Here is a 144,179-nt window from a genome sequence, read left to right on the forward strand (position 1 = left end):
TCAACAACGCAATTGTCGTTCACCAGAAATGAGGGAGAGTTGATGTCCGACATTCGATGTTCTGCCACCTGTTACCCAAGTTGCACGTTCATATGGAGAAAGTCCGATATCCTTGTCAACCACAACAGTGTTCTGTCACTAGGCTCTCTCTTGAAGGGCGAAGACAGACGTTACGCATGCACTGCATCAAATCCGGAGTTAAATGTCCCCACTGAAAGTCCGATTGTCGTCATTGAGATTAGAAGTATGTGATTTGAAATTATTTACTTTTCATCGTATACAATATAATACGCATTCATAAATAAGTCTATACGTTGACAAATGTGCTAAATGTACCAAAAAACATTCGCTCCACAAGTTGTCCAGTCTCCAAACAAGGTAATCAGAAATGTACATTCGACGATAAATGTTTACTTACATTTAAGGTGGTCCCGAATCCGTTTCTCTGTCACCAACAACTCTCAACTACACACTGACAGAGGGTCAAGTTATTGATAACATCACGTGTTCAGCTCGATGTTCACCAGACGCCTGTTCATACACGTGGTCGAAGTCAGGCACCGCTTTCGTGAATAGTTTTGTGCTATCGCTTGGTTCATTCGAAATTGGGGAGGCGGGCAGCTATAGTTGCACTGCTAAAAACCTCGGGTCTGGGGTTACAGTTAGCAGTCATATTGTCCTTATTGAAATTAAAGGTACTTATTTTATTGGCGTCAGTTAATATATGTGTGTAACTTTCACAAAGAAATTATTTATACAAGCATCAACAATCATCAAGCAAAAATGCAGAAGTTATGCCTATATGGATTAATGTACATCATGACGTGTTTGAGATTGTCGACATGTTTCAGCTTTCAACATTCATCATGTGTCGAGCTAATTTAACGTTTCTTCCATATTAACATGTATCTAGAGAATATATTGATATGACTTTGACGTATTGTCTGGATGTACTTTATGATAGTTAAATATCAATTACAGCAAGTGTTTTAATGTTAAATTCAATTGATCAACTATAATCGTTAATCCCCGAAAATGTTAAGAAAACTATTTAGTCAGAAATTGTTGTAATTTGAACATGCTATCATCTAGTCAATCGATAATTAAAATGGTGTTAAGAACGATAAGCATAATTTTATTTGTGCCTCGAGGGGCGGCAATATTTATATATTTAAGACTGGTCCAGTGATATAAAAAGTAAATAGCGTTTATGAAACACTCAAAACATGTCAATGAACTCAATTCAAGCATATTGATAATTTATTGAAACTAAAACCGCCTATAATTCTTATAAAACCAGGCGACATAACTATTTTTAATGAGTTCGTTTTCAGAGCCAGCCACAAGACAGCAGACTGCTGCCATAATTGGCGGGACGATGGGCGGATGCGTTTTAATTATAATAATAGTTGGATTTCTAGTGATAAGAAGACGATACAAATTGATTTGTAAATGTGTAAAGATAGGTGGGTTCACATTGTTTTATAAACCTTTCTACTAAAGTATTAAGATGTACATGCAGACCCCTCGCAATACCAATGTCAATACACTTATCAAAGTATGCCGATATACTGTAAATCTTCTTTAATGCAATTTTAAATTAGTTTAAGTAAAGCAAGTAATTTACATTCTATTCGGATGGTTTGAATGGCTTCTCAGACTGTGATAGTTGATTAAAACAGTCAGCCTGTAAACAGGGACAGCATTTTATCAAAAGACAATGGCTAGTACACATTTTTTAAAGCATCTGTACTCAATTCCTAAATTTCAAAAAAAAAAATCAAAACTATACAGAAAATAATAGACATATAATTAATACTTAAAACAAAAATCATAAACCCCTCATCTCATAAAATTACTTTGTTTAAATAGAAAGTATTTTCAGGGTTTTTTATTCGTGTAATTCGGTGTGTATCGACTCATATCTAATCATTAAACGTTAACTGTTTCAGCGTCTCCATCTGATGACATGGACATGCATTACACTGCATACACTACGAAAAAGACAGATAAATCTGAACAGCGTGAGTTCCTCTTCTTTCATCCTTCGCACATACGAGCTCAAGTACACGACTTAACACGCTCATACTGTTATTATATGTTGCTATTGAACTGTTTATTGTGTGCATGTTTTGATTATATGATTACTCACAATTTATTTATTTTTCAGATGCATACGCTAATCAGGCATACAGGTATGTTCCCGAGTCTCTATTGAGTCAAGTTATTGGTGCAAAACACAATTACCACATTTCTGAATAAGCTCAAATGGATTGGATCGTTTCGTCTGTTTGTCATATTTTTTCCGATTATAATAAGGAATTTTCAAAACAATTTTGTTCGCACCCCACTTTCGTGTTTGGTCATTCTGTTACTTTGTTTAACAAGCATGTGCTCGTGTATTGCAGTATTTTATTTTTGCAAACTATCATAATTGTCAATAAGTGTTCAACTAACCAGGCCAAGTGAATAAGTGTTAACAAGTGGGTCGAAACAAAACACCTGAATTATGATGTACTTCAGTGCCACTATTAAAGCACATTTTCTACTCGAAATTTACATATTTTGTAGTAAAATGATAAAAAAGATTTAATATCAAATATCAGAAATGTTAAGGCCTGAACAACACAATCCTACATTGGTTCTTCAATACTTGTTATGTTATTTATCTTTCAGGAATCTTCTCAATTTTTCAGATGATGTTTTTATAAGCATTGAATCTCTTATAATATTAGTAACAAATATATTTGTCGGAATTATTTATAGTACGATTTTCGTTACATGTATCTTTTAGCAGAACGACTGGCTTTGAAAATGACCAGCAGTTGGGAATTGAAAATAGTCAGCCCATTTATGAACGAATAGGTAAAAATTTAGACATGAAATCCTGATAAATTTTGGTTATTGTGCTAATAGCCAACGGTTTGGAGTGTCGATGCGTCTGATTAACATATAAACTGCCTGCATCATAGTTCAACTATTGTTATCTATTCTTCGCCAATTTCCCGCTTAAAAAATATTTATTTACTTGCGTTTCCTTGACTTCAACACACCAAATCAGCTTAAATCATAAACATTAAAATAATGTGACAACATATGTATAGTTAAACACAGTGACACAATTGTGTTACTAAGTAAATTAAATTCAAACTAAGTTAAGGTAAACACGCTTGTGATCTTTTAAGCAAGCGGTGTACTACTAATTGGTTTTACTGAACTGTATACAGAAGGAAAAAATGTATCAATCGTATGCTCGCTTGCGTGTTAAAGCACTTACATTTTAATGAACAATGTTATGGTATTTCCAAAACTGTTTTCACAACATTCGGCTCCGCTCAAAAATTGTTGCGTATAAACACGCATCTTATTTCGTTTTGCCTCGGGTTTTGTTAGTCTAATAGTTACATTTTAATAATATTGTACCAAAACAAAGTCATACTTGCAATATTATATTTTAGTGTGTTTTATTCATTGACTATTAGGAATTTAAGATAAATGTGCCATAAATTATTATCATACTTTACAAAACCTGCAATAATTTATAATTAAGTATTTTGGCATGAAAAATACAACACATCAAGAAAACGTCTACAACCTAACTGCCTTTTATTGTTTCACAAAATAAAGTTATATACATGTTCAATGTATAAAATATCGGCTCGCTTTATAACAGATACGTATATGTCGCTTTATTGACGATTAATAGCAAGCTTTCCTGTTACGTGTAAGTAACTAACAATAAACAAATTAAATTAACAGCTCGATTTACAAACCGAAACACTTGTTGAGTCACCTTGTAAAAGTATTTGAACAATGTCATTCATTTTAATTTAACAGTGGAGTAAACAAGCTTTCACGCGTATTTCCAATACAATTATGTTGTTTTGTATTGTGAGAATAACTGTTTACTTTGCCTAGCGCTTATATATATATATATATATATATATATATATATATATATATATATATATATATATATATATATATATATATATAACTTCATTTTAGGTAAAGGCATCTAAAGTCAACAATGGCTGTCATGAATTTGGAATAGGACGTATCCATGAATGCTCCGAGGACACGTCAAATGATGTTGTACGGTTGAAACGAAAAACATAGACATATCTTTATTTATACATATCAACTAACTTACTCGTTTTATTTTATATGTTTATAAAGATTGAATGGCACTGCTGTGTGTAATGAACATGTGATTTAAACTACCATCTTGAAATGTCAATGAACATTTATTCAGATTACGTCGGGTTCATTAGAATGATACTCGTGATTGCAATTAACGCTTAATGTGATTTTAAGTGTAAGTGATTTGAACGCTTTTCGTGATTGCAATGAACGCTTGCCGTGATTGAGTGTCAGTTATTTGAACGCTAACCTTGATCATAATGAAAATAAATTGTTATTTAGTTTGAGATATTTCAACACTTAACCTTTATGTAATTAACACCATTTGTGAGTGTGTGTGTGTGTGTGTGATTAAAGTCCTAACCGGTGGTGCTATACACTCTTATTGTGGTTTGGTGTGAATTATAATTGTGATTTTGTGTAAGAGAATAGATCGCAAACTCTAATTGCAATGACCGCTTTTTATGATTCAATGTGAGTAATATTTGAACACTAACACTTATTGTATCGAACGCTTATCGATTTAGTGTGAGTGAATGATGTTTATTTTCGTTGGTAAAACAACACAAACACGGTTGTTTTAACAGCACACGCACGGTTGCTTTCTTCAAGATTTACGTTTAATTGCGCTCTCTGTATTTATCATCGAAACGCATTATAAAAGGGACATAACCCGAATTTGTGTTAAAAGTACGCATTTAATTTTCATAATTTAATATACTTATACTCTGGCTAAATCAAACAACACCAAGGCAACATTGATTGTTTATACAGAAGCAAACCCGTTGATAATCCGTATATCCTCTTGAACATTTATCATAATATAACAATTTGTTTGGTATCTGTTTACACCAATATCTTTAGCTAAGGCGTTAAGTATGGTATACACAGAGCAATATGCCATTATCTTCGTAGTCATTGCATTATCTGTTGATTTATATCTGAATACTACATGCATTATTGCACATGTCTATTATCTGAATTTCTGATGTATCAAAACCTGAAATATATGCAGTATATATTAAAATGGGCTTAAGCATGGATTTAAAAAAATACAATATTGTAACTGAAATTTCCAAAAATAATACTATCAAAATTTAATTACATAAATTGATTGTTAATGTGAGTGTTAGTTTAACCATAGGGTTTGTCAAGAAATAATTGAGATGTGTATAACGACCCCGTAGAGACAAAAATATGTTTATATGTGATTAAATGTTATATTTAACAAGAGATTGCCAAGCAATATGGTCCCCTACCGGTGAAACTCCACCATGGTCAGATTTTTTTTTCATGCCATAACAACCAGAATTCTTGACGTAGGAACAAAATGAAATGACGTGCATAATCCCCATATTGCCATCTATCCATGTTTCAAGTTTCATGAAAAAATATGAAGAACTTTTAAAGTGATCGCAGGATCCAGAAAAGTGTGACGGACTGACGGACAGAGCGCAAACCATAAGTCCTCTCCGGTTTCACCGGTAGAGGAAAATTATACTTGCTAAATTCTGAGATAATGTTGATTTGGTTTTATAATTTAATCGCTGTTTCTGCGCATTTCGCAATATCGTACGCGAAACAAATACCCCGATCATAAACAACATTATTACACAAAAATTGTGTTGTAATATTTTTCATATTTATTACATTTGGATTAAAAGATAAAGAATATATAGAGAATAACAGGTTACTGTCCAATCGTCCCATTAATAAATTTAGTGATTAAATTTAGTTCATGCATGATCCGTTGTCAAACGAAAGTTCGGTTGATATTCAAATGCATTATTTTTATCTTTCCGGGATATTGTTTTAGTACTGTTGATGCTGCATTAACAAATATAAGTGTATATGAAGTGAAAACACCAAAAAATAAACAACGGTTGCGAAAGACACCTATAAACTGTTAGTTGCCCATAATATTCCTTTAATTGGTGACGTACTATTTGTATATTGTAAGTTCTAAAAAAACATAAACACAGCGTTTTGGAAAAATACAAAAGTCCTTAACATGAATATTTTACATTCGATGGTGTGTTAATATCCGCAAAAAAGTTATGATTATTTCTTGAATGAATTGTACATTCAAGCACATGTGTTTACCACTGAGCAAATGCAGGTTGTTGTGAACATTTGTTTCATTTAGTATTCTTCACGACAGTTTTTCTCCAATTTGAAGTAACTGATTAAAATATGTTGGTGCAGAAAATAGCTTAAATGAACCGATACATTGTCATATAAAGTGTCAATAATATGTTTTCAATCCATGAAATATTTAAACAAATTTACTGGTGCAGGCTGTATTGGACGTAAAAATAATATATCGAGAAACAAAACCATCCAGGATATTTATAAGGTGTCTCTAAAACATAAAAATTAGGAACTGTGCCAATAAATATGACCATCGACTTTGAAAGTAATGCTGATGTCATAGTTATCCAATATATATAACTTAAGAAACAAAGATTAGTGGTTACACATATTCGCGGATCTCGCTACATAACTTATTAACGACTATTCTCAAAAACAAAAACAAGATTGTTCAGAAAGCTTGATTAATAGTTTATTTGCGATTAGCTCGAACATTACAGTAGACCACCACACTTACATCTCCATCAGTGGCAGACCGATTTATTACTAGTGAGCGACTGATGGCATGGACCTCATGTGTGGCACCGGAAGTGAACTAAAAGACCTCATCAGCAGACTCTGAAAATGTAGGAGTATACGTATTAGGTGTCAGCATGGAGAAGTCAAAGACCATGGTAAATAGTACGAACAAAACAAGTGCATAAATCTGCATGAAGGTGTACAATCTGGAATTTGCCCAGCTAAAAGTACTTTGGCGCAACTCTGTCAAAGGATAACAGCAGTACAATTGAGGTCCGAATATGATCTTTATTGGCGACTGAAGCGGTGGCAAGATTAAGCATGGTTGTGGATAAGCTTTCCTGACAATTACATTGCAAGTGTGTCATAGTCTTTCTCTTATTGTTTGGCTGTGAGATCTAGTCGATTCAAGATAGCGCAGAACGCGGGATCCAGGCCTTTGAATTAAGTGTTTCAGACAACTTCTCCGCAACTCCTAGCTAAAGCACAAGAAAAATGAGTTTGCCCATAACATGAAAGCAGCACTCGTTGGCCAACGAGAACACCTTATGGCGATCATCAAAGGGCGAAAGCTGGCTCGATTTGGACACGTCACCAATGCACGACTGACTGTTCAAAACTGTGCTCTTAGGCACACTAGAGAAAGGTCGCCGTCAAGACCGTCATATCCCTTTGTATAAGCTACTCATAGCAGCCCACAAAATACCGGGCTCGCAGAGAATCATCATAACCCTCATAACCATTCATCGTCCATTAAAACCGATCATTATTTATATATGAATCGTAAATGAATACTATACCGCCACAATACGACAACACGATGTCGATAACGAGGGTTTACGATTGTAAAATCGTGTCTCCGTCGACGTTCTGTCCGCGGTATCGTCATCGTGTTGTCGCTGTTTCTCGATTTTTGTCATCGTAATTTCGATTTACTTTAAAACTCAATCCATCCAAAGACGGCCCTACAATATCGCGTACGCTTGAAGGCATTGGTATCATGTATCTTAATATTTGTGTTATGAGAATGCACTTATAAAGCATATTTTTTATGCTCAAATGTGAAGATGTTAGTTTTGTGGCTTTGCATTTAATCCTTTTTATTTCGAGATTAACGTTTAATGTGTAGATGATTTGGTTTGATATGTCCATATAATTGCAGGGAATGAAGACCCGACAGGTCGTCTCTTTGGTCTACAGTTTTCTTAGCATCACTTTGTTCTCTTAAGGATACAGGTTAGAAATGGCTTTTTATAATGAATGATAAAATAGCAGGAAAGTCATTTTACTACAGTGTTGTATTAAATAAGTAAATATTTTGATGTCCACATATGTTTGATGCATTAAAATAACATTAAAAATGAGCGCAAAAACAAATATAATGTCCGAAAGTTAAGTCACAAAAACATTTTTTTTTTGTCTTTGTATTACTTATTTCGGCCTCGCTTTGGGAACACAGGGTTATGCATATGCGTAAAGAGTCGTTCCAGATTAGCCTATGCAGTCCGCTTTTATGGAAAAATACAGTATATGGTGTGGTATAAAGTAGTCTCTACTTAACGAAAATCTAGTTTAGGCGGAAAGTGTCGTCCCTGATAATCCTCTGTGGACTTAACATGCCAGGCTATGTCGAAACGGTGCGCACGTGCATTAAAACTGGTACTCCCAGAGATAGGCCCATATGCATGTTTCGTTTTAACTTGTATAGTAATGTAGAGACTGAATTGAGAGTATTCAGCAATGCAATTTTAGAAGACACTCTTAGTCTGAACTGGATTTATGACGCTTATATTTTTTCCTATATGTAACTTAAACCGACTAGGATTCTCATGATCAAAGGCAGTCTTCTCACCGGCGTTGAATATGCTATTACAGACACGCAAGTCAGGGTCAGGGTCGTGCGCTATCAATTATCTTAAAAGTTGAAGTAACATTGTAAGTGTTAGTTTAGAATAATTAAAAATTAACACATGCCAAAACGAGAAATACTGCAAGTCAACTTTCGGCGGTAATATTTTCTTTAACAAGACAGGTGTCATAGAAGATATTGTATTAAACATAAATTGGTGTTTAATACAATACATTCAACCTACATAAGCCGAGTAAACGAAAGAAAGCTTTGGAATTTATTGGCGCTTCACTAATATAAAAAATAACAAAGTACACTTTACATTTTCCATACATTATGCCCGTCATGAATATTAAACACTAATTTAAAAATAAATATAAAGAAACAACATAAGAATACAACAAATATCAACAACCGGATCAATCTCATGCACGACGGTTACATTACATGCATCTATTGCTCGACGGTTACGTTACATTCATTTATGTGAGATCAAGGAACGACAACTATGCATGGTGATTGCAACCGGATGTGATTATTAACATGGCGCGGACGATCATTTCAAGCATTTTATCTTCAGGCGTAGGCTCAAGTATGGTTTTCTTTAAATTAGAATTAACGACTTAAAATTCAATGATAGTTATTGAGACGAACGAAAGAGGAATCAGTTCGACTGATTTTTGTCTCATGCTTTATACTTGTTTAAATCTGTCATGACGAAATACAATGTTCGCGTTTTCAATAACTCAAACGGGGATATATGACCAGCAATATACCGCTTTTATGTAATCTAAACAGTTAACACAGAATACTTGACAGAAACAGTCGTTCAACTAAGCGGCGTTTCTTAGGCATTGCCCTACACACTCTGTGTTTAAGGGTTGAAGTAATAACAAACACATGTTAACGAGAGAATTCAACATTTGAATAAATGTCAATCTTATGCACAACTGGACGGTGAAATCACTTAGCGCAAAGGCTGACATCACTTTCAAAGTCCATTGCGGTCGCCTTCCCTGTGGTCTAACGGTTATCACAATCGTAGTGCATCGCCTAACTCCGGAAACGATAGGCAATACTCGTAATTTAACGCTTTATAAATGTTTTGAGCTCAACAGTAAAGGGAAACAACTTTCTAATTAAAATAATGAACAATAAAATTAGCATGTAAATCGACCATCGTCTCTCTTGTATCTCACTTGGATTTGACTGGCCGGAATCAGTAATTTTCCTACTCGGAAATTGTGCCTGGCTACGCAATGAAAGAAATTTAAGCAGACGACATTTACCGTCTGTGTAAGCGATATGCAAAAATTGCACAAGTATTTGTAAACAGCGTGCGGTGATGGCAAATACAGTCAGAAATCCGGTTAGTGTGAAGTTTCTTTCATTATCTAGCTTTACTGTGCATGAACATATAAAATATTGAGCAGAAAGTGTTCTGAATTCATATTATGTTGTTATAAGTATCGGTTTTTGCGAACATTCAAGCGTTAATGTTACAGTTCGTAAATAACGATGATCTGTGCATACTGTTTTCTACTTTATTCAGTATTGGTTATATATGCGTGTCTTGTTATCATTTGCCATGGAGATTCTACTGCTGTTATATCAAATGAAATGTGCTGCGTCATGCAAAATTGAATGTTATGCCATATGCGCCCAGACTAGTGCCAGACATATGCGCCCAGACTAGTTCCAGACAATGGTCTGGTCAGGCGAAGTATAACTTATGAAAACCAACGCTAATTTTAATTGTTAGGGCGATTATTGTGTGCAGCATTTTCTGAAAATGAATGAGTCATAATATAGTGCTTAAGTAACAAGAATAACAAACTCAATTATAACAAAGTGTAAAAACATCGTGCAACAAAAATTGCATCATAACATAATTGCACTAATAACAACACCGTGTAAAAATAACACGAAACAATAATGAACTCGTGTATTTCTTAGAGCATGGCGTCAATGACTTTTAACGACGCTTGTTAAATGCTCTTACTTTTCAATAAGTACATAGCATACATAAACAGTATAGTCGTGCCGTGTCGTAAAAAAACGTTTGGAAAGACAAATGTTACGTTTAAATCCGAAAACCCTCCTCTAATAATATTTTAAAGTGCGCTTATTGCGTGCTGCATTTTCTGAAAATGAGCCATTCACTCTAAACTATATTTATATCCTACATCCTGTAAAACGTGTTGTTATGTAATCGAGCACGCATGGTTAAGCGAGCAAAATGCAGATATGAGTTAAATCTAAAAATATAATATGTAGGATAGGCAAAACGTTTGAACATTTTATTATGTTTATCTTCCAAAATAGACATGCACTGAACATTCATCAGTTCAAACTTTTGAGCCTCTCTCTGGGAAAACGGGGCTTAAGGCATTTGTGTAGAGTGTCGTCCCAGATAAGCATGTGCAGTCCACACAGGCTTATCATTGACGACACTTTCCGCTTTCGTCGATGCTTTGCCGGTGCGGACTGTACGGGCTAATCTGGACGACATTTACGAACATGCCTCAAAACCCGTTTTTACAGAGCGAAGTTCATTTATTTAATTTGTCAAGCTATACATCTCACTTCTGTCGGGGTCGGCCTAATGCTATGGTTACGGTTTAAGTTCGTCATGTCCATGTCACTGTTTGTGTCACTTTGTTTGTTCACTGACCAAAACTTAGCACTCTTACATTTTTGTTAGGCATAAGTGTTAGTTTGTTTTGTTTTGATATACTGTATACATGTTTTGTTTTAATTAATGACTTCTTTATTATGTGCTATTGTTTGTTGTTTTTTGTTGTGCTCGGGTTCTGGACTTTTTCTGTGTTGTGAATAAGAAAATTACAGCGGTCGTTTTGTTCATCGTCTACAGGGAGGCCATGGCTGAGTATCATGGTTAAATTGAATACATGTTTGATAAATATTGGTATATGTTTGCACTTTATCGTTTATACAATTAATTTAAAAACAATAATCAATAATTTATTTTCAATTTTGTGTTGCTTATCGGGCAATAAACAACGATTATAGTTATATGCGTAGGAAGAAGACCACGAGTCAAATAACCACGCATCTAACAACAACGAGTTTTATCCTACTTTTACACCGAAATCGGTTGATTAAAGCCCCGTTGATTAAATTTCATCTATAATCAACGGCAAGGCTATAATCAATGGCACGAAATGACGTCATCAACTGCCGAACCGGGACTACTTTTTCCCACGCACCTCGTCGCCTGTATTTGCCAAGTGCATCAATAATAAAAACAATCTCAAATGTTTGTCAATCTTAATGACCTTAAAACAAATAAAAGTAGCAAAAAACCGTGTTTTTTGTCATTTATTTTTATTAAAACCTCTAGTATTATGTAAATTTAACACTATGTTTCAAAAAGGTTCTGTTGTTGTTGCTCCCCTTTGAAGAAGTCAGTTCGAGTTGCTCCCCTTTGACTATAGAACACAATCGTCTGCGAAATCGTAAACCCCTCAAAATGTCTGACGAATTTGACAAAGTCAATTTCTCATTAACTTGGGATGAATTAAATACTGAACATGAGCAACAAGCAACTGAAGTGGAATTAACACTAAGCCAGTTCCAGGAACAATATGGGTTTGATCCATCTATTTTTTTCACAAATGAAATTGAATTGACCATTGAGAATGAAACCAGCCCCAGTAGTAACGCACCATCCAGTAGCAATGTCTTCCCCCCAACTTTAGATCTGCATGAGAATAAAGAGTTCTTAGATGTTAACCTCACTGATGTTGGTGATTTCATTGTCCAAAATGAAAATAAAAAGACTGTATCGAAGACCTTGTCTGACATAAACAAATTTAAAAGGTTTCTTATGTCAAAAGCTGAATCAAAAGAAATCCACCACATAGAACCAACTCTTCTTGATGAGTATTTGGCCACTTTCCTGTTGTCCCTTAAAAAGTCAAATGGCACAGATTTTGAACCAAGCTCCCTCCGTGGCATCATTGCTAGTGTTGACAGGTACCTGAAACGACATCGCTATGGATGTTCAGTCATGACAGGGACTGGAGCCCAATTTGCACTCACAAGGGACACCTACAATGCAAAGAAAAAAAGTCTTAAGAAACAGGTAAAATTTAGATGAACGGTTATAACTAAAAGAAATTTGGCAAAAATAACATATTCAACAGAAAACGTATCATTTATGACAAAATTGGGAAAAAATCCCAAGTGTAGTCTGTACAAAACTAATACCCTGTCGACATAAAGTTGCAGTTAATAAATAAAAGTCTAAAAGTCACATTAAAAGTAATACTGTAAGCCTACGAAAGATAGAATACTCAAAAAATAAATTTAAATTAAAAAATATAGTCGAAACGTTATATGAAACAGTATAATAAATATAAATCACCAATTTAGGGTATGGGAAACCGTCCTAGGGAGGCCCATCCGCTGAGTGATACCGACATCGATCTGCTCTGGGAGAAGGGGATCCTTGGCACGGAGTCTCCGAAAGCCTTGTTAAATACAGTCTGGTTGAACAACTGCCTTCATTTTGGCTTGCGAGGTACAACGGAGCAATACAATTTGCGGTAAGAAACATTTTTACACACAAACACACAAAATGTGTATCAATTTTTCTCATTATTTTTTCACCCCATTCACTAAGTACATCCGCTTCAACTTAAATGCTGTATTTCATTATTGTTCATATCTGACATTAAATTAAGATTCTTGTATTTTGTTAGGTGGGGAGACGTCCGCCTCCGTGTAGACTCGAATGGTGTCGAGTATCTCGAGTTAAACGAGCGGCAAACGAAAACGCGCACAGGAGAGAACATCGCTGACATAAGAAAAGTGTCTCCCAAGATGTTCGGCACTTCTGGACCAAGAAATCCCGTGTTAATTTACAAGCTGTACTCGAATATGCGTCCATCTGATTTTTCTTCAGATCAGCACCCTTTATACCTGGCAACACGTACAATTGACACTGCATCCCAGTGGTTCTTGCGTCAACAATTGGGTGTCAACAAGCTGGGTCAGATGCTGAAGGCCATGGCAAAAGACGCCGGCTTTCCCGAGCACAAGAGAATAACCAACCACTCATTTCGCAAATTCCTGGTCCAAAAACTTCGAAATGCAAACATTCCACCCACTGAAATCATGGCCATAACAGGGCACAAAAATGTCCAGTCCATAACCAATTATTCCACCATATCTGTTGAACAGCAGCAAAAGTGTTCCAACATTCTTGCTCAGTCCAGTAAATGTAACAAACAAACAGCTTCCTCTTGTTCACCTTCATGCACTGAAACTATGGTCGAAATGCAGCCTACACAACCACTGTCTACCGTTGAACAAGTTGATCTTGATTTTCGTCCCACCCAGTCACTTCACCAGCAAATGTCTTTCTCTCGTTCGAACAACTTTGCCTCACAATTCTTTGGTGCCACTTTCCACATTCAAAATTTTAATGTGAATAATTAGATTAAATCCAAGTTGTTATTGTTATTTCGTCACGAAATAACCACATATTACAACAAAGAAGCAAATGTTTTGCACCTCGTGTTCTAGTTGATAGTTTGAACATCGAAAGTGAATTGTGTGTGGTGTTAGGCTACGTTGTATACAAATGTAGTTCCTTGTATATAACAACTAAATGTTATATTAATGTTATAAAACTTTTAGATTTGCAATTCAATATCAATAAAATTGTTATTAGTAACGCACGATTCTTTGTCACAGATCGATATTCTGATTTTTTTAAATGACAATTTGATCAGCGGTTATTTTTGGAACGCGGAGTAATACACTGATCTTGGTTACACTACAGTCATTATCAAAGTACGACAAACACTCATGAAAACTAATTTTGTTAAAATAAAAAGGTTTACTGAATAAAAAAGTGGGATAAATAGAATAATAGGTTAGTGTTGATTATAGATCAGGTTTATCATGCTCGGCACGAAAACGAAAAAGCACTCGCCAAGGCTCGTGCTTTTTGTTTTCTAAGCCTCGCATGATAAACCTGATCTATAATCAACACTAACCTATTATTCTCTATATATATTTATTGATAATCAACGATTACGCGAAACAAAATTATATAATAATTTTTTTTAATAAATAGTTTTGCAATTAAAATTGCGAACTATCTTTCACTACGCTATGATCAGTTGAAGTACTTCATTTTACGTTGATTTTACATAAGTAAGTGTGTGTTTCGTTAGTGAAAGCTCCAAGTATGATGTTAAAATTAAACTGTAAATAGCTTCACCATATCGATATCACGATATCGTTTTTCAAATTTGTTTCATCAACGTTCATGTTACATTTATTTTGTATTTTACATTGTGTAACGTATATTCGAGCAATATGGCAGGAAGATTTAGTTTTATATTACTGAACAGTCCTATGTCTTCCGAATAAGTAAAACATTGTTTTCTTCCCGTTTAGAACGAAAGTAATATTTTGCCTCTTAGTTAGTGTAACAATATGATCGTGTGATGGGGTTATTATGGAAGAATGCGTCAAGTAAACTTGGAAGAAAACAAAAGATTAACTGGAAGAAACTAAGGAATGGTAACTTAAGAAATACATGTTGTTATGAAACGGCAGTGGAACCCCCTTCAAGCAAGTTTGACTTGAGTAACCTTACATAGGTATTCTTGCTCGAGATAACGGCGTAATGCATATAACATGATAGGTAAAAGATAAATGACTTGTTGTAAATATGTATACGCGTTTATTCCAGCCAGCGTGATTTGTTGCATTTAACTTAAGATATCCGAAGAAAATTATACAGTTGTTTACTTTTTTCATTTTAATACTTTGAATGGAAATAAGCATCTTAATGAAAACGTGTCGTATAATAAATCCCACACACAATTCCTTCCAATGTACATTTGGGTCACCATCAAAGGGCCGACAGTTCGCAAATACAACTTTTGTTTTCTTCAAGTGCCCTTACTTGATGATAATAATATTTATTGTAGTTATTTGCAGTCTACCCTGTACGTGGGCCCCATTGCCATGGGAATGACAGATGGCGCCACTATGGGGTACCACGGAGAAGCAACATGCGGGGTAAACACACCGTTCAATCGACTAACGCAACGTCTGTGGTTCATTCATCGGCTGAGCTAGTAGCTACATGTCGTTTAAAAGCGGAGTGTAAGTATTTCCCTGTTCTTCATATTTTACGTTTTAAATTGAGCAGGTTTGAGTGTGTAATTTAAGAGCCTTAGTAAGAAGGACTTTGTGAACGTTATCCCAACATTCATAGCTACTATCTTTTAACGAAATCCGTTAGAATTTGGTCACAAATCAAACAAAATGCACCACTCTCTCAGTCAAACTATAATTACACAGGATTTATGACCAAAGATAAATATGAACAACATTTTATGGGAATCTTTAATCATTTGTCTTCGGTTTTTCTAATACACCATCCCACATGAACACACAACATTTGTATCAACGTTTAAATTCGAACGGGGTTCGAAAACGGCTCAAGTCAACGGCCGTGGCTACTTATTAGATGGTCATGCCAACAGCTACGGAAATAAAATGTTGCTCATGTCATCTGCGGCAATGGAAAATGGCATGATGAGATGCGGACGTTACTCCTTGACCATATTCGATAAAACTATCTGATATTTTGATCACAAAAACAGTTTTTAGATTTGTCGAGCAACATATCGTGTGTCGCATTGAGTATCGCGCAAAATATCGTGTGTCGCTTCGTGTGTCGCGAAACATACCGTGTGTCGCCTTTTGAACTCGAGAAACTATATTTTGCTCGATATTCAAAGCTACACGCGATATTTGCGCCATACACGAAGCGACACACAATATTTTGCGCGATACTCAAAGCGACACGCAATATTAACCGCGATATGTCGCCTTTTGGGCTACCTACACAAGGGCGATATTTCGTGGTACATTCTCGCGCGTCCCTTCGTGTATCGGGCAAAATATATTGTGTCGCTATGAGTATCGCGCAAAATAGCGTGTGTCGCTTCGTGTGTCGCGCAAAATATCGTGTATCGCTACGTGTGTCGCCCTTGATGAAAGACGGGCAAGATTATAGATGGCACTATCCGGATTCCGTATCTGCGTGTTCATAAAACGTTCAACTTGTTAATTTATTTGAATGTGTGAGTTCTATACAGTTTCAACTATTTTCCGTCGTACCACGACAAATCACATATGAATTATCCATGTTCCTTAAATTCCAAATAGTATAATCCTGAACAAAAGCCGCGACCGATATAGATCAAAAGTTAGCTCGTAATAAGAGTGTTGCCATAATTATCGCTATTTTAACAAATGGATAGAAGGAAATCATATAGTAAACCGCATGCCAAACACATTTGACAATCTCCTTCGAAGTACAGCGGAATCACGAAATGTCGAAGTTCATAAACGGTTAACCATACTGATTATTTCGAGATAAAAGATATTCGAGTAACCCGATTTATAAGATGTAAACTAGTGTCTAGTTTTAACTAGATACAGGTGAAAAACGATGCTGAAAGCTCTCCAGTAGGAGATTCCAACATTACTTTCAACCTTCGTGTAGCTGTCTTTAAGTTTGTAAATGCATTCATGCGTTTCAATTAGAAAAAAAATTGTATCTCAAATTTGAGAAGGGAATGAGCTTTTATGTTCGAAGTTTCCATTATTTCGATATATCGGACTTCAGCATAGCGAGAGTCACGTGTACTCTACATGATGTGGAGAAATATTGCGTGTAAATGACTTGTTTCAATAATGTCAAAGTATGAAGTATTTAAAAAGAAATCCAGTCACCCATCCCATTGTACTTCAAAATACGAATGAAAATCTTAAAACTGTTTTGTGATCAAAATATCTGATAGTTTTATCGAATATGGTCAAGGAGTAATGTCCACATGTGATCATGCCATTTTCAATTGCCTTAGCCGATGGCATGAGCATAATTTTATTTTCGTAGCCGTTGGCATGACCGTCTAATTGGTAGCTACGGCCGTTGTCTTGAGCCGTTTTTCGAAACTCACTCGAATGTAAACGTTGATTCAAATGTTGTGTGTTCATGTAGGATGCTGTTATTTGGAATAACCGAAGACAAATGATTAAAGATTTCAATAAAATGTTGTTCATATGTATCGTTGGGCTGAATACTGTGTAATTAGAATTTGACTGAGAGTGGTATATTTTGTTCGATTTTTGACCAAATTCTAACGGATTTCTTTCAAATAAGTAAGTAGCTATGAAGGTACGGATTACGTTCACAAAGTCATTCTTACTTAGGCTCTCAAAGAACACACTCAAACCTGCTCAATTTAATACGTAAAATATAAAGAATAGGGAAATACTTACACTCCGCATTTAACCGACATGTATCTACTAGCTCAGCCGATGGATGAACCACAGACGTTGCGTTAGTCGATTGAACGGTGTGGTAAATGTGGATCAAAAATCAATATTAACAGCATCTCACAGTTTAAGCTGTGTAAAACAAAGCTTATTTCAACTTCGTACACAAATGCTTCTTTGTTTAACGATTCAGTTGTAAATGGATTCAATCATAAATTCATTCTTTTAAAACCGATTTTCGTCCGTAATATTCATGAAAACAACTCGCAGAGTCCATTTACTATTGTTTACCAGTGTTAAATCAATATTAAAAAATAGAGGACATGTGTTGAAGTCAGTGTAAAATTATAGAAAATATATTTTTCGAGTGGCGCAGCCACGAGTGAAAATTTTATTATTTTCTATGATGACGACTGAAATAACAAACTATCTTACACTGACATGAACAAAGTTTCGATTTCTTTTATGCCCCTTTTCAAGAAAATAAATAACAGCTGTTTCCCTTTCGATGAAAAGTTACCCTTTCTCCCGTGGCGTGTCTCAATGCATCACAAAATGACGTCATAAATACAGCGAAATTATCCAGTTTAAACTCTTTTACAATGTAAATAAATGGTGAAAAAAAAGCATAACACACAAGAAAATTTGTTGGATTCGATGGAATATCGATTTAATAATTCACTCGTGATCATACAAATACATAGTAAATCTTAATATGATAATCTAAAAATAGAAAAAGTAGTTCCGAAAATCTGTTATGTTCTCCGGTGAAAATAACAATTTGTGTATTTTCACTGCTGTTATCTCACTGCAGAAAACCGGCGCCACCCAATAAAAACGGGTCAATCAGTGCCATTGTATCTATTCTTGACGGATACAGGTCTCATCTGCCATGTTTCCAATCAGCCCGTATTCTAGCTGCATACTGTTTTTCTATTCACTGTTCCTGATCAGACTGTATTTTAGCTGCATTCGTGTGATTTCTTGTTTCTAAAACTGACCCCAGATGTTTTCTCGATTCCGCAGGTTCCTGATCAGCCTTCAGTGTTGCGGCAGTACGGACCCCAGGAGCGACTGTGCATTAGCCTTCAACCCGCGCTTCAACGAAAATCAGGTTAGGGGTTTGCATGTATGCTTTATATTTGTGAAATGCAGTTCAACTTTGCTGATGTTTCCGTCTTTATATCAAAGAAAATATGGAAAATTGTCTCATGATTTAAACCTTACTTCAGATTAATTGACAGTTATGGTCCACAATAAGCAAATATTGTAATTATCAATTATTTACATACCAGTAATGACCCTGGCATACTCGCCATTTTGTCACCTCCATAGCGTTTCTTTGTGCTATTAAAGGTAGTAAATATTGCTATTTTTATTTGTACCTTATCACGCAATAATCAATTTTATAACGAGATTTGTGTCATATTAACTAATGGAGATAACAAGGCAAAGGGGCTCTCTTTCAGGGGGTCCGAAACAGTATCCAAGGCGGCTCTTGGGGACCGGAAGAGCGTCACGGAGGTTTGCCCTTCCGGCACGGCGCTTCTGTCGATGTTTCCATTGTGATACAAGCAGGGCACTACACGGTAAGTGATGGATGGTGAGGATGGTCGTCTTTTATTGCTGTTGAGTAAGTATAGTGTCTGTTTTAAAGTTTAATAAATTAAATTGAATTTTCAATGAACTTATGGAAGTAACCGTTGCAAGAAGTTAAGTGAAATTAGATATGACTTCAAGGTTCAAAGTTTAGGGAAGTATCTGTAACAGTTGCAAGCAGTTCACCGATAAGGGAACACACTGTTGCAAGGAATTAACCGATGATGGAAGTAACTATTGTAAAGAGACTATCGATTAAGGGAGTAAAATTTGTTAAGGGTTCATCGATAAGATACTTAAAGCTTGTTAATCCATTTTCCATCCGCAGGTGAAAGTGGATGGTGGCCTCTTCTGCGACTACAATCACCGCATCCCGCTACACCGGGTGAGCCACATCTCCGTTGAACAGGGGATCCGTATCCGGGAGATCGTTTTCGAGGCGCCCATGGGATATCAACATCCGGTAAGATATTTTGTTACTTAGAACACAGAAGTTATTGTTTGATGTTAAAGATATCGCAATAAACCTCGTGAACGACATGGGGCTTGTTCTGCATAGTCGTAAAAGAACATCGAAGACGTTTGTTTCTGCAACAAATTAGAGTTGAATGGTCTATTGCCGCGATATTAAATGCTAAGTCCCTATTTGTTCTAAAAAATAACGTTGTTAGAAAAACTTGTGAGAATATGGGTAAACTATTTAAAAACAGTGTATTTACACAAAAACATGCGGAAAACATGTAGCTGGGCCTGACGTATATAATCGGCCCGTTGCCGATTAAGCGGCTAGAGCGGATTATACACTTCCGACTTAGGTCTGTCGTATCGTATCGTTTATAATACATAGCATCTCAGTTTTTCTTTCAATAAAACGTATCCCAATACCAACTTTCTTAACTTTAATTTTAGGTCAACTGATTGCGCAATTTATGAAGTGTCTCGTGTGGCGTAGTTTTTGTGACGAAATACACAAGTTTAAGTTAGACTATATTGATTTTCGGGCAGTTGACATGATTGACGCTGTAAGACTCTTGTTGGTGACTGAATATCCCGGCGTGGGAGCTGTTGGACCGATCCTTAATCCGGTAAGTCTAACCGGAATTCAACCTCCGCGAAATAATATTGCTGTTTCAGACCATATCTCTATCATTTCTCTGCCGCCATTATTCATGGGACACATTTGATGATAAGCGCTAACTTCCCCCAACGCGTTGTCCGGCAAGCGCAATGGTGGTTACACGCCCTCCGCACCTCAGAAACCCGGGTTCAATGCCCATTGTCAGAAGCAAGCGATTTTGATTGGCAGTCACCATACTGGACACGTTTCCTCCGGGTTCTCAGCGCCCCCCCCCCCTATCATACCCACCAGGCAACAACGAAACAGCTTGCTGCCATGAATTTAATTTCGTTTTTCAATTCAAGTAAGCAGGAGCGCTGGAGCATGCCTAGAGTCTAAACAATAAAAACGAACCTCATTAACTTCGAAATACACACACTCTTCGAAGTAGTTACCGTCACTGGCAAGTTTACGGTATAGAATGCAATATAAAGAAAATCGGTAAAGATATGGAAGGAGCTTCTATTGTATTTGGTTTCTATATAATGCAAATCCGTGTGTTGTTTTTATAAATAATTGATGGAAGGGTTTATTTGTGCTTTAGTCACAATGTAAAATAAGATAATACCAAGACTTTAAATCATATCAAGTTAGCCTAACAAAAGATAATTGAATAAACCTTCATCATTTAAAAACATGATGAAGTTTTAAGCGTAATTAGTGGCGCGCACAATTGCCAAGTCCCTACTCGATGGTTAAGTAGACAATTAAATGTCGAAGGTACAATATGAGAAATAAGATGAATAAAGATAAAACATGTTCAAGCGTAGGTGGAAGAAACGTAGACGTGCATATCTTTCCACGTTTTTTCCAAACAAGTTTATTAACATTTTTTATATAATAATTATATATCTTCCAAAAGCAAATGTATTACTTTAACTGTGTATTTATGATTACATTTTGATTGAATAGCCGTACTGAAAACAAGTTTTTTTGCAAGAAACACAGATACCAAGCAATAATTCCAACACCAGCTAGCAGCAAGTTCTTTTTTCCGTATTTTGATAAGATTCGGCAAGCATGTAAGTTAATTTATCAATTTTAACCTGATATTTTTGTACAGTAGAATTTGCAATAACTAAGTTTAACTTCGAGTTCAGTTTAGAGTGAGTTATTTAGGTCATAATATACTAAATAGTTTCCCTATATAAAAAGTCGATGTAAAAGTGACAACTTTGAGTGAAAAAAATGCAACATTTTGCACAAAGAGACTCCATAACCATACCATTTCTTAAAGGCAATTTTAAGCGGAATCGATTTATGCACAAAAAGAATAATAATGTTATGTTCAAACCAAGAAAGAAATTGACACAAAATGATCAAAATCGACTGTTATTGCAGCTTTTTCCGGCCGTTTTCTAGTGGAATGTAACAATTATATGTGCAATGTTTATTAAACTCTCTCTGTTTATCATATTTAAGGGATTTAGTAGAGAACACCTATTCATGTCCTACCACTATCTCCAAAAGATAAAACCAGAACAATAGTTTAAAGTGTTTAACATGCTTTTGAGTCAACTATGATATTTTTTAGAGAGTATAGCCCTACCTGACACGATTATTTATTATACTGTAACCTATAAGAGGGTCGGTACAAGTTGCAGCACAGAAAAAACATAAATAAATGAATATATATTCAAAAAGGTAAATAAATAAGTAAGCAAATACAGATAGAAACAATTCATAGATAAGACCATATACAAAATATACATATTTAAAGATTCTTAATGTATGAAAAAACAGATAACATGTAGTGCGTGTGAAGAGGTTTACCTATCATTCTCTGGAGGAAATGAAGAAGCGGTTACTGTCCGCTCTAACCTTATTTGTATTTCGCCTGAAACTGTAAAAATTCCCGCCATCAATGAACCATTGAACGGCAAGTGATACAATCTACTCTCCGTCTAATCGATGGCCGCCTAACACATGTGACGATGGAAGCTAATTGACATACTGCAAAATTCTTAAAACTCGTGCGACACTAATTTTCGTGGGAGGTTAGTGAGAAGACCGATTAACGAATTAAAGATCCCGACCAATAATTATTCAAACAAGTGTTTTGCTTTATTTATATAGACCGAATAAATGTTGGTACGAAAGATAGAGAATACTATGTTTAAGTAAGTGTGATTGTTTACGACTTGAATTTATCCGACGAGTAGAAGACAGGTTTACATGGCGACGCTCCGAGCCGTGTAAGCCTTTCTGAGACGAGTCGGATAAATTCAAGTTCACAATAGCACTAACATAGTATTCTATTTATCCTATAATATTTTTTTTTCCCGATGCAATAAAAAGTATTTAATTGCTAAAAGCAATAACAAACACTGATGAAATTAACTGAATCTAACCTTGCATAGTAATATTAAAATTGTGTGTGATCGTTCCCGTTTACGCCACTCGAAATTGTCCCAAAACTTCCTCGCAAAATCAGAGTAACAAGACAAAATATCGCTCGGTTCAAATTTAAGCAGCATTCCAAATGTAACACACTCAAGTAGAAAACAGACGATTTTGTTCAAACTAAAATTCTAGTTTTACCACTGTAAAAAAGCTGACATTTTGTATAAACACGTCAAGCGTGATTCATCATTTATCCCCGCCAATATTGTTAATTTTAGTATACACAAAAACTCTTCTTTTACACACTTTTATTAACTGGCATAAATATGTCAAATATGGTTCTTGTTTTACTTACCGAAATTGTGTAAGTTTGTTTTCTTCAAGTTTTGTTTTCTTCCGTGAAAAGAAAATCCCATGACAACTCTGCTCACACTAACCTATTCAAATGTACAATTCTTCAACTCCATCGATCTTTTTCCATTTTAAGCAGGTAATTCTTTGTGGACAGATATTCTTTGATCGACTTACAAAAGAACGACTTATTCTTCAAAGAAATTACCCTTTTAAGTCAATATCTTAACTTTTCCTTCGAAACGTGAAAGACCAATTCACTGACACTTCTTGATCCGTCAATTGTACAACAAAACATCGCGTTATTCAAGTACATTTGACATTTAAAGAAATCGAAACATCAGTCTTACCGGTTTCATTTGAGTAGTATATTCATACACGTTTATTCACATTGTTTATAATAATCCATCGTAAACACACGTAATCGTACCAAATGCAGACATTAGCGTCCATGACTTGAATGACGAAATCGATTTCGTCAGCTGTGTAGGGGAATACAGTCTAGCTGTGTATTAAAATAAGCACTTGTCTAACATATGAGGAATTGTGTAAGATTCTAAAAGTAGTTGTAAGAGTGTCTAGTTCATTTCTCCGTTAGTTGCAGGATTTTTTTCTTTTTAGCTTAACGAATTAAAAAGAAACGCTGCATTTGAATTGATAAATTACGCTATTATATCCCACTTTTACAGCGAATTTGGTTGATTAAAGACCCGTTAATTAAATTTCTGCTATATACCACGGCACGTGCCGAATTGGGACTACTTTTTTAAAACGCTGCTTGTCACCTGTATTTTTCCGTAAAGTCTAGAAACCACTTTCCACGCTCAAAATTTTAATGTTGATAATTAGCTTAAATCCAAGTTTTCATTGTTATTTCGTCACGAAATGACCGCATATTATCAAAAAGAAGCAAATATTTTGCAAATATTTTGCACCTCGTAATCGTGATGATACTTTGATATCGAAAGTGAATTATAAGTGGTGTTAGGCTACGTTGTAAACAAATGTAGTTCCTTGTATATTACAACTTAATGCTATATTGATGTTATACAACTTTTAGATTTGCAATTCAATATGAATTAAATTGTAATATATCATGTAGGACTCTTTGTCACAGAACGATATTCTGATTTAAAAAATGGGATAAATCAAATTATACATTAGTGTTGATTATATATATGGTTTATCATGCTCGGCACGAAAACGAAGAAGCACTCGCCAAGGCTCGAGATTTTTGTTTTCTAAGCCTCGCATGAGGAACCTGATCTATAAACAACACTAACCTATTATTCTCTATATTTATATACAGTAAATTGATTTGAAAATTAAACAATCAATTGTATTTTTTTTAATTTATTTTATTGTTATGATTATTGTTCTTGATAACTATTTAATGAAATAACAAGAAAATATACATTTTCCTTGTTTTATTTTGTCAATAAAATGCTCATTAAATATCTTGATACATTTTAACTACTTAAATCGTCTACAAATCTTCACTGCGTTTAACGTTTAACCAGAGTTCAAAGGCAAACAAGGTAGCCCAAATGTACATGTCCTAGACATTGGATACGACAAGGTATGAGATAAATCTTATCTTTATCCAATGGGTCGTATTGTGTTATATAAAATCATTTAGCTGAAGGATAAAAATGAATATCCTAGTATGTAATACACACTCGCATCGTATCGTAAAGACACATGTTACAAACACATTCCGGTATGACTAGTTAAAAAAGGATCAATTGTTCGGTATAACACACACGTGTGTTCGACATTACAATCAAATGTCAACATATACCAAAATACGCCAGTATTGCCCTCAAACATCATTAAAAAGTCGATTTCTTCAGCATAACATTAAAAGTCGAGAGATAAGTTCGCAGGCGAATAGTCAAAACATTTGCCAAAGTTGTCGTTAATACCCGCACCCTATAGATGAATATGTCAATATCAGCTATTTATATATTTGCCTTCGGTAGTGTTTTCAAACTTTTAGATCATCATCTTACCATTAAAACAAATGCAGCATATATATTAACATTTACCCAATGATTTTCTTTTCAGCAGACTCCGTTTGTTTACAACATGGGGTCGATCTACCCGGGCAAAATGATCTTCATCAATGGTATCCCCAATGCCAAACCCAGCAGATAAGTTAGAAGTGCCCATTGCACTCAGCATAACAAGGTCAGATATTTAAATTGAATAAATTTCTAAATATGGTGTTGTTTTACAATCATCACAACACTAACAAATTGTTTGTGTATTTAGGTATGTCATCACCGTGTTGTTGTTTTTTTTTCCGGAACAATCGTCCAATAATGTGGAGTTTTTCGTTCCTCTGCTTCCAATTTGCATGTAAGATAAACTACTCTTATTCTCGACCATCGATCAATAAAATCGGTTTTAAGTTACAGTTTGCTGTTTGACGGTCAAGGCCTTAAGTAAAATGTTCGTTTTGATACGTGGTAAATTTGAGTTTTAAAAGAATAGTTTACACAACTACGACTATTTAAACAGCAGACGTTTCTACTAATGTAAATTATATTGCAATTGATCTGCAATACTTTATAACTCTTCGACTTGAAAATGACGTTCATCGGTTTTCTATGTGCTGAAAAGCACGTACATGAACTGGGTCAGATTTTTTTCCCCAAATAATGGCGTTCCAGTTAACAACTAGTATGTTACATGTCTAATTAACACGTAACGAAACGCAGATTTGTTGTAATCCTTAGATTCAACATTAACATCGAAATAAAGTACCAATACTGCAATATGTTTACCGCCTTTGGGCAATTTCTCGTACGATCAATGTAATCTAATAACAGTGTTCCTGCAATCTGAACTCAATCTTAATGCTATATTTCATGAAATCTTAGTTTTACTTGAATACAATGAGATTTCTACTTTGAAGCTTTCTTATTTCTACCTTAATGCATTCGGATTTCTACGTTAATGCAAACTAATCGTTAGAGAGTATTCATGTTTCAGTATCGTACACAAATAAAACAAACGGTTTGAGGACAGGGATATAAGTGCATGGTCAGATTATAGTTTTTGTAGAAATAACAGGAAATGATTGGCATTCTATATGTATAAAAAAACTATTTTTTCAAGATAAATGAATTTCTTCTGGTGGCGTAGCTAGGACACTTAAAAGAATTCCAGTGCTTTGAAAGATTGGTTAACGATTAGGAAAATACGTCATATTGAGTGTACGCTGAGTTTTAAGCGCACTCGTTTTGTCGTTGAAGGTCGCCGTGAACAACAACCATCTTTTGGAATACAACCACAGACTGCACCCACTGTGAAACTTCACGTTTCTGAGAATAGACGGCGACGTGAGAATCACGCAAGTGCGCTTCCAGTAGGGTCACGGACATCATAACGTTTCACAATAAATATATATTAAAGCAAGCATAACGTGTATAAAACAAATCCCCGGGCATAAACATGTGATTTCTTTTGTTGATGGCAATCATGTAAATTGTAATCATGTAATCTGAGTAATAAATAGTAATCAATAGTTATACGTCATTAGAATGAAATAAAAAGAGTAGACGTCACATCCCATGCATTTTTGTTTGCCACCGAATTGTTTTGAACTATGATGCATTTATAGTAATCGTTTATCGAATGTAATTATTTCCATTAATTGTAAAATTTCTATATTTCTAGACCTTTAAACGGATTATATACTATGTGTTTTTACTAAGTATAATATGACAGGTGTACAATAAAATAGATCTATAGATCTGATTTCTTGATCTGTTTGCATTGGTTTAATAATGTATCTAATCTAACGTAATTGATACATTTTTATTTTAAATCGATTTTATAAAACAAGTCGCCTTCGAGTGTGTTTCCTGGGAAAAAATATGCAATACTTGATGTCTTTAAATCTTTAGAATGAATACTAATAATTCTGAATCGAGAGAAGTAAAGAACGGCTGACAACCAAACTAATACACACATATCATAAAAATCCTAAAATATGTAAATCATGGACATTGCTGTCATGGCTTTGAAAGTTTACGTTAACAGAATAAGATGGTGTGTTATTACTGATATGAAAAGATCTACCATGTTATCACAATGTAGGGCAAATAAGTCGTTAATATGCACCATGGTATCCCAAAAGCTCCACATAATTGCTGGGCGAGCTAAACAATTCAAATTAAATCTATATATCAACATCCAGTTGTTATTTTCATAACTCGAAAAAGTATTTTATGTATTGAATTAAGACTTAGAATATGCATGGATTTGTGAGTGTGTTTTTTTATTATTATTGCTAATATAGATAAACATCAGATTAATATTGAGGTTTATAAACGAGCAACCAGTAAGACTGTTTAGACGACAATTAATAATTGTCTTCATTCAAATTCAGTGCGGACACGACCTTTTAAAATATTCGTCTTTAGAAGTTCTAAAGTCAGAAACTGTGATATTCCACCGCTCATATGTTGATTTTCAAGAAAAAAAATCTAACCGACGTGTCGATGTACCTATGTAGTAGACATTATTTTGAGTACATCAGGTATGTCTTCTATTGAGTATATGCATATATATCTTTTTAAGGAGCCATTGCTTCATTTTGCACAGAAGAAATTATTTAAATGTGTTTAGGACATGAGCTATGATGAAATTCTCTGATAAGACATGACATTTGTTTGACTTCACATGACTACATTTTCTAGCTTCACATGCCTTAATTTTCTGATTACGTTTTCGTTTTTCGTCTTCATTTTGGACGAGACATGGCTTCATTTTTGACGACACATGGTTTCTTTATCTGATGATACAAGGCTAATTTTTGACGAGGCATGTCTTCATTTTTTTTATGTGACATGGCTTTATTTTATTTCTGTCTGCAAAGTACTTTGGGTTGTTATGACCTTTACAGTTTTGATAGTGTAAACCATTTCATCATGGTATACCCCAACCATGTAGAGTTAGCGTAGAACATGTGCTTGAATTGGTACTAAAGTACAACATAATTTAGGTTATTTGTTTTGACCCATATGCATACACTTGCCCTGGTTATATACAAACCAATTGGTAATTATGACAGTTTGTAAAAATGTAATACCATATTACACGAGTACATGCTTGTAAAGCAAAGTAACAGAATGACAATACAACGGAAGTTGGGGGTGAAAATATGTTTTGACAATTCGCTCTTATAATCGAAAAAATTCGAGCTAACGAACGAAGCGATCCGATCAATCTGAGAACTTAAACTTAATCACAAATGTGGTAGTAGAATTTTGCACCAATAACTTCTGTAGACGGAACTCAATAGAATCTCGGGTACATACCTGTATGCCTGATTAGCGTATGTATCGGAAAAATAAATAAACTGTGAGTTAACGTATAATCAAAACATGCAAACAATAAACAGTTTAATAACAATATATAATAAAAGTATGAGCTCGCTTAGCCATGTACTCGAGCTCGTCTGTGTGAAGGATAAAAGAAGAGGAACTCACGCTGTTCAGATTTATCCGTCTGTTTTGTATGCAGTGTAATGCAAGTCCATGTCATCAAATGGAGACGCTGAAACAAAGTTTAATATTTAGATGTAGCCAAAACACACCAGGATACACGAATAAAAAACCCTAAGAATACACTCCATTTAAACACATTACTTTTTTATGAGAAGAGGGGTTTTTGCTTTTGTTTGAAGTATTTATTAGATATCTTTCATTTTCTCTACAGTTTTGAGTTTTTGTTTTTTAATTTGGTGGGTACATATGCATTTTGTGTGAATAATTTGTATCTCTGTTGATAAAATACTTTCCCAGTTTACAAACTGTTTTTATCACCAATCACTGTCTGAGAAGCCATTCAAACCATCCGAATGTAGGTTACTTGCTTTACGTAAAATGATTTAAAATTGAATGTTCTTAGATTTACAGTACATCGGCATACCTTGATAAGTGTATTGATATTGGCATTGTGCGGGTCTGCATGTACATTCTTACGTAGAAAGGTTTATAAAACAATGTAAACCCACTTGTCTTCACACATTTACAAATCAATCTATATCGTCTTCTGATCACTAGAAATCCAACTTTTATTATAATTATTACGCATCCGCCCATCGTCCCGCCAATTATGCCAGCAGTCTGCTGTCTTGTGGCTGGCTCTGAAAACGAAAGCGCACTCATTAGATCATTATTCTGTATAAGAATTATAGTCGGTTTTAGTTTCAATAAATTATTAATATACGAGTGAGTTCGTTGACGTGTTTAAGATTGTTTCACAAAAGCTATTTACTTCATTCAACACTGGCCCAGTCTTAACCAGATAAATATTTCCGCCCCTCAAGGCACGAACAATTTTATGGATATTGTTTTGATCCAATTTGAAATATCGCTTGACCATATGCTAGAATGTTCAAATACTAGTAACAATTGCTGACGAGATGGTTATCTGAAATTTTCCGGTGATTAACGAGGATAATCTTTTAATTGAATTGAATATAAACGCAATTATTTTGATTGAAAGTTATCTATCAAAACATAACATTAAGACAAGATGCCAAAATCATTTCAATATATTCTCCAGATAATATGGTAAAACATTAACAAAGATTTAGTCATGATGAATCTTGAAAGTTGAAACATTTCGACACTTTCAAACACGTCATGATGCGTGTTTGGCTTGATGCTTGTTAATGCTTGTATAAATCATGTAATTGTGAAAGCGACAAAATGATAACTTGTCTGAAGCGGTGCCTGACTTCGACCACGTGTTTGAACAGGCGTCTGGTGAACATCGAGCTGTACACGTGATGTTATCAATACCTTGCCCCTCTGTCAATGTGAAGTTCAGAGTAGGTGGTTATAGAGAAACGGATTCGGGACCACCTTAAATTTAAGTAAACACTTTTCGTCGAATGTTCAATTCTGTTTGGAGTCTTGACAACTTGTGGAGCGAAAGGTAAACAAACAATTTTGTACATTTAGCAACTTTGTAAACGGATTATCCATACAATTCCGTTATATATATATATATATATATTTATGTATTTATTAAATATAAAAAAATATATATATATTATTAATTAATTAAACAAATAAATAAATATATATATTTTTTATATTTAATAAATACATAAATATATATATATATATATATATAACGGAATTGTATGGATAATCCGTTTACAAAGTTGCTAAATGTACAAAATTGTATATTTATATATATATATTTATTTATTTATATATATATTTTTTTTTTTATTTATTTATATATTTATTTATTTATTTGGAATTGTATGGATATTCCCTTTACAAAGGTGCTAAATGTACAAAATTGTGTGTTTACCTTTCGCTCCACAAGTTGTCAAGACTCCAAACAAGATTTTACATTCGAGAAATTAAATTTACTGAATCATAGTGAGTCAACACTTATTCTTTTAAGACGTATAATATTGTAGAAAATGAAAAGTAAACAATGTCAAATCACATACTTTTAATCTCAATGACGACAGTGGTGACATTCAATTCTGGATTTGTTGCAGTGCAAGCGAAGCGCCCATCTTCGCCCTTCCGGAAGGGAGCCAAGTGACAGAACACTGTTGTGGTTGACAAGGACATCGGACTTTCTCCATATGAACGTGCAACTTGGGTAACAGGTGGCAGAACATCGACTGTCGGACATTAATTGTCCCTCATTGCTGGTGAACGAAAACTGCTTCGTCGCAAGTCAAACAATGTCAGGACCATCTGTAAAACACGTTGTATTTAAGCAAACAGACTCTTTTACATTTCATCATATCCGTTCTTAAACGAAGTGAAAGTAGTGAGGTTAAAATGACCGATGAATAACTGATGCTCCTAACGGTATAAACACAACGGTCGCAGTGATTTCGTTCACAGTGAACTGTTTGATCCTTCTTTCATTTAGTTTCATAAATTCGTAATACCGGCAATACCACGTTAACTTAACCGGAAAATGAAAATACAATCAGTTAGTTACCTGTATATTAATCAGATATCTTCATTGAACGATGCACACAGTATCACTACGAATGTTGTACACATAAATCTTAAGCAATTCTTTTATCAGAGCTTATTTCTACGATTATACAATACAATTATATTTCTACAATTGAAACAACTTACATCTAATTAAAATCTCCACTGACTGACTGTTTACAATCTGCCCCGATGTAGGATTCCTTGCAGCGCATTCATAGATACCTGTGTCACCTCTCCTAACAGAGCTAATTGACAGTGCATGACCATTCGTTATCATGGTATACGATGTTTTCCACGAGTAAGTACATTCAAACACACATATGGCAGAGCACGTCATATCACGAAGTGTTTGTTCCTCGTTGAGCGTGTAGGACCGAGTAACTATTGACGTAGAAATGTTTGCAGGACCATCTGTAAACGTATAACTACTCGCCACTATTCGACAAAAGATGAATACATTGTCATGTTGTTTTGATACTATAGATTGCATCAATAAACTGTGAGATACAAACATCCAACATTTAAAGCTTTTAGTGCCGAAATAATATAACTTTTCTATAAATAAATGATTGTGCTTGCAGATAACTAATAGTTAATAATACATATTTTCCGTAAATAACATTATGGAATAAATTCAATAATGTGTATTATTTTGTACACATCAAACAAATAGTTGCAAGTTGCAGTAATTCAATCAAAATAAGTTGAAAACAATAAATACACACATTGCAGTTGAGTTTATAAAAAGGTGAATTATACATGATATGAGAGAAATGAACAGTTATTTAAAGTAAAAAAAATGAAATACATATATACTAGTGAAAAAATAAAATTAAAAACAAGATGTGTTTGTGAAACATTATGTCCCCATATATTTGACCTTTGACCTTGACCTTTCACCACTCAAAACGTTCAGCTCCATGAGATACACATGCATGCCAAATATCAAGTTGCTATCTTCAATGTTGCAAAAGTTATGGCAAATGTTTAAGTTTGACGCGAACAAACAAACACACAAACCAACAAACCAAAGACAGGGCAAAAACAATATGTCCCCCACTATAGTGGTGGGGACATACAAAATATTCTTACAGATTCTCAAATACATCTGAAAAATGGTTTTGTTTCCTTAAACAATACAAGTAAGTATGTCGTAAAATAACAATGCTTACTAATTTTTTACTTTTATGTCATGACGTATGTATCATCCTGCATTGTATGGGATATGTAAGATTAGCGGGCGTCAATACGAATTTGTCTTTATTGCTTCGTACACAAGCATACATATACGAATGCAGTTTTTGTTTGATAGATTTTCTTAGAAAACATCTCAAACATAACATCCACTTATATGCAATCTCTATCAAAATTACGGCACTGCTTGCATTTGCTAGAGACCCTAGATTCTTGGCAGTACATACATGTACGTAGCTACAAGTCTCGTTTCTGTGAGCGGATGCAAGTGACAGGACACTAGAACTGCTGACTTCAGTTCCCGACTTTGACCACGAGAAACTACAACTTGCAGGATAACATGTAGCAGAACACGTTATGTCTGATATAATGCTCCCTTCAGTCGTAGACTAGTAGAGTGTAGACGTAGATAGTGTTGCGGAGTCGGGACAGTCTTTCTAAAAATTTAACAGCTTCAACACAAAGTCGAGATTCTTGTTTTACTATGTTGTAACTCATGGCAAGTTTGCTAACAGATATTTATTATTCATTACTTACAATAAATTAACTTACATCTAACGATAAGCCCGACTGTTAACAATGTGTGCTGTTCTAGGATTCCTTACTGCACATTCATAGATGCCTGCGTCACATTTCTTAACAGAGCCAACGGACAGTACATAATTGTTCGTTATCACCATTGACGCTCTTTTCCACTAGTATGTACAATCAGGAAAGCAGTTTGCAGCACATTTGATGTCTTGAAATGTTTGTCCCTCATTGAACGTGTAGGACAAAGAAACTGGTGACAGAGTTACATCAACAGGGCCATCTGTAAAAACATCACTATCTCATTCACTTATACACTAAAGTTTATTACATGGTACTTTGACCCGAACGTGTACTAAAGTGACTGCTTGGAGTTTGTCTAAGATGTACATTAAATAAAAATATAAGTATTGAATGTAAATATTATATTTTCTATATATCTACACTGTTTTTGTTTAGATGAACAACGTAGAATTAATTTTGTATTCGAAAAGCATACTCTTGCTAAAACAAACTGTATCATTGATACACATATGGGTAAATATATGTACTATGCATGAAGGCAACTAAAAACAACAACCACTTACATAAAATATCTACCACAATTATCGCACTGCTTGCATAGTCTTGTGTGACTGGGTCCTTGGCCATGCACATGTAGTTGCCAGTCTCGTTCCTGTGAGCGACCCCAAGTGACAGGACACTTGCATTGCTGACCTTTAGTTCCCGACTTTGTACACGAGAAACTACATCTTTCAGAATAACAGATAGCAAAACACGTTATGTCATACATAATGCTCCCTTCAGTCTTTGAGTGTATATTGTAGACGGAGATAATATTGCTGAGTCGGAACCGTCTGTATACTGAACACAAATGCATCAACATCCTATTGAGATCTTGCTTTATGATGCAGCTGCTTTTTTAAATTGATTTTTGTATATATATATATATATATATATATATATATATATATATATATATATATATATATATATATATATATATATATATATGTGACAGGCCTGGACAATTGACGTTGTTTTTAAATAGTTGAAGGTAACCTTTTGTAACCTTTTTAAATAGCCTTTACTGTGAGGTGTGTTTTTATCTGCACGCGCCAAATTCTTATTTGTGCGCAACTGATGGTTGAGGACAGTCGAGTTGACAGTTGACGGCAGTTGATGAATTATGTAAATATCTTTGGTTTTTTTCATCTGCATTTGTCTATTGATCATATCGTCTTGTAATTGGGCTGTCCATGAATTGATTTGTACTTATCCTTACTATATTTCTGTTTGGAGATTGACATTTATTCAATCCGAGGAAAAATGGCAGATTGTCTTTTCTTACTCTTTTAACGATCACTGTATGCATATATTTACACCTAATTTTAACTTACAGTACATCTAACATCACGTTCGGAGAGAAGTTGGGAGAGCGGTTTATGAGAGAAGTCAAATCCACAATTTGGTAAGAAATGTGTTATTGTGTATGTGATGATGTAATTGTTGTTTTATATGTTTTGAATTATGTATAATTGTCTATGATATTTATTATATGTACTAAGTATGAAAGGATTGATTAGTTAATATCATTTCTTATTGTTACATTGTTAATATATATGGGCCACTAGTATCAGCCTTTTATATTGCAAGTATAACATGTTTACTATATTAATCCTTGTTATATTTTCAGACTTAAATCCATCGTCTTACTCCAACATCTTGTATTTCAAGTCTGGACGTCTTCATTGAATTCGTCATCTATATATGTTATAGAACGTTAATAAACTTAATATTTAAAGTTCGCTGTCTTACTTTAAAGTTTACACAAAATAGAACCCAAATACCCAAGAAGTTACATATATATATATATATATATATATATATATATATATATATATATATATATATATATATATATATATATATATATATATATATATATATATATTTAAAATATATATATCATATGTATTCAATTAAGGCGGTTAGAAAACAAAGACTACTTACACACAATCTCAACCTCAATTATCGCGCTGCTTAAATAGCTAAAGAACCTAGATTCATAGCAGCGCACATATAATTACCAGCCTCGTTTGTGTGAACGAACCTAAGTGAGAGGAACGTCAGAATTGCTGACTTCAGTTCCCGACTTCGTCCACGAGAACCTACACTTTCCAAAATAACAGGTGGCAGAACACGTTATGTCGGGCATAGTATTTCCTTCTGTCGTCGAGTGGTAGAGTGTAGGTGGATTCAATGTTGCTGTGTCGGGGCCGTCTGTAAAATAAACAAAAAATTATCCAACGGACATCAATCGGATCATGAAAGGAATAATCAAGTTAAGGCACATTTTCAAATTACCAACATACTGTAATTAAAATGTAAACTGTAGATAAAGTATTTGTTCCTTACATCACATAGGTAGTAAATCAAATAATGCGATATATATACCGGACTAACAACTAACATTTGTTTATTTCAATTGTTTGAACTGTAAGATTATCGACAGCAAATTTACGTCAAATATGTTTTCTCTATAAATAAATCATTAGCACACAGTATTATGTGTAACATACTAACAGACTTGTATTAAAAGACTATACGTATAACCAAATCAAGAGAGATAATTATTGTATAATTTTAAATAAATCATATGAATGAACATAAAATCTTTATATCAACTGGCATAGTGGACGCTGTTCGATACACTTGTACTTTTGTGGCAGCGCACTCATAGCTCCCCGCATCATTTCTCCAAACATTACCCAGAGATAAAACTTTAGTGTTGCTGACCACTGTATACGATTTTTTTTTCAAGTGAATGAACATGCAGGATAACAGTAAACCTGGGCAAAAAAATCGCAGATCTATATTTATTGGATGTCCCTAAAACATATAAATTGGGAACTGGGCTCTTAAAGCGAGAATATACGATTTTGTCAAATAATAATTAATTTATATAAAATGTGTAAAAAACATGTATATATATATATATTTAAGCCAGATATTTAATTCCGAAATCGGAAAAGGCTGTACAGTCGAATTCGCCAGCATGTATATCATGCATTTACGAATTGAATCTACATTTCCTTTAACGGTTCATTTTAAATTTCTACAACGATATATATTCATGCGACACACGAAAACTCTGATCCTTATAAAAAGACGAATGTATCATCGTCACAATCGGCTCGGGGCGCTAATTTGTCTTTGCTGCATTTTTAGCCCATCTATTTTTTGAAAAAAAATTATGAGCTATCAGGGATTTCAATAGACGCATAATCCTGCGTTTTGACGCGAGGAAATTAAAAATGACTCGTTTTTGACGCAACCCTTTTTTCTGCCGTGCGTCATTTTGACGCATCGAAAATTTGACCCGTGAGTCAGTCAGTTAACATCTCGAGTTCCATGGTAATAAATCCCACTGCGCTTGAAATTAATGTTTCAATCTCTTGCACGACGGTTACATCACATTCACCTCTGTGTTGGGCTCAGAACGGACAATTGTTATGAAAACGTCTCATTCATGTCATGATCATACCAAGCGTTCATCATTGAGGTTACAGTATACTAAACAATCTTTTGCACGACGGTTACATTGCATTCACTGCTTTAAAGAAAACCATCTCATACCATGATATCTTATATCCGTCTTAATTCATTATTATAAAATTGATATGGTTTTTTGTTGTTAAGAAACCAACATACATACGCACGTCGAAGCAATTCCTAACGTCACTAAATAAACATTATGTTCAATTATTTACATATGTAAAGTGCGTGGAATGATTCCATCTGCGTAAATGGGCAATAAAATAGTTCCAAAGAGTTGCATTAAAACTCGCAAGTATTTGCTCGATTTATCGTACATTTAAAAGTCATATTTCTTAATTTAATGCACGCGATCTTAAATATCCAATCAAATATACATTGAATGCGTTTGTTCGGTTTTAGCTATTTTATAGACAAAATGGCGTGCTGAGCCTTTCGCAGAGCTGTATGTGAGAGCAAGGAACGACAACTCTGCGTGGAGATTGATTAATGTTTCAGTATTTGAAACTCGGTCTATAATCGAGGGAATACCCCGGGCGTTGTTGATCTTATCTCATCTCCTCCAATACACATGTCAACTTCTTAATAGTGCGTGCGCACTAACTGGGTAATAAGCCATCCGATAATTGCAGGTTTTTTTGCAGACTTGCAGACGGCACGGTTAAAGTAAGTCGGCAAAAGTAATTAAAGAAAAACAAAATTGATCAAAGGTCTATTAATTACGTAGATCCACTATTAAGTCCAGCGAGTTGTGTCAGTTTGTTAATCCACCGATAATTACGAGTAACACCCATCTTATATAAACTGGAATCACAGTTCATTTTTTATACTAACATATTTCGGACATGGGTAGTATTCAAATAAACAGTAATAGATATACTAGATGTTCCATGCATTTTGATTGTGTTTTGTTAGAAAAGCTATCATAGGGATGATGATAATATAATGACGATTAGTATGTGATGAAAAGGTGCTACCTATATTACATTATATTAAATAACTTAAATGTGTTAAAAGACTTTAATGTTTTAAAAGGAAGTAGATTTTTATGTACCAATTCATTAAAATATGTTTGTGTTTTTATCATGGTATTGTTATTTAATAAAGCAATATAACTTTTAAAGATGTTATGTTACTCTTAGAGCATATTTTTATCTAAAAAATTGATTAATACAGACAAAAACACAATTTACGCGCTTCAAAATTGACCCCAGCTTTTTTCAATTTGACTCCTCAAAATTTCAGTCCAGGGGTCATTGACTCCTGGTTTTTAAAATCTATTGAAATCCCTGGCTATTGTCATCACCTTGGCGTCGGCGTCGGCGTCCGGTTAAGTTGTGCGTTTAGGTCCACTTTTCTCAGAAAGTATCAATGCTATTGCATTCAAACTTGGTACACTTACTTACTATCATGAGGGGACTGGACAGGCAAAGTTAGATAACTCTGGCGTGCATTTTGACTGAATTATGTGCCCTTTTAATACTTAGAAAATTGAAAATTTTGGTTAAGTTTTGCGTTTAGGTCAACTTTTTTCAGAAAGAATCAATGCTATTGCATTCAAACTTGGTACACTTACTTACTATCATGAGGGGACTGGGCAGGCAAAGTTAGATAACTCTGGCGTGCATTTTGACAAAATTATGTGCCCTTTTTATACTAAGAAAATTGAAAATTTTGGTTAAGTTTTGTGTTTAGGTCTATTTTATTCCTTAAGTATCAAAGCTATTGCTTTCATACTTGCAACACTTACTACCTATCATAAGGGGACTGTGCAGGCAAAGTAATGTAACTCTGACTGGCATTTTGACAGAATTATGTGCCCTTTTTATACTTAGAAAATAGAAAATTTGGTTATGTTTTGTGTTTAGGTCCACTTTATTCCTACAGTATCAAAGCTATTGCTTTCATACTTGCAACACTTATTAACTATCATAAGGGGACTATGCAGGCAAAGTTGTGTAACTCTGACTGGCATTTGGACGGAATTATGGGCCCTTTATACTTAGAAAATTGAAAGTTTGGTTAAGTTTTGTGTTTTGGTCCACTTTACCCCTAAAGTATCATAGATATTGCTTTCATACTTGGAACACTCGCAAACTATCTTAAGGGTACAGTAAAAGGACAAGTTGCATAACTCTGGATGTCATTTTTACGGAATTATGGCCCTTTTTTGACTTAGTAACTTTGAATATATGGTTAAATTTTGTGTTTCGATCCACTTTACTTCTTAAGTATCAAGGCTATTGCTTTCAAACTTCAAATACTTTCATGCTATCATGAGGTTACTGTACCTGGCAAGTTAAATTTTACCTTGACCTTTGAATGACCTTGACTCTCAAGGTCTAATTATTAAATTTTGCTAAAATTGCCATAACTTCTTTATTTATGATTAGATTTGATTGATACTTTGACAAAACTACTCTTACCTGACATACCACAATAGACTCCACCCAAACCATCGCCCGTGCCCCCCCTTCCCCCCCCCCCCGAATAACCCCCCCCCCCTATTTTTTTTTTTAAGATCATCTCACAAATGACCACCACACCCTCACACTATACCCCCCCACCCCACCCCTCCCCAATTTTATTTTTTTTGACGGTTAAAAAACAAAACTATTTATTTTGATTATTTTATGTTTGAAATACCGTCCAACCATCGCATCCAAGAATCCCAACCCCCATCCCCTCTCCCCCCCACCCGAATCCCCTCCCCCCTATTTTTTTTTTTTTTTTTAAGATCATCTCACAAATTACCACCACACCCTCACACTATACCCCGCACCTCACCCCCCCCCCCCCCCCAATTTTTTTTAAATGGTTAAAAAACACAAATATTTATTTTTATTATTTTATGTTTTAAATACCGTCCAACCATCGCACCCAAGAATCCCCACCCCCACCCCCCCCCACCCCCCTGATTTTTTTTTCCTTTTTTTTCGCATTTTTGGAAGATAATGTAATAAATGTCCACACCCCTCTTCACTCCACCCATCCCTCCTTTGTGATTGAAAATGAGAGTCCCTTCACCTTTAAAAAGAAAATAGATGAGCGGTCTGCACCCGCAAGGCGGTGCTCTTGTATGAAATTTGTCTCGAATGTATAATTTTTCTTGCCTATTTTGTGTTATTGTAACATATTTTATTAATATATTACAAATCAACACATATAAAAATCGTATAATCTCGCTTTAAAAATGACAATTGGCTTTTAAAGTAATACTTATGTCATAGTTATCCAATATATATATAACTGTAGGACAAAGATTAGTGGTTACATGTATTCTCTGATCTCGCCGCTAACTTTATAACGATTTTTCTCGAAAACAAGATGTTTGGGAAGCTTGATTCATAGTTTATTTGCGATTAGCTCGATCATTATGTACAGTGGGCCCATCTTAACCATCACACTTACATCTATATCGGTGTAAGACCGATGTATTACTTGTTAGTGACTGAAGACGTGTGTGGCACCGGCAGTTCACTTAAAGACCTCACCAACAGACTCTCCGAAAGAGCAGGAGCATGCGGTATAGGTGTCCGCATGGAAAAGTCAAAGAGTACAAACAAAACAAGTGCATAAATCTGCATGAACGTCTAAAATCTGGTGTCCAAGAATGACAGATGTACAATTGAGGTCCGAATATGATTTTTATTGGCGACTGAAGCGGTGACCAGCTTAAGCAGGTTGTGAATAATCTGCTCCATCTGCTTTTCCGACAATCACATTACAAGTGCGTCGTAGTCTTTCTCGTATTGTTTGGCTGTGAGATCTAGTCGATTCAAGAGAGCGCAGAACGTGGGATCCAGGCCTTCGAAACAATTGTTCCAGACAACTTCTCCGCAACTCCTAGCTAAAGCACAATACAAATTAGTATGACCGTAACATGAAAGCAGCACTCGTTGGCCAACGAGAACACTTTATGGCGACCTTCAAAAGACGAAAGCTGGCTCGGTTTGGATACGTCACCACTGCACGACTGTTCAAATCTGTGCTCTAGGGCACACTAGAGAAAGGTCGCCGTCGATACCGTCAGAAGAAAATGTGAAAGAGTGCACGTCACTCCCCATGTATGAGCTATTCATAGCAGCCCACAACATACCTGACTCGCAGAGAATCATCATGGCCCTCATAACCATTAATCGTCCATTTATATTGATCGTTATTTATACCTGAATCGTAAATGAATACTATACCGCCACAATATGACATCGCAATGACGATAACGAGGGAGTACGATGGTGATAATATGAAATTATATTGCATTATCATCATCGCATTCAATTGTATTTTGCATTTTTATTGTAAAATCGTGTCTTCGTCATCGTTCTGCCGCGGTATCGTCATCGTGTTGTCTCGTTTTTATCATCGTAATTTTTATTGACTTTCAAACACAATCTATGCAAAGGCGACGACCCTAACGGAATCGCGTGCGTTTGAAGGCATTCGGTTCATGTATCTTTAAATATTTGATAAGAGAATGCACTAAAAAGTTCTGCTCAAATTTGAATATGTTAGTTTTGTGGTTTTGCATTTTATCATTTTTATTTCGAGATTAACGTTGAATGCGTAAGATGATTCGGTTTGATATGTCCATTAACTTGCAATGAATGAAGACCCCACAGGTCGTATCTTTGTTTTACAGTTTCCTTAGTATCCTATCACATTCTTCTCTTAAAGATAAATGTTATAAATGACTTTTTATCATGAATGATAAAATAGCAGGAATTGATAAAATATGAAGTAACAATAAACACTAAAATGACGTCATTATACTGACAGTATTGTATAAAATAAGTAGGTAATACAGCTACATATTTCGATGGCAGTTCTTTTGATGCCACATAATTAATGCTGAAAAATAACAATACAAACTCAGCGCAAAAAAACAAATAGAAAAACTATACTGTCCAGACAGTTGAGTTACACACACATTTACCTTAACAAAATTACTGGGAAGTGAAAACTTTAAATAAACATGTTCAATACATCCTGTTCAACACAAGTGAAAAAAAACGGTTAAAACTTCCGCGTAACCCAACATATCAAGTACAACATGTATAGGATGTAATTATCACAAAAAGGAAGATAATAACCATAGAGACAGAGTTGTCTCTGTATTTCTTTTATCGGCCTCGCTTTGGGAATACGGGGTTATGCATGTGCGTAAAGAGTCGTTCCAGATTAGCCTTTGCAGTCTGCACAATATAATCTGGAGCTTCATTTTCTGCTTTTATGGAAAAAGACAGTATATGGTGTGGTAGAAAGAAGTCTCTTTTTAGCGGAAATCTAGATTAGGCGGAAAGTGTCGTCCCTTTTTAGCCTCTGCGGACTTCACATGCTAAGCTACGGCGAAACGTAACGCACGTTTATTAAACCCGGTATTCCCAGATAGAAGCTCATATGCATGTTTCGTTTTAACTTATATAGTAATGCAACAAATTGAAATGAGAGTATTTAGTAAGTCGTTTTAGAAGACACTCTTTTAAGTTATTCAACTCTGTTACGACCTGATTAAATCTTTGAACTGGATTTATGACGCTAATATGTTTTCCTACATGTCACTTAAACCGACCAGGATCTAATAATCAAAGGCAGTCCTCTCACCGGTGTTTACTATGCTATCACCGAAGTCAGGGTCAGGGTCGTGCGCTATCAATCATCTTACAAGTTTAAGTTGAATTGTAAGTGGTTATATTATAGCTTAGAATATTTTTAGAATTAGCACATGCCAAAACGAGGATACTGCGAGTCAAATCTCGGCGGTAATATTGTCTTTAACAAGAAAGGTTTGTGTCGTAATACCTATTGAAATTAAAAATCAATTGGTGTGCAGTACAATACGTTGAACCAATAATAGCCGAAATCGAACAAAACTTTGGAATTTATTGACAATTCACTAATTTAAAAAAATAGCCATGTACACCTTACAGTTTCAATATATCTTGCCCGGCATGAAAATAAAACAACAATTTAAAAATTTATATAAAGAAACTACATAAGAATACAACAAATATCAAAACCAGATAAATCCCATGCACGACGGTTAAATAACAGTCAATATTTTGCACGACGGTCACGTTACATTCATTTATGTGAGAGCAATGAACGACATCTCTGCATTGCGATTACAACCGGATGTGATTATTAACATTGCGCGGAAGATCATTTTAAGTATTTTATCTTAAGGCGTAGCTTCAAGTATGGTTTTCTTTAAATTAGACTAAACGACTTAAAATAAAAAGATAGTTATTGAGACGAATGAAAGAGGAACCATGCTTTATATTTGTTTAAATCTATCATGACGTGATATTTTTTTCAAGCTTTCAATTACTCGAAAGGGATATCTGACCACCAATTTGCCGCTTGTATGTAACCTAAACAGTAAACAGACAAGGACTTGACAGGCACAGGCGTTCTTTTAAGGAGGCGTCTCTTAAGGAGTGCCTAACAGACAGCGTTCTATGTATTCAATTATCTTACGGCAAGTTTAATTAAAGCTTGAAGTAATAACGAGCCTGTGCTCAATACCCGTTTACAATAATAAACAAGAACACTATAATTGCAATGCAAGACAAGTGCTTTATTTTTACGTAGTGTAGCCACGACAAATATGAGATAATACAACAGTTTGAGAAGCGTGAGCGAAATACATTCAATTTATGGAAAACATTGCTACACAATTCTTTATGTGGACTGACCGACCAGAGACGGTGAACGCTGGAATTATGTGCCCTTTAGTCAGGGGTCAGATCACAAACTGATTGGGCCTCATTCAATTAAGTCATTTATCTCGCTTTAAACGTACATTTTTGGCATGTTTAAACAATAACAGACAATTGTTCTTTTGTGAAAAAAAACGTGCATACAAAATCATTCTTTTATATCAAAATCGATGTTTACGAAGTTAGAGCGTCTGGTAGAATGACTATACACAACCTAAAACGTAATCACAAGTGCAAAAAAACTTGTCGAAATAAATATTTTATAGTGTACTGTAACTTGTTATAACGCGCAAAACAAACATTTCACGCTCTTCTTCGAAAGGCGTGAAATAAATAGTACACGTTAAAAATGAATTCAAAATTCAAATAATCGAGATTGTATGCCGAACTGGACAATGAAATCACTGAGCGCAAAAGCTGACAACACTTTCACAGTCCTCACTACGGTCAGCCCTGTGGTCTTCTGGTCATCACAACCGTGATACATCGACTATCTCCGGAATCCTCCGTAAGTTAGGCAATAAATCGTCTGCTGATCCAGAGTGACGGTTATCACTGACGTCACATCATTAATCCGTTCAGATCTGGAAGGATTTACAGTTTGTGATTTTATTTTTTAATTGAATAAAAATCAGTGCATTTTCTACACAATTGAATGTTTCATACATGTTTTGAGATCAACAGTGAAGGGGAATACCTTTTTAATTAAAATCATGACCAATAAAATTAGCACGTAAATCAACCATCGTCTCGCTGGGATCTGAATGCACGGAACCGTTAATTTTACTACGCGAAAATTGTGCCTGGCTACGCTATGCAAGAAATTTAAGCAGACGACATTTACCGCCTGTGTATGCGATATGCAAACATTGCGGAAGTATTAGTAAACAGCTTCGGTGATGGCGAATACAGTCAGAAATCCGGTGAGTGAAAATTATCTTTCTTTATCTTGCTTTACTGTGCATGTATACATAAAATATTGAGCAGAAAGTGTTCTGATATCATACAATGTTGTTATTAATATCGGTTGTTGCGAACATTCCAGCCTAGATGTTACAATTCGTAAAAAACGATGACCCGCACGTTCCGTGTGTTAACTGTTTTCTACTATATTCAGTATTGAAAATATGCCTGTGTCTTGTTATCATTTGCCATGGAGATTCTACTGCTGTTAATCAAATGAAATGAGCCGCGTCATGCAAAATTATGTGTTATGCCATATGCGCCCAGACTAGTTCCAGACTACACTGGTCTGGTCAGGCGAAGTATTACTCATGAAAAAAAACTATAATTTTAATATGAACGGCGGTTATTGTGTGCAGCATATTCTATCAAATGTATGCATTTTCTGAAAATGAATGAGTCATAATATGGTGCTTAAGTAACAAGAATAACAAACTCAATTATCACAACGTGTAAATAAAGTCGTGAAACAAACCAAACATCAAACGAAATAAACACGAATAGCGATCACAAAAACAACAACGTGTACAAATAACGGGAAACAAAATTAAAATATTATATCTTAGAGTCTGGCTTCTATGGCTTAAAACGACGCTTTTAAAGTGTCTTACTTTGCAAGACCTACATAACATACATAAACAGTATTATATAGCCAGTACTAAAATCGTGGTTGCGTAAAATTTATATTGAGTGCTTGTAAAACAGATTATAGCGGCATATGCTACGTATAAAGTGAAGTGCATTTAAAACGTGCTGAATTTTCGGAAAAGATATGCATTTTCAGAAAATGAGCCAATAATTTTATGCTTTGTTGTGAACTTATCATATTACATAACATATTACATACACATGACTTACATAATGTAACGCGTTTTGTTATTCAATCGAGCGAACACAATGTTAAACGAGCGAAATGCAGAGACGGTTTAAACTAAGAGAGCATAACAAGTATGATAGGCAATGCGTTTTAACATGTTATTTTGTGTATTTTCCAAAATAAACGTGCACTGAACATTCATCAGCTCTACCATTTGAGCCTCGCTCTGTGAAAACGGGGCTTAATGCATTTGCGTAGAGTGTCGATCCATCAGTATATGCAGTTCGTACACGCCAATCGGAAACAGCAAAATAGGCTTTAACTGGGAGTTTTATACGAAGAGACTTCCTTTAAACGAAAAATACCAGAAATGCGGAAACTGTCTTATTTCTGTAAGTTTGAGATAATAATGATAATCTATGCAATGTTTAACAAATGTCACAATGCTTAAAAAGAAGATTGCAGTCGTTTTTTATTATAACTTTATAGTAAATGGGCCGTTCGCTTCAAGGTTTTAGAATATGTGTTATACTATACCCATTGGGAATCCGATTATGTAATTTAAAAAAACAGGTTGCTACCTCTCGTTGATTACCGCTACAAAATCAACGATATGGAGTTTTAATGACCACATTTGTTTAATGATCGCACATCTATAAGACGAAGAGCTGTTTATTGACTGATCATGCACATTTTATTTAGAGAAAATTAATTTTATAAATAGTTGAGCACTTGAAATAATACAGTCGATTTGTGTATTGCGGATTTTAGTGAGTAACGGATAGGTGAAACATTTTTTGCAAAATACTATTATTTATGTTAAGATGTATAGTTTTCTATGAATTGACTACAAAAAGCCTATCATTGTTTAGTGATTCATGTTTTGTTGACGTGTGTCAATGTTTACAACTGTTTCTTTTTTCGAAAGCAAAACAAGGTCACGTTATGTACGCACCGTTTTTGTGACGACAGGAAAAGTGCAGACGAATTGTTTCTTGAATTTTGCAGATTTTGTTTGGTAAACATAATGTTCATTGACGAAATGTTTTAGTAGTATGTGTCCTTTACAAAAGTAAGAATGCTCAGAAACCAAATTGATGCGTACCATATAAAATAAGCATGAAAGCTGCAACTCGGGATTTAGTGAATAACGGAAATGTGGTGACCCAATCATATTCAGGAATGTGGGGATTGTCTCAAAATAAATATAAACTCAATTGAAGTTTTCCAATACACATGTGGTTAGCGTGTGGCTATGATAGTAATTAGTGAAAACATCATTTTTAATGAAAAACAAATTATAACGGAAAATCGATTTCTCTGAAAACATATTTTCACTTTCAAATATATATATATAACAAGGTATTCAACTCCAAATGACCCGAATATAGAGTGCCTCGCTTTGAACAGCCATTACTTCATCAATTGTGCAGCGATTTCCTTGAACTTGGTCTTATTAAACGCAGAAATGAATTTCCGTTCTGGAAATGAAATGTACATATATTGCAATTATTGTTTACAAATGCTCTGTCAAATTTCAAGAAATAAAACGATACACATGTAATCCGATAAAGACCTAAGCGATCCGGCAAAGGCTGAATTAGTGTAACTTGAAATTCGCGCTGTAAACAAATAATATATGTTCTGAAAATTAAAACCGCTGGCATGTTTCAATAGGAAAGACATGTGTCTATCTAGGTTTAATGGTTTAATTTCTGAATGCACGGTGTTTACGTTGAAATGAGACTCGAAGTCCTTAGCTATCCGTTATACACCAATCGACTGTAATTTATGTAATTTCTGTGTTTTGGCATGCTAAGGTTCTATTCTTCTTTCTGCGTTTTTAATAAACATTTTATCAACGCTAATTTTGATTTTCGTCAGGTGGATTGTCATTTTAAAAATATATAAATGAACTAGTATTATTAGTTTTTTGTTGACACTTTACAGTATATATAATGTATTCAGAAATCAACTTTAAATTAAGGATACATGTTTGATTTGATGGTGGTTATCGGTTAATAGACACCGATTGAAGTTTATATGTAGGAAAAACGGTCGTTTAATAACCACACAGCACAACGACAGCAAGTTGTATTTTCATCGATAATTAAGTATGACGCGAAAAATATATTGTATTATTCGATTTCATTAATATGTTTGCACTTAACTATATTTAACTACACAATGCTCAGGCTCAGGCCTTCTTTTTTGTTAATGATAATACATCGGTGATTGCCCGTACGAAATTTTGGGGCGGAACTGAGATTGAAATGAGGCGGAATTGGGACGGAAACTATTGTTTCCGGGCGGACTAGAGGCGGAAATTGATTTCCGCCAAAAAAGACCATGTCTCTTGATTTTGTTAAGGCGGAACTGATTAGCAATTCTGGGCGGAAATAAGACTCGGGCGGAATTTCATACTAATACAATTCTCTGGGGCGTATTTTCTGACTTAGGAAATTAACTAGGGTTAAATTGCATACTTTTACATTTCTCTGGAGCGGATTTTCTTACTTAGGAAATTAATGCTTCAGGTGAAAATAGGTACTTAGAAAGTTTGTTGAATATCATTGATATTAATTTTCTTTTTTCCTTGAATTTGTATTAATAATAATTTATTTTGTTATTATTCTTGTTATTATTCTTTTTATTGTGAAAACAATTTTTATTCTTATAGTCAAAGGCCCTATTTTCACAACACAAATGGCCGCCGCTCAGAAATGATGTTCTTCAAAATTAAACTTGACCTTCATTTTGGCACATGAAACAACATATCCAAATTGAAAAAGAATCCGCCAAATACTATTTAAGTTTTTGCAGAGACAATAGTCAAAGTCCCTATTTGCACAAATAAATTGGCTGCCACTTGGAAACAACATAACAATATTTCTGATAACCAAATTTGTCCATTATTTTGTCACATGAATTTAAATTTGAAAATAATACAGTTTTTGAGTAATTGCAGGAACAATGGCCTAAGTCCCTATTTTCACAATAAAAATGGCCGCCACTTGGAAACGACAAAAGTAATATTTTTGAAAATCGAACTTGACCTGCATTTTATCACACAATGTAAGCTTTTATTGGGGATCTTTTTACCGATTTCCTACAAATATTAGCACCATGTTTTGAATATTAGTAAGTACTGAATTGGTGAAACAAATTGCTGTTTCTCTGATCTTTTCTAGCAAATATACTAAATAAAACACTTATTTACACAACAAAATCATTCGATACTTCAATTGTGCATATGTGTATATTATACAGGTCCATATCCAAGGCAGGGTGGTGGGCTAGAAGACTCTCTGTTGATTGGCCAAATGTTGTCGAAAGAAAGTTGTTCACACAAAGTAGATTCCTATGTTGTGGATCATTGCTGAAACATAAATGATTAATCAATACATTTATATTAGTTATAAGCAAAATATTATATGTACATTATTTTGAATAAAAGTTTTTTTATATTAAAAATAACCGCATGCATGTATATCCTAAATATATGAACAGTTCAATTTTGTAAAATGATTTTCAATTTCATGGTGCAGTATTTATTAAAAATGAGTTAATTGTTCCATCAATTAAATATGTTGTGTCAATCATCTGCAAAAAAGGTTTGTTTTTTGACTGACTTTATATGAAAATTGATTGAAAGGTACATGTTGTTTTTGTGATTAATTTTTTTTTTATAGCTTTTGTGACTACTTAATGCCCGTCAATCCATCAGCAGCTTAAGGAGCTATGTATATACCGGAGTAGTTCATAATACCCTCCCCCCTCGGAATCATTCACATATTCGCCTGTCATTTCCGACCGGAAATAAATTCCGACCGGATATTTCCATCCAGTCTATTTTTTTCCGCCTCATTAGCATATTTCGCCACAAATTTCGCCCGTTTCTGCACGCAAAAATAATTTCAGCACGGAAATAATTTCAGCTCGGAAATCTTTCCGCTTCATTAGCAAATTCCGCCCCGTTTAAGCACCGTTTCCGCCTGGAAAACATTATTTCTTGTAATCACTATGTCCGGGCGGAATCAGCCATTTTCCAGGCGGAACTGTCTTGAATTCCGTCTCAATTCCAGGCGGAACATTTCGTACAGGTTTGTGCTGTGTTTGAAGTAAGCTGAACGAGTATCGTGTTCGAATTAACTGTAAATGGCTTGACAATATTTGTTTACACACGATCTTAATCAAAGTTCATGGGACATTAAATATATACTTATATTACATAACGTAGATTCCACTTATATGGCAGACAATGTAGTTCATGTTTAATACTGAACATCCCTATGGTTGCAGTATAAGTATACATATTTTTATTCTTCCCGTTTAGAACAAAAGTAATGTATTGTCCTTAAGTACAACAATAAGATCGTGTTTTTAAAAGTGTAATTTTCAACCAGCTTGACCGGAAAAAACACCAGATTGAATTGAATCGCGATTCAATAACGGCATGTTGTTATACAATGGCAGTTTAACTTCCGTAAAGTAGATCTGACTTGAATCTCCTCATATAGCACGAGTTAGGAATATACATGTATATTCCATGATATGTTAAATAAATATTGACTTTGCGGTTAGTGAAACGTCTCAAAGATATATGACTTCTTGTAAACTATTAATAGTATGCGCGTAATTTACAGCATGCTTTACAGCGAAAGGTAATTGTTGCATTAAACTCAAATACTCGTGAAAGTTATCAAAACGGTTTACATGTACGCTTTCATTTAAATATGTTACTTGTATAATGTAACACAACTGCTTTCTGATAACTTTCGCTTATTACTACGCACGCACAAATCATTTAAGTGTATCTGGGTTACAATGATAGGTGCACCGATAATTCCATTTCGTTTGTTGTCTAGTGGTTTTACATGATGACAATAATAAGTTGTATGGTTATTTGCAGTCAACCCCGTACGTGGGCCCCATTTCTGTGGGTATGACAGATGGCGCCACTATCCACGTGAGGGGTACCACGGAAAGGCACCATGCTGGGTAAATGTTAAACAAATATCAATATTATCTACATGTTATCGATTAGGCGGTATCATACAATGCTTATTTCAAGCTTGTAAAGAAATTCCTTCCTAGATATAAGGTCTAGTTGTAAAAGTTGCTAAACTTTTGCAAACCGTTTTTCGACCGTTATGTTCATGTAAAACGTGGAAGATTTAATTTACAATAGAGTGGTATTATAGGCATATCTTTAACGCTTACTTACGTACATTAATTCAATTGGAAACTATATAATTGACCTATTTAAACCTTGTTTATATCGATTTACGGTTCCTGTACATAACTGATATATAGAGAATAAAAGGTTACAATCCGATCGTTTTGTAATATATCAGGCGATGCTTAGAATAATATAACGGCGAGGCTTGCCGAGCCGTTATTTTATTCGTGCCAAGCCTTATATATTACAAAACGGTAGGGCAGTAACCTGTTTTTCTGTTTATCATACCAAACTTTCCTAAAAATATTTTGCTGATTCGGCTTTTACACGTTGACACACACGTAGCAACGGCGTTCGAAAAGACGAAACGAATAATCGCTTATTTTAAACATCGTATAGAGAAAAAAAAGTTGTTTGCACTACAAATGGGAAGAGTACTTTATTTATAAATGTCTTGAATTGGAGATCAGGAATAGACTGCCAAGACAAATTTAATCGAAGAACACACTTCACCGATTAGTTTGGAGACGCCATTTTGGAGATGTGTATTGAAATTGACATTTTGATGATGGTGTAAATATTGACATAAGCGTGTTAAATCGTTTGTTTAAATAGTTGAGGATTAGCATACAGTTATCATTTGTCTTGACTTTCTGTGCAACACTTGCGAGTGCAATGACTATATCGATATTTAAGATAAATTGTCCCATTGATGACATCATTTAACGTCTTTAGTGCAGGCTGTGGTGATTAAAAAAAACGTTTTTGTGATTTATGAATTTAAACTAAAATAAAATATGTACGTTCTCGGTATAAAATTGTTTGTTGTTTTGAATCTGATTCATGTTGATAGAAATTGTTGACTTTATTGAAAATCCCACGTTACTACAAACATTGACTGATATAAGAACTTCCTGTTGACCATGCTATAAAAATATATCAGACAACGTTATATCAGGCAGATATCAATGCGGTGGTATGATAAATACCATGGAAACCCCATGCATGGGGGAAAGAAACGGGAATCTCCCGGTGTTATTTCGACCGGGTCAAGGAATTGCATTGGATGCTTTCCTGACCGATAAATGTCATTTTCCCCGTGTTGTAAAACCGCATTTTAGTTCAAAGTTTTCTTGTTTCTGATTACCGACCCAAGACTTGTGCTCCATACTCCAGATTCTTGATCAGCCTGCAGTGCGGTGGAAGTACGGACCCTAGGAGCGACTGTGCATTGGCCTTCAACCCTCGCTTCAACGAAAAACAGGTGAGGGGTTTGTGTGTATTTCTTCTTGTGGTTAAATGTAGTTCAAATTGTCTCATAGTATATTGTCTGTAGAACTAATATCCGGATGCCTGACCGTCTTTGTTCAGATGAAACACGTCCGAGTTTTAAATCAATGGCCTGTTCATCGCCCGACGTTAAATATACAAAAGAGGAATCGAGAGTAAATATGGTCAGAAGTAAAGGCGTCCCATAAGTAAAACCTGACTGGCCCCAAATTGACATCTGAAACACTACAATAAACAAATACATAGCTTTTGTTCTTTCTACACCGGTATTTGCCCTTGCCCTGACAAACTTGTCCTTTTTGTCCTTCCATAATCCTGCGGTGTGTCATTTAAGGTATTATCTATTAAAAAAGAGATGCACCAGGTTAACCGGAAATATGTTCTAGTAAAGAATTGCATGACACTTTGTTTCAATAAACTAAATGCATTGTTCCAAGAATAAAGAATTTGCATGTCATTTTTGGCGCTAACCATACTGCAAACTAATGCCTTTGCCTAGTTATAACATACAATAATGCTATTGCCTAGTTATAACATACAATAATGCTATTGCCTAGTTATAACATACAATAATGCCTTTGCCTAGTTATAACATACAATAATGCTATTGCCTAGTTATAACATAAAATGCTGACGACTCGAATGCCTAGTTATTGCCTAGTTATAACATGCTATAATGATATTGCCTAGTTATAACATACAATGCTGACGACTAGAATGCCTAGTTATTGCCAAGTTATAATATACAATAATGCTATTGCCTAGTTATAGCATACAATAATGCTATTGCCTAGTTATAACATACAATAATGCTATTGCTTAGTTATAACATACAATAATGCCTTTGCCTAGTTATAACATACAATAATGCTATTGCCTAGTTATAACATACAATGCTGACGACTTGAATGCCTAGTTATTGCCTAGTTATAACATACAATAATGCTATTGCCTAGTTGTTACATACAATAATGCTATTGCCGAGTTATAACATACAATAAAACTATTGCCTAGTTATAACATACAATAATGCTATTGCCTAGTTATAACATACAATAATGATATTGCCTAGTTATAACATACAATGCTGACGACTTGAATCAATATCTGTCAAAAAGACAAAGTTAAACAGCTTTAAACATATCTTTAATTGTATAAACAGTCATTAAATTGTGTTAATTGGCATAATTGTTTTGTTTTTCTCTCCACTCAAAAAATACATGTGATATTTTAGGAGTTGCGGGCTATTCGCGGTAATGTTAAAGATTATTTTTCTCGCAAAAAAAACAGAAAAGATAAATTCTCTATTAACATCCAGTTTTGCATGATTCAGAAATATATAATTGAGAATAAAGTATGCTAATTTTATGTTTTTATTAATCAGTAATCGAGAATAATTACACATCAAAAGTAATTGTTCCGAAATATTAGGTGTATCAAGATTATAGGCCCGTACACAGGGGGCGGGGGCATGGAGCCCGCCCCAACCCCCAACTGGCTGTCAAATTATGATTTTTTTTGTTTATGCTGCAATTTATCTCTCATGACAGGGCCCACAGCACACTCCCCCTCAACACAAATGAAGCGATGTGTTTTATTGTCCCTGATAAACAAGGGGATTAGCGCTATTTTACTCGCCAGTGGAGATAAGCTCTAGGCAATGTTTTCTTATGGCCTTGTACGCAAGTCCCCTATCAGTCACTCAATCCACCTTTGTGATCCTGAATGCTTCATCTTCCGATGGTTGATGTAACACGTTTTTGATTGGCCAAGGAAAGAGAAGCAGCAAATGGAAGCAAACGATGCAGGAGGACGAAGGCCTGAATACTACTGACATTAATTATTTGTGAAAAAAAATGTTGGAAGCAATTAGAGAGATGATATGAAAAATTATTCATTAGTTTGAACCGGAAAGTTTATTTGTCAAAGTCCAAGGCCCATAACTTTGCAAAAAATTAATGGACCGGCAGGAAAGTCATACCTCATCCGAAAGTCTCGTAGCATCAAATATCAGGTCAATATGTAAAAGCGTTTTAAAGAAAGTCTGGATAATTAGATGCCCAACAGACGGACGGGCAGTCAAACTGCCATATGCTATCCTACTCGGGCATAATAATCAGCTTAATATCTGAAAGAGTTGCGACAAACCCCTCAGGAAAACGGTTATTACCGTGAAAATTTTAGTCCACGGCCCATAACTTCGCCAAATATCAATGGGCCGGAACGAATTTTTACACTTTATCTTTCGGTCATGTAGGTAGACTCGCATACCAAAAATCAGCTCAATATCTGATAAAGTTCCGTAAAACAACCTACGGAAAACGGTAACTATAGAGAAAGTTTCAAGGTCCAATCTAATATCACAGTTGTTGACAATTTGGATGGTTTATCTGTATTGATGGTGGTGAAAGTAAAACTGTGTAGTAGATGATAAACATGTTATTATTAATTTACTTTGAAACTTTAGAGGAGGCTTGTATTCAAAGAGAAAATAGTATTATGGTTATATGTCAGTCATATTTTATGATACATTTCTTTAAAGGTTTTTGATTTTCAAAGTTTGCTTTTCTTCTTCATCAAATATAATACATTTCTGGAAATGCTGTTCACACCAACATTTAAAGCTTTAGACTTCAGAAAGATGCTGATTTACTTGTTATATTCCATACATTTGTATTACAATATAAGTTTTGCGAAGCATTACAACTCGCCCTGAAAAAATGCGAAATTGAAAAAAATAGGAAGGGAAGACCCCTGCCGCACGGGAAGACCCCTCCCGCACCCTCCCTGGTTGGGCCTCCCCAGTCAATCTGACAAGATCATTGTGAATATAAAACAAAACACACAAGTCCAGTATGCTTTCTTCCGACTTTATACAACTCATCATTTTTCATAACTATTCCTCTGTTGTTCTTTTCTTTTCTCTCTAAAAAATATATATTAGCATATCTTGTATAACATGTCTGAACTTTATTGCTTTGTACAATCACTATGTTGTATGATCATATACATGTTTGCATTGTATGTATGATATTGAATAAAAAAAAAATAAAAAAATAAAAAATTCTTGCGTACGGCCCTGGATTATCTTTATTTGGTGAAACATTTCCAAGTTTACTTCGTATTTGCTATATTAGAATTAACCATGATATATTATTAGAAGTAATTTTTACGTCGACGATGCCACCGTAGTCTCCCGTCTGACATACGTTTTAATAAATTAACAAATAGTGTATTAAAAATTATGCAATTACAAAACGAAAACGTCGAACTGAAATAGAAAGAAACGATAAGCTTCTAACAGCGAGTAAAATTTAAAACGTTATAAATTTTAAACGAAAAGAAGCATACTGATAACAAACATATAGTACGCGATACAACGTGCATGTAAGCCGCTCCACCGAAACAGGTACATGAAAATGGACATTATTAATATGTTTATATATTATTCATATTGTCAAATAATGATGAGAAATTGGGTGAAATATTTGGGTTTTCTTTATGTACGAAATATTGACAAGTATATCAGTAGCGAGTATGCAAACATATCGTTTATCGTTTATTCTTATGACTTTATTCTTACGATAGAAATTAAAAAGGATAATATGTATATTCAAATAATGTATATATGCAATGTTGAGATAAAGTCTGAACAATTAATAATGGGAGGTATTTACAAAACTAAGACCTGGTTAAGATTTATTTAAAGTAGCAAACACACTCAGGGTGGGGTATAATTGGAATCAATAACATGGAAAGTCAGACCTGATTAAATCCAAATAAGAACACATTGAGTCCAGAGTCGGCATATAGATACGAGATGATAAGTAACACTCATGGTCAATAAACAGCACAGATGAAAAGGTCACCTATTGTCTGGGGTACAAAAGTTATAGTACTGACGAAAGTAACAGAATTACTCTATATCAATAAAAATTGATTAGTACCAATATATATTGATTAAATTTTAGTATATCCGCCAAGCAAGTGAATACATGAAAAAGTGTTCCTTCTAGAATATTCTGACGAATCAACCAATGAATAATAACCATACTAGCTGAGGACCAATCAAAAGTTTAAAGGAAAAATATGCAAATTAATTTGGGGACAAAATGGGGATGTTTGGAAGGAGAGCGGCACTCCGCGGTTGAGTTAGCGTTTAGACTTGGAGGTGTACGGATCGAGAAAGATACGATCATGTAGCTATCAGACTGTATTTGTATAACCGAAAATATTAAGTATGTTAGACATTAAATTGGACTGGAAACTGATACATGGTGTTGTTGAATATTTTATCCTACGTAATGCAGAGAAATTAACATAAATAGATAGAGTAGACTTGTCCCATGCGCGGCACGAGAAAATGGGAGTTAATGCAAAACTCGTCATCTTGGCAATTCGCGCATGACGAGATATCGAATGATAGGTTACATACCGGTAATTTAAGAGTAATGAACATTGTTAGTAACTATGTGTCGTCTATGAACTGTGAACGATTACGGGACACAGGACGTTAAATGGTGCTCGTGAACCAAGGATTCGAACAAAGAAATACTACCACTTACAATTACGAAGCCATGGAAAACAACGCGAAGAAACTCCGTTTCGGCAACTTCTGTAACCAGTAACAACAACCGTGAGCCGGGAACAACGACATCAGACCGCACACATTCTGCAACTTCCGGTGAGTGACTGTTTTATTTCCTAACGCTTGTATCAAAATGGCAAATCAAATAATCCCTGAATTATTTCAAAATTTAAATGAACAAATTAAAGATGTTAAAACGGCCATAAGCACTCAGACTATTTCACAGGTTGTACAATCATTTGATGGAAATTCAAAAGAATTTAAAAATTGGATTAAAAATGTAGAAAAATATGGAATGCTTACCAATTTAGATGAGAATAAATTAAAATTTGTTGCTTACCAATCTAGTAAAGGGCTTGTTAGTGATTACATACAACGTTTTTTGACTGATGATTCGACAGGGACATGGACAGATTTAAAGGAACAGCTTAAATTAAGATTTGCAGAAATTCAAGACCCACAATACGCTTTATCATTATTAAAGACGACTAAACAAAAGACCGACGAAAATGTTCAAATATACGCTGAGCGGCTTTTATCTCTTGCGACTGACGCATACGAAAATATTGAAGGAAATTTAGACTATAAAGAAAAACAGTTAGTAGAAATTTTTATCGACGGATTATCAAACGATTATTTGAGACTTAAATTAATGCGCGAAAATCATGCAACCCTATCGAATGCTTTAAAAAGCGCTATACATGAGCAAAGTGTCAGAGCTAGGTTTGAGTTACGATCGCAAATAAATGGACTTGATAACATTACGACCGATAATATTCAGACAGATATCGATTATATTAGGTCATCTATTGTTTGCACATATTGCAAGAAACACGGTCATTCTATTGAAATCTGTCGCCGTAGGCAACGCGAGATAAGTGCATATACGGTAGGGCGGACGATAGATCAAAACGGTAACAGGCACAAGAACGAATATGACAAAAATTGGAAAGATAAAATTGATTGTTGGAATTGTGGTAAATTAGGACACTTTAGTAGAGAATGTACTCAAAGAAAAACGTACATTAATCGAAAAAACTAGGAAATTCTTACCAAAAAGGGGTCTATGGTAAGAATGAAAAAGTCGAGACATATAATATCGCTTTGTGTGGTAGTCCAAATTCTTGTGTTATTTCAACAGGTGGTTATCAATTTAGGAGCTTGATAGACTCGGGCGCTCAAGTCAGCATCGTGAGTAAACGTACTTATGATATGTTAAAACAAAAACCCGCACTGATATTTCAAAAAGTAAATCTAAAGTCGGTAAATGGAAATTCATTACATGTCCACGGAAGTGTAAAATTGAGATTCAAAATAGGGAGTATATATAAAGAGCACATGTTTTTTGTAGTAAGTAACGTTAATAGAAATGTTATTTTAGGAAGAGACTTTTTACAAGATAATGGTGTCCGTTTATACTTTGATTTAGGATGTTTGAGGATTGATAACTGTTATGTACCTCTAGAAGAAGATGTACATCTTTCGACGATAGCGAGATTAACTAGGCATACTGTGTTAAAACCACAAACTGCATATAGACTCTTTGCTCAAGCTAAAAGAAACTGCATACGTTCAAATACGAATTATGAATTCAATGGAATAAGCAATTCTTTCTTTGATAATGAACCCGGTTTAACAATTGTTAATTCAGTCGTCAAGACAACGCGTGATAGACAATTTCCCATTTTAATTATAAACAATACGCACAAAACAATAAGGCTTAGACGACACTGTGCCATAGGGCGAATAAAATCGGTAAATGATAATGAAATATGCTCAGTACAAGAAGTTAATAAAAATAATCAGCCGAAATCAGGTTTATCTAAAGATGAAATCTTATCAGATTTACGTGTAGATGAAAATCAAAAAGAAAATATTCTACCGATACTCTTAAAACACAGAACTCTCTTCGCAAGAAATAATTTAGAATTAACACAAACTTCAGCAATAGAATTTACCATAGACACAGGGGATCATCCACCCATTAAATTAAGGCCGTATCGAACACCATTAAACAATAAGGTATTCATAGATAAAGCCATCGACGAAATGCTAGACGCAAACATAATAAGTCCGTCAAGAAGTCCGTGGAGCTTCCCTATTGTTTTAGTAGATAAAAAGAAAAATAACCATGACTCAAACAAAGATAATAAAGACGAGAAAAGGTTTTGTGTTGATTTTAGACAATTAAACAAAATTACAAAACCAATTGCCTATCCATTACCATTAATAGATGATATATTGGCGTTATTAGGTAAAAGTAAATATTTCACCAGTTTAGATTTGATATCGGGATATTGGCAAATACCTATAAAGGAAGAGGACAGAGAAAAAACGGCTTTCGCTTCGGGATTCAGGGGTCTATTTCAATTTAATGTTATGCCCTTCGGTGCCTCCTCCGCCGGTGCTATATTTCAAGAATTGGCTAATAAAGTACTCAAAGGTTGTGAGAGCTTCGCTGTGGCGTATCTAGACGATATTTTAATATTTTCACCTGACTTGCAATCTCATTTATCACACGTAGATACAGTACTACAGAGTCTCAGTAAACATAACCTAAAGCTAAAACTATCAAAATGTCAATTCTTACAAAGAGAGACTAGATACCTAGGCTTCATCATAGATCAAAATGGTATAAGGCCGGATCCGTTAAAAGTGGAAGCGATCCGACAATTCCCTAGGCCAAAGTGCGTGCGCGATGTACGATCCATCCTAGGTGCTGCAGGATTTTATAGGAGATTCTGTCCGTCGTATTCAGAAGTAGTCGAGCCTCTCATTAATCTAACGAGAAAGAATGTCCCATTTAAATGGTCGAAACAATGCGAAGATAGTTTCATACAATTAAAAGACTCATTTACGCAAATCCCTTATCTTTCATACCCTGATCCAAAAAAAGGTTATATACTGTATACTGATGCATCCGATAAATGCATAGGATCTTGCTTAACTCAAAAATGCGACAATAACGAGACCGGGGATTATGTGGGCGAAAAGCCGATATTTTTCATATCGCACAGATTAAGCCCCACACAATGCAAATATAGTACCATTGAAAAAGAATGTTACAGCATATTTTACAGTCTAAGTAAATTGCACCATTATTTACACAACGCCGAATTTGTTATAAAGAGTGATCACAAGCCGCTTAAGTATTTATTGGAAAGTCCGATGCAAAACAAGAAAATACAATTATGGGCCTTAAGTATAGCGGGTTATAACTGCAAAATTGAATATATACCGGGAAAAAAGAATATTATTGCTGACTTCCTAAGCCGACCTCCAAAAACCAAAATAAAGAATAATCAATGCGATCAAACAGAACTAGAATTAGATATTAACGATAAACATTTGACGATTAGTTCGGAAATAAATGGACAAAACCAGCCGCGCGAAATTAATGTAATTGACTCTACGCATATCGATCACAGGCAAATAATTGATAATATTATTACCCCGCAACCAATCCCAGTCGACGACACAGCGTCGAACAATAATATATCAGGGCTTAATATGCAAATAGAACAAGAAAAAGACCCTCATATATCTGAGATTAAAGCGAGATTAAGATTAGGGAAACAGAACAAGAGTGAAGATGATAGATATTTAACGGTTGATGATATACTGTACTACATATCAAACGTAGATGAGGAACCTACTCTCAGGCTGTTTGTACCTAAACACCTGACTGATTCAGTTGTCAAGCAATACCATGATGAAAACGGACATCCTGGGTCTCAAAGGCTTTTCCAGACACTAAAAGAGAAATATTACTGGCCTAAAATGTTCAAAGAATTGAATGATTATGTATCTAAGTGCATTATATGTCAAAGTAGAAATTTAAAAGCAATTAAAGCTCCCATATCGTCAGATACCTCAATACCGCCGTTTCCGTTTTCAGTTGTTTCCGTAGATATATGCGGTCCATATCCGAAAACGCTTTCCGGAAATAGATATATAATATGTTTCGTAGATCAATTCTCAGGATACATAGAAGCTTTCGCTTCGCCTGATAAGTCGTCTGATAGCGTAATACACCTGTTAATGAACGAGATTTATTGCCGTCATAGTTGTCCTATAAGAATTATAACTGATAACGGAAAAGAATTCACAAGCACAGCTTTCACGGAAACATTAAAATCAATGAACATTGACCACGTAAAGACGACAATATATCATCCCGCGTCTAATGGCATGAACGAGCGTTCACATGGGACTATGAACAATATACTATCAAAACGGGTTCAAGAAAATGTACAACAATGGGACGTACATTTAAACATGTCTTTAGCGGCAATGAGATTTTGTACATCCGAGACTTCGAAGCACACACCGTTCTTCTTACTTTTTAATAGAGACCCTATTCTTCCAATAGACAACTTGTTAAAGCCTAGACGTAAATATCACGGTGAAGATTATCATAAAATAATATTAGAGGAACAACACAAATCATTTAAAAAGGTATGTGCCCAAATTCAAAAATCGAAACGTAGACAAGCTGATTATGCGAATAAAAATACGAAAGATATTAAGTTCGAAATCAATGACCCCGTTTACTACAAAAACTTTCAACGTACGAATAAATTAGACAGTAAATGGAGGCCATATTATCGTATAATCGAACAAAAGTCGCCGTTAACATACGTAATAAAGAATCAGTTAGACAACTCGACTATTAAAGTTCACGCTGATCAAATAAGGCACGCAAATATCGATGAATGGCCAATGATAGATAAACCACTAGCGCGCCCGATTAGAAAAGCAAATTTAGCCTTTGCGGACGACACATTATCTTCTGATAGCGATTCAAATACGTCAGTACATGGGTTACCTGTAATTACGCAACAGACCCGACAGATTAGAGATAACACGGATGACGAGGAAAACATACCGCTCGCTGAATTGCAAAAACATTTGAGAAACAAACAATTCGCGGATATACAGTCAAGCTCCAGTGAATCAGATACGATGCATTACAATAACGGTAATTCACAAAACTCACCTGTACGTAGGTTTGAAAATGATTCTTCAGACGATCAGATGCAAATTGACGCGGTAGCGTTAAAACACAAAAAACGAAAATTGACAAAAAGGACTTCACGTTCAAATAACGCAATGAAGAAAGCAATTTTCACGTGCCTTCAGACAATGGCTGAACACATGTGAATGAATGGACTACAAAATAAAGCGAGATAGATGTCGAGACTTAAAGACCCCAAAATTTTGTATATAGAGAAATATGTTTTGAATGTATATGTAGTATATATGTAAAAACAGGATTATAGAGGACGGTATCGTCCGATTTTGATAAGGTATCGTCATTAGCATTGATTTACGGGTTTAGAATGAAATGAAAATGTCATACTTTAGTATACGGGTGAAATACCACTTATCCGTGCGAAATAGCAACCAGCTCTGAAGCGTAATAAAACTTTTGGGAGATATTTACATAGACTAAGATCCGATTTAAGATTTATTTCAAGTATGAACACGAATACATTTACACCCAGGGCGGGATAAATAAATTGAAAAGTTCAATACCATACGTTAAGATTAGGAAATTGAAGGATTATATAACTGTCAGACGGTTGATTAACGGAACAGGTCAACCTATTGACATTTAGGATTATACAAATATACGCGTATCAGACCAGCTAATGATAACGCACTTGACAACGACGTAAATTAACGCTAGCTTATGCCCTACAGCTCTCAAGTAAACACCTTTTTAAGCGTAGATAACATTTTTACACAGTTTGTAAATATCCTTAAAAGCAAAGCAGTGTACCTTTTATTAGTATAATGCAAAAGATACAACTATATTGCTATAATACATTAAATTTTTGCTACTGATCATATATATAGTTTTTTTCGTTTCTTTATAAGAATAACTACATTAAGACAAGGGATTTTGTTTGTAAATTTTTGTTCTCTAAGTAAATAAAACATAATAAAGCACAATGCATTTCATTGAATAGACAACGCGTATAGTTTAAATAAAACATAATAAATTTGCGTCATGAGAATCGCGTTCCTTTAGCACATTAATTTTATTTGGGTATATCTTATCATAGGTGTGATAAGTAATCTGAGTGCTTATATAGCACATTCCATTAATATGTAAATAAAAGGCCCGTTTATCATTTCATGTAATTAACCCTATACGATTTGCCAATGCGATACAAGTTAAGGAGAAAAACAGCGCTCCTAAGATAGTTGGCGTGGTTTGCCTGCAGCAACATGCGTTCATAACGCATTTGAGATCGTGATCAGATCTTAACACCCCGACAAAGAAGAATAATATGTCATCGACATGCCGATATCTTCGACGACGATGTATCCGTCGAGAATCAGATGACGTAACAGACGACTTCAATTAGGATCCAACATTGTCGACATGGATCCAAATTGTGAACCAGCACCAGTACCATACAACGAGTGGACTGTTAATGGACATTTCACGCGTCGTCGAAAATGATTTTTAAAGATACGATGATATGAATGGACTTGATGATGAAAAATCGCGCGTACTTTGTACATATATTAGGTGAACATTTTATCGTCTATGAACTTATATATATATGTGTGTTACCTTTATTACATGTACATAAACACTAATTATAATACTACAGTCATGAATGCAGACATTCTCCAGAACTATATATAATAAACGTTTGAAGTATTCTAAATCGTGCAACAGCCGAGGACCAACAGCTTCTCCGACCGACCATCATCGTCTTCATTCGGAAGCCGACGTCTTCAATCGACTGCATGTTACCATCTACAACCAGATGTCTCATCTCTTCACCTAGACGCCACATCGCCTCCAGCGAAGATGTCAAAAATGGACACTATTCGTATTGGATTTTCCAAACCAGTGACACATTCCACTTCATTGTGATTGACATTGACTATTTAAATATTCCGACGTTTTATTATTTCAGCAGAAACATTCGATAAAAATTTCATTAATAATTTGCAGATTTTCATCATATATATGTTTTAGTCACTGATGTTTTCATGTTTGCGTGTTTGATTTTCTACATCGTATGTATTAATATGTTTTCGTTTACTTCCATACTTACATTCTTAAAGATTTTTCTGTATCCTAAAATACATAAAAATCAAATTGAGAGGATAAGTTGTGTCAAATAATGATGAGAAATTGGGTGAAATATTTGGGTTTTCTTTATGTACGAAATATTGACAAGTATATCAGTAGCGAGTATGCAAACATATCGTTTATCGTTTATTCTTATGACTTTATTCTTACGATAGAAATTAAAAAGGATAATATGTATATTCAAATAATGTATATATGCAATGTTAAGATAAAGTCTGAACAATTAATAATGGGAGGTATTTACAAAACTAAGACCTGGTTAAGATTTATTTAAAGTAGCAAACACACTCAGGGTGGGGTATAATTGGAATCAATAACATGGAAAGTCAGACCTGATTAAATCCAAATAAGAACACATTGAGTCCAGAGTCGGCATATAGATACGAGATGATAAGTAACACTCATGGTCAATAAACAGCACAGATGAAAAGGTCACCTATTGTCTGGGGTACAAAAGTTATAGTACTGACGAAAGTAACAGAATTACTCTATATCAATAAAAATTGATTAGTACCAATATATATTGATTAAATTTTAGTATATCCGCCAAGCAAGTGAATACATGAAAAAGTGTTCCTTCTAGAATATTCTGACGAATCAACCAATGAATAATAACCATACTAGCTGAGGACCAATCAAAAGTTTAAAGGAAAAATATGCAAATTAATTTGGGGACAAAATGGGGATGTTTGGAAGGAGAGCGGCACTCCGCGGTTGAGTTAGCGTTTAGACTTGGAGGTGTACGGATCGAGAAAGATACGATCATGTAGCTATCAGACTGTATTTGTATAACCGAAAATATTAAGTATGTTAGACATTAAATTGGACTGGAAACTGATACATGGTGTTGTTGAATATTTTATCCTACGTAATGCAGAGAAATTAACATAAATAGATAGAGTAGACTTGTCCCATGCGCGGCACGAGAAAATGGGAGTTAATGCAAAACTCGTCATCTTGGCAATTCGCGCATGACGAGATATCGAATGATAGGTTACATACCGGTAATTTAAGAGTAATGAACATTGTTAGTAACTATGTGTCGTCTATGAACTGTGAACGATTACGGGACAATATGCGTTTCCACATGATACTTAAATACAGAGGTTTACGTTCATGTGCACACTATATTAAATTAAATTTGTTTTTCAATATACATTCACATCACAAACATGGCATGGCCACTTATGTAACCAACGTTACAATCATAAATTACGTATTTTTTAAAGAGAGATTATGTACGTGCAATATTTGAAACGACTCAAACATATTGAAGTTTTGGGTTAGCTGGTTAAGTAATTTGTAACAATAATATGTTCACCGTTTAATGTGTTAATGATCTGCTACTTCCATTATTTAAATTGTTAAGCTTGTATTGTGTATTGTCATTTATTGATCACTTATCAAAACTATATATTCTTGTTATATTTAATAACCGAGACAAACAATCCATACGTGCACTTTCAGGTGGTCCGGAACAGTCTCCAGAGCAGCGCATGGGGACCGGAAGAGCGCCACGGAGGTTTCCCCTTCCGGCACGGAGCTTCTGTTAACGTGTCTATCGTGGTTCATGCGGGACACTACACGGTGAGTGAGTGATTGTTGTCGTTCATGGTCATTGAGGAAGTATAGTGACTGCTTTATCCGTCAATAAATTGAATCGTCGTTTCAATTGAGGAAGTTACCGTTGTAGGAAGTTAACAGATACCATAGATAGATAAGTAATAGTTGAAATAAGTTTACCGCAAAGCGAAAGTAGCAGTTGCGAGGAGTTAACCGAAAAGGAAAGTGACTTTTGCGAAAAGTTAACCGCTAAACGAGGAAACTGTAGCGAGGAGTTCACCAAAAAAGAAACTAAATGTTAAGTGGACTTTGTAAACCCGACTTAATCTTTGTCCCGTCCGCAGGTGAAGGTGGATGGTAACTATTTCTGCGACTACAACCACCGCATCCCGCTACACCGGGTAAGCCACATCTCCGTGGAACAGGGGATCCGCATCAGTGAGATCGTCTTCGAGGCGGCGCCCATGGCATATCCACATCAGGTGAGATATTTTTACGAAACACAAAAAAACGTGATTGATTGGTGTTAAAGATATCGCAATAAACGTCATTAAGAGAGTTGCGACTCGTTTTCTGTAGCATTAAAAGAAAATCAAACATGTGTTTTTGATGCAACAAGTAATATTTGGGCTTATTCTTGTTCATAGACACGTAAAATCGTAGGTAATTGCCGCGATATTCAACATTGGGCCTGCCGTGTATTATTGGTGCCTTGCCGATATACAGAGGGGGTAATCACGTGATAATCAAGATGGCGACGTTCAAGCCGAGGCAGGTATTTTTCGCCGTTGTATACCCTATATTACTTGTATTTAATTTTTTTAATGCAGCTCACTTTCCAGCCATATCAGCAAGAAAGTTTCTAGCGTTTATTTCGTGTTGATATTCGCTCTTTATCTCGACTTTACTCACTGCGAAATTTCTTAGCGGCATGACCTACTTAAAGCTCCACTCAAAAAACTTGCGGGGAATAAAGTCGAAGTATTAAGCGAAATTTCAATACGATATAAACACTTATCGAATGTTTACTTATATGGCTAAAAAGTGACCACCATTTATGAATCAGACAAAAGTAATGAAGGGTATAAAACGGCGAAAAAAAACTGTCTCGGCATGGACGTCGCCATCTTGACTATCACGTGATTAACCCTCTGACATAGCGGCTCGAGGGCCATCATAAGGTATAGAGCTGCTTAAAGACGTTCGGCTGAGCTCTGTCGAATGAATTTTATCGTTCATAATACATAATGTTCATCTTATTTTTGCTATCACTAACATATTACTTTTATTTTCGGTCAATTGATTACGCAATATATGAAGTATCTCGTGTGACGTAATTTCTGTGACGAAATGCACCAGTTTAACTTAGACTTTGTTTTTCGGATAGTTGACATGTTTGACGCTGCAAGTTTCTTGTTTCAGGCGACTGGATATCCCGGCGTGGGACCTGTTGGGCCGATCCTTAATCCGGTAAGTGTTTTCACCTCCGCGCAATTATATTACTGTTTCCGAGCACATGTTTAAAATTTCTCTGCCGCAATAATTCGTGGGTTATATAGGATAATAAGCGCCAAATTCTTAGAAGTGGTGACTTTCCGGTAAGCGCAATTTGGGGTTGCACGCGCTCCGAAGTTGAATACGATTTTTATTGTCAGTCACCATACTGGACATATAGAGTTTTCTCCGGGTACACCGCCCCCCCCCTTACCCCCTTACACACACCAAGAAACAACGAAATCGACGGAAATGTCTACTATGAATAATCGTTCAATTTCGTCCCAACTTTCGGGCGTCGTTCATGTCAATTAGGTAGTTGTGCTGAGAGAAATGAAGCGACTTCAGGCGCGAAAGGACCTCATTAACTTCGAAATGCAGACACTTTTCGAAGTGTTTTCATTCCCAAGTTTACGGTATATACTGCATAAAAAAAGAAAAGCAATGCAGATATTCCTGTTGTAACTAGTTTTATTTAATGCGAACCCGTGTGTTGTTTTTCTAAATAATGAAAGGGTTTATTAATGGTTTAGTCACATTGAACAATAAGATAAAAACTAAAGACTTTTAATCAAATAAAGTAGCTCTAACACACACACAGATGAATACACAATAATCATATTATTTTTATGTTGCTGTAGTCCCAAGCCTAATGAGTGGTGCGCACTATCAACAAGTACTTAAGGTCGATGGTTGAAGGAACAATTCAGAGAAATATATATAGACTTAGTTCAAACGTAGGTGAAAACAAAGTACAGACGTGCATATTTTTACACGTTTTTCCGAACATGTTTATTAACAATTTTTTACATAATAATAATATATCTTCCCACAGCAAAATTATTACTTAAACTGCGTAGTTATGATGAGGTTACATATTTATTGAACAGCCGTACCGAAAACATGTTTTTTGCAAAAAACATAGATACCAAGAGATAATACTAACACCAGCTAGCAGTAAATACTTTCTTCCGCGGTATAATAAGATTCGGCAATCATGTGAGTTATAAATCGATTATTGTGAACTTGCTTGTTTTACAGCAATCATGTACAGAAGAAATGGCAATAACTCACACAAGCTTCGAGTTCAGTGTGGAGCGAGTTACATAGGGGTTCGATTTCACATTCACCATAAATCGTGTGCATTTATTTTCCAAAGTATTTAAAGCACCAAAATTATGGTCGCAAAAACTTAAAAAATACACATAAATAATTAAATATATTCAAAAAGGGTAAATACATATTATTAGTACGTAAATAAAAAGAGACAAAATTCATCGAGAAGACCAACTAAATAATATACATATTTAAAGTTGTTAAATGTTTTTTTAAACAGGATCAATCGACAACTCGTAGCTAAAAACAAAAGTGGTCATCTGATTTCTTCTTATATGCGGTCAATCTGGTTCCCTTCAATTCAATAAGTCCTAATCAAGCGTCTAAGAAGGACGGCTCCCCCAAAATAATGCTCGATTGGTCATTGTCTGCTCGGGAACTACTTACATGTACCCCGGGTACTCTTAAGTATACTTAAATGTACCCCGGGTACGTAAAATATATTACACGTCACCGGCAAATTGAGACTGTACCCGAGATTTATTCCCGCCTAAAATCCGATGTCGTAAAAGGCGCTACGGAATACGAAACGGAATTCTCTTTGAAAAAAACTTCCTCAAAATGCTGTTTGCGCAGGAGTTTCGATGTCATATAAAATATTGAAATAATTATGAAAATAATTAACTGGAAAAAAAGCAGACAACGACTAATTTAGCGTTATAATTCACGGTTACGTTTCAGTATATTTTCCGTACCCGGTGTACATTTAAGTATATTTAAAAGTACCAGTAGTACATTTCAGTAGTACCCGAGTCGACAATGACCAATCGAGAAAAAATAACCCTCCAAAATACCGTTCGCGAAAAGAATGATATGCACAAGGTTGTTAGTGAGACCATTCTTATAGATCACATAACATCAAAATGTGGTTAAGGAACTTCAAATCGTACGTTAAGAAAGAGGTAGACGATGCTGATAACCTTTTTGACCCGACGCGTGTTTACAATGTCGATAAGAGAGGCGTAAATCTGTTCGTAAAAGGGGATCCGATGATTGATTTCAAATTTCGGCAATTGATACAAAAAAATTACTGTAACGGCTTCATGCAGTATGTGTGCAGAGGTTGGCCTACAATCCTCTGGAGGGAATTGAAGAAGGTGTTACTATCCGCGATTACCTCTTTTTTATCTGGCTTAAACTGTGTTCATTCCTGCCATCGTTTCCTCTAAAGTAATTTCAAATAAAAAATATAATATAAAATATAATGGAGAAAAAAAATATTTTGAAGAAGCATAAGAAGTCCTTTTACCTTACTTTAAATGATTTCTAATTGGCAAAGTTTCTGGAGCTTCGTGGGGCTTCGCACCCATGCCCCCCCCCCACAAGGGCTTTACCTTGCACCCACTGGGAGCCATGACGCCCCCCTCCCCCCTGGACCCCAGCACATTTTTCCGTTTTCAGACATTTTCAACTATATGCATATATGAACGGCAAGGGTCAAACCTGTTCCCGTTCTAATCGATGACCACCTAACCATATGACGGTGGAAGGTAATCGACACAGTGCAAAATTTATTAATCTCGTGAGACAATTTTCGCTGAGTTAATGCGTAGACTGATTAACGATTTCAAGATCCCGGCGAATTATTATCCAGTCAAGTAGTTTGCTTTATTTTATACACAGAAGAAAAGAAATACCCAAAGTAATCCACACACGCATCATTTTGTTTCGCAATCCAGCTTTTACACTACGGAGATTACATTACACTGTGCACTTAGCGGACATTTGACAGTTCCTGTGAAACACTCATGAAGATAAGCTGTATCGATACTTTTTATGTGGATAAGGACGGAGTTGAGCAAATTATTAATACCCGTCATGCCAAACATGCGTGTGTATTGTGGTGTTCATGGATGTTATATTTTTATCAATAAAAAAAGCATCGGATCTAATACAGAAATATTAAAACATGTGATTCACACCTGATTGATACAGTTTTTGTGATTGTGTGTGAAAACATATAAAATTGCATTTGGTTGTTTTGTCATCAAAATGGACCAACCCCCTATCCGATGTAACGCAGACACATGTAACAACACATTCAGGTATGAATATATAAAGCAGGATCAATTGTTCGGAAATACCCACACGTGTGTTCGGCATTACCATCAAATGTCAACACATACCAAGATACGCCAGTATTGCTCTAAAACATTATTTTCAGTTCGATTTGTTCGGCATAACATTAAAAGTCGAGAGATGTGTTCACAGGCGTACATATAAACATTTGGCCTAATATGTCGTTAATACCCGCACCATATATATGAATATGTCAATATCAGCTTTTTATATATGGGTGTTCGGTAGTGTTTTCAAACTTTTAGTCTAGATCATAATCTTATCATTAAAGTATATGCAGCAGTTATATTAACATCTACCCAATTATTGTCTTTTCAGCCGACTCCGTTTGTTCACAACATGGGGTCGATCCATCCGGGCAAAATGATCTTCATCAGTGGTATCCCCAATGCCAAACCAAGCAGGTTAGTCAGAAGTGTCCGTTAGTTTAGTTTAAACCAATTTATTTTAGATCGATTGCATTAAAAGCCTAAGGCTTATTTGAAACGCTCCCGAGTCCGTTTCTTGGGACTAGAACAAGTTCTTTGTGTCTATGGGGGAAATCTAAAGAAGGCTCCCACAACGGGGATTGAACCCGTGACCTCCCGATCGCTAGTGTCCATTGCAATCAGCGCAATAATGATAAATATTTAAAATTGGTGTTGTTTTCAATCAACACAACACTAACATATTGTATGTATATTAAGTTATGTCTCTACCGTGATGTTCTTTTCTCCGAAACCATCGTCTAATAATGTGGAGTTTTTCTTGCTTCTGCTTCAAATTTGCTTGTCAGATAAACAACTCTTTTTCTCAACCATCGATCAATAAAATCGATTTGAAGTTACCGTTTGCCGTTAGTCGGTCAAGTCCTTGAGTGAAATGTTAGTTTGGATACGTGGTAAATTTGAGTTTTAAAAGAATAGTTTACACAGCTTCGACCATTTAAACAGCAGACTTTTCGACCAATTTAAATTATATTGCAATTTATCTGCAAGACGATTTAACACTTGTTATTAGAAATGACGTTAATCGGTTTTCTATGTGCTCAAAAGCACGTACATGAACTGGGTCAGATTTTCTTTTTTCCAAATAATGGCGTTCCAGTAAACAACTAGTATGTTACATGGCTAATTAACACGTAACGATAACGAGCTTTGTTTTAATCCTTAGATTCAACATTAACGTCGAAAGCTCGCCCGATGGACCAGATAACGCCTTCGTGTGCGACTTCCGGTTCAACTTCGGTTCAGATCGTAACGTGATTGTGCGCAACTCGAAGCAGAACAATAACTGGCAAGCAGAAGAACGTGCTGTCAGTTATTTCCCCGTGGCCCCGAATGCCTTCTTTGAGATGATTATCCTTGTGGAACAGTACTGCTTTAAGGTGTGAGAATTCTTTGAACGCGGTCTGTTGAGAACTAATAATGCAATTTGTTTACCGCCTTTGGGCTATTACTCGTACGATTATTTTGCAATCTAATAACAGTGTTCCAGAAATCTGATCACAATCCAAATTCAAACTAGCAAAAAATGTAAGTTTTACTTAATTAACTACTATGAGGCATTCTTATTTCTACCTTAATGCATCCGGATTTCTACGTTAATGTAAACTGATCGTTTAAGAGTATGCATGTGCCTCTATCTTATAAAAATCAAACACACGGTTGGTTAATAAGGATTTAAGTACATGGTCAAAGTATAGGGCATCGAATATGTTAAAAAAACTTTTTTTCCAAAATAAATTAACTTCTTGAGGTGGCGAAGCTAATACTTCTAAAATAGTTCTAGTGCTTTGAAAGATTGGATAACTATTAGGAATATAGGTAATTTTTTATGTACGCTAAAACGCACTTTTTGTCGTTAAAGGTCGCCGTGAACAATAACCATCTTTTGGAATACAACCACAGACTTCAGCCACTGGGAAAATTCACGTTTCTGAGAATCGACGGCGACGTGAGAATCACGCAAGTGCGCTTCCAGTAAGGTCACTGACATCATTACGTTTCACAAAATATGTATATTAAATCAATCATACATGTGTAAAACAATTCTTCGGATATTAAGATGTTATGCACGTATTAGTGTGATTTATTTTGTTGATTGCAATCATGTTAAGTGTAAACATGTTATCTGATTAATAAATAGTAGTCAATAGATATATGTGACTAAAATATGAAAAAAGAGAGTACGTCACATCCCATGCATTTTTGTTTGCTACTGAAATTGTTTTGAACTATGGTGCATTTATAGTCATCGTTTATCGAATGTAATTCTTTTCATTAATTGCATAATTTCTATATTTCTAGACCTTTAAACGGATTATATACTATGTGTATTTCCTAAGTATATTACAGGTTCACAATATGATAGATCTGTTTTCTTTATCTGTTTGCATTGGTTCAATTATGTTGCCAATCTCACGTAATTGATACAATTTTATTATTGATCAATTGTATACAACAAGACACCTTCGAGTCGTTCTCCTGGTAAGAACATGCAATACTTTATGTCTTTAGATGTTTAGAACACTAATAATTATGAATGGAGAGAAGTAGAGAACGGCTGACAACCTAGCTATTACACATCTCATCAAAATATGTAAATCATGGACATTTCTGTCATTGTTTTGAAAGTTAACGTTAAAATAAAGAGAAGAAGATAGTGTGTACTAATTATAATTTAAGACCTACAATGTTATCACAATTTAAGGAAAGAATAAGTCGTTTATCTTCATCATGGTGTCCCAAAAGCTCCACATGATTGCTAGATGAGCTCAAAATACGACTTATATCAATAAATCAACATCCAGTTGTGATCGTTTTAACGTGGAAGATTATTGCATGTATTTCATATCATAGGTTCAATTAATAACGGAGGATTAAGACTTAGCTTATGTATGGATTTGTGTGAGTTTCTTTTTTTTTAAATAGGTTAAATAGATTAACATGATATTGATATTGATATTCATAAACTAGCAAAAAGTAAGACTGTTTTAGAAGACAATTAAATATTGTCTTTATTCACAATTCAGTGCGGACTCGACTTTTTAAAACATTCGTCTTTAGAAGCTCTGAAGTCAGAAACTGTTACCAGCATATTCCTCGGCTCCTGTGTGAATTCTCCAGAAATAAATATCCTAACCGACGTTGCGTATTTACTTATGTTATAGCCGATATTTTGAGTACATCAGGGCCGTGTTCTATCAAGTATATGTTTATATGACATCGTTTTTAGGCGCCATTATTTCATTTTTCTTACCAGAAATTACTTCAACTTGCTTAGGAGATAAGGCGCCACTTTTCAATGTGACAAGGCTTTATTTTCTGATGAGCAAAGATGAAATTCTCTGATAATACATAGCTTTATTTTCTTACTTCACATGACTACATTTTCTAGCTTCACGTGCCTTCATTTTCTGACTATACATGGCTTCATGTTTTACGACACATGCCTTCATTTTCTGACTATACATGGCTTCATTAATGACGACACATCTCTTCATTTTTGGCGAGACATGGCTTTTCATTTTTTGATAAGACATTGCTTCATATTCTGGTGATACATGGCTTCATTTTCGATGAGACATGGCTTCATTTTTCGATGAGACATGACTTCATTTTCTGATTACACATGGCCTTATTTTCTGACTTCACGCGGCTTAATTTGTTTATGAGATATGGCGTCATTGTCTGACAAGACATTGCTTTGTTTACTAGACAAGGCGTCATGTTTTGACTACACAATCATGGCGTTATTTTCTGATGAGACATAGATTTTCAACTAGGCATTACCGAAACTTCATTTTGTGACGACACATGGCGTCATTTTCTGATTAGACATGGCTTTGAAAGAATGGCATCATTTTCTGACTACACTTTACTTCATTTTCTGCTGAGACTTTACATCAATTTCGTATGAGACGCGGCTAAAAGTGATGACACCAATGTTTATGACATTTATGTGAGGACAAAATTACTTCTTATCTCAGAATACGTTGCTTCAATTTCCATAGACAATATGCAAACGCCCCTTGTTGAAGTATCTATTGATGAAATAATGGAAGTACTTTATTAACACTTATATTTCGATATGACATTGAGTAAATGAACAGTTTTGACACAGAAAGAGGTTGGTGTTTGTTAAAACTGTTCAGTTATCTGATGACGGACCAATGATTTGAATTCGCTTTGCGATGCATATCTTAAACCGATTTGCCATGTAAGTGAACTGTGCTTGTTATAAACGCCCTTTATAGGTACTTGGCTTTAATTTACAACACAATATGTTGAGTTTTAAAATTGTATTGATTCTAATTAGAGCACGGCCCATATACATGAAGTGTTAAAAAAAGCGACTTACTTTTTGTTTTGATATTTTGTATAACAAATGGACACTTTAGAGGGTTTCGGGAGGGGGATGCAGTTGGGGGAGAGGAGTTGCAGAGGGGGGGGGGCAACTAATGCCAAGTGCATGTGTTTTTGAGGGATACAAAATGATTTAGTGGAGTGTAACTTCACATAGCTCGAGGTTACAGTATACTAAATAATCGTTTCATGTAGGGCTGTACTCTCTAAAAAATAACATAGTTGACTCGCAGGCATGTTTTACACTTTAAACTATTGTTCTGGTTTTATTTTCTGGAGATAGTGGTAGTGCATGAATCGGTGTTCACTTCTTATTTCCTGAAATATGATAAACTTAAAAAATGTATGAAAACATTTCACTAAAAAGGGTTACATTCCACCAGAAAACGGCCTTTTGAAAAAGTTACAAAAACAGTCGATATTGATTTGTGTAAAGTTCTTTCTTGGTTTGAACATGACATATCTTTTTATTGCATAAATCGATTCCGCTTAGAATGGCCTTTAAGGAAGTCGCTTTTACATTGGATTATATAGGGAAACTATTTAGTATATTATGACCTCGAGAACCAGACAACTTCAGGAACCGTGGTAGCACAACACAGAAAGAAGCAGAATATTCGAATTGGCCACGATCAAACAGTGAAATATTGGGAAAGAGTAGGTTTCAATGTCAAATTTGAGAGAAATCGGTCTTATTGTACCCATAAATTGCATAAAATCCTAAGAATATTACCATTTTCAAATGCGAAGCTGTTGGCTCATTACCACTGACCATACATTTGTTCTTTGTTACTCAGGAAGGACAACTGAGGTAAGCATATTGGATTTTGGGTTATTTTTAAGCTGGAATCGCTAGTAGGGTCACGCTGTGAATTATTGCTCGAAAACCACTAGGAAACATATTATTCATGGTTTGATGGGTCGTGCTACGTTATTGATAACATCACGTGTTCAGCTCGATGTTCACCAGACGCCTGTTCATACACGTTGTCGAAGTCAGGCACCGCTTTCGTGAATAGTTTTGTGCTATCGCTTGGTTCATTCGAAATTGTGGAGACGGGCAGCTATAGTTGCACTGCTAAAAACCTCGGGTCTGGGGTTACAGTTAGCAGTCATATTGTCCTCATTGAAATTAAAGGTACTAATTTTAAAAGCGTTATTTTATATCACAAAGAAAGTATTTATACAAGCATCAACAAGCATCAAGCGAAAATTTCAGAAGTTGTGCCAATATGGATTAATGTACATCTTGACGTGTTTGAAAGATTCGAAATGTTTTAGCTTTAAACATTCATCATGTGTCGATCTGTGTTAACAGTTCTTCCATATTAGGTAGAGAATGTATATGATTTTGGCATATTGTCTGGATGTAATGTTTTGATAGATAACTATCAATTAAAACAAGTGCTTTATTGTTCAATTCAATTGATCAACTATCATCGTTAATCCTCGGAAATGTTAAGAACACCATTGAGTCAAATTGTTGTTATTTGAACATGCTATCATCTAGTCACGCGATAATTCAAATGAGGTTAAGAACCATGTGCATAATATTATTCGTGCCTCGAGGGGCGGAAATATTTATATATATATTTAAGACTGGTCCAGTGTTGAAAAAAAGTAAATAGGTTTTGTGAAACACTCAGAAATATGTCAATGAACTCAATACAAGCATATTGATAATTTCTTGAAACTAAAACCGACTATAGTTCTTATAAAATTAGGCGACAGAATAATGATTAAATGAGTACGTTTTCCGAGACAGCCACAGGACAAAAGACTGCTGGCATAATTGTAGGCGGGACTATGGGCGGACGTATGGCAAGCGGTTCGACGCATAATCCCAAGAAACTAGGTTTCTCATGAGAACCTAGGTTCTCAGAATGAGAACCTAGGATTCTGAGAACCTAGGTTATTAGAATGAGAACCTAGGTTCTCATGAGAACTATGATTCCCAAATGAAATCTTAGGTTCTCATGAAAACCTAGGTTATCAGAGATAACGACGCGAAAAGCTGTCGAGAACCTAGGTTCTTGTGAAAACCTTGGATATCAAACGAGAACTTAAGTTCTCAGAATGAGAACCTAGGTTCTCATGAAAACCTATTTTCTCATGAGAACCTTAGTTCTATGTGTCTATGAGAACCTAGGTTCTCATGAAAAACCTAGTTTCTCATGAGAACCTAGGTTCTTTAGCGTAAACAAAGGTTTTCAAATGAGAACCTAGGTTCTCATGAAAAACCTGGTTTCTTGGGATTTCATAAACCTAGGTTCTCATATGAACCTATTTTCTCATGAGAAACCTAGTTTCTTGGGATTATGCGTCGAACCGCTTGAAAAACTTACCTCCAGTTGTCTCCCATTGCTTGGTACACGCTGGCGGCATATGTGTAGAATGATAAGAAATAGACGTGAAACAGTAAATGTACTCCCCAAGAACATTATTTGAACAATGTTCAGACAATTCTAAATAATATTCAACGAAACTTGTAGGAAACTTCTTGAGGAATGAAATTAGTAAAGTAATCGGTCGACATTGGTCTGAACACGTTTATAAAAAAAATTAAACTGTTTATGAAATACATTTTTAATTGTAAATATTTTTTTCAGACTAAAAATTGAAACAAATTCAGATCAATCGTTACATAATTCATCTTTACAGCATTAAATGAGTTTCAGATATTCAGTTCCCGTGTTCGGGCCTCAAACGACTGTACGGTACAGTTTTCTATTTTAAGTATGTCTGTGAAATAGTAAGCTAACATTATGGTATAAATAGAAATTTAATCTCTATTGATAATGTGTAATGATGTATTATTCAATCGTAAGATATCGGCCCACACTGCAAGAAAAACGTATGCACTAAAGACTTTGCAAACATATTTCAATAACTTGAGATATATGCAAAAGTAAAGTTCTTAACAGCGTGTTTTCATTCTTTCCAGCCCGTGTGTAATCATATGTGAACCCCATTGATCATGCGCCCTGAATAATATATGTCTCGTATTCCAAACGAACAAGTTTATGCCGTCCGACGCGTAATTCTGGAAACCTATGGTTCCCAAACGAAAACCATGGATTTAGAATTAAAGACGCGTAATTCTGTTAACCTATGCCCTCATGAGAACTATGTTTCCCAAATGAAAACAACGGATATGGCAAGCAGTTCGACGCATAATCCCAAAAAACTAGGTTTTTCATGAGAACTTAGGTTCTCGTTCTGAGGACCTAGGTTCTTACCAGAACCTTGGTTTTCAAATGAGAACCTAGGTTCTCATGAAAACCTAGGTTCTCATTTGAAAACTTGGGTTCTGGAAGCCATGTGCAATCTTCAAGCGAGAACCTATGTTCTCATGAGAGACTTAGTTTCTTGGGATTATGCGTCGAACCGCTTGCCATACGGATGCGTTATAATTATAATAATAGTTGGATTTCTCGTGATAAGAAGACGATTCCGATTGATTTGTAAATGTGTGACGACAGGTGGGTTCACTTTGTTTAATAAACCTTTCTACGTAAGAATGTGCATGCAGACCCGCGCAATACCAATGTCAATACTAGGAAGGGCTAGTACAAATTATTTTAAAAAAAATTCATATGTACTCACTTACCAAATTTCCAACAAAAAAAACAAAACTATATAGAAAATGAAAGATATGTACTAAATACTTCAAACAAAAACATCTGTGTTTAAATGGTGAGTATTTGAATGGCTTTTTAATCGTGTATACCGGTGTGTTGTGACCATATCTAAACATTAAACGTTAATTGTTTCAGCGTCTCCATCTGATGACATGGACATGCATTACACTGCATACAATACGAAAAAGACAGATCAATCTGAATAGCGTGAGTTCCTCTTGCTTAATCCTTCGCACATACTAGCTCGTGTACACGGCTTAACACGCTCATACCTTTATTATATACTGCTATTAAACTGTTTAGTGTGTTCATGTTATGATTATACGCTATCACACAGTTTATTTATTGTTCAGATGGAAACGCTAATCAAGCATACAGGTATAGACCCGAGACTCCATTGAGCTCAGTCTACAGAAGGGACCCGAGACTCCATTGAGCTCAGTCTACAGAAGGGACCCGAGACTCCATTGAGCTCAGTCTACAGAAGGGACCCGAGACTCCATTGAGCTCAGTCTACAGAAGGGACCCGAGACTCCATTGAGCTCAGTCTACAGAAGGGACCCGAGACTCCATTGAGCTCAGTCTACAGAAGGGACCCTAGACTCCATTGAGCTCAGTCTACAGAAAGGACCCGAGACTCCATTGAGCTCAGTCTACAGAAGGGACCCTAGACTCCATTGAGCTCAGTCTACAGAAGGGACCCGAGACTCCATTGAGCTCAGTCTACAGAAGGGACCCTAGACTCCATTGAGCTCAGTCTACAGAAGGGACCCGAGACTCCATTGAGCTCAGTCTACAGAAGGGACCCGAGACTCCATTGAGCTCAGTCTACAGAAGGGACCCTAGACTCCATTGAGCTCAGTCTACAGAAGGGACCCTAGACTCCATTGAGCTCAGTCTACAGAAAGGACCCGAGACTCCATTGAGCTCAGTCTACAGAAGGGACCCTAGACTCCATTGAGCTCAGTCTACAGAAGGGACCCTAGACTCCATTGAGCTCAGTCTACAGAAAGGACCCGAGACTCCATTGAGCTCAGTCTACAGAAGGGACCCTAGACTCCATTGAGCTCAGTCTACAGAAGGGACCCGAGACTCCATTGAGCTCAGTCTACAGAAGGGACCCGAGACTCCATTGAGCTCAGTCTACAGAAGGGACCCTAGACTCCATTGAGCTCAGTCTACAGAAGGGACCCGAGACTCCATTGAGCTCAGTCTACAGAAAGGACCCGAGACTCCATTGAGCTCAGTCTATAGCAGGGACCCGAGACTCCATTGAGCTCAGTCTACAGAAGGGACCCGAGACTCCATTGAGCTCAGTCTACAGAAGGGACCCTAGACTCCATTGAGCTCAGTCTACAGAAGGGACCCTAGACTCCATTGAGCTCAGTCTACAGAAAGGACCCGAGACTCTATTGAGCTCAGTCTACAGAAGGGACCCTAGACTCCATTGAGCTCAGTCTACAGAAGGGACCATAGACTCCATTGAGCTCAGTCTACAGAAAGGACCCGAGACTCCATTGAGCTCAGTCTACAGAAGGGACCCTAGACTCCATTGAGCTCAGTCTACAGAAAGGACCCGAGACTCCATTGAGCTCAGTCTACAGAAGGGACCCGAGACTCCATTGAGCTCAGTCTACAGAAGGGACCCGAGACTCCATTGAGCTCAGTCTACAGAAGGGACCCGAGACTCCATTGAGCTCAGTCTACAGAAGGGACCCGAGACTCCATTGAGCTCAGTCTACAGAAAGACCCCAGACTCCATTGAGCTCAGTCTACAGAAGGGACCCTAGACTCCATTGAGCTCAGTCTACAGAAGGGACCCGAGACTCCATTGAGCTCAGTCTACAGAAAGGACCCGAGACTCCATTGAGCTCAGTCTACAGAAGGGACCCGAGACTCCATTGAGCTCAGTCTACAGAAGGGACCCGAGACTCCATTGAGCTCAGTCTACAGAAGGGACCCTAGACTCCATTGAGCTCAGTCTACAGAGGGGACCCGAGATTCCATTGAGCTCAGTCTACAGAAGGGACCCGAGACTCCATTGAGCTCAGTCTATAGCAGGGACCCGAGACTCCATTGAGCTCAGTCTACAGAAGGGACCCGAGACTCCATTGAGCTCAGTCTACAGAAGGGACCCGAGACTCCATTGAGCTCAGTCTACAGAAGGGACCCGAGACTCCATTGAGCTCAGTCTACAGAAGGAACCCGAGACTCCATTGAGCTCAGTCTATAGAAGGGACCCGAGACTCCATTGAGCTCAGTCTACAGAGGGGACCCGAGACTCCATTGAGCTCAGTCTACAGAAGGGACCCGAGACTCCAATGAGCTCAGTCTACAGAAGGGACCCTAGACTCCATTGAGCTCAGTCTACAGAAGGGACTCGAAACTCCATTGAGCTCAGTCTATAGAAGGGACCCTAGACTCCTTTGAGCTCAGTCTACAGAAAAGACCCGAGACTCCATTGAGCGCAGTCTACAGAAGGGACCCTAGACTCCATTGAGCTCAGTCTACAGAAAGGACCCGAGACTCCATTGAGCTCAGTCTACAGAAGGGACCCGAGACTCCATTGAGCTCAGTCTACAGAAGGGACCCGAGACTCCATTGAGCTCAGTCTACAGAAGGGATCCGAGACTCCATTGAGCTCAGTCTACAGAAGGGACCCGAGACTCCATTGAGCTCAGTCTACAGAAGGGACCCGGGACTCCATTGAGCTCAGTCTACAGAAGGGACCCGAGACTCCATTGAGCTCAGTCTACAGAAGGGACCCGAGACTCCATTGAGCTCAGTCTATAGCAGGGACCCGAGACTCCATTGAGCTCAGTCTATAGAAGGGACCCGAGACTCCATTGAGCTCAGTCTACAGAAGGGACCCGAGACTCCATTGAGCTCAGTCTACAGAAGGGACCCTAGACTCCATTGAGCTCATTCTACAGAAGGGACCCGAGACTCCATTGAGCTCAGTCTATAGCAGAGACCCGAGACTCCATTGAGCTCAGTCTACAGAAGGAACCCGAGACTCCATTGAGCTCAGTCTACAGAAGGGACCCGAGACTCCATTGAGCTCAGTCTACAGAAGGGACCCGAGACTCCATTGAGCTCAGTCTACAGAGGGTCCCCGAGACTCCATTGAGCTCAGTCTACAGAAGGGACCCGAGACTCCATTGAGCTCAGTCTACAGAAGGGACCCGAGACTCCATTGAGCTCAGTCTATAGAAGGGACCCGAGACTCCATTGAGCTCAGTCTACAGAGGGGACCCGAGACTCCATTGAGCTCAGTCTACAGAAGGGACCCGAGACTCCAATGAGCTCAGTCTACAGAAGGGACCCTAGACTCCATTGAGCTCAGTCTACAGAAGGGACCCGAAACTCCATTGAGCTCAGTCTACAGAAGGGACCCGAGACTCCATTGAGCTCAGTCTACAGAAGGGACCCGAGACTCCATTGAGCTCAGTCTACAGAAGGGACCCGAGACTCCATTGAGCTCAGTCTACAGAAGGGACCCGAGACTCCATTGAGCTCAGTCTACAGAAGCTATTGGTGCAAAATACAATTACCACATTTCTGAATAAGATTAAGTTCTCAAATGCATTGAATCGCTTCGTCCGTCTGTCCGAATTTTTCCGATTATTAGAGGGAATTGTCAAAACATTTTTTCACCCCCAACTTCCATTGTTTCGTCATTCTGTTACTTTGTGTTACAAGCATGTGCTCTTGTTTTGGTATTACATATTAACAAACTGACATAATAACCAAATTGTTTTGATCTGACCAGGGCAAGTGTATGCAAATGGGTAAAAATAAATAACCTGAATTAAGTTGTACTTAAATACCAATATTAAAGCACATTTGCTAACTCTACATGTTTGGGGTATACCATGATAAATGATTTAATATCAACTATCAGAACTGTAAAAAATCAGAACAACGCAATCCTACTTTGGGTCTTCCACATATTTTATGTTATATACATATGTAAGTTATAGAATATAATTATATATGTATCTCTCTCAAAATTTGCACATGATGTTTGTTTAACCATCGTGTCTTTAATACTATTTGTAACAAATATATGTGTATTTTTATTTTATAATGGCTTTAATATTTATAGAACGATTTTTCCTACATTTATCTTTTAGCAAAACCACCGATTTTGAAAATGACCAGCAGTTTGGGATTGAAAATAGCCAACCTCTTTATGAACGAATAGGTAATAATTTAGAAGTAATATCCGGATAAATTTTGGTTTTTTAATAGCCAACGGTTTAGAGTTTCAATGCTTATGATTTGACAACAATAATACGAACGAAAAACGTTGGTTCATTTATGTTATAGTCAAAGCTTTTGTATCCGTCCGTTACACTTTTCTGGATCCTGCGATAACTTTAAAAGTTCTTAATATATTTTCATGAAACTTGGAATATGGATAGATGGCAATGTGGACATTATGCACGTCATTTCATTTTGTTTCTACGTCAAAAATTGTGGTTGCTATGGCAACAAATAGACTAGAAATAGTGCTGAAAATGGTGTTTTGTTCTAGATCTTGCGATAACTTTAACAGTTCTTAATATTTGTTTATGAAACTTGGAATATGGATAGATGGCAATGTAGACATTATGCACGTCATTTCATTTTGTTCCTACGTCAAAAATTGTGGTTGCTATGGCAACAAATAGACTAGAAATAGTGCTGACAATGGTGTTTTTTTTCTGGATCCTGCGATAACTTTAAAAGTTTTTAATATTTTTTCATTAAACTTGGAACATGGATAGATTGCAATGTGGACATTATGCACGTTATTTTATTTTGTTCCTGCGTCAAAAATTGTGGTTGCTATGGCAACAAATAGACTAGAAATAGTGCTGAAAATGTGTTTTTTTTCTGGATACTGCGATAACTTTAAAAGTTCTTAATATTTTTTCATGAAACTTGCAACATGGATAGATGACAATATGGACATTATGCACGTCATTTCATTTTGTCCCTACGTCAAAAATTGTGGTTGCTATGGCAACAAATAGACTAGAAATAGTGCTGAAAATGGTGTTTTTTCTGGATCCTGCGATAACTTTAAAAGTTCTTAATATTTTTTCATGAAACTTGCAACATGGATAGATGGCAATATGGACATTATGCACGTCGTTCCATTTTGTTCCTACGTCAAAAATTGTGGTTGCTATGGCAACACAAAGACTAGAAATAGTGCTGAAAATGGTGTTTTTTTTCTGGATCCTGCGATAACTTTAAAAGTTCTTAATATTTTTTCATGAAACTTGGAACATGTATAGATGGCAATATGGACATTATGCACGTCATTTCATTTTCTTCCTACGTCAAAAATTGTGGTTGCTATGGAAACAAATAAAAAAATATTCTGACAATAGTGAAATTTCTGACAATGGTGGAGCCAGTAGGGGACTTTTATTGCTTGGCAATAGTCTTGTTTTATCTATCTGCCAATTTTCGCGCCAAAAAAATCATATTTACTTACTTGCGTTTCCGTAACTTCAACACACACAATCAGTTTAATAAATATTCCAACTAAGTCAAGATAAACACAGTCGTGAACTTTAAAGTAAACAGTGTTCTATTCATTGGTTTTACCTCTCTGTATACGATAGATATGTTTTAACAAAAGTTTACTCGATTGCGTGCGAGTTTCTTGGAATTTCCAAAGCTATTTTCACAACATTCGGCTCCGAACAAGAATCGTTGCGTATTAGACCACATCTATTTTCCTTGGTTGCCTATTAGTTAACGAGTCGCGGGTTTTGTTAAGACTTAGAATAACATTTTAATAATATTGTACTAAACCAAAGTCGTACTTAGAATTTAATATTAAAGACTATAAACACTGTAAGTGTAAGTGTAATGTATCATAAATTAGAATCAAACTTTATAAAATCTGCAACTCTTTCAAATTAATTTTTGGACATGAAAAATAAAACACTTCAAAAACCATTTACACAATAACCAAACCACCTTTTATTGTTTCACGAAATAAAGTTATATACATGTTTAATAAATACAATATCGTCTCGCCTTATAAAAGATGCAACCTTTCCTTTTTCGTGTAGGTAACAAACAATAAACAAAATAGATAAACAGCCGATATTTTTGTTGAATAATATTGTACAAATATTTGAACAATGCCATTAATTTTCATTTAACAGCGGAGTAAACAATCTTTCACATGTATGGCAAATAAAATAATGTTGTTTTTTATTGTCAGCATAACTGCTTAGTTTGCATTATGTTAATATTTTTGTATTAAATTTTAGGTTAAGGCATCTTAAGTCAACAATTAATGTCATGAAATTGGGATGTGACGTATTCGCGGTTGCATTTAGGACACGTCAAAGAGATGTTGTAAGGTTGAAAACAAGACATAAACATATCTTTATTTCGACATACATGTATCAGTTTACTTATACTATTTCTGTCATATGTTTGCTAATAAGTTTACGTTTGAGTCATTAGAATGCAACTCAGATTGTACGTAACACTAAATGTGATTTAATGCATGTTATTTCAACGCTTACCTTGATCGAAATGAAAGAAATTGCGATTTTGTGTGAGATTTTTAACACTTACCTTTTCTTTAATGAATGCCTATTGGGATTGTGTGTGTGTAATTTAACCCCTAACCGACGTGGCTGTAATAGCTGATTGTGATTGTGTGTAAATGTAACGGTCAGGATTGCAGACGCTGTGATAACCCAGTGCAATAACCCCTGTAGAACCAGATACAAATAAACAAGAACAATAAAGCAATTTATTTACAAACATTAAAATAAACTATTTACAATATGATATGACTATGAAAAGAAATAAACACCAAAGTATAAAAGTTAATGGCCAGTTAAAATTCTGATGACGTAGTCCAACTGTAGATGGTAAATGTAGTGGTGGAGTAATATTGAGTGTCACGACCTGAACTTATGTACAGCCGTCAATGACCAGAACCGGAATTGAGCACCGGTCGTAGTAGTAGCAAACCTCGAACTGTATCAAGCCTTAAAGTAAAGTGCAGATAACCCGAGCTGTATGAAGCCCGGAAGTAGACTGTAGATAGCCGAGCTGTATGAAGCCCGGAAGTAGACTGTAGATACCCGAGCTGTATGAAGCCTGGAAGTAGTGTTCTGTCAAACACCGAGGAGACTATGCCTGGAAGTAGAACGTTGTCAAACGTCGAGCAGACTATGCCCGGAAGTATAACGTACTGATGACGTATTACGTAACCGGCCGTATACCGGTGCGAACGGTTAACCGTATTGCCGCCTTATAACGAGGTGTCGTAGGTACTGTCAACGAGTATGACGCCCTGTAGACTTACGGACGCTCATGTAGCACTGGCGTAACTAGCGGTGCGTTGACGACCTGACGTCTATTATGCCATACGACTCACCACTTTGAAACGGCTAAAATAAATGACATTAGTAAATACTTTGTCATTAACGACTATCTTACAGTCATACCATATAAATATAATATGGTACAATGTCATACAAAGTATCACAAACTTGTTTACTTCCATAAATGCACAAGTTTCTTATAAAGTATTGCTACTCGCTAGAATGCATATATTAAATGCACTGTGTGCAACAAAAAGTTGTACATATAATACAATTCACCAACTATCATCTACATGTTAAATATGATACTCCACCGTTAGGTGTAATATTGAATTAAATCAAACATTAATGGTTTGTTTAATCAATTGATAAATACAGCGTCTACACAAAATAAATGATATAAATACACTAACAAAGTCATTATTATACATGCCTCGCGTACCTAGGATTGTGTACACAAGCAAACAACTACACAGGTAATACAAATTTCCGCGTTTGACAAATATTTAAAAATTGAAACATGATTTCGGCGTTTACTTGTAAAAATGCAAACAACAATTTACTTTATACCTCTAAGCATAAATTGCAATATTGAAATAAAACAACAATATATTTCACCTAGCAAAACGAGTATCAACAAAATATAATATAAAATAAAATAACTTACCCAAATGCCGTATGTTGTGTACACTTACTTCCCAGCTAGTGCTCTAGTCGCAATGCTGTAACTGTCCGTGTATGTCAAATAGCCTGCCGATTTATACGTGTAACCGCGCAGCAGCGTTTACCGAAAAATCGAGAAACATGCTTTCCATGGACTCGAACTGAACAACTTTTCTTCAACTGACCAATAAAATTAGACATAAATCGATCATGTACACATCACCCGATATCGTACGACCCCAAGCGTAAATTACTGAGGCCCGTAAGTCTTACTTTACAGAAAAACAACAATTTACAAAAATATGAATATCGAAGATTCTTAAACGTATTTAATCGAGTTTTGGCTTAAAATGTATTTTCTACCACCCTGAATAATGTGCCTAACAAAAACTTGCTTAAAACCCATATTATAACCACCAAACAGAAAAATCTGAAAACTTACATAACTTGACAAATGTAAAGTTCTATACAAATGAGGCCCTATAATTAACATTAAATAACAAAGAAATTGGTTATATCGTTACAGTAAATTATTTGCACTCTAACCGTGGTTGCAATGAACGATAATTGTGATTTGAATGTCAAAACTGATTTTAATGAACGCTTATTATGATTGAGTGTGAGTAATTTGAACGCGAACCCTTATTGTATTGAGTTAGTGTGTGTAATGTCAGCTGCGTGCAAGACTATAGTGAATTTTTTGTTAGTTTTCGTTGGTTAAACAACTCAATCGCAGTTGCTTTTTAAGATCTATGTTTACAAACTAATTACGCTTTCTGTATTTATCATCAAAACGCAATATAAAGGGCATTACCCGGATTGTATTGGTGTTTAGAGTACACATGTATAATATCAATATATAATGGCTAAACCAAATGACACCAAAGCAACATTGATTGTTTATGCAAACAATCGGTATATCCTCTTGACCATTTATCATCATAATATTATAATTTGTTTGGTATCTGTTTACACCAATATCTTTAGCTAAGGCGTTAAGTATGGTATACACAGAACATATGCCACCATCTGCACAGTCATTGCATTATCTGTTTATTTACCCCTTCATACTACATGCATAATTGCACATGCTTATTTCAATAATTTCCGAGATATCAAAAACCTCAAATATATGCAGTATGTATGAAAATGGGCTTAAAGGGGCCTTTTCCCGTTTGGGTAAATTGACAAAATTAAAAAATGTTGTTTCAGATTTGTAAATTTTTGTTTTAGTTATGATATTTCTGAGGAAACAGTAATACTGAACATTTACCATGCTCTAAAATAGTCATTATATGCAACTTTTGACGATTAAAAACCCGAAAATTATACAGCGATGCAACGCGAAACGATTGAATAATTTGGAGAGTTCTGATGTTGTCGTCATATTTTGTGAAATTACGAGGATTGCTTATATGAAGTATAAAATACATCCATCATTGAATGAGCACGGATTGCCGAGTGGTCTAACTGGTAGACGTTTTACTCCAGGACTCCAGGGGTCAGTGGTTCGAGCCCTGTTGATTGTTACTTTTTTTATTTTTTTTAATTTTATTTATGATATTTTACTAGAGCTTTTTAGATCTAATGTTTACATTTATCAATATAAAGCATTAATGACAAACTTTAATACATGCCACAATATGTGAAAAGGCCCCTTTCAGCATTGAACTGAAATTTCCCAAAATAATAATACTATCAACATTTAATAACATAACAAGTTGCGTGCACGTTACACCTGATCGTTAGTCAAGAAATAGTTGCGATGTGTATAACAACCCCACAGAGACATAAAATATGTTAACATGGGATTAAATGTTATATGTACGTTTATTCGCAAAACTGTGGGACAATGTTTATTCGCTTTTGTAAATTAATCGCTGTTTCTGTGCATTTCACAATTTCTTTCGCGAAAAGAATACCCCGCTCAAACGTTAACTGAGGACACTAAAATTGTCTTATAACATTCTGCCGATTTAGTAAATCTTGAAAGTATACACAGTGTGTCTTGGCGTGAATTAAAAAGGTAACATAACACGGGCAAACATGTGACAAGTATTCTTATAATTCTTGGCCACAATTACATTAATACTAATAGATTTTATTAATTGTTGAATAATGTTTTAAATTACATATCCGGTGATAGATATTTCTATGTATCTTCATGTACATAGTCGGTAGACTTAATATCGATAGGAATGCTATTTATGGGTGACGTATTATTTGTACATAGTAAGTTCTAAAAATACATAAACAATGCGTTTGGAAGCATACATAAGTCCATGGCATATATATTTTACATGCGATGGTATTTTAATATCCGCAAGAAGTTATGATTATTTCTTTAATTTGAAAAACTGTCGCGTGCTGGTGCACTTCCGAAATGCAGTTTGTTGTGAACACTTTTTTATTGGTTGAATTCGTACGACAGTTTATCTCAAACTGGATGTAACTTCATTAAAATATGTTAGTACAGAAAAAAGCTTAAATTTACCGATACATTGTCATAAATATTGTCAATAATATTGTTCTATTGCATGATTTTTTCAAACAAATTTACTTGTACAGGCTGTATTGAAATTACATATAATATATCGACAGAAAAAGACAATCGCAGATATTTCTTGAGTGTCTCTTAAAACATATAAATTGGGAAATGTTACTTTTTATTGACTGATGACATGGACCTCATGTGTGGTACCGGCAGTGAACTAGAAGACATCACCAACAGTCTCTCTGCAAAACCATGAGCATGCGGTTTAGATGTCAGCATGGAGAAGTCAAAGACCATGCATGTTGACGTGTACGAACAAACCCGTTAATAGTACTTTGGCGCAACTCTATCCAAAAATGACAACAGAACAATTGAGGTCCGAATATGATCTTAATTGACGACCGAAGAGGTGGCAATACTAAGAAGGTTGTGGATAAGCTGCTCCATTGAGCTTTTCCGACAATCAAACTGCAAGTGCCTATGTCCTATTGTTTGGTTGCAAGATCTAGTCGATTCACGCGAGCGCAGAAAGCAGGACCCAGGACTTTAAAACAAGTGTTTCAGAAGACTTCTCCGCAACTCCTAGCTAAAGAACATGACCAACGCCTACGTCCGTAACATGATAGCAGTACTCGTTGGCCAACGAGAACACCTTATGGCGACCGTCAAAGGACGAAAGCTGGCTCGGTTTGGACACGTCACCAGACACGACTGACTGTTCAGGACTGTGCTCTAAGGCATACTAGAGAAAAGTCGCCGTCGAAAACGTCAGAAGAAAAACTTCATGAATAATGTAAACAAGAGTGCACGTCACATTCCATGGATGAGCTACTCATAGTAGCCCACAACATACATGACTCGCATAGAATCATCATTCCCCTTATTACCCTTCAACGTTCATTGATACCGATCATTATTTATATCTGAATCGTAAATGAATACTTTACCGCCACAATACGACATCACGATGATGATAACGAGGGAATACGATGGTGAAAATACGAAATTATATCGCATTTTCATCATCATATTGAATTGTATTGTGTATTTTTATTGTAAAATCGTGTCTTCGTCATCGTTCTCCTGCGATATCGTCATCGTGTTGTCGCTTGTTCTTATCATCGTTATTTCGATTGACTTTAAAAGTCAACCCATGCAAAGGCGAAGACCCTAATGGGATCGCTTACGTTTGAAGGCATTTGCTGCATGCATCTTTAATTATGTGTGATGAGAATGTACTTATAAAGCATTTTGTCTGCAACAATTGTGAATATATTAGATTGTGAATATAGCATTATTATCATTTTTCATCACGAGATTTACGTTTGATGCGTAAGATGATTTGTTTTATATGTCCATATAATTGCAAGGAATAAAGACCCGACAGGTCGTCACTTTGTTCTATAGTTTTCTTAGTATCCTATCACTTTCTTATCTTAAAGATAAAGGTTAGAAATGACTTTTTATAATGAATGATAAAATAGCAGGAAAGGATAAAATATGACGTAACAATAAACACTAAAATGGCGTCATTATTCTGACAGTATTGTATTAAATAAGTAGGTAATACACCCTTTCAGTTATTCGCTTTTACTAGTGTAAGAGTTGTGTCCCTTAGCCGGATGTGACGTCAACGGGGGATAGAAATTCGCCAGAGAAAATAAAATTGTACTGTGTCGCTGAAGAAATCAACGTCTTTAGCACAATATATGCGTTACCGTAAGATGCACACATGTTTCATTTTAATTATTATATTGACGCATATTAAAGCTATCGCTTGTTGTATATTTACTTTTAAGTACGATGAAGTGAGAAAAAATGCATTAAACATTCCGTTTTGTCAAGACACATTTCATGTTCGTTACTTCGTACATTTACCACTACACCAGGATTGGAACTTAAATGTAAATATTTTATAAAAAATGCCAAATACTGAAAACAAAGCGTATTACGATTTATTTTCAGAAAGTTTATATTTGTAATCATGATTTTATCATAGGAATTATATGATTTCGGGGCTTTTTTATTCGTAAATAGTAGAACTAGAAACTAGAAGAATGTGAATGAAAACCAATCAGGAGAAATGGTCATTTAACCAGAGGCGTATTTAGGTGGGGGGCTAGGGGGCTAAAGCCCCCCCCCCCCCCCAGCTGGCTGGCTAGACACGATTTTTAATAAAAATGGGCCGCTTACAGTTTCAATCCACTTGTGTATTTCCTGTCATATGTCCCTTATTAAGCCATAAACAGCTGTCGATTTGTGTGATTAGCCCCCAGGCATGTGTACAGACGATCTAACCTTCGTCAGCTAAAGTGCACGCTTCATTGACTGTAAGTAATAAACTGCGCTATTTGATTGGCTGAAAAAGATACATTCAACTAATGAAATTCATCCATTCATTTAGCTATAGAAAAATGTTTTCAAATGGCTGCCGCATGAGACTTGTGAAAAACAATATTTCAATTTGTAGCAATAAAAGAGTTTAGACGATAACAATGGACAATCATTATAATTTTTTCGGTAATTTCTTTGATGAATTTAGTTGGTATTAGCTCTTTAGAGTGAAAATCCTTTTGAGTAACAAGTGTTTGCCAGTGAAATTCAACTGCACACTTAAAGCGGGTATATACGATTTTGTCAAATATTTATAAATTTATATAAAATGTGTTAAAAACGTATTATGTCAGTGCTTGTGACCTTGAATGGTTCAATGATGATCTCCCTTCCCCTCAGTCCCTTCCTGCGGAGTTGCACTTTATATGGCAGGATAGGTGGAAAGGTGTACCCAGCCCACCTACTTCCCTTCGGGGCTCTGTTGCACATTGTGATTCCCAGCTGTATCCCACCATTTACACTGTTTTGTCCATATCATGTGTGTTCCCTGTCACATCATGCGAGTGTGAAAGGTGTATCAGTGCCCAATGACTTGTTAAGACAAAACTAAGATCATCAATGGGTCAGGACAGGTTGTCCGCTGTGTGCCTGCTTTCCATTCATAGGGACATGGACATAAACATTTTAATGTTGTACCTAAGTTGACCTAGTAGGATATCCAACAAGGTTAAATAGGAGGTCCACCCATCTAACTCCGTTAAAAAAGTTATTGATAAAGATAATGTACCCCACCACTTTAGTGGTTTGAGAGACATTTGATTTACCCCTGTGTGTCTGTCTGTCCGTGTGTCTGTCACACTTGATGTGTGAACTCAAGTTCTAACTTGTTTCACAGGCACTTTTATCATGCAAAATGCTGATTAGATAGCAGGAAATCGCATCATTTCAAGGTGCCATTAAAAAAAAAAATCGACGACGGAAGGGGACACCCCTCCCGCACCCTCCCCTGTTGAGCCACCTCTCTGAAAATTTTCTGGATACGCCTCTGTTTAACTTACTTGTTTTTTACACCAAAATCTCTATATTTATAAAATTTAAAAACCGAAACTATCTATTGGGGATTCTTTGACTGAAGTGGTGAAAAAATATATGTTTTGCTTAAAAATCAGCTGCAAAAAAGCCCTGGATTATATGTGGTATTTTTTTCAGGAATCATCCCAAATGCTATGTTCAGAAACAGTGAAGTACCATGGCTGAACCAGATCCGGTAACAGAGAAAGAAAGTACAACCGTATACGACTGTGATTGTCATAAGGTTTGTTTTTTGTTTAAAATGTGAATTCACTATAAATACTCCTAATTTTATTATTAATATATGCAAATACATAAACATTGGTGGCAAGAATATATCCGGACATAGTCATGTACCATAACTACAATCTAATAAATATTGACTCGGTACAGAAACCCAACATTAATACATACAAGTTCAGTTGTCAGGTTTTAACATACATGCCAGACGTCCCGATCTTGGCGGGACAGTCCTGCTTTTGGGGTGTTGTCCCGGTGTCCCGATGTGACACTATTTGTCCCGACATTCGTGCAAAACGATATACGCTCTATAAGTTCACAATAAAATTCCCTATTCAAGCTCCGTCTTGCTTTAATTACCATCCCTTTATTGGCCCCTATTAACAAACCATATCTACTAGTCGAGTGATCCAGTGTTGTTTTTGACACCTTATCAGCGATATATCAGCAAATTATTGATTTTATCGGGCATTCACCCCAGGGTATTTTTTACTCCAATAAATATGAGGTCGATATACATCGTAATCGGTAGATTACGTCAAATTATTTGGACTAGGTATTTTTATGATAAGGGTCGTTAATTGCTAGTGATAGATGCATCGTAGTGCATTAAGCAGATTGCTTTTGTATTTCAAGGCCCAAATCAAGTCCAAAGATACTATTATTACGCGGTATTCAGTGTATTATATGTAAAACAAATCGAGCGCTGACCGATACCAGAGACATAAATTTACTTTCGTTTTTGACTGATTTTCTGAAAATAATGTGCACATATTGCATCAATCTAAATTTAGAGTTAATGTATGATTGGTTGAATAAAAAACAGTGCTAAAAACAACATCCTGTTGAACGTTGCCTTAGTCCCAAATGGATTCATCCGCATAGTGCACATGTTTGTTTACTTCCCGAAAATGGAGAACGTCTGTGTTCATGCAATTCTAAACACATTTATCGCCAATATTTGCCAGAAATTATGAGGTTTTGTAAGTAATTAGATGATAACTGACTTCAGTAAAGGTGGCATGATTGATCGTTTTAGGTGTCCTGCTTTTTGGTCAAATGTCCCGACATTTTTAATGGACTGTCCCAATTTGGACCCGAACATTTCTGGCATGTATGGGTTTTAAGCATTATTGCCATTTAAAAAAAATCATGTAACATATACTACATTCAATATCGATCATATTTATTTCAAAACATTTTCTAAAAAAATAAATATGATCAATTTTGTATGTTGTATAAGTAACATGATTTTTTTTTAAAGAAGCAATAATGCTTAAAACCTGCCTTTTTATTTTTTTTGTAGCTGTATGCCACGGATGTCCCTGGGGCTGTTTTACCGCAACCTCAACCAGAAAGATGAAAAGTTACAGAGTTGCGAATATGGTTGAAATGCCGGGGACAAGCTGTGAAATCGAAGGAGACAAAAGCCGAACTTTGCTTGAGGTACTTATTTTATATCGCCTTTTCAGGCCTTTTCCTGGTGTATCTACGGGTCAGTTAAACGGACCCATTCCCTAACCTAAATTGTAATAGAAATTCCCAATTTGAAAAAAATAATTCCCAATAAAAACAGAAAGAAGTGTTTATGATTATTATAACTCAATTATATGTAAATGACATCTAACAAAGTACATTACCATGATTAATATGATGTTTCTGTCAACCAGTCTGTTAAAAATAAGTTTTATCCGTTTAGTCGGCCTGACTCGATCACACAGCATATAGTACTTGATATAACATGTATAGTGGCACACAGCTTTCTGCTTCAATTAAAATCCCTGACATAATAAGTTACATTTCTCTCTTAAGTCTGCATTAGAAATTGGTTGCCACTTTAGTTAGATTGTCTTTATACATTTTGTGTCACAAAGAAGGTAGGGGTGGCGTTAATTGGGTGGAAAACAAGTATCTGAAACAGACTCTGGAGTAGTTTTTTTTTGTAACACCTTAAATCTTAACATTCTGTTACAAAGTTTAAATCTTTACTTTTATATTTTTTCCAGGGTAAAGAAATTCAGTGACAACCAGGATAACATTCTAATTGTGGATCCTTATCCAGACCAGCCATTCGCAGCTAAGAAAAAGTCGTCCTGTATGAACTGTAAAGGACAATCGACAGTGTCAACAGCAGAAGAACATTTTAATTTGGAAGAATGCACATGGACCCAAAGCACCAGACCAATCTTCAAAGACTTTTCGTACATGAACATTCTGGAATGGACCAAAAGTTCTGGTAAAGGTTCAAAACTGGGTGTTGAAAAGCCTATTCAACGAGGCTATGTGTTTTTTCATGACGGGTATGTATTCGACACATGGACATCTGAACGTGACAGTTCAACAATTGTTAGATGTAAGTGTTTCCGCTCCATGAAAAAAAGAACTTCCCCACATGCACATGTCTGCCTTGACAAGAAAGGGGCTGTCACATCTGGAAAATGTAGTTGTGTTGCAGGTGTCAGTGGTCAGTGTAACCATGTGTATGCGCTCCTTTACACTATTGACCGTCACATGAAACTGAAGCTCACAGAATTTCCTAGAGAGAAAACCTGCACAGAAATGCCATCGAAGTGGACAAAACCTCGCACCGAAGGCATCCGCTCAGAGGCTGTGATGTCCAACAGGGTTGTAAAACCAAAGTTTGGCATAAGCAGCTCTGGAATTAAGCCTTCCCTTTATGAAGCAAGGGCCAACGATGCGAAGAAAGCCGTATCAACAGAGGAAGCCAATGAAGTATTGAAGAGAATCAATCCGCTGTTCGGATTTTGTCTGACAACAGGCGGTACAGCTGGTCCAACACACACTAAAATGGGCTTCATAGTACCAATGGGATCTCCATTGTCCTACCAGCTTGCTGTGTCTGAAGGAGACTTCTCGGTTACGGAAAATTTGCCTTCAGTCGATGTAAAAATTGGACAAGGTTTAGGCTCACCACCGGACTTTCCATGGAATGATAGGCTCTTGGAGGAAGACAATCCAGATGGAATCCAGGACATTGGCCTTGTGCTCACACATGCTGAAGCTTGTGACCTGTTCACAAGTACAAAAGGATCAAGCTGGTTGTGACCTTTGGTTTGAGGTGAGAAAAAAAACGTTTAACTGCCAGTAAGTTTGGGGCTGTAATGAAACGAAAAAAAGATAAGGAAATTTTTGTTAAAAACTACTTGTGTAACTCAAAGGACCTTTCCAATGTGCCGGCTGTGGTGTACGGAAAGAAAAACGAAAATATGGCAGTGAAAAAGTACCTGGAATACATGAATAATACGGGTAAAAAGACTGAGTTCTTTGCAGCGGGTTGTGTCGTGAACCCATCATTTCCATGGTTGGCTGCATCACCAGATGGAGTAGTTCACAATGAAAATGGCTATGGACTGTTAGCAGTTAAGTGTAGCTACTCGAAAAGGAATTTGACACCATTAGATGCCTGTTTGGATCCTGGCTTTTTCTGCCAGTTGGAAAATAGCAAAATCAAACTCAAAAGAAACCACGAAGATTATGCGCAAGTGCAGGGACAGATGGGCATTTGCAGAGCAGAATTTTGTGATTTTGTGGTCTACACAAATAAAGGACTTGGAATTGAGAGGATTTTATTTGATTATGCATTTTGGAAATGCATGACAAACAAGTTGAGAGAGTTTTATGTGACTGAGTTTTTACCTGTTGTAAGACTCATGTAGTGAAAGAGCTCTTGTCTCCAAATAAGTCATAGTCTGAATAGTTACCTGTTTTGTAAATGTCTTAAGCTGGTATTGTTTAGCTGTATTTATCAAAGAAAGATGTACATTGTGTTTGTTTAGTGCTGTTGTTTTTGTCCAGAAAAAATACATTGTCTTAAAATATGATCTTTACTTCTTGCATTGTGACTGTGAGTCACCGCATTTGCTTGTTGGTTATTTTCTGCAGTTCAGTTACATTTTACTTATTTGTAATATTTGTTAATTGTTTAATTAGTCAGCAAAGTGATACATGTAACCGGTAATCAGGAATAGAGTATTGAAATGATCTAAATTAAATATTTAAGTATTCAATTTTTATTTTTATTTATTTTTGTATTATTTTATTGTCAGTATTTGTGAGATTCACCTCAAATCACATTTATTTTTTCAATCTTATCATATGATCTCTGTTCATTTTGGTGCAATACCTGTATCTGAATGTTTATTTGTTATTTTCATATTTTGTTTTCTGAAATTAATTGATGTTAATTTCTGATTTCTAGCTGTCACATGTTGTCTTTCATAATTTATTTCTCATTTTATGATACTGTGATACTGCATACTATTTTATGATCTCTGCTACTCAAATGTGCTTATTTATCATATTTATTAATTTTTTTAACTAGTCAGCAAAGTGATACATGTAACCGGTAATCAGGAATAAAGAGTATTGAAATAATCTAAATTAGATTTGAAAGTATTCAATTTTGTGTTATTTTAGTGTTTTAGTGTCAGTATTTGTGAGATTCACCTCAAATCACATTTATTCATTCAATATTATCATAGGATCTCTGCTCATTTTGGTGCAAAACCTGTATCTGAATGTTTGTTATTTTCAGATTTCGTTTCCTTAAATTAGTTTATGATTTCTAGCTATCACATGTTGTCTTTCATCATTAATCTCTCATTTTAAGATACTGCATTCTGTTTTGTGATAAACTATGCTACTCAAATGTGCTTATCTTGCATTATATCTGTTGTAATAAAGCTTATATCATTGTTTACAAAGTGTTTTTACTCAAAGGATTACGCAAATCTGTAGCAGAGTCTTAGTGAAATAGTGGCTATGGTGTCTGCTAAGCAATCTGGAGCAACCAGTTTCGATCCCCATCGAGAATCAGTATTGGTTCTTCCCAGGAAACGAACTTAAGTACTAATTTGTCTCAATATGCATTGGACTTTCTTAGTTTTACCTAATATTTCCTAATAAAAACTAAAATTTCTATTAACAATTTACAAAATTATTTATTCAGTAGTCATACAATCAAAACAAATTAACAAACATGATTAAAAAGATTTATATACAATTTTTATGTAAAAGCCACACACCTTATTTGGCATAGTAATTTTAACCCTTTCAGTGCGGGAACCGAATTTTGAAGGCCTTTGCAAACAGTTTGGATCCAGATGAGACGCCACAGAACGTGGTGTCTCATCAGGATCCAAACTGTTTGCTATTCTGATAATATTCTTTGAAAATGCTAATTTTAGAAATTCAGCAGACAACATTTTAGCAGACGACAAATTTCTCAGCATGCAAAGGGTTAAGTTTAAGTTTTAAAGGGGCCTTTTCACAGATTTTGGCATTTTTTTTAACTTATTCATTAAATGCTTTATATTGATAAATGTAAACATTGGATCGTAAAAGCTCCAGTAAAAAATCAAGAAAAAAATTAAAAAAAGGAAAAGAACATTGCCCGGAGCAGGTTTCGAACCAGTGACCCCTGGAGTCCTGCCAGAGTCCTGAAGTAAAAACGCTTTAGCCTACTGAGCTATTCCGCCGAGTACACATTCTTGAAGTATTTTATACCTCATATAAGCAATCTTCGTAGTTTCACAAAATTTAACGACAAAAACAGAACTCTCCAAATTGTTCAATCGTTTCGCGTTGCAACGCTTTATAATTTTTAGGTTTTAAAATCGTCAAAAGATGCATATAATGGCTATATTAGAGCATGGTTAATGTTCAGTATTACTGTTTCCTCACAAATATCATAACTAAAACGAAAACTTACGAATCTGAAACAATTTTTTTCAATTTTGTCAATTTACCAAAGCGTGAAAAGATCCCTTTAAGGAGAGAATTCAATATTTAAATAAATGCAAATCTTATGCACAACTAGACAATGAAATCACTGAGCGCAAAGGCTGACAACACTTCCAAAGTCCTCACCACGATCGCCTTTCATGTGGTCTAACGGTTATCACTGTCGTCACATCATAAATCCGTTCATATCTGGAAGGATTTAAAGTAAGTGATTTGTTCTAATTGCATGAAAATCAGTGCAATTTCTACATAAGTGAACGTTAAATACATGTTTTTAGATAAACATTAAAGGGAAAAAAACTTTATAATTAAAATCATAAACATCGTCTAACTTGGACTTGACTGCACGGAATCATTCATTTTTTATGCGGACGTTATGCCTGGCTACGCTATGCAAGAAATTTAAGCAGACGACATAAATTTTACCGTCTGTGTATGCGATATGCAAACATTGCAAACGTACTAGTAAACAGCTTGCGGTGATGGCGAATATAATCAGAAATCCGGTGAGTGTCAATGTTCTTTTATTATCTAGCTTTACTGTGCATGTACATATAAAATATTGAGCAGAAAGTGTTCTTATATCAATATATTGTTATTAATATCGATTTTTGCGAACATTCTAGCCTAGATGTTACAGTTTGTAAATAACGATGATCCGTGCATACCGTGTCAGGCGTGTGTTAACTCAATAACTGTTTTCTACTTCATTCAGTATCGAAATATGCCTGAGTCTTGTTATCATTTGCCATGCAGATTTTACTGCATGTCTTGTTGTAAAAAAACCGATTTTAACCACAAATGTCACGTTAAAATCCGGAAACACTCCTCAAATTATGTTTTGAAGTGCGCTTATTGCGTGCTGCTTTTCTGTAAATGTATGTATTTTCTGAAAATGAGCAATTCATTCTAGACTATATTCTTATCCAACATCCTGTAAAACGTTTTGTTATGTAATCTAGTAGGCATGATTAAGCGAGCAAAATGCAGATATGAGTTAAATCTAAAGAACATTACAATAATGATAGCCGATACGTTTGAACATTTTATATTGTGTACTTTTACAAAATAAACATAGCTACACTAAACATTCATCAGCTCAACCATTTGAGCCTCGCTCTGGGAAAACTGGGCTTAATGCATATGCATATAGTTTCGTCCCAGATACGCTTTTGCAGTCCACACAGGCTTATCAGTGACGACTTTGCCGCTTTTGTGGTATTTTTCGGTTAAAGGAAGTCACTTAATTGCTAATATCCAGTTAACGCGGAAAGTTTCGTCGTTTTTGCCTGTGCGGACTGGACTGTACGGGCTTATCTGGAACGACACTTTACGAACATGCCTCAAAACCCGTTTTTACAGAGCGAGGTTCATTTATTGAATGTGTCAAACTATACATCTCATTTCTGTCGGGGTCGGCATAATGCTCTGGTTACGGTTTATGTGCGTCATTTCCATGTAACTGGGTCATTTTGTTGGTTCACTGATCAAAACTTATAACTCTTACTTGTTTTTCTTAGTCATGAGCGATAGTTTGCTCGTTTTTATATACTGCATACATTTTTTGTTTTAATAAATGACTTCTTTACTACGTGTTTTTGTATGCTCGGGTTCTGGACTTTTTCTGTGTTGTTAATAAGAAAATTTACAACGGTAGTTTTGTCCATCGTCTATATGGAGATCATGGTGGAGTATCATGGTTAAATTGAATAAATGTTTTATAAATATCGGTTTATTTTTGCACTTTATCGCATATACAATTTATTTAAAAATAACTTTAATAATTAATTTTCAATTTTGTGTTGTTTATCGGACAATAGACAACGATTAAAGTTAGTGTGTAGGAAAAAGACCACGAGTTTAATAACCACGCATCATAACGAAAACGATGTATATATTTATCGACAAATAACGAGTATGCGAAAAAAAATATATCAAAATTTTATTTAATAAATATTTTTGCAATTCAATTGCGAACTATCTTTCACTATGCTATGATCAGTTGCAGTACTTCAGTTAACAATGATTTTACATCGGAAAATGAGTGTTTTGTTAAAGGAAGCTCCAAGTATCATGTTAAAATTAAACTGTAAATAGCTTCACGATATCGTTTTACAAATTGGCTTTATCAAAGTTCATGTGACATTTATTGTGTATTTTACATTGTGTAATGTATATTCGAGCAACAGGGCAGGAAGATTTAGTTTAATTTGACTGAAAAGTCCTATGTCTGCCGTATAATTACAAAAAAAAAATTCTTCCCGTTTATAACAAAAGTGACATTTTGCCTCTTAGTGTAACAATATGATCGTGTGATGTGGTTATTATAGAAGAATGCGTCTAGCAAACTAGGAATAAAGAAAAGGATTGAAAGGAAGAAAATAAGGAATGGCAACTTAAGAAAAACATGTTGTTATAATAAGGCTGTGCAACTTCCTTCCAGCTAGGTTTGACTCTTTATATAGGTAGTCTTACACGAGGTGACTTGCTGTAAATAAGTATACGCGTATATTACAGCCAGCGTAAGTGATTCATTGCAATAAACTAAAGCTATCCAAAGAAATTTATACAGCTGTTTACTTTTTCATTTTAATACTTTGAATGCAAATATATCATAAAACATCGTAATGAAAACGTGTTGTATAATAAATCCCACTCACAATTCCTTCAAGTGTATAGCTGGGTCACGATCAAATGGCCAACAGTTCGCAAATACAACTTTCGTTTCCTTTCAAGTGCCCTTACTTGATAATAATCATAATAATAATGGTTATTTGCAGTCAACCCCGTACGTGGGCCCCATTAACATGGGGATGGCAGATGGCGCCACTATTCACGTGAGGGGTACCACGGAGAAGCACCATGCGGGGTAAATGTAGAACAAAAATCAATAGTAACTGCATGTCACCGTTTTAGCTTTGTAATACACAGCTTATTTCAAGTTTGTACAGAAATGTTTCCTTGTTAAAAGATTTAGTTGTTCATCGATTAAATCATAAATGCAATCTTTTAAAACCGTTTTTCATGAAAAAATGCAGTGTCATTTACTATTGTATACTAGTGTTACATCAATATTATGACTGCTTAATAACGTACATTTAATTTATTTGAAACGATATTAATGGCATTTTAAGCATAATGTTTATCGTTTAAAGTTTTTTTTATAAATAATAGGTATACTTAGATTGTTTCGAAAGATCGTAGGTTAGTTCCGCGATTTGGGTAAAAAACCGGCGACTCCCGATAATACCGAGTCAATGAGTGCCGTTGTATGTATTCTTGACCGATACATGTCTCATCTGACATGTTTCCAATCAGCCCGTATTCTGGCCGCATACTGACTTGTATCCCTTGTTCCTGATCAGAATGTGTTTTAGCTGCATCCGTGTGATTTATTGTTTCTTAATACTGACCCCAGATGGTTTCTCGATTCCGCAGGTTCCTTATCAGCCTGCAGTGTGGCGGCAGTACAGACCCCAGGAGCGACTGTGCACTGGCCTTCAACCCGCGCTTCAGCGAGAATCAGGTTAGGGGTTTGCATGTATGCTACATATTTGTGGAATGCAGTTCAACTTTGCTGATGTTTCCGTCTTTATACCGAAACATTAAAACACACAAGCAAGTTAAATCAATGGTTTTCTTAGGGCCCGCCATTGAGCATACGACAATAATCAAGAGTGGAGATGTTCATATGGATCATTGTCTAATGAGTCAAACCTTACCTGAGCTTAATTGACAGTTATGTTTCTTCAATAAGCAAAAACTTAACTTACAAATTATTTACATACCGGTAATGACCCTGGCATACTCGCCCTTTTTGTCACTTCCATAGCGTTTCTTTGTGCTATTTAAAGTAGTTAATATTGCTTTTGTTAATTGTACCTGGTCACGCATTAATAATTTTTTAACGAGATTTGTGTCATATTAACTAATGGAGATAGCAAGGCAAACGGGCTCTTTCAGGTGGTCCGGAACAGTCTCCAAAGCGGCTCTTGGGGACCGGAAGAGCGTCACGGAGGTTTCCCTTTCCGGCACGGCGCTTCTGTTGACGTTTCCATTGTGATACATGCTGGGCACTACACGGTGAGTGATGGATGGTGAGGTTGGTCGTCTTTTATGGCTGTTGAGTAAGTTTATGTGTCTGCTTTCAAGCTTTAATAAATTTAATTGTCTGAACTAAGGGAAGTAACCGTTGCAAGAAGTTATCTGAAAAGGGAAGTGACTGTTGCGATGAGTTCAAAGGTTAGGGAAGTATCTGTAACAGTTGCAAGCAGTTCACCGATAAGGGAACAAACTGTTGCAAGGAATTAACCGATGATGAAAGTAACTATTGTAAGGAGTTCATCGATTAGGGGAGTACATTTTAGGAAGAGTTCATCGATTAGACAATTAAAGCTTGTTAATCCCTTTTCCATCCGCAGGTGAAAGTGGACGGTCGCCCCTTCTGCGACTACAACCACCGCATCCCGCTAAACCGAGTGAGCCATATCTCCGTGGAACAGGGGATCCGTATCCGGGAGATTGTTTTCGAGGCGCCTATGGGATATCCACATCCGGTAAGATATGTCGTTACATAGAACACAGAAGTTATTGTTTGATTTTGAAGATATCGCAATAAACCTCGTGAACGACATGCGGCTTGTTCTGCATAGCCGTAGAAGAACATCAAAGATGTTTTTTTTCTGCAACAAATTTGAAGTTGAATGTTCTTTTGCCGCGTAATTCAGCGTTAAGTCCTTATTTGTTCTCAAAAATATGGTTATTAGAAAAACTTGGGAGAATATGCGTAAGCTATTTAAATTACAGTATATAGAGACAAAAACATGCGGCATAGATCTACATGTAGCTGGCCCTGACGTATATAATCGGTCCGTTACCGATAAAGCGGCTAGAGCTTATTATACACGTCCGACTTAGGTCTGTCGTATCATATCGTTTATAATACATAGCATCTCATTTGTTCTTTCACTAAAACGTATCACAATACCAGCTTCCCTTACCTTTATTTTCGGTCAACTGATTGCGCAACCTATGACGTATCTCGTGTGACGTAGTTTCTGTGACGAAATACACCAGTTTTTAAAAGTTAGACTATTCATTTTCGGGCAGTTGACATGGTTGACGCTGCAAGACTCGTGTTTCAGGCGACTGGATATCCCGGCGTGGGACCTGTTGGGCCGATCCTTAATCCGGTAAGTGTAGCCGGTCTTCAACCTCCGCGAAATAATATTACTCTTTCAGAGCATATCTCTATCATTTCTCTGCCACCATAATTCATGGGGCACATTTGATGATAAGCGCTAAATTTTCTCGACGTGGTGTCCGTTTTAAGCTTAATGGTGGTTATACGCGCCCCGCACCTCAGCAACCCGAGTCCTATCCCAATGCTAGAAAGCAAGCGATTTTGATTGGCAGTCACCATACCGGACATATGTGGTTTCCTGCGGGTACTCCGCCCCCTCCCCACATACCCACCAGGTAAAAACGAAATAGCTTGCTGCCATAAATTAAATTTCTTATTTCTAGTCAATTATGCAGGTGTGCTGGGGCATACCAAGTGTCTACACAATAAGAAAAGAACCTCATTAACTTCGAAATATACACACTCTTCGAAGTGGTTACTCAGTACCGTCTCTGGCACGTTTTCGGTATAGAATGCAATGAAAAGTAATTTGGAACTTCTATTGTATTTGGCGTTTATATATTGCAAATCAGTTTGTTATTGTTGAATTAATGGAAGGGTTTATTTATGCTTTAGTCACATTGTAAAAACATTGAAAAATAAGATGAATTTTAACAAGACTGAAAATCATATCCAGTAGCACAAATAATTAAATAAACCTTCATCATTAAAAAAAAAGCTGTAGTTTCAAGTGAAATGAGTGGCGCGCACAATTACCAAGTCCCGAGTCGACGGTTAAGTAGACAAATCAAATTCAAAGGTACAATATGAGAAATAAGATAAAGATAGAAATTGTTAAAGCGAAGATGGAAGAAACATACAGACGTGCATATCTTTACACGTTTTTCCGAACATGTTATATAACGTTTTTTATATAATAATTATATATCTTCCTAATCGACATGGTGCACGATTCGCTTGACTCGTGCGACACATATTTTCGTGGGAGGTTAGTGGGAAGACCGATTAATGAATTAAAGATCCCGAACAATAACTATTCCAACAAGTGTTATGCTTTATTTATATAGACCGAATTACTGTTGTTACGAAAGATAGCGAGTACTATGTCAGTGTGATTGTATACGACGTGAATTTATCCGACGAGTAGAAGAAAGGTATACATGGCGAGGCATGCCGAGCCGTGTAAGCCTTTCTGTGTGAGTCGGATAAATTCAAGTTCACAACCACACTACCATAGTATTCGATTTAACCTGCAATATTTTTTTATTTTGTTCCCGATGCAATAAAAACAGTATTTCATTGCTAAAACAATAGAAAACACTGATTCAATTAACTAAATCTAACCTTGCGTATTTATATTAAAATAGTTTGTGATCGTTTCTGTTAACGCCACTCGAAATAGTCCCCAAAAAATCCTCGCACAATCCGAGTAACAAGACAAAATATCGCTATATGCCTCGCTTCAAATTTAATCAGCTTTCCAATTGTAACACAGTCAAGCAGTGCACAGACGATTTTGTTAAAACTAACATTCTAGTTTTACCACTGCAAAATACAAACATGCTGACATTTTTTATTTAATCGTCAAGCATCGTCCCCGCCAATATTATTTATTTCGGTCTACAAAACAACTCATCTTTTTTTCACATGTTTACCAACTGGCATACAAATCATGCCAAACATCCACTGGTTCTTGTTTTACTTACCAAAATTACCATTCTTGCTTTCGTCCAGCTTTGTTTGCTTCAATAAAGAGAACATTACATGACAATATTGCTAATATTTACATATTACAATGCACATTTCTTAATCTTAATATTCATTAATCTTTTTTCATTTAAACGCACTTGCTGTAAGCAGGCAATTCTTTGTGGACAGACATTCTTTGATCGACTGACAAAGAACGACTTATTCATCAAAGAAATAACCCTTTTAAGTCAATATCGATTAACTTCGAAAAGAACAATTTAAGGGAAATAATGTCTAGCTGTGTATTACAATAAGCTCTTTTCTAACATATGAGGAATTGTGAAAGCTTCTAAGCGTAGCGTTAATAGTGTCTGGTTACCATGCGGGAGACATAAGTTCGTTTCCCCGTTGAGTTTAGAATTTTTCATTTATGCTTAACGAATTTAAAGAAACGCTAGATTTGGATTGATAAATTATTTATATACGGTATATTGATTTGATAAATAGTGATTTATTTTCTTTAAATTTAGTTTATTGTTATGATTATTGTTATTGATAACAATTTAATAAAATAACAAGAACATATACATGTTCCTTTTTTATTTGATCAATAAAATGCTCATTAAATATCTTGATACATTTTAACTACTTAAATCGTCTACAAGTCTTCACTGCGTTTAAACTCTAAAAAGAGGTCAAAGGTCAAAAAAGTAGTCCCTATGTACATGTACTAGCCATTTGATAAGGTTAGGTGTCGGATATATTTTTTATATATAATCATTAAGCTGTAGGATAAAATGAATCTCCTATGTAATCCACACTCGCATCGTATCGTGGAGACACATGTTACAAACACATTAAGGTATAAATAGCTTTAAAAAAAGAATCAATTGTCCGGTATACACTCAAGTGTGTTCGGCATTACCATCAAATGTCAACATATACCAAGATATGCCAGTATTGCTCTCAAACATCATTTGCAGTTCGATTTCTTTAGCATAACATTAAAAGTCGAGAGATATGTTCGCAAGCGAATAGTCAAAACATTTGCCTAAGCTGGCGTTAATGCCCACACGCTTTATATAATGAATATGTCAATATCGGCTATTTATATACGTGTCTTCGGTATTGTTTTCAAACTTTAAGACCATCATCTTATCATAAAAACATATGCCAGGGTTCGCCAAAACCGTCGGTCCGCCGGTCCTGACCGGCAAATTTTTCTCAGGACCGACAAGTGATTTAAGATAATCGGTCCGACTGACCGACACAATCGGATGAAAAATGGTTTCAAAAAGATCACTCAAATTGTATAATGTGCTATTGGATTAATAGAAGGTAAATGCTTTTTGTTAAACTTCTGTCAAAATCCTTTTATTCTTACCTTCATTTTGATGTTTTAAGTTGGATTAGAATTAACTATCACATCCGAGTTCAAAATCAATGGTCTTTGTTAAAAAAAGCAACTGAGTGCGTCCGCCATTTTGTTTGTTCCATTTAATTTCTCCACAACAAAAACCGCATGAAAACTTGTTTCAACAGGCATTTGTGAGCATTTCTGTTAAATAGTTTCCTTATTATATTGTTCTGGGAAGGATATATTTTAATTTACATACTAACAGTTTCTGAAATCAAAATTAGATTTTTCACCCGATGTACTATATTTCGGATATTTTAAAATTCGGACATAGAGATATTTATGTGTTGATTTGTTGTTGATAGTTTGTAGCAATATGTTTTGTGTTATTTCAGACAACAAGAATGAATGGTGGTAATTATCATGGGCCTTTCTATCAAGAAATAGGTGTGAAATACATTCATTTAATTGAACCTGGAAATCAACCACCTCAGCTAAGAGAAAATATTTTAACAATCGGTGTTGTTTTAGACCTTGTGAATGGGCTAATAAACAGAAATTGAAATCATCCAAAGTAGTGTGAATGGGTGTGTGCATTTAAGTCAAACTTGATTGGATGTCACCCTAACTTTTCAAGAACACGGATTTGTAGAGCTGTGGATGCTAAAAAACAGTTTGACAAAAAGAAGTCTAAAAGTATGCCTTTGGTTTATAATTATATGTGGTTTATTATCAATATAATAATTATTTAATTATATCGACATTGGACATGTTTTTATTGCATTTTAATGTGATCAAAACCAATTAACATCTAAAAGGTACTTCTTTTGTTGTGATTTGTTGTTATAGTTTAACCGGACAGTGGGACTGACAGAAACTGTTTCGGACTGACAAAAATTTCAAGACTGTCAGTCCGAATGACTGACAGATTTTTCAAGTTTTGGCGAACCCTGATATGCAGCAGATATATTAACATTTACCCTATGATTGTCTTTTCAGCCGACGCCGTTTGTTCACAACATGGGGTCAATCTACCCGGGAAAAATGATCTTCATCAGTGGTATCCCCAATGCCAAACCAAGCAGGTTAGTCATAAGTGTCCATTGCAATCAGCGATATAAGGTTAAATACTTGAATTGTATACATTTCTAAATATGGTGTTGTTTTACAATCATCACAACACTAACAAATTGTATGTATATTTAGGTATGTCACTACCGTGTTGTTGTTTTTTTCCGATGAAATAATCCAATAATGTGGAGTTTTGCGTTCTTCTGCTTCAAGTTTGTATGTAAGATAAACCACTGTTATTCTCGACCATCGATTAATGAACATCGGTTTTAAGTTACAGTTTGCCGTTAGTCGGTAAAGTGAAAGGTTTGTTTTGATACGTGGGGAATTTAAGTTTTAAAAGAATAGTTTAAACAATTACGACTATTTAACAACAGACGTTTCCACCAATGTAAATTATATTGCAATTAATCTGCAATACTATTTAAGACTTGCACTTGGAAATGACGTTCATCGGTTTTGTATGTGCTCAAAAGACCACTTACATGAACTGCGTCAGATTTTCTTTTTTCAAAATAATGGCGTTCCAGATAACAACTAGTATGTTACATGTCTTATAAGAACGTAAGGAAACGCGGCTTTGTTTTAATCCTTAGATTCAACATTAACATTGAAAGCTCACCCGATGGACCAGATAACGCCTTCACGTGCGACTTCCGGTTCAACTTCGGTTCAGACCGTAACGTGATTGTGCGCAACTCGAAGCAGAACAATATCTGGCAAGCAGAAGAACGTGCTGTCAGTTATTTCCCCGTGGCCCCGAACGCCTTCTTTGAGATGATTATCCTTGTGGAACAGTACTGCTTTAAGGTCTGGGAATCCTTTTAACGCGTTCTGTTAAGTACTTATGCTGCAATATGTTATCGCCTTTGGGCTATTTCTTATGAGTTTGCAATCTAATTTTAGTGTGTTTGCAATCTGATCACAATCTAAAAGCAATCTTTCAAGAAATCTTAGTTTTACTTAATAAATACACTGAGATTTCTACTTTGAGGCATTCTTATTTCTACCTTAATGCATGCTGATATTTACGTTAATGCAAACTTATCGTTATAGAGAGTGCATGTGTCTCTATCTTATAAAGATCAAGCAAACGGTTGACTTGTTGATTACGAATATAAGTACATGGTCAAAGTATAGTATTGGTTGAAATAACAGGAACTCGTTGGCATTTTATATGTTAAAAAAACTATTTTTCAAAAATAAATTATTTTTTTTTGTGGTGGCGTAGCTAAGACTTATATAAGAGTTCCAGTGCTTTGAAAGATTGATTAATTATTAGGAATATACGTTATATTGTATGTTTTAAACGCACTCTTTTTGTCGTTGAAGGTCGCCGTGAACAACAACCATCTATTGGAATACAACCACAGACTGCAGCCACTGGGCAAATTCACGTTTCTGAGAATCGACGGCGACGTGAGAATCACGCAAGTGCGCTTCCAGTAAGGTCACTGACATCATAACGTTTCACAAAATATGTATAATAAATCAAGCGTAAGTGTGTAAAACAATTCTTTGGACATATACACTTTATGTACGTATTTGTGTGATTTGGTATGTTGATGGCAATGATGATAAGTGTAAACATGTTATATGATGAATGAATAACAGTCAATAGTTATACGTTATTAAAATATTTTTTTTAAAGTGACGTCGCATCCCATGCATTTTTGTTTGTCAGTGAAATTGTTTTGAGCTATGATGTATTTATACCCATCGTTTATCGAATATAATTATTTTCATTAATTGTAAAATTTCTATATTTCAAGACCTTTAAACGAATTACATACTACGTGTATTTCCTAAGTATATTACAGGTTCACAATAAAAAAAGATCTGTTTTCTTTATCTGTTTCCATTGGTTTAATGTTGCAAATCTCACGTAATTGATGCATTTTTATTTTTAATCGATTGTATAAAACAAGACACCTTCGAGTTTTTTCCCTGGGAAGAACAAGCAATACTTGATGTATTTAGATCTATAGAACACTAATAATTCTGAATCGTGGGAAGTAGAGAACAGCTGACACCCTAGCTATTACACAAATCTTATCAAAATCCAAAAATATGTTTCTCAATGTTGGACAAAACGTAGCTTTATTTTCTGATGCAGCAAGATTCAATTTCAGGGGAAAATCAGCTATTTTTCGAGGACAAAATGACTTCTTTTCTCATAATACGTTGCTTCAGTTTCCGTAGACAATATTCAAACGCCCCTTGTGGAGATATCTATTGATTAAATGATGGTTGTACTCGACGAGTACTTATATTTCGATATGACGTTGAGGAAATAAATAGTTTTGACACAGGAACATGGTGGTGTTTGTTAAAACTGTTCAGTTACCAGATGATTGATCATTGATTTGAATTCGCTTTGCGATGCATATCTTAAACCGATTTGTCATGAAATTGAAAGGTGCTTGTTATAAACGCCCTTTATAAGTACGTGGCTTTAATTTACAACACAATATGTTGAGTTTTAAAATTTAATTGATTCTAATTAGCAGTCTACGAGCTGGTAACCATCTTGCGTACATTGAACAAAAACAAGGAAAGGTGACACCCAACTATATTGTTTTGAATTGTAAACACATATTTTGCATCAGAACATAGATACTTGTGAACTCATAAATGATGCTTGATGTTTTTCATTTGCTTACACTCGTATTGATTCATGAACGCGTTTAATGAGTGATTTGACAACATAGTAATAAGGAGTTTTTCATTGTTACGAAAATAAAAAAAATTCTGAAGAACAGTATGGTTAATGTTTGCGAGGGTTACCAACCGTAAATCATTGTCTGACAACTTGTTATAGAGAAAGCTTCAACGGCTTAAATTTAAGATGAAAAATATAACTGCAACGAAACGAAGCAGTTATTCATGCTGCAAAACAGACATACGACATTTAATATATCAGCTCAAAACTATTCAATAAGTCAAACGCAACTGAATACGTGTACTTGAAACAAAATGATATGCAAAGCACAACTGATTGAGGACACGGGAAATATTTATGATATGGAAGGCCAACGTAAATACTGGCAATAAAGTCTATTGAAACAATTGTGTTAGGCACAACAAAACTGAGTAAAGACTGAAACTGATGGGCACGTCACAGCTAAGTAACGTATGAATCAGGTATGATACATGAAAACAAAACAAAGGCACTACATAGAGATAGGATACGAAAGCACAACTGTCTTATTGATCTTGACTTAGTTTCGATCAGAAAAGTACACATGAGCTAGGGCACTTGAAAGATATAAGATCGGAATAGCGTAAGTGAGTAAGGCACTAGAAATATTTCAGATTGGCACAGCAAACTTGATGTTATGATTGGAACAGCGCACATGAGTAAGGAAAATATTTTCATTTATTTCACAGTTCGAATAGAAACCACTCAACCAATATAATATATATGATGTATGACTTAAGAACACAGCATGAGTTGTTGAAACTAGCAAAGGTTAGTTTCTAAGTCAACGTTAATGGTAACCTTCATATCTTAAAAATAAACAAAAAAGATAGAAAACTTGGGGTGTATCAAGCACACACTGTCTTTAAAAAATGTAACCAAACATTTCCAAACAATAAGAGAATTTGTGTGAATACATATTGATTAAATACTTTCAAATAGTTATTATCATTAACTTAAAATAAGTATAGACTTTTCATTTAGTATCCGTTTTACCTTAATTAAAATGTGAGGTTATTCGAAAAAATCCATTATCATTTTACAAATCGATTAAAAACAAAACATGTATATGTCCATTGTATAACGCGTGTCATGGCATCTTCGTGAACTCTATGCGTCTAATCATGGCATAGTCAGCATCAGAGCTGAACCAAAAATTCACTCTCCGCACAAGTGATGGATGAACGACGCTGGTGAATTAAAAAAAAAACTCTTGGCCAACAACCATTACCTGAAAATGTAGTACAAGTCATTATTGTAATTTACTTATATCAATAACGTTTGATGCGTGTGAAGAAAAAAAAAATTCGTTCTATATATTTTATTTGCCTCGTCAATAGGTATGTGGGGGTCGAGGGCATCCCCCTCCATACCGTACATAATCAATATATATAACAGATTATATTGCATGGTGTACAATATTGCATTGTATACAAGCGCTAAATACTGCGTTATGAAAAATACACAAACTGCCATTAATACATAAACAGAAATACATGTATACATGAATTGAAGAATAAATATATTGTTTATATATGCAAGTCACAATGTACAACTTACAGTATTGCAAATTAGACAACCGCTCGCAGTTACATCGTTAAGGTAATATAATATAGCGGTTTACAACTGGATACATATATTGGAATTATCAATATAGAGATGAACGATGCAAACAGCAATAAATATATACATGAATTGAAGAATAAGAATATTGTTTATATATGCAAGTCACAGTGTTCAACTTACAGAATTGTAAAGTAGACAACTGCTCGAAGTTACATAGTTAAGGTAATATAATATAGCGGTATACAACTTGATACATATATTGGAATTATCAATATAGAGATGTGAAATAAGATCGTGTTCATGAAAACGGATGCGCAATAGTTTTCAAACCGAACCAACTTAATTGTAAAGGCGTCTTGATCCGATTTCTAAATAATATGAATATCGAATAACTGGCTTAAGTCGAGTTCATGTATTTCATTTGTTCGTATCACTATTGAAAAGTATAATAACTTTAATTAAACAGTGTCCTGCACGAACTAGTATTTATGTTATTTTCGCTGTAATCTTCATTTTAAACGTGTCATATTTTTAATTCAAAACCACTGCGGGGCTTAGATCTCAAGTACGAAAGCCTCTCAGTACCACTTGCAATTTAGATTTAATCGTGCAAGGTGTAAAACGTACAAACCCTTATAAATGCACATTGATATTGAATTATTATCCCTTTAGTTCTCGTTATTAAGCCATGTTTTACGTTCTAACGTATTTATTATACTTTATTAAACGATTATTAGCTTTTTAATGCGTTTGTTTGCGTTATTACGTACATAAACGCATTTTTTCGCGTGATAACAACTTAACATCATTTTATTTTAATTTTAACTGGTCCCAATAAGCTTCCGTACTCAAAAGCTTTAGTTATTCCAGTTAAACTTTACGCATTGTATACATCAGATGTGATTATTGGACAAAATCGGGCCAGGTGATGTATCCCATATTATTTATATAATTGGTTGATAAAAATATTATCATAGAAAAAATCCATTTGGTAAATTTTCACGTGGGATCACGGGCCGACAGCTCTGCTAGGAGATTTCACTTAAACGAGGACGGAAGTAGTTAAGCGGGTCTAACATACAGGGGAAGTTTCATTCCTTTTGTTCCGTAAGTAGATTGATTCTCATCTTCTTAGTTTATATAAGTATTGATAAAAAACTATCATATAAGCAAATATCAATTACATGTATAACTGCGAACGTAAATTGAGAGCCCATCGAACAATTTAATATAATTTCTTTGTTTTAACCTTGAAATCGAAAGTGCAGACTTTTAATAAACATGTAATTTGTATAACTGAACTTTTAATGTGTGTTTGCTTGTGTCAGTTGTTTTAGGTGAAACCTAACAATTTGTCAAATTCAAATCGGCGTTGCTGTAAAAAATAATTTATAATTGCACGTGAACATTTTTAACACATCGAATTTATAACTCAGAATGGATCTTGAAATCAAAAGTGCAAGACATGTTTAAACATTATTAAAAACTAACTTACCTTAACTTTTGCTTGTGATCTATAATCAGTTTTATTTAGTCGAGGGTGATATGGTATCTTTGTCTTGTTACTTCATATGAGGCGCTCTTTGAAAACAGGGTTTAATGCATGTGCGTCAAGTATCGTCACAGATTAGCCTGTGCAGTCCGCACGGCAATGTCAGGGAAGACACTTTCCGCTGCTATGGAATTTTTTTGTTTATGGAAGTCTTTTCTTAACGAAAATCTTATTAAGGCTGAAAGTTTCGTCCCTGATTAGTCTCTGCAGACTTAAGGCACATGCATTAAGTCTGGTTTTCCCAGACCGAACCTCATATGTGAATGCAAGTTCAAACTAGTGTTTCTTAAAATAGTTAAATAATATCACAGCGGGGAATACCCGCTTAGTTTTAACATCAGTATTGATTTTGGCTTTACTCATACTATTTATTCGTCTATAAGTAGTACCGCTATTGTTTTGTACCTTAGACTATTTGTTCGTATATAAGAAGAACCACCGTTGTTAACTTGTTGTTTTTTTAACAACAGAATTATTGATACTTCATGTACCATGTCTATATTGTCTTGACTCTAAACCCGTTTGTTGAAACATCGTTCCTTTTCAGTTTTCCATAGGCAGCTCATTATGAACCTACGGAATATGAGACACTAACGCGTTTAAATATTCAGGTAGGTACTAAGACTACTTCATATGATATGTCATGCAACATAAGTTATAGATTGATTACAACATTTGTGTAACGTTTGATGCGTGGTTATCCGAACGATTAAACCTTTTATTTCAATCAAAACAAAACATGAACGTGTATTTTGCCTTTTATAGAATATAAGGAATTCCATATTTTCCTATAAAAAAATCCGATTTAATTTCAGAAAATCCGATTTACTTTCAGAAAATCGCGGAAGGCGGTATCGTATGGCGCACCAAAGGGGTCGAAACTTCAAGTGCTGCTGCAGCAGAAAAAAATGCTGCTGGAGCAGTATTTAAAATGCTGCTCGAGCAGTAAAATGCTACTCGAGCAGCATCTACATGCTGCTCGGGCAGCAATTTGCTGCTCGAGCAACATTTTAGATGCTGCAGCAGTAAAATCCTGCTCAACCAGCATTTATTTTTAGATTATGGCATTATCCAATCAGAATCAGATTAAAAAAATAAATCATGTAACGTTCGAGAAATTGATCAACCAAATTTCACTTTTGCATGTTCCTACATGACTTTAAAGCTTAATAATTAATATATGAACAACTACGGAAAAGTATGAGATTTTAATAATAATTGATTAAAATACTGATTATGAGTTTGTTGCAGTTTTTCTTAAGTTATTGTAAGGTCTATTTCGTTTCCGTAGAGGTAGCTTATGTCATCCGTTTGTAAGCTCAAATTTGATTGGCTGACGCGTTTAATGGCTTATTCTAAAAATAAATGCTGGACGAGTAGGATTTTTCTGCTGCAGCAGAAAAAATTCCTGCTCGGGCAGAAATTTTGCTGGTCATTTAAATGCTTCTCGAGCAGCATTTATTTCTGCTGCAGCAGAAGTTAAAGTTTCGACTCCTTTGGTGCGACATAGTATCGGGTGTGCAGAGTTAGAATCTGAAAGCGATCTCAGTCACAATCATCAGTCTCAGGTAAGTCTGCAAATAATGGTTGCACCAAAGACAGTCGCAGGGTATATTTGCGAACTAATTTGGCGCTGTATAATCGCCATTTGTAATAAGTTCGTTTTAGAGGCCGCGTCAAAATAACACATTTTAACACTTAACATATACTTTATTATTTTTCGTGTACAGATAATTGGATATTTATGAATTAATATGTGGACTACCACATTATTATTGTCCGAACATGAAAGAGACTCAAATTTCACGTGCACCCAACACTAAAATCACACCTAACAGTCAAACATATATTTAGGAAACGGACTAAATTCTCAAATTTTGAAAATGTTTGAGTACACATGTTTTATCCCTATAAAATCAATGATAAGATTTAAGAAATGTTATTTTTGGTTAATAAGAAACCAAACTATAAAAGCCTTTAGGTACTTGTGCAAGGACTTTACTGGTAGATATTTCCATTTGTAGAATTACCAAAGTTAAACAATATTTTTTTAATAAACAGTCCGAAATAAAAGCATTGTACTTGTTAAAAATGTTCCGCTCGTAAATACATCTTAAGCTCGTTTATACCATATGTATATCTCATAAGACTGTAAATGTCGTAACAGCCTGATTTAGGTGCATGCGAGTGAGTTATAGGCTCAATGATCAAAGGTATAATTATTGAAATTCCTATTATATTTCGATAATTTTGGTTTCATGAACAAAATGACATAACAGTTAGCACGTTAATATCTGCTGATAGCCTATTTTTATTACAATTGTTTGTGGCATTTCTGCGCATTGAACGTGTGTTAGACGCGTAATTTCCATTTGTTGATTTATTAACATGTTCTCATGATATTTATTCTATGTCAGATTTTGTGAAATTAATCCATTTCTATAATATAAGTACTTCCATATTGACTGGAGTTCTAGTAACCAAAAATTTATTAATAAACATCTAAGGTGGAAACAGACTCGACCGTATTTAATATGTTTATCATATTGAAACTTCCAGAAAGACTTTCTGCAGTTTTCCGTCTAAAGCATTTCTGTTAACGAATATTTGCCAATATATGTATTAGACGTATCCATACTACAGCTATATTAATGTTCAATACAAATACGTTTCTTTTTACCTTTTCAAAAGCCGATATATCTATTATGAGTATCCATACTGCAAATATATTACTTTTTAAGTATAAAAATGTCATTTTATGAATATTCCTAATTATTATCCAAATTTCAATTGTGAGTCTATGCGTGTATCAACACTACTTATGAAACGTAATGTTAATTATATTGTAATTTTATACAACACATGACTAACACATAAGTAAAAATACTTTGTTCATTGATTTGTATTTGCATTGTTTTTTGTATTATTCAATACCGAAATATTAAGTAACATCGTATATATCAGAATGCATAACACTGTATTTATAAATAAACAAAACTTGAAATTCATCCGAAACACATTTCAATCAACTTCCGGAAAATGTATATTGGTGGATTTATCGTTCAAAATAAAAAAAAAACTATTGTGCGTTGTAAGCTGACTGTAAGAGTTATTTTATTTTCAGAATTATGTCGAAAGTGTGTCCATGGAGATCTTCAGCATAATGACTCGGCTGGGATACGGTTAGCAGATCAGACGGTGGCGGGTTGAGAAATACAAGGAGCGTGATAGCTTGATAAGTGCACGACATAGTAATCTAATAACTATAATCACAGCTGGCAGCAAGGCAGAGGGGCTTACCTTCTGTTATGGTTACATTACACTAAATCATTGTGTATCCCTCCGTGGTCCATTCGAAAGTAGTGCCTATTTCTAAAGAGTTCCTTTTCTCTTTTTGAATATAAGCCATTTAACAATGTGAGACATGTCTTTTGTGGTTATTTGTAATATCCTGTATGTGTCTGGAGTACTTTGATGCCTTGGATTGGAAGCTAACTTAAAAGATGAATTTTTGAGGGTGTGTTTTCTATTGTGTGGGGCTTTTGTCGAAATTAGGATTCCGAAACACGTTTTTCTACGGTGGGTTCATTCGACAGCGATTTACTTTCTTAGAAGTTGCGAGACGGTATGTTTTTTATTGCAATTATTGGAAGATAACAGATCCATCTTTAAAATGATACCAGGTTCGGAAAAATTGATACGTCGAAAAGGCAAGAAAAATGCTGTGAAAGTTGTCAGTTTAATAATGGGACCCTATGGGAATCGGAATTAGTGTAATATAACCTTATGAGAGCGACCGTGACTCGTTACTCGTTGTGAACGGTGTCCTCTGTGTGGAAGATGGTATAAATCTTCGCACCATTCCTGACGGCATAGGAGTGTTCATGATGGATACACGTGCTTATTCAGGACACTGTAGACTGTTTTTAGCGAGACTAGCGCGTAGACATTTGAAAATAATCCACGATGCTTTGTGTGATAATGGACATGAAGACGTTCTTTTAAGTAGTGGTTTATTTCTTGATGAAATTTCGGAAGATCCATATACAAATTCATCAGTGGTAAACCATGAACGAGCGGGGCCGTCGCTACCGACGCCAATAGGAGGTGAGCTTCACACGGACAGTGTATTCGCACTACGATGTCATTGCCCAAGCATCTTACAGAGATGGGCTTCCACACCCCGTCATTGGCCGTCACCGGTCTTAGTTCAGAAAGTCATACCGCTAGGAACTTATGTAACAGCGGTGGATTTTAAGGAAAGTGAATTCAAGCACATGGAATGGAGGATTTGCTTTAACACCGGAGAGTCGGAACTTATGAATCAACTTAATGACACACACACGAAAGTGTATGTTATGCTAAAACTGATCGTCAAAGATGTGTTAATGCCTCTTAAGAAAGAAATAACATCATACGTGATGAAAAATATCATACTATGGCAAGCTGAGAGTAACCCACAAAACAATGCTCAGAGTTTTTTTTTTGACTGGCTTCATGACGACTGAGAGAACTAAGGACTGCTATTGTCACACAACAACTGTCATATTACATGATTCCAGAAAGGAATTTGATGGCAGCCAGTGGTTTGACGGACTAGCAGCAAAGTCAATGGGTAGAAGTCATTAAGGGCTATGATGGCAGAAGGTCCGAGGGTATTACTGAGATTGCCTAAGATACGACAGGCTGTAGTCGCCTCCCCAGAGCCGATGCTGTGGTTCAGCACGAAAAGGATGGAGCTGGAGATGGTGAGTCTGGAGATGTTAAACCGAATGGGGGATGCATTGAGAACGGAGTTGTGGATATGACTGATGCTGTCCTACAGGTATAAAGAGACATTGGGGGGAGATAGTTACGGAGATTAAACTACGGATGATCGAGGAAGGCTGTGCTGTAAATAATCTGATGGGTATTGGCGATAGAATGTTACAGTAATAATAAATCAAAGTGCTAAAAAAGGATGGAACTGAGTGAGCTTGTAAGATACATGAAATGTTAGAATGAGAAGATGGTGGTGTTTTGTATCGGATATCATCCTGCAGGAGATAAGGGGACACATGAGTGGAATAGTGAGATAGATCCTTCGCCGGTTTTTATGGAAGGCAGCGTTGTTACTAATTTGTCTGATATCTACCGGTGTATATATGCATCCGCCTTAAAGTGATGCGCTTTATTCTGCCGCGCTTGAAATTTAAATAGTGGCGTGTAGTAAGGAACTGGTTTGTCTTAATAATTCAGTAGTTAACGTCAACGATCAGCCGTATTAAACAATTAATACAAAATATGCACAATTGGTATTCCTTAAAGAGAGTATATAAGATCTTTTTTATACATAAAAGCTCTTTTATGATTGAAACCTTGTACATGTTACTGGATTGTGGACGATATATAGAGGCGAACAGGCTAGTCAGGCTGAACCAGCGATTTGTCAAGAAACCCGAGGAAATTTTGACTGCTACTCCGATCGTTGAAGATTCAGCAATTACAACCCTCCCGAAATGTAAGACATTCGTTCCAGCCGTTTTGGTGGTTCTTGCGGTTCTGCTTGGACTGGTGAAAAAAGTGAACGAGCAGTCTATGGAGATAAAGAGACTGAAAGGGGAGTTTTGTGCACTGAAGAATCGAGTGTCTTCATTGAAGAGCACAGTCTATACTGACAGGCTGCTGAGGACTGACAAAGATACAAGCTTTTTAACAGGATTAAAAACAATAAGGGTTTTCAATAAACTCCATGCTATAGTTGCCCCATATGTGACAAGGAAGTGGCGGGGTTTTGTTTCAGTGCCAAAGAAATTAAGAACATTAAAATCAGCCAGAAATAACTGGAAACTCAGTTCAAAAAGCCAACTTCTAATGACTTTGATGAAATTACGATTAGGACTTTTAAATAAGGACTTGGCGATACGATTTAACATTTCAGAAACTCTGTGTTCTAGAATATTTTGTACATGGTTGAGAACATTGAGACTTGTGTTGGAAAAAATGGTGTACATTCCTGATGAAGAAACTTTAATTGCTACTAAACCCCAGCGCTTTAAGAAACTCTCTGATCTGCAATCCATTATCGACTTCACCGAGATTTGTATTGAGACAGCGAAAGACACTCACTATCAGAGCAACACATGCAGCGACTACAAACATCATAATACGTTGAAAATTTTAGTTGCATGCACTCCAAACAGTTCCATATCATTTGTAAGCCAGGCGGTTATAGGTAGGACAACAGACACAACATTTACCTTGGAATGTGGCTAACTGGAAAAAAAAGTCACCTGAAAGTATGGTAATGAAAGACAAAGGATTTAGGATTGCCCGTAAATGTGCTGAACGCAATTTAAATCTTTATGTACCACTTGGAAAACAACGCGGTCAATCTCAGATGCCCATTGCCAGCGTGCAGAAGACAAAGAACATTGCCAATCTGCGTATATTTATCGAACAAGTAATTAGAAGACTGACAACATTTCGAATTTTAGTGAACGAGGTGCCAGTGCAAATGATTGGACACATTTATGACATTGTCATGGTGTGCTCAGCATTGTGTAACATGAGACGGCCCATTTACAAAAGTTAATTAGTTGTGAGTTTGAAACTTCAGTGTCGGTGTTAACATGAGTTTTCCAGTCATACGTTGTTGCATTTTACTGTTCCGTATATATGTGTATTTGTTAAGTTTATCTTTATTATTGCCCACTATACATAGCTTTGAAAACAGTTTTTGGTTCTTTTTTTACTTAATTTAAATGATCATGATTCACATGCATATAAATTATATTGCTTGAAATTATTAGCTAAAATATTTGTGAATAATGCCTTTGATGGAAAACCAAATAAAACTGTATGCACTGATGTATCTTCGTATTCATTCCGTATTTCATCTTGGAAAGATATTCGTTTCTTCAATGCATGGAATCGCGCTCTTTCAGACACACTAAATTTATTTCCCTGGGCTGGTAATCAAAACGTTTCTTATGAAACTTTCCTTAAATATTGAAATTGAATTTGCCTATGGACTGGTTCATTTATTTGAATATCTCTTTGCAGCTCTAGCGTTATATTGGGAAGACTTCGGAAAAGAATAATTTTTTATTTGCAGTTCTGGGGTGGTATTCCAGACACATATTAAGTAGTTTCTTAAATATGGTCACTAAAGTTCAAAATTACAATGTTTTCTTTACTTTAAATAAACAGTAAGCAAACACAAGTGTTTTGGCAGTAATGATGAGATTATGATGGAATATTATTGCAAATCTTGATGCCAAACTGGTTCAGTGTGAAATAGAATTTTCCAATTTAAAGATACACATTAATTTTTAATTAAGATGCTTCTGGAATACCACCCCAGGCTTTATATTGGCGTATTTAAAGAAATTTAAAAAATTCAATCATCTCGATTAATACTTAATACTTAACAATGTTCATTGGAATTAACACCATTGACGTTCTTCAGAATAATGCAGCTTAAAATCAGTAGGTTGAATTATTATAACTGAATAGTATACCTCACATTAAGTTTGTTTCTTCTTTGCGTATATAAACTTCACAGGTCCGTTATTTTGAATAGTGCCCTGTAAAGATGCGCGCGCATAGTCAGCGGGCGCTATTTTGAATAGTGCCCTGTAAAGATGCGCGCGCATGTAATAGTGCCCGCTAGAATGTTAGTTATTTATAACATTTGTGTAAGTTTTAGAACGCAGAGATTTTCGCTTAATATACTTAGGTTAAACGCACGAGTAATTTGGCAGATTACAAGTGTGTGTTTTATGCCCCCTTTCGAAGAAAATGGGGTATATAGTTTTCGCACTGTCCGTCTGTAAGTCTGTCTGTCAGTCTGTCTGTCACACTTTTCGTGTCCGCTCTCTAATTCAAATAGTTTTCATCCGATCTTTACCAAACTTGGTCAGAAGTTGTATCTAGACAATATCTAGGTCAAGTTCGAATATGGGTCATGCCGGTTCAAAAACTAGGTCACGGAGTCGAAAAAACAAATCGAAGGGAAGTAATACGCTTTAAATGGTCATAATTATCTGACCTGCCAAATTATATATTATTGTTAAATAAATCAAAGCGGCGCAGTAGGTGGCATCGTGTTTCTGACAAACACATCGTGGTAAAAGGTCAAAGTCATCCTTCAATGTCTAAGGTCAAAAATACAAATCCAAGGGAAGTAATAAGCTTTAAAGGGAGATAATTATTCAATATTGAACATGGCAACTTGATTTTTGGCATGCATGTGTATCTCATGGAGCTGCACATTTTGAGTGGTGAATCTACAGTCACGGTAGTGGCTTTTAATTATTTGCTACTAAAAATAGATAGTGGCTTTTAATTATTTGCTACTACAAATAGACATTGTTAGAGACAATTATTTTTAAGGGAAGTAATTTATATTATTAGAAATCTCATATTATATATTTCCTTAACAAGAATTTAAGTTCTTTTCACAGTTACTGTACAGATTTTTTACTTTGATTATTTATAACTCAAATGATTGATTTGTCAAAGTTTTTTTAATTATATAATTATCATTTCTTTGTACTAATTTGTGAATAGTAGGGTTCATTATATACCTGTGGACTTATGTCCATAGATACATGATGAACTCTGGCTATGATCTCTTTGATAAACAACAGGCCTTGGCTGTCAGTGATGTCTGTCTTGGTCATTTTTGACTGTCTACACCCAATTGGATTGGACAAAATCCAAGGGAAGTAATAACCTTTAAAGGGAGATGATTTCTATACCTGCCAAATGATAAATATACATTTTATTTCATTGCGGCGCAGTAGGGGGGCATTGTGTTTCTGGCGAATACATATCTTGTTTATTATTATTCACATCTTAAAAATACAAAAATTAAATGTTATATTTGGGATCAATGTTTTGCAGCATGTTGTCTGTAATAAAAGCAGATATTTTTATATAAAATGTATTTCAATATGTGAAATTCTTTACAATAAAAATTATTTTTGTATAAAGAAGCGAATTTTTCCGTGTCCAAATTTCGCAGGGAGACAACTCGCATACAACAATAATAATGTAGTTATTATTTATAGTCACGATTCGTTTGGAAGGTCAAGAGTGTGTGTTTTTTATTATTAATCACATGTGAAAAGTACAAAAATTAAAAGCTGAACTTGATACCAATGTTTTGCAATATGTTGTCTGTAATATAAGTAGTTATCTCTATATAAAATGTATCTCAATATATGAAATGCTTTACAATAAAAATGAATTTTGTATAAAGAAGCGAATTTTTTCCGTGTCCAAATTATGAAGAGAGACAACTCGCGCACAACAATAATACGGTACATATAATTAATAGTAACTGAAAAATGTTGATGGAATTTATTTTGTGTTATTTATTTTTATTTCTATTGACATTTATCTGCACAAAAATGTTCGGTATAATATAAGAATTAGAAAACCTCAATTCAGGCCCAATGGCAGAATAGTGACCAACCAGGCAGCCCCAAATAGTATATAGACCTCAGCCTTCGGCTTCGGTCCATATACTATTTGGGGCTGCCTGGCTGTTCACTATTCTGCCATAGGGCCCTCAGTGAGGTTTTCTATTTCTTAATTATTACAATAAAACTGTTCATTTCATGCGGTATATGAATTTCAATAGTATACAAACAATAAAAAACATTGTTTAATTTTTAATATCTCAGAATTTTCATCGAAAGACTCGAATCACATACGAATCACATAAAACAAGAAATAATTAATCATATTGATACAACAACCCAAAACCACAGCATATGTGTTTATCTTGTATGAAATAGTTTACTGACAGTTACTCACAAAGCAACAAAAAAAAACTACATGTTGTCTGTGTGTCTTGACTGACTCTGTTGCGCCGATTCAAAAACACAATCCATTTGAGTCGTGTTCTGAGAAAACTGGGCATAATGCATGTGCGTTAAGTGTCGTCCAAGATTAGCCTGTGCAGTCCACACATGCTAATCAGGGAAGACTCTTTCCGCCTAATTTGGATTTTTGCTAAGAAGAGACTTCATTTGAACAAAAAATGTCTTAAAAGCGGAAAGTGTCGTCCCTGATTAGCCTGTGCGGACTGCACAGGCTAATCTGGGACGACACTTTACGCACATGTTTCATTTTGCCAAGTTTTCTCAAAATGCAACTCATTTTATTTATCACTGCATTTGGAACAAAACCATCCATCGGTCAGAGCGAGCTTTTCACTAGTAACATCTGCACATATATAGTGTACCCAAAAACCACAGTGGTCACAACCCACTGATTCATCTGCTGCACAGATGGGTTCGTCCAAATAGTCAGTACCACAAACTCCGCAAAGGTACACTGTTTTTTTTCCTTTATATTAATTTGTCGTTTCCTTGGTTGATTCTTTGGCTTTGATTGTGTAGGCAGCTGAACCGTCATTAAGACCCTTCTGACATTTTGGACTGTTTGTGATTGCATGTCATTTGACGTTTTCAGTGGATTTTCGTAGTCCAACTTACATGGTGTTGCTCCAACTGGCTTACATGGGGTGTCATTTTCGCTTCTTGGTTTACATGGAGCATCGTTTTCGCTGTCCTTTTCATCTTTGATGTGGGCAGGATAAACATGATACATCCAAAACCATGACAGGCATTTGACATTTTGTTCAATACTCCGAAATCATTTAACACATTTTTTTTTCAGTTAGGTTAAGATTAAACAAGTGTTGTTGCGTATAGATAAATATTTGAACATGTAAATTAGAACATATCACGTGTATATTAATACCGCGTGCGTTGTTTTAGTACATATCTGACATAGCACACATGTTCAGATTTCTCGTAAAATACTGAGTACAAGCTTAATGGAATATATTAGTTGAACATTTTCATTAAAAAAATGCACGAATGTAATATATCATTCCACCTAAGGAAACGGAAAACGATCTGCACGCGCATGTACTGAAGACGTTCTTAACATCGCTTTCTTAAAAAAGTCTACATTAGAAACGGTTTATTTGGTCTTTTTAGTACTCGTTCATTTACAAACGACAGATGAAGCTGAATATTTGTGCGGCATACACTAGAACCAATTATTAACACCAATAAGGCCCTTCACATATAGTAACAGACAGTATGTTCAACATCCAAAACAATATTGCGGTTATACTTCATAAAAACGACATGACTTTCATACTGCTTTATTTGCAAAGAAATATACAGTACATTCGTTTTTAATTTGTTTAATAATTTCAACGTCAATTATTCCGTCTCGTATTCCGAAAAAGATAGTGTCTTTATAGTCACACGACATTCACTGTTGATAGTATTGTCACGGTAATATGCGTTGCTAATTTAAGCATTTAATAAGAATTGTTAAGTTACCTTTAATAGTTGTATCAATAACAATATAAAGAAGATCCATATTTTATAACATTTCGTGTCAACATTTCTAATTCACAATCGATGACCATATTTACGTTGGTGCCAGTAATAAATAGTTTACAAAATAGAACAGCATTTACAGACTTTCGAAGGAGACGCACTTAATTATTAAGTCCTTAATTAACAATAAATAAAGTATTAAAGAAATACCACAATTAACATTGAGCATGGTTCGTGTACTAAAGAATATACAATGTTTATTTTACACCATGTATTCACTGTGTAAAATTGAACCGCGCTATAGGAACTGGGGGCTTAATGCACGTGCTTAAAGTGTCGTCCCTGAATGCCCGTATTGCCCGCACAGGCTAATCAGGGAAGAAACGTTCCGACTAGACCGGATTTATTTGGAAAAGACTCTCTATAAGCGAAACTTCCATAACAGCTGAAAGTGTCGTCCCTGATTAGCACGTGCGGATACTTGACGCACATGTATTGATCCTGGTTTTCCGAGAGCGCGACTCACATAATAGAACTCGCAAAATCGAAACCGGAAGTACATTTTAAATATTAAGTGACGAGTCGGGGAGTAAATATTTGTGTTCTTCATCGCAACGGAATTTCGTGGGAAAATGCGTACGCTTTTATCTTATTTTCTATTGAGATTTCATATTTTCATATTCTACTTGATTAACAACAAATCGGCATAATAATACAAAACGCATCTAAAAGCAAAACTTTACAAGCAGATTGTGTGACCATCTTATTTTAAGGAGAGTTTCGTTTCAAAATCAGTTTAAAATATATACATTAAAAAGTGTTACAGCTTCAACAAAGTGTCATTGTGGATTAAATTATAACAAAAACACTATTGTAATAAATCTATATTATACATTTCACGGAATTTCAACTTTTATTTTGAATCGTATTGAATAAATTATACGTTTTCGTTCTTTTCGCAATTTTCACATATATTTTCTTTTTATAAGATGCGTTTCTCTTTCGGCCTGTTAAATAGAAAAGATCACTTCATCGTGATTTCCATTTTCTGTGTGTATGCACAAAACCATTTTTTTTTCAAATTTGTCAATTTTAAAAATCACAGTTAACATGATAACGTTATGTGTAATATATATATATTTATATAATTTATTTATAATCATCAATTTGTAACTTTCAATTCAGTCAATATAAATTCAAAGCTTAATAATAATAAACAAAAATTCCCCTACGTTAAACATGAAACCTTAAATGACAACGGCATAGTTCTCAGTTTAAGGAAACGAATTTTAATCAATGTAAATATAAGTTTATGTTGTTAATGCCTTTGTTTTATAAAGAAATATCTTTAAACAAATTGGTTTATTAATTATAGTAAAATGCAATATTCCAGTGATCAAAAAAATCTCAATTTCAAAATGCCACACACAATGATACAGTTTGTAAATAAGGACAGCTTCTTTTACTTTTAAACAGTCTTCAAATGTATGGACAGTTTGTCTTTCGACCACTTTATAAGATTCCAAGTGACCCTTGTAAATATTATTCCGCTGTTAAGTATTTTATTTCGTCTATATGTTTCACGTGATGTGTATTGTTTAAACAAATGTTCAACTTGAAGGTTTCACTCGAAATGAGCTTTGAATATATGAACCATATGGACGTTGTGGGATAACTTAGCTTACCCTATTAGCGTGTCGTCCCAGCTTAGCCTATGCACTTCTCGCAAGCTAATCACTGTAATCAGAGACGACACTTTCCGATTAAACTGGATTTTCGGTACGAAATGATTTCCTTTAAACAAAAATACAATCTTTAAAAGCGGAAAGTGTCCTCCCTGATTAGCCTGCGGACTGCACGGGCTAATCTGCGACGACACTACGCACATTTATAAAGCCCCTTTTTCCCAGACCAAGGTTCATATATGTAAGTCTCTGAAATAAATGGAGACAGTTACTGTGACTTAGGTTGCGTTGATAAACAACGGACTCAAAAAGTCAGGCTTTAATTTCTAATATTGATTTTTAACGCGTCCACGATGACAAGGTGTAATAAAACACATATTCCCACCGATTGTGACGCATGCGGTAACTGGTCCAAAGTTAAATGAGACAACATTTTTCTAATTTCCTCTGAAATCAAGAGAAATTGAATTTAGGCTGCACACTACCAGCAACCGTTCTATAGTAACGACGCGTGATTTCTTGTAAAATGGCAAGCTCAACGAAATTCCATATGCAGAATGATAGCGAAGTAATAATAACATCCTTTTGATTTTGTTGTGCACTTCTGAAACCACGTTTCATGGCAATTAATATGCATCGACGAAACATGATTACTTGTATAATCAATATAAATAGATAAACACGTGTTTGAAATAAAACAAGCCAATTCGTTAAATTGATATCCCCGGCCATAAACACATATATATATAACAATTAAGATTCGTGTTGATCTATGGTTTCTGAGATATAGCCCTTACAAGACGGACGGACTAACAGACTGACGGACGAACGGACGGACGGACAACGCCAATTCTATAGCCCTTCGCCTTTGGCGGGGGAGGTGGGTAAACATATTCACTTTTCAACACCTTTATTCTCCTTCACATTTCAGTATCATATTTTCGGTTTATACACGAGGATATATTAATTCATAATATCGCACAAGACACTGAGCCAGTGCGTTTTATGTATTTGTAAAATAAGCGCTCAACGCTGATTAATATTTCAGAATAGCATACGTAGATAATATGTTATGACACAATACAAAGTTTTCGGAAACGCATTTTTAGCATAGTGTCTTATTGTCGGGGTGACACAAAAGTTAATTCTCGAAAATTAAGACTAGTCTCTGTTTTGCTTATTTACGACAGCTTTTTATACGAGTATTTCTAATTAATGTTATAGAAAGGTTTGATATATTCGACATATTGTCAACTCAAGTTTAGAGATACATATGAAACCCAAAAGTGTGTCATAAATGAATAAAGCCCTTACTTAAACTGCAAGTATGCATGGAATTATAAATGTTGAAAACGGGAAATTTGATTTAATTTATTTTTGTAAGCGCAGTCAAACTATGTACCGTCTACAGAAATCAAACCGTAGCCATGCACGGACCGCTGGAACCAAATCACTTTGGCTGCACTCAAATTAGTACCAAATTTCAACAAGGGCACGAGTCGCGGTGTCAATCAAATTTCGCGTGTCCGTCACGAGATCTCGCGCGCGGCTAATCTACACGTCAATTACACGTGATCGCTGCCCTCGTGATGCACCGAGCACCATTTGCCTTGGTATCAGTTTCGCAGAAGGGAAATACGCGCGCTTTCGGCACGAGCATTAATTGCGCGAATGATAAACTGGCAAATCAACGAGACGTTGGGGCATAAACGATCATCATTCCCATATTCGCAAAGGCACCAATTTTATCATTAGCAACAACGATACAATTAATAACAGTGTCGACAATAACAGCGTAATAGAGAGGTCCGTCATGATAGTGTTATTACGAATTGGGTAATCGCTTGCTGATCGTTTCAACTTGTCTGGATTTGAAAGACCTATCGCATTCAACAATGTTTGATTATATTTCGATAAAAAAAATGGTTCTTCTTGGACAAACATGTATGCACATACATGTAGAATAAAGCAATATTATAAATTCCATCATACCTCTTTTTTTACTAGCAAAAATGCTCTGTTTAGACAAAAACTATAACCGGGTAGTTATGTATTTTGATAATTCGATTTAAATATATATGTACATGTATATACTTTAATTAAAATTACAAAACACGGCTACAAAATGTGCGTGTTAACCTTTATGTGGTCATTCCGGCGTCCGGCGTCGCGCATTGTCCGTAGTATGCCTTCCTTCGTCAACTTTAATCTCGTTACCACTTTAGATTTTTAATCCTATCTTGATGAAATTGCGTCAAAATGTTTTTGTTTACAATCATTACGCTGAGTTCGAATATTTCGCCCAAAAAGTAAGACTAAAACTAGGCCACCAGGTTAATTCTAAAAGGTCAGTTGCGTCCAAAACGCAGGTCACCGTGCAAACCTTAATTTTTGTATCACCAATTTAGAGACCACGTTTAGAAATCAGTCTTGATGAAACTTGGTAACAATTTTTTTGTCTAGAAAATACATCCACAATGTCAATACTATGTTTAAAGCTTGGTCCAGGGGATACAAAAATGCAAGATCACTAAGTCAAAATGGACTTAAAATACATTTTGGTAATATGATAATTGTTATGAAGTTAATAGGCAAAATTATCTTTACAATTTTCATAAGATTTTTTTTCACTTTCACAGCAGCGTTTCCTATGTCTGGTGTCAAATACCCTCTGATGACATGTGCAAGGGCCAACCAAACATCTTCAAGGGGTTCGAAACCATGTCGCTGTTCGCCAAACGGTGAACCAAAGTGGTTTTTATACGGGTCATTTCAACCACACGACAATTTTTTTCAGTCTCTTTAGTCATCAAATGGAAAATGTGTACTGCGCATGTCAAAGCCTGGCCACGTGCGCAGTTATAGAAACTGCTTCCGGTCACTGTTTGTTTTAGAAACACTTCATTTCGGGTATGATCTTTCAATCTTACAGTCACAGAATCTAATCACGGGCAATTAATGGTACTTGATTTTATTTGGGTGTATTCTACTGTCCATTGATATTTGTATTGGATATTAGCATATTTAAGCAATGAACCGCTATTATCCATTTGGTGGCGTTTTAACATGGACAATAATGAAGAAGAGCTGACTTTTTCTGATTAAATTACATTATGTGATTTAGTTGTGTCTCGCAATTCTTCAAATAAATCCAAAGCTACTCAACTTTAATTTGCAACAAAGAAACAAACATATTGAACGATTTATTGTGTGTACTTAAAGCAAAAGCATGGACATTTTCACAGATTTTGGCAGGTATTGAAGTTTTCCATTAAATGCTTTATCGATATATGTAAACATTGGATCTAAAAAGCTCCAGTAAAAACAAGAATAAAATTAAAGAAAAAAAGTAACCCGCAACAGGGCTCGAACCACTGACCTCTGGAGTAAAAGACTAACGCTTAGACCACTCGGCCATCCATGTTCATACACTATGCTATGTATTTTATACTTCATATAAGCAATCCTCGTCGTATCATAAAACATAACGACAACAACAGAACACTATAAGTTATTCAATCGTTTCGCGTTGCAACGCTTTATAATTTTCATGATTTTATACCGTCAGAAGACGCATACAATTAATAGTTTAGAGCATGGTAAATGTTCAGTATTACTGTTTCCTCACAAATATCATAACTACAGCGACAATTTGCGAATTTGAAACAATATCTTTTAATTTTGTCAATTTACCCAACGTGAAAAGGCCCCTTTAACAAAGGTTGCATTTTTGACATAACTTCATCACCTGACAAATCATTAGAAGTCTTTAATTGGTCTCATGGGGCAAAGTATGACTTTTTAAATCGTACAATCCTTTTTACGCGCAGCGTTGATTAGATGTTTATGAACTTTCAACGCTAAAAAGACACAGCATTTTGTATTTTTCAACGTCAAAATAATCAATTTATCAAGTCAAAACGCCTGCTAAGCGTCGGTTAATCATTCAGATAGAACGACTTAATCTTGTTAGAAAATGAAAAAATCTTGCTTTGCATACTATTGAGCCAAAATGCATATGCATGTTAATTCGAATTAAATTCTCAATTTGTAAAGTCACCTTTAAACGAATTATATGTGAAATGCCATTCTAAAAAATACATAAAACATTTTTCGTCAATTGGGTAAATAATTTATTTAGTTTTAACTTTAAATTCTTTATAAATGAAGAGTTTCTTAGAGTCCATGCTGTGATATGAATAAATAAATCAAACAAACGTTTTCGTTATCATATCGACGTCTTTTATTCTTCTATAACAAGTTTATCACTTCATGACGTAACGTTAGCAAACGGCAAATTTCCTCCATATGAAACGCCATATTTGACTTCTAACCTGTAATCTGCGGATGGCAATCTATTTGATTGCGACAATGCGATTTTCTGCCTCATAGGCGCTACAGAATAGCGATTTATTGCTCTACAGATCCGAAGGCGGAGCGAGTGTCAGTGAGGATTCGCCCAGCTTGCTAGGTGGTACCCATGGAATAGACAACGGTTTTGTGAAATTACTCTAAATGTCAAAGCAAATGGAGGATTTCAAAAGAAAAAGGGGTCTTTAAGACGATAAAAGGATAGTCAAATGAAAACAGATGCAGTTCACAGGGCTACATATTGGCGTCCATTTAGTTGACCTAATGACCAGGAAGGTGATTCGCCACGCGACTGCGCAGTAGCGTTTTTATACGGAAACCTAATATTGTTCATGTCAATTTGCTAGGTGGAGTCATGATGGGTCTATTAATCGCTCCATCCAACACGGATTTATAAAACACTTCATTAGGATTGTCTTTAGATCAATATCCCAGCTTCATGATTTTTATTTTGACAGTTTGTTTGTATTAAAAACGCCAGTTTTATGTTATTACAAATGACAATTAATCAAGACCATGCGGATGCGTCTTAATTAAAACCGACAACCAAATACAATAACACCGCTCGTTTTCTTAGTTTTTCACATTATGTGTGTGGATTGACACTGATATAAACGAGCCGCATTCGGTGAAAACTGGGCTAAATGCATGGGCGTAAAGTGTCTCCCAGATTAGCCTGTGCAGTCTGTGACGACACTTCCCTTTTTTATAATTATTTGTGTTCAAATGAAGTCGCTTCTGAGAGAAAATCCATTATAAGCGGAAAGTGTCGTCCCGGACTGCACAGGATAATCTGGTGCCAGGTTTTCCAGAGCGAGATTCAAATAACGATCTTCTGGAGAAGATTACACTGTTATAACTGCAAATACATTTTCTGATGACAATATTATTCTAAGGTTTGGATGCAGTTGTAAACTTTCTGAAACAATACAAACAAAATATTTTATATTTCCCGTTTGTATTAAATAAAACAAAAGATCGTCATTGCCATTAAACATATTTTTCAAATAATGTGAATGCGTGAATATATTAACGGTGATTCCTCCAGAGCGAATAATTTGTGGTTTAAATGCATTTTTTTGCATTTTGCAGAGATATAATCATACATATGTATTCGTGATGTTATGAGTGAAAAGTCTATATGAACGTGGTACCTTAGAAGGAAAACAAAGTCTATATCCTTAATAAGGCTATTTATATTAAATGTGCGGTCTGCACGTTTAAAGCTCAAACAATATGATATTTCTTATAACATTTTGTTTGTAATTCATTACAATTTAAAGTTTTGCCATATTTGACGTACGATATGACTCTTACCTCGGGATTCATTCGCACATTGGTAACAGACTTACATGGTTTGCATCGAAATGTGTCAAATAATTGTGTGCGTCGTATATATGTAAGACTGTGTGTGCAAACATACATTATTTGGACTTGTTCTTTAGAAATCTCGCTTAAGATAACAACTTTTCGTTATGCAGGTTACAAGTCAGTGAATCGATGTATACAAATGCGTTTCCCTCCTGCAGTAATGGCGTTTATTCCTATCAATTCAATGAATGAGACGCGCTAACGAAATACATGGCTGAGCGTTAAGTATGGCCCCCGATTAGATTGTCACTCTGGCGTCTGGGACAAAATTGTACGCACAAGAATGATGACCCATTTTCCCGAATATATGACCAAAAAAATCCGGCGTAAATACTATAAAATGATTTACAATTATATCCGTTTTGTTTACATGTCCGTTTATGAAATTCATATGGCTATTCACATATGTTTAGTCAGTTTATTAAAACTGATTACGTTTTTACAGGCTGGTCTGGAGATACGCTGGCCCGTATGGCATAAGAACCATTTCCGCACGACGCGTATATACATATTTATACTTTTCTATACTTACGTGACGCGGTATGACCTTGACCGAAGAGACCACGTACCTGGCGTCGATGGGGAGCAGCAAGGGGGAGCTGGACCCGGAAGTGCACTGGGACATGAACGACAACATCCTGCCTCTGGTAAGCAGATACGGGAACTTTCACGTAATAAAGGGAGAGAAGTGGTTAAGTGCATTAGGAGTAAACAGAGTCATCTCTCTTGAAAAGATGTAACGCTACTACACGGATACTTGTGCCATGAGGGTGATGAAATCGGATGTAATCAGAAATATATTTTAACGAGGTTTATTTGTTTCCTGCTTTCGATCGTGAAAGTAATTACGTGTATAGTAACATTTAACTACACGAACACGACATGTGATCAAGTAGTAACGTTCTACAGGGGTATTTTAAGGTAAATGTATACATAATAAGAAGTGCTGGAGCAGTTTTGCAGTCTTATTATATACAATTTGTTGGTCCTTTATTTAAGGCAAGTGACCTATTGCCAAAAACAGTGCAAAACCGCACAATACAAAACAACATAAACACATATAAGAATAAAGCTGGGGTCACCGCCTTGGAACGGTCAATGCAAACCATTGGGGGTTAAAACCGGTTTTAGAGCGCTCAACCTCACACTTGACTTATCAATATTCATGATACATATACGTGTAAATAAAATTTATGAATGATTTTTCCACATGGTTTGGTAAGAACTGTAACGTGGTCTTGGACGACTACATACTTAAAATACAAGGGAAAGAATTAGGCATATAAATGGACCGTGCTGAGTGAAAATAGAGTTTAATGCATGTGCTTAAAGTGTCGATCCAGGTTAGCCTGTGCAGTCCGCACAGGCCTATCAGGGACGACACTTTCCGCTTTTTTTTGTTTAAAAAAGTCTCCTCTAAGCAAAAATCCAGTTAAGGTGGAAAGTGTTTCCCTGATCAGCCTGTGCGGACTACACAGTCTAATCTGGGACGACACTTTACGCACACGCATTAAACCCAATTTTCATAGAGCGCCGCTCAAATCCGTGTTTACAGCAGGCGATGGGTACACTCATCTTTCGCCCAAAAGACCCACATAAGAGCGAAAATATATCAGTATATAATTCAATTGTACTTCTATGCTCATAAATGTATTTTTCTTGAACGGGGGCATGCTGGTACCCTTTCATTCCTCCCAAGATCCTCTCGTGCACCATACTTCCGTAATCATGTGTTAGAAAGAGAATATATTTTAAATAACATGATTGGTATATTATGGCGACACACAAGCATTTATAAAATTATTTTCACAGTATCATGTGTAGTAAACATTCAAGATCTAAATCTAGATTTAAAGCGCTGCCAATCTCATGTTTAAAATTGCTACCCCTCTAGTCATCATGGACATGTTGTTTGTAATATTTAAATGTAAATATTTTTTGCAAACATTAAATGACGAACGAGTATTACAATCACTTAAATTGAACTCTCTGTAGTTATATTTAACAATGCGCACTGTAATCCTGTTAAAGAAGAATTGAGTAATAGTATTGTCCCGCGGTTTGCATACATCAAGGAAATCGTATAGTCAGGTTGCAAATTCCATCTCCCAGTTCGACAAGCTTGAGGAGTTCCGGGAGTGGCCAGACGGGAGCTGCCGGCACGTGTACCACGAGGAATGCGAGGACGCGCGCCGTCACGTAAGCGGCTGGGCCATGCGCAATACGAACAACCACAACGCTATGATCCTCAAGATGTCGTGCCTGGGGGTGCTCGTCTGCAGCCACGACTGCGCAGGCGCGGACGGGGAGAAGATCCATCTCCGGCCTGCCATCTGCGACAAAGCGCGCCGGAAGCAAATTGGTAAGCGAGTGACGTACTCGAGTGGTTCTGGGTGAAACGTTTACAATAAAAAGTGGAGAGATTAATTAATTTATGCCGCTTTTAAGAGTGGTTTGCAATTACATAAGGGTCTAACAATAAGAAAGCGATTTCAAAATAAATTGAGTCATCAGTTTCCATAAAACTTCTTCTTAAAATATAAATATCATTCGAAGAAATATTGTCATTTTATTCTTTACCTATTCAGAATATTTTGGATTCAATCGTTATCGGTCATGTAGCTACACGTAAAAGTAAAATCCGTTTAAAACGCCGTTTTTTTGCACATTACAAGAGAAAGGTTGAATGTATGAATTATAAAAAATAATATTTATTGATTCCGGTGGTTTATAGAGAAATATCACTGGATTGTAACTGATAATTGACTGTTTCATACAGTGAAAATTAACAGTGAATATTATCGATAATGTTCAATGTTTTACTGTAACATTACGTTTGTATGTCATGAAGTCATTATTTTAGTATAATTATCCAGTTCAAATACAAAAATAATCATTTTAACGCATAAAATAAAAATAAAAATTGTTTGATTCGCTTGAATATCGATTTTAATTAACTCATGATCATAGAAAACAGTTTTATTTTCTATACTCACTCGTGAATTAAAATCGATATTCCCTATTTATGGCACGCCTGAACCACAAAAAAGAGAAAAACTAAGTTTAAGTAACTTAAACTTAGTTTTTCACTAGTTAAACTCAATTTAAGTAACTTAATTCGAATTAACGCTACTAAATGCATTAAGTAGTTAAGAAGAGTTATTTTCTATTTATGTGAGAAAAATGAATTAAGCAGAGAAAAACTTAGTTTAACTCGTTAAGTGCGCCCGAACAACAAAAATTGATTTTAATTACCGTTAAGTTACTTAAATTGCATTTAACGCTGCTTAAAATTAATTTAAGTGCTTTCGCATCGTTAATTGTATTTAATTATTACTTAAGTAATAAATTTTTTACTTAAGTTGAATTATTAATTATCGTTAAGTCAAAACTCGCGTCCGAAAATAAGCATATGAAACAAGCGTTTTGATTGGTTGTCAGGTTTGTTAATAAATTCAGGCCCGAGGTCGGAAGAAAAAGATTGCCATGTGGTACGAGCAAAAAATACAGATATTATAAATTTGGATTAGAATCTTAAGTCAGCTAAAATTTGTTTTAGTCTGGAATAACATTCAAAACACCCTTTCATCATCAAATTTTGCTGACAGTCAGTAACTATGCAATAAACATCAAAAACGATCCGTGTTTTGCATCAGAAAATATTATACTGGTCAGGAGGTCCTGTAAGTGTGGTCACCTTACTGGACCTCCAATTTTTTTACCAGTCATGTCCTGAGGTCCTGTGAGTTTGGCTGGGACTGTAAGATATGCATTGCGGTTTAGATCTATTTAAAACAATTTGCCTAACATTTTTTTATACCTTTATCTGGAATTTGGGATTGAATTTAATTTAATCCAGGAAATCGGGAAAGGACTCAAAGGAGCAAAATAATAGGTACAGGATTTCGGGATGGGACTCCCTCCTTACCCCCTTTATGCATGACAGGCCAAAAAATTTGTTATATTTAGCATTCTACTCACCATAACGATCAACTGAATGACTGCTGTGTTGAGCATGTTGAGTCAAATCAGGGAGACTATCTCTGACTAACACTACTGACTGGATGGTGCTCTTCAGTAAATCCTCTGGGACGGTGTGGTCATTCTCAAGTCTCTGCAAGTTTGTAAGAAGACTGGCGATCTGGGTGCGAGCTGCAGAAACGTCAAGGTTGCCGTTCTGTTTGCCTCTCTGTACATCTCTGAGTGTTATTGAAACTCTTTCAAGAACACTGTCAGCTGTAGGTAAATGCGTACGTTGTAACCGATCCATTGCAAAATTGTAAAGGTCACAACATACCAAAAGATTTCCTGCACAAATTCAATGTAAAAGCAATAACTTTAACAAAAAATAAAGTCAAACTTTTGCGCGTAGACACCCCCATAACCATACCTTTTCTTAAAGAGCATTCCAAGCCGCAATGATTTAAACAATAAAAAACATAGGTCATCCAATATGTAAGAAAGAACTCAATGCGAATCAGCGGTCACTGTTTTATGGCCATCTTTTTACCGGCATCTCTCCAGTTGATGATGGTTTCCCGCCAACTGTCAAAGTCTTATGTAGTCTCCAACCTAAAAGCAAAACAGGGAATTTGTAGTATACAACAATGTTTTCCCTACAACATGAACACAGAAATATTCAAAAATAAAGTCATGGCAAGTGCCCGTACAGAGAATTGTGTCTTCAAATAAATGAAGATTTTGTTTTTAGAGGGTATAGCATTGAACACCAAAAGTATTTAGTGTATTGTAACCTAAATGGCGGTAGAAGAATATCCTTTCCTGTTTACGTTTGTTACGACGTTTCTGATTGGCTTAGGTCTTCCGGATCATTAACTGACCAATCAAAACAATTCGACTTTACAACTTAAGTAAAATTCCTTACTAAAGTTGAATTCGTGTAACTAAAAACATATTTTAAGTAGAAAAACCTATTTTAACGCAACTTAATTGAAAATAGTACAATTGATAGAGAAAATCCTTGTTAAGTTGAATTAATTCAACTTAAGTAAGAAAATTACCATTAAGCACCGTTAATGCATTTTCGGTGTTTTAATTAGCGTTAACGCCGCGGGAACCACAAAAACTACTTAAATTCATTTTAAGCAGCGTTAATTCGAATTAAGTAACTTAAATTGAATTTAAGTAGAGAAAAACCTAGTTTAAGTAACTTAAACTTAGTTTTTCTCATTTTTGTGGTTCAGGCGTGCCATAAATACTGCTGCTTGGACTTTTCAAAATTACAGAGTGACTCGACTATCGAAGATAGTATTTCATTTAACGTTCAGAGAAGAAGATACTGCACTTTCATCATGAGTGACCCATGCAACTGCTTTACAAGTAAGTTCATGTTGTTTCTCTATTTTTGTTTTTTGTTAAAAAAGCGTGCCCGGCCAGTGATGATGCAAATACATGTAATGTTGGTGTACCAGAACATTGCTTTTAACAGGCACGTTGGTCGCAAAAACGATGTGACAAAAGAATTAGATCAACTATATGGTGTTTCTAAACTAAAATTTGCACAGTTTTGGCATTACTCTCGGCCATGGCATTACGGAATTAGCATATACAGTTTTGTGCTATTTATACGCAAATAATGTGGACTTTATTTAACAGCAATTTAAAAAAAAACGATAGACCGAAAAACATGGAAATCTATATATATTATTTCAAAATTATGAAAACAAATCCTGTCACTGAGTGAATAATTGTAAAAAATATTTTACGGCGACTTTCAGCCGGCGACTGCATTTGCGATGCAAAAATTCGCCTATTAGGTCTTGTGCTAATTATACAAATATGTGGAACAGGGGATTATGTATGATTGTTTAATTTTAAACAAACATGCAAGCGAGTGAATTACTAATGAATTATTATAACCCTTCGTACTTCAGCCGGCGAATGCGTTTGCGATGCCGACTGCGACTGTTCCAAGTGCAAGTGCGGTGACAGCTGTAAATGCAATCCGTCCGAGTGTGGATGCAAGGCGGTCTGCAAGTGTGGAGGTACGGGGACATTGTTTAATGTTTTAGAGCTTTTTGTATTAAGAATGGATGGTTTCTGCATAATGGTGAATCATATTGCTAGCTATTTTTCTCTTAAGTAACGCCAACGGTCGACAGTTTTCCGATGGCAAAAAGTAACTGCCCGAAAATCGTACCAAAATTACATCCAAATTGGCCAAACTTTTCCAATAAACTCATTTAGATCTAAAAGGTTATGCTGGGATAATTCTGTCAAATTTTTACGACTTTCAACTGTCTGATAAAAAACATGCAATGCAGTTCTCTCCCGTTTTGAGTTTTCACATGGGCTGAAACTGTGGTCAACTATCAAAATATTGCCGTAAGACTTGTTGATTGTTGTTTACCAATCGGAACAAGTGTTACATATCGCCAGTTTTTGTTTGGAGATACGTATAAAGAAGCTGAAAGTAGACAAACATGATATTAACATGTGAAATTGCAGATTTTTTTTACTGTTTTACCGTGCCCAACTATGGAAGCATTTTGATCTTCTCTTACCAATTTTTAGATTATGGTGTTAATTTTGTGAGTTTTGCGATTCACTTCTAATGCAAATATCTGCATATAAGGTTTCCAACAATACATTTTGCCCCCGTTATTTCATTAACTTTAATAAGGAGACAACAACAGGAAGAACAAAATGCATTCCATACCATACTAATATCCGTTTCATTTTTATAAATATTTGGCCCATATGATATTTAACTAAAGAAAAGATAATCTGGATCTAATACATAATATGGAACAAATATTAAAATAAGAACATTAAAATTGTTTATAGATGAATTTGAAACTGCATTTTTTTAATATATATTTTAAAGTGCTGCTAAAATTTCTTCTCTCAACCAAGTCGATGTTTAGTTAATAAACTATCACAATAGATTGTTGCATACACAATGTAAACATAATTAATCGTTCATGTTTCTCATGGTTTACGGCGCTATTTTTGCCAAGCAAAACGCCACAGGCTGTAAAATATCCATCTCTGTAATACAGTATGGTGCATGGTTTTTCTGTACAATGCACATCGTTGACATACTGACACTATCAGTTACTAGTAATGTGTTGGGTGCATCATAGGGAGCGATATCATGTGACCGTAACAAACCACCTTCGTAATATTAGTCAAATCGTCCACTTTCTTTTTCCTGTCTTTAAATAGTCCTTTATTCTCGTAAATTGACAGTTATTGGCCAGAAGTAAAAATATGTTATCTGTCAATCAAATTTGAGAAATTTGACTATCTGTAGACCAATACAACTCTGTACGAAACGATTTTGATTGCAATTACTATAACATGTAATATTTAAATACCAAACATGCTGAAACAGCTATATAATAATAAATATGTATATATCTTAGCTTTCTAGATGTTGATTTTTATTGACGATTTTTTTTCTTCAACAAATAGGCGCACATATTGAAATTTGCTGGCCAAAATTAATAAGTACATTAAAAAAGCTAATTCTGGTTAATAATAGGTATAGATGTTCCCTATCCACTCATTTCTTAAAGGAGCTTTTAAAACAAATAATCGATGTATTTGTTACAGACTCCTGCAAGTGCGGTGCCGGATGCACGGGGCCCGATTCATGCACGTGCGATAGCAGCTGCTCATGCAAGTGAAGGGATGACGTCACCCAGTTACAGCGGCGAACGTCCACACTGAGCATAACGTCATTTGTTGATATACCACGTTACACACTACGTCGCTGTAAATCTTCAGATTTTCGCTGGTGGTTCAATAATTTTCACCAAGAGACTAACTGATGGCATTTTCCTGATTTGTCCAGTGTTATTTTCTAAGTGTAAGCTTACTTATATGCGTTATTTTACTTAATAAATATCCAAGAATGATTTTTAATATGAACGCGTCCATAGAATTATGTGACATGCTTTTCTATTATTTAACGAAAATGTTTATATAAAAAAACAATGTGAAAACTTGGACAATTATTGTCTGTCTGATCCTGTAACTGTGTGACTCATTGGTTCAACATTTGCATTTACATATTTAAATGTTTTTACTAACATCGTTATTTTGCTGTTCACCTGTAAATACATTTATACGAATTTTAATTTCGTTTTCACTTTATTAACAATAAACAATTTGTGTTTAACAAGGCGTCTTATGTCATTTTAAGGGAATCTTGCGTTTGTCCTCTTTACATAAGCTTAAATTTACTTAGTATCAGTAACATAGAAAACACAATGGTGTGCCTGCTAAGTTGACGTGTTCCGATGATTACATATCCATGCGCATTCGCACCTACGAAAACCACGTTTGAATACACCGGAAATTCATAAAAAGATTAGTAAATCCTGCAGGTCAAATGCAATAATTAACAAACAATGTCAACGATTCTTGAAAAGATGTGCGACATTCGTCAAAACATAAATCAACTGCTGTTTCAGACAGATGATTAATCCTTTGGATACCATAACCGGTACTACAATAAATGGTGGATATAATCGACCTGCGTTTTTGTACCAATATGTTATTATTTATTATTTTTTGTTGGGTGGGTGGGTGCGTGGGGGTCGGTTACGACAGTGGTTGGTATACGCGCTTCTCACGTAGGCGAACCGGGTTCAGTCCCTGTTTCAACTTAACACCTGGAACACGAGGCTAAATTCGTTTCAACTCAGTGAGTAGTAAGTTAATAAGATAGGGGTACTTAGACACACCCGGGTCGCCTCAGGCACGGATGGACATCATAACCTTTGAAATACTCAAACGTATGCGGGTCAACATTTTGCAAGTACCCATAAACGCGTATCTCTGAAGAAAAAGACTTCGGCGTACATACAGTTGGTGAATAATGCCTGTTATCAGGCAACGTGACGGCTATCGTACGATATTAATAATCACGCATTCATGATCTAACATAATGTGAAATTATATATTCGGGGTGTTCTCGCATTAATTCTATAAATTTTTATTGTAAACCGTCGAAAATAACATGTTGTGGCTCTCTGTGCCTGTGAAACTGAGATTTCCCCTTGGCGAAGTTTTATGAACATGCGAGACGTTCAATGTCAGGCATCGGACACATGTAATATACGGCGGGGGTAATCACAGGGAATCTTTTTATACCATTTATTACTTTTGTTATTTTTTTTTAAATGCCGCTGAATTTACAGCCATATTAGTAAGAAAGTGATCAGCGTTTATTATTACTATAATACGAAATCAAAGCTAACCACTTTCTTACTTATATGGCTGGAAAGTGAGCGGAATTTAAATTTAAACGAAACTAATGTTATTAAACAGCTAAAAAGAGTTAGTAATTAAGATAAAACTATCGGCGCTACATATTTAAAGTGGGCATAGTATAACCACAAATATAACCACATTATATATCAGACAATGGATTCAAGTTTCTGAAATTGTGTTGGATGAAATGCAAAGAATATCAAAGAATGTATTTTAAAGCATTACAAGTCATTTCGTTTGCATATGTGCCCACATACACTTACTAAAGGCCTCTACAAAGCCAAGAAATTGCAAGAAAATGGCTGGACTTTGATGACCAAGAAATTGCAAGAAAATGGCTGGATTTTGTCATCAAAAAGAATTATAAAGTCACTGCTCATATAAGGTTTTCTGGTCTTCTCCAGATGGTATCCATGTTTTCCCAACATGGTCATTAAAAACGCAAATTTCTCCACAATAAATAGTTTTCTGGACAAACCCTGCTGAGAGGTTATTTCGGACATGTGTAATTTTGTATAAATCCTTTATTGTAGTGGCTTGCAAATTAAAGCAGTTTTTCTCCCCTAAATGCCTTAACATGGCCCATTTTGCCCGATCTTCTACTTCAGGGAGCCACATTTCGCTCATTTTTTAAAGAAAAAAATGTCAGTTTTATTCTACATGTAGGCCAATACCTTTGTTATCAATGCTAATACACAGTTGTTTCAAATTGGAATTTTAATTTTTCCAATTTACCTACCCTATGTAAGTTCATGCTGAAGTACTGAACACTGCTCCAATGATATTACGCTGTTCACAAGGTATCGGGTTTCCTGGGGTGTAACTGGTCCTACAGAGTCTGAAGAATAGAAATGAGCGTTTTATGTTAGACAACCATGTGGCGGAGCTATTGATTATTTGGCGACTGGTCAAGTGTACGTTTATTTATTTATAATGCGGCATGTTGAATTACTTTTTGGCATCAGACATAGTAATAAATAATAACAATTGATACATATTGTGTAATATTTCTGGAAATCACATAACATCTACATCATCTTAAACGTAATTTTCACAAACACGGACAGAGCTCCAGCCATTATGAAAGGCCTTGACTGTTTTGTGACACTCCTGTGTCACTTATGATTGCACTATATACAACCTAGTATATGGCAAGCGGTTCGACGCATAATCCCAAGAAACTAGGTTTCTCATGAGAACCTAGGTTCTCGCTTGAAGATTGCACATGGCGTCAAGAACCCAAGTTTTCAAATGAGAACCTAGGTTTTCATGAGAACCTAGGTTCTTATTGGAAAACCTAGGTTCTCATGAGAACCTAGGTTCTCATTTGAAAATCTAGGTTCTCAGAATGAGAACCTAGGTTCTCGTGAGAAACCTAGTTTCTTGGGATTATGCGTCTAACTGCATGCCATATCCGTGGTTTTCATTTGGGAACCATAGGTTCTCTGAGAACCTAGGTTCTCTGAGAACCTAGGTTTTCAGAGAACCTAGGTTCTCTTGAGAACCTAGGTTCTCATTATGAGAACCAAGGTTCTCATAGAACCTAGGTTCTCATGAGAACCTAGGTTCTCTGAAAACCTAGGTTCTCTGAGAACCTAGGTTCTCTGAGAACCTAGGTTCTCAGAGAACCTAGGTTCCATGAGAACCTAGGTTCTCTGAGAACCTAGGTTTTCAGATCCCTAGGTTTTCAGAATTACGCGTCGAACGGCGTAAACTTGCTCGTTTGGAATACGGGACACATTATTCAGGGCGCAGGATCAATGGGGTTCACATATGATTACACACGGGCTGGACAGAATGAAAACACGCCGTTAAGAACTTTATTTTTGCAGATATCTCAAGTTCTTGAAATATGTTTGCAAAGTCTTTAGCGCATAAGTTTTTCTTGCAATGTTGCCGATATCTTACGATTGAATAATACATTATTACACATAATCAATAGAGATAAAACTTTATACCATAATGATTGCTTCCTACATGTAGGTCACAGACATACTTAAAATAGAAAACTGTGCCGTACAGTCGTTTGAGGCCCGAACAAGGGAACTGAATATTTGAAACTCATTCAATGCTGTAACAATGTATTATGTAACGATTGATCTAAAATTTTAGTCTCAAAATACTATTTACAATTAAAGATGTATTTCATAAACAGTTCAATTTTTTATTAACGTGTTCAGACCAATGTCGACCGATTACTTTACTAATTTCATTCCTCAAGAACACCCATGCACGGAAACATGAACAAGAAGCGGTCACCGACGGCTAATGCCTGTTGTCACAAATATTCAACAGATAAGTTTCGTAGAATATTACTGAGCATTGTCTGAACATTGTTCAGAAAATGCTCTTGGGGAGAAACATTCACGGTTTCACGCCTATTTCTATTCATTTTACACATATGCCGCCAGCGTGTACCAAGCAATGGGAGACAACTGGAGGTTAATTATGGCAAGCGGTTCGACGCATAATCCCAAGAAACTAGGTTTCTCATGAGAACCTAGGTTTTCATGAGAACCTAGGTTTATGAAATCCCAAGAAACCAGGTTTCTCACAAGAACCTAGGTTCTCATTTGAAAACCTTGGTTTACGCTTGAGAACCTAGGTTCTCATGAGAAACTAGGTTTTTCATGAGAACCTAGGTTCTCATAGACACATAGAACTTAGGTTCTCATGAGAACCTAGGTTCTCATGAAAACCTAGGTTCTCATTCTGAGAACTTAAGTTCTCGTTTGGTATCCTAGGTTTTCACAAGAACCTAGGTTCTCATTTGAAAACCTAGGTTCTCATGAGAACCAAGGTTCTCATTTGAAAACCTAGGTTCTCATGAGAACCTAGGTTCTCATTCTGAGAACCTAGGTTCTCATTGTGAGAACCTAGGTTCTCATGAGAAACCTAGTTTCTTGGGATTATGCGTCGAACCGCTTGCCATACTAGTACAGGTATAGCGGAAATTGTCCATTGTCAAATGAGTTTAGTGTAAGGTCGCCACGAACTTAGTAAGTCAGAGGTGTCAAAGTTCAGGATTATTCCTGAAATCAGGATTTTGGTCCTTAAGGACCAATATTGATATTAATATAAATCAGAGAATTTTTTCTGGAATTTTAAGATTATTGTCACAAAATGTCATCTTAAACACAAATTATTTTACTTTGACATATTGTTTACAAAGTTATAAACAATAGTTAACAAAGTTATATGAATAATTAACCCTTTTTTGCTCTGCCCCCAAACGATAGGCTTTTTTCAGGATTTTAGATTTTGGCCAATTGACACCCCTGTAAGTATCTTAAAGGCTGTTTCTCGAGTGCATGACTATTTGAGCCCAATTCTAGGAAAACAGTGCTAAATACAGGTGCTTAAGTTTCGTCCCTGATAAGCCTGCTATTTCCGCCTAAACTGGATGTTTGTTTAGAAGAGACTTCCTTCCATAAAGGCGGAACGACACTTTACGAACATTCATTTCGCCAAATTTTTCCAGAACGAGGTTCATTTCAAATATGACGGCTTTATGGCCAATATCGATATTACTTTTAAACAACCGTTGTAATAACGTATACATTGAGATTTAATATGCACAAATAAGATACGAATACGCCTTTCA

The 144,179-nt window shown here is 35.5% G+C and overlaps 5 protein-coding genes, 1 long non-coding RNA gene and 1 pseudogene across 8 annotated transcripts; all 7 read left to right on the forward strand.

Moving 5' to 3' along the window:
• Nucleotides 1-2,170: 2,170 nt before the first annotated feature.
• LOC127880490 (uncharacterized) lies at nucleotides 2,171-4,179 on the forward strand. Its single transcript, XR_008049544.1, has 3 exons — nucleotides 2,171-2,195; nucleotides 2,795-2,865; nucleotides 4,009-4,179. It is a non-coding gene; the product is annotated as an uncharacterized LOC127880490 (long non-coding RNA).
• A 7,533-nt stretch (nucleotides 4,180-11,712) lies between these two features.
• LOC127880483 (uncharacterized protein KIAA1958 homolog) lies at nucleotides 11,713-14,137 on the forward strand. The gene is made up of 3 exons (XM_052427769.1): nucleotides 11,713-12,710; nucleotides 13,001-13,173; nucleotides 13,330-14,137. The coding sequence occupies exons 1-3, from the start codon at nucleotides 12,096-12,098 to the stop codon at nucleotides 14,066-14,068; spliced, it is 1,527 nt and encodes a 508-aa protein (XP_052283729.1). The 5' UTR covers nucleotides 11,713-12,095; the 3' UTR covers nucleotides 14,069-14,137.
• A 1,238-nt stretch (nucleotides 14,138-15,375) lies between these two features.
• Nucleotides 15,376-26,923, forward strand: LOC127831596 (galectin-4-like; annotated as a pseudogene).
• A 17,202-nt stretch (nucleotides 26,924-44,125) lies between these two features.
• On the forward strand, nucleotides 44,126-72,209 carry LOC127880485 (galectin-4-like). The gene is made up of 9 exons (XM_052427772.1): nucleotides 44,126-44,276; nucleotides 50,046-50,134; nucleotides 51,492-51,579; nucleotides 64,781-64,900; nucleotides 65,221-65,358; nucleotides 66,299-66,346; nucleotides 69,884-69,969; nucleotides 70,718-70,931; nucleotides 71,414-72,209. The coding sequence occupies exons 1-9, from the start codon at nucleotides 44,253-44,255 to the stop codon at nucleotides 71,528-71,530; spliced, it is 924 nt and encodes a 307-aa protein (XP_052283732.1). The 5' UTR covers nucleotides 44,126-44,252; the 3' UTR covers nucleotides 71,531-72,209.
• Nucleotides 72,210-77,720: 5,511 nt separating this feature from the next.
• Nucleotides 77,721-94,940, forward strand: LOC127880484 (uncharacterized). Of its 2 annotated transcripts, none has more exons than XM_052427771.1 (4): nucleotides 77,721-77,759; nucleotides 91,608-91,713; nucleotides 93,016-93,155; nucleotides 93,716-94,940. In XM_052427771.1, the coding sequence occupies exon 4, from the start codon at nucleotides 93,807-93,809 to the stop codon at nucleotides 94,773-94,775; it is 969 nt and encodes a 322-aa protein (XP_052283731.1). In that variant the 5' UTR covers nucleotides 77,721-77,759; nucleotides 91,608-91,713; nucleotides 93,016-93,155; nucleotides 93,716-93,806; the 3' UTR covers nucleotides 94,776-94,940. The 2 variants fall into 2 exon arrangements, with proteins under 2 accessions (XP_052283731.1, XP_052283730.1); XM_052427770.1 differs by lacking the exon at nucleotides 77,721-77,759 and adding an exon at nucleotides 89,670-89,777.
• A 2,629-nt stretch (nucleotides 94,941-97,569) lies between these two features.
• Nucleotides 97,570-109,047, forward strand: LOC127880486 (galectin-4-like). Of its 2 annotated transcripts, none has more exons than XM_052427774.1 (9): nucleotides 97,570-97,676; nucleotides 100,253-100,341; nucleotides 100,911-100,998; nucleotides 101,436-101,555; nucleotides 101,894-102,028; nucleotides 102,617-102,664; nucleotides 106,661-106,746; nucleotides 107,329-107,542; nucleotides 108,065-109,047. In XM_052427774.1, exons 2-9 carry the CDS (start codon nucleotides 100,280-100,282, stop codon nucleotides 108,179-108,181), a joined length of 870 nt encoding a protein of 289 aa, XP_052283734.1. In that variant the 5' UTR covers nucleotides 97,570-97,676; nucleotides 100,253-100,279; the 3' UTR covers nucleotides 108,182-109,047. The 2 variants fall into 2 exon arrangements, with proteins under 2 accessions (XP_052283734.1, XP_052283733.1); XM_052427773.1 differs by lacking the exon at nucleotides 97,570-97,676 and adding an exon at nucleotides 97,714-97,978.
• A 2,815-nt stretch (nucleotides 109,048-111,862) lies between these two features.
• Nucleotides 111,863-119,401, forward strand: LOC127831795 (uncharacterized). Its single transcript, XM_052356865.1, has 4 exons — nucleotides 111,863-112,106; nucleotides 113,099-113,162; nucleotides 113,387-114,119; nucleotides 115,676-119,401. Exon 4 carries the CDS (start codon nucleotides 117,835-117,837, stop codon nucleotides 118,804-118,806), a length of 972 nt encoding a protein of 323 aa, XP_052212825.1. The 5' UTR covers nucleotides 111,863-112,106; nucleotides 113,099-113,162; nucleotides 113,387-114,119; nucleotides 115,676-117,834; the 3' UTR covers nucleotides 118,807-119,401.
• Nucleotides 119,402-144,179: the final 24,778 nt, after the last annotated feature.

The sequence above is a fragment of the Dreissena polymorpha genome, chromosome 5 (genome assembly GCF_020536995.1).
Source record: "Dreissena polymorpha isolate Duluth1 chromosome 5, UMN_Dpol_1.0, whole genome shotgun sequence".
NCBI classification, from domain to species: domain Eukaryota; kingdom Metazoa; phylum Mollusca; class Bivalvia; order Myida; family Dreissenidae; genus Dreissena; species Dreissena polymorpha.

Bases quoted from the DNA above. Each gene is read 5' to 3' on its own strand.
- LOC127880483 (XM_052427769.1), top strand. From the start codon at position 12,096: ATGTCTGACGAATTTGACAAAGTCAATTTCTCATTAACTTGGGATGAA. The intron at 12,711-13,000 runs GTAAAATTTAGA...TCACCAATTTAG, and splicing joins AAAAAAGTCTTAAGAAACAG to GGTATGGGAAACCGTCCTAG. The intron at 13,174-13,329 runs GTAAGAAACATT...GTATTTTGTTAG, and splicing joins ACGGAGCAATACAATTTGCG to GTGGGGAGACGTCCGCCTCC.
- LOC127880485 (XM_052427772.1), top strand. From the start codon at position 44,253: ATGGCGAATACAGTCAGAAATCCG. The intron at 44,277-50,045 runs GTGAGTGAAAAT...GGTTATTTGCAG, and splicing joins CGAATACAGTCAGAAATCCG to TCAACCCCGTACGTGGGCCC. The intron at 70,932-71,413 runs GTGTGAGAATTC...TTGTCGTTAAAG, and splicing joins TGGAACAGTACTGCTTTAAG to GTCGCCGTGAACAATAACCA.
- LOC127880484 (XM_052427771.1), top strand. From the start codon at position 93,807: ATGAACTGTAAAGGACAATCGACAGTGTCAACAGCAGAAGAACATTTT.
- LOC127880486 (XM_052427773.1), top strand. From the start codon at position 97,955: ATGGCGAATATAATCAGAAATCCG. The intron at 102,665-106,660 runs GTAAGTGTAGCC...TTGTCTTTTCAG, and splicing joins TTGGGCCGATCCTTAATCCG to CCGACGCCGTTTGTTCACAA. The intron at 106,747-107,328 runs GTTAGTCATAAG...TTTAATCCTTAG, and splicing joins CCCAATGCCAAACCAAGCAG to ATTCAACATTAACATTGAAA.
- LOC127831795 (XM_052356865.1), top strand. From the start codon at position 117,835: ATGCACAATTGGTATTCCTTAAAGAGAGTATATAAGATCTTTTTTATA.